The following is a 143,574-nucleotide window of genomic DNA, read 5'->3' as shown; positions in this document are numbered from 1 at the left end:
GAAAGTAGTAGGACTCATTTTTTTTAACAAAATTTATTCAAGAGAATAGTACAAACGATTACAATTTTTCAAGGTAGCACCCTTCCGCACCTACACGCTGCTGCCAATGCGTTTTACAGTTTTCGTTCGCCTCCAGGAACGCCTGGACCGGAATGCTGTTTAGCTCCCTCGTCACGGCCTGTTGAACCACCTCTACCGATCCGTGATGTTCCCCCTTGAGCGTCCATTTTTTTCTCGGGAATAGAAAAAAGTCTGGCGGGGCCAAGTCGAGGCTGTAGGGGGGCTGAGGCAGCGTTGCCGCCATGTGCTGGGCAAGAAATCAGGGTCCTCATCCACATGATGAAGAAGATCCTACCGGTTGGCCTTTTCCTCCTCTGACAACACTCCCGGCACCAACTTCGCGCACGCTTTCCTCATGGATAAGTTTTCTGTCACGATCTCAAAAACTTGGGTTTGAGGAATGCTCAAGTCATCAGCAATCATTCTGATACTTATTCTACGATCTCTGTTAAGTAAATGTCTCACTCGCTACACATTTTCGTTGGTCTTGCTGGCCGAAGGGCGTCTAGAGCGGTCGTCTTCTCAAAAAACACCTGATCTACCCATGGAAGCGTCACCGTAGGCCTCCTTAATCATGCTGCGAGTCGCTTTGCCGGTTTTACCATGATTTACTCAAAATTTGATCGCGTATCGCTGATCCAGTAAACGCTCGATGATTCTGCGTGACGAGACGTTTCGACAGGGGTTCACAGTACAAGCGACCTGCTCTCTTAAACGGCCGAGAGCCGACTGCCGATTTTCCCCAGCATTCCCAATATCCCCCTTCCACGATCCTGCACGCGCAGACCACCTCTCGTCCGCCAGTTCGCCCAGGAAAAAACCAGTCCTACTACTTTCAGAACAGACCCTGTATGTCTGTTTTCTGCCTTAGCTATATCTATGCATTCAGTAAGCAGGAAGAGGCTATCATACAAGCAGCTTTTCCTTCTGAACCCGTTCGGAGCTAGTAGCATCTTATGACTTTCTACCCATGACAGCATATTTATTTTCACCGCCGGCATTGCTGTCTTGTATACTGCAGATGATGTCGTAATTGGTGTGAAGTATTTTAGACGCATCCTTTCTCCTTCTCCTTTATAAATATCATACATTTTACTTGTCGCGAGCTGTGTGGAGTTTGCTTGATTGTTGTGACTGTCTCCAATGCTTTTAACAATGTTTCCTTGCTTCCTGGACCAAACTCATTTTGCTTGATTGTGATTTCTTCACTCCCTTCGGATATGAATTTAAGAATATTTGCTTCCAGCTTTTTCCTGTTAGTACTGGTCATTTATAACCTGCTTTCTATTATGGTGTCCTGTGTTCCTTTCTTATTTGGGGAGATTTCAGTATCGTCACTCCTAAATGACTCAACTATAACTGATGTAATGTAGCATGCAGTGTTGTCTTGATCTAAGCAAATTCCCTCACCATACTGAATCTGTTCCTGCTTTCCTTGATTCATTTTACACAGTTAGCTGTTACGGTTCCAAAATTTTCGCAGCCCTTGTTTAGTTGCATCATGCACTCCAGCCAGCCAGCAGTCAGTGGACTGCTTTACTTTAGCCTGGACGAGGACCTCCACTTGTTGCTTCTTTTGTTGATCAGATTCCCATTTTTGGTGTATTTCCTCTTGAGATAACTGCGCCTTCTTTGCTTCGCTGTGTTCCCTTGAAGCCACCCATCAATGTCCAATGGCCTCCTTAATTTTCTTATTCACCGTTTGTGGGAATCCTGGCTTTCCACCGTCGCCTTTGCGCGGCGGTGCCGGCCTCCCGCGTTGTTTCTCCTCTCTCCCTTGCTCCCGCCTCAGGCGGTGGAGAGGCGGCTGGGTGACTAATCACTGTCATTTAGCCACAGCTCCGCCCCGGCTCCCCAAGGGCCTTTGCCATTGGCGCCTTTTGGCGGGAATTTGGGACCCGCTTTGGGCGGCCGCGCACCCCGCGACCGTCCGAGCGGGGCCCAGAGAGAGAGATCCCTCCGAGACAGCGAAAGGCGCGTACGTTACTGTTTGTCCCTGCCGGCCTTTGCCGCTCGGACCAGTGCATATACTCGAGCTCGCCCGCACGTGTCCTCTGACCTGCAGCGGCTCGAGCCTGTCCAGCGGGGTCCAGCGACCTCCGACAGGCGTACCTTGCGTTGATTGCCCACTCTCTCTCGCAACCGGCCCAACGGTCGACACGAGAGAGAGATCACAGCACTGCCGCGGGGACATTCTCTTTCAGCGGCGTGCTAGCAGCGCGCATTACTCGAGTCGCTTCGTGCGCGCAGCGGAGCCTTGCTCCTCGCGCGCCCCCGGGACGGGGTGACTATTGAGTGTGTGTGTATCTGCTAGAGGACGACGTGAATAAACGTCTCCTTTGTGAACTTGGAGGCCTATTTCTTTGCGGCGAATCGCTCTCCTCCCAGCGGAGGTTGAGTGCGCCGCATCGGTGTCCCAGTGTGTGTGTGGTGACGGCTGATCGGGGCCCTTGGCTCGCGCGAAGCTCGAACCCGCGGTGGGTGGTGGCCTGTGTCCACTTAGGAACCCACACGCTTCACTGCTTTCTCTCTCCTCTCCTGTGCATCGCCCTTTTTACTTGTTTCATTTTAGTTCTGATGACTAGCTTTAACTGATTATAATCCCACTTTATCATGAGGCATTTCTCAATTGCTTCTTCTATGCCTGCTGCCGTTAGCGCTATTTGTTTGTCATTTATTTTGTCTTTTCGGCATTTCTCTTTTGATCAGGGCTCCCAACTGCAGACTAATACACGTAAGATCATTTCCCCAGAGTGTACTCCCCCTCTTCATCAATTTGCATTTTTGGAAGCTTGATATAGATTCCGTGCTGGAGATTCGCTGGCGTAGCTCGCATTCTGTTTCAGCTTCCTGTGTGTGCTTCTACTTTTTCATATATATAATAGCGGAGTGGGTAACACAATACGCTTGCTACACGTGCCACGAATGATCGCCATGTCGTCCAAGGCGCTTAAGTGCAGTGCATTTTGAAGAACATGAGAATAAGAACTTCTTTTGCTTCTTCACAGATCTGATATCATTTGAGGTGGCCACTAAAATTAATATCATATTGGCTTGAGAAAGAGTGACTCATTTATTTTCAAAGATGCATGCTAATGAAAATAACGGGGTGGGTATATATCTGTAACACGTCTTCCCTTGTTAATCATTTTCCTCTGGTGAGACGTGAGGAATAGCTATGAATGTTAGCACCATTTTTTGTTCTTTCAGAGAACATCAAACTTTGTGTGCAAACCAGTAGCTGTTTTGCACCCTTGCCAAACTTCTCTTTTGGCTAGAATTTTAGATATAAATATGAAATATTTGACAGTTGACTTCAGCATGACATTGCCCTTGTCCAGAATCATATTAATGAACGTCTTATAGGAAAGACACATCATAACAATCATCACTGAGTACCCGGATAAAGTCAGCACTGAGCGATCTCAGGGGTAAGCAATGTAACTCTTGGTTAAAGAGCCGTACCTTCCACCACTTCCAATCTGGGACTAAGTGAAACTGGCTAGATTTGTTTCCCTCATGTTTCTTAGCTTTGTGGTGCCCCAAACCAAAAGGCATATTTTTTCCGCCTCGTCTGCATGTCTAAAAAATGTAAAGGATATACACACTGCCAAACCATGAAATGACTAGCACAAAAAATTCCGAAAATTGTACCCAGAAACGAAATGATATGTTCGGCTTGTAATTAGCACTTTTAGACGTATGGGCTGTCACATTTGTACAAATCACCATAATACGAGCCAAACAAATATGATAACGAGATCAGTTAATTAGGTCATAAATAGGCCAACTATAAAACGTGGTCAAACGATAAAAAAATTTGCTAAAAGTACTTTGGCGCAATAATAATTCCACTTGCACAAGGAGAGCACTATTTAGAGCCGTATATCGAGAAGGTAGACGAATGTTTGAACGACGCAAACAGCGAGGAGTATAGCATTTCACATTAGACCGTCCATTCATCTGGATCCCCCACATGAATGACATGAACAGTGGATTTATTAGTGGTTCACGGCGACCAACGCACGCAGCGGTCAGGTCAAAGCAAGACGGCAGAATCAGCCAAAGGAAGCAGCCACAGCACGAGACTCGCGCCCGAACCACCAGCGATGACGACGAAGTGCGGTACCGCGGAGAAGTCCTCTTCTTCTTCTTGCAATGGCCCCGGTGAGAAGGAATAGCCATCCTGGCGACTTACGGCGAAGAGACGACAGGCGGGTTGTAGTACGGTTTGAGGCGGCTAACGTGTACGACCTCGCGACCACGACGGCGGTGGTCCGAGGAAGGTGTAACTGGCTCAATGAGGTAGTTGACAGGAGACGTGCGTTTAATGACGCGATAGGGGCCATGGTACTTGATGGAGAACTTGCTGTCGGCAGGAACCCAAAGCCAAACGAGAGAGTCAGTGGAGAAAGTAGGAGCAGGCCTGGCATTGTCGTGCACGTCTTTGCGGTATCCTTGTGTGTCGGAAGTAAAGGTGCGGGCCAGAACAGGTGACAGATGAAAGCAGGTCGCAGGAAGCAGGGTCGGGGGCTGCTGGCTTAGGTCCTCCATGGGAACGGACACCGTGCGACTGTGGAGGTCCAGGGCGACGTCGGGGGTCGGGATCGTTGCAACCTCCACCAAGTGAACAGTGGATTTATTAGTGGTTCACGGCGACCAACGCACGCAGCGGTCAGGTCGAAGCAAGACGGTAGAACCAGCCAAAGGAAGCAGCCACAGCACGAGACTCGCGCCCGAACCACCAGCGATGACGACGAAGTGCGGTACCGCGGAGACGTCCTCTTCTTCTTCTTACAGACAGAATATAATACTTTTTCAAACATCCAGATTTTTTACTTGAGGAAGCGCCCACCACCACTTCACTGCAGACACATGACATGCCTCAGAAATAGTCACGTCAAGAAGTATGGTGCTGTCTGCCACTGCTTCTACACTGCATGCCAGTTGGCATTGACTATTTGCTCCACGGCCACTGGGCTGCTAGCTCATGTCCTTCGAGTCCACAGTTCTCACATGCAAAAATGTGCTCACTGTGCTACAGTTACTATAGTCGACGCTTCACGGTCCGTTCTGCAGTGGCACCTTTAACCAGACAATTCGTGGCATAAAATAGCATAAAGCTAAGCACAAGCTATTTGGATACTCTATGCAGTACACTTTTCTTGAGATTTGCAATGAAGCTTCATATATAAGCATTCAACGCATTTTACATTTTATTGCAAGCTATTGAAACTAGGCTAAAATTTGATATAAACATCTGGCAACAAGTGCCTTTGGTCACTAATTTCCAAATATTTGCTACAACTTGTAAAGAAAATAAAGTAACTTTAGTTTTTACTGGAAATTAAGCAAAATATGATCGAAAGCTTACATCACAATTTTTGTTTGTTATCAGAAAATACTGGCCACCCTGTGACAATCTAAAAGTCTGGCAACATAAAAATAATAAAGCTCGGTTAGTTCTAGCCACCCTAGATCGGTGTGTGCTTACAACCATTTTAATGTTTTTCAAGAAAAAGGAAGAAAAAAGCGCTATTGTCTATGACTACAATATTGGAGGTTACCTACAGAGTAAATCTACACCTTCTCCCTCACTTCAAATGTCAGGGGGCACCACAAACTAGATGAGGAGAAAAAGAAACTGTACTATATACAGAACGCGTAAATATTGGCAGAAAAGGTCCCTGAAATATAAAAACTGGTTGTAATTATAAGAAAAATGCATTCTCAGTGGGAGAGAAAAAATTTTGAGCAGAGGTTGAAGGGAAGACCCCAGAAGAAACCTCAACTGGCTCAACCACGCCATGAGGGAAGGGATGGAGGAGGGAGGGAAAAAAGTAAGAAAAATATACACAGTAGTGGAGGACTCTGGATTTCGACCGTGCACCTTGCAATTTGGTTTCATAAATCGAAAACTGGTTTCTGGAAATTTTAGGAAAACAAGCCTACTGCATAGATCAGGCATCGAAGATAACCTCTGCAAAATACTAGAGCCATTCTATCCCTGAACCTTAAGGGTAAGGAGCCGCTGTTCCTTAAAGGTAACGGAGTGGATTCCAAGAGAAGGCAAGCGTAGCAGTGGGCGGCAGAAAGTTAGGTGGGCGGATGAGATTAAGAAGTTTGCGGGGATACAGTGGCGGCAACTGACAAAGGACAGGGTTAATTGGAGAGACATGGGAGAGGCCTTTGCCCTGCAGTGGGTGTAGTCAGGCTGATGATGATGATCATGATGAGCCCTGAACAGCTGTAAAAATTCAAATCAAATCTTGTGCGTTGTTTCCTTCTAGAAGCAGTTTATTCTACGGAATTTGCACTCAAGGTGGTGCTGCAGCCCGGACCGTGAAGCGTCGACTGTATTAACTGTAGCAATGTGAGCACAGTCTTGCCTGCGAGAACTCCGAACTCGAAGGACACCTCAGCTAGAAGTGCGGTGGCTGTGGAGCAAAATGTCAATGTCAACTGGCATGCCCAGTAGCAGCAGTGGCAGACAGCACCGTGCTTCTTGACATGACGTATTTCTGAGACATGTGATGTGTCTGCCTGTGCAAGGGTGGTGGGCGTTTTCTCAAGTAAAAAATATGGATGTTTGGAAAAGTAGCATATTCTGACATTCATGGGCGGATCCAGACGAATGGACGGTCTAATGTGAAATGCTATTCTCATCTCTGTTTGTGTGGTTCAGCCAGACTTCTCCCTTGCCGATTTACGGCTCTAAATAGCGCTTTCCTGGCATAAGTGAAAATATTATCATGCCAAAATCTTTTTCGCAAATTTTTAATTGTTTGAACACCTTTGAAAGTCAGCCTATTATGAACTAATTATCTGATCTCGTTATCATTTTTTGTTTCCATCGTATTATTGTCACTTGTATAAATGCGACAGCCTATACATATAAGGGAGCCAGTTAGGGTTAGGAGCCGAACTTGTCTTTTGGTTTCTAGGTGCTATTTTTGGCAACGGATACCGGTAGTTTCGTTGTTTGCCGGTGTGTATTTCTTTTACATTATTTTAGTCAAGCTGGCGGGCGAGGATGAAATGTGCCTTCTGGTTTGGTGCAGCTGAAAGCTAGGAAGTACACAGGAAACAAATCTAGCCTATTTCAATTAGTTTCAGATTGGAAGTGGTGGAGGGTTCGGCTCATTAACCAAGCGTGACAATTGCTTCAACCTAAGAATCGGGCAGTTGTGACTTTACTCGGGTACCCACAGTGATGATTGTTATGATGTGTCTTTTCTAAGAGACATTCATCAATATGTTTCTTGATAAAGTCATGCAGAAGTCAACTGTAAAGAATTATTTCATAATTGTTTTGATAATTTTAGCCAAAACACAAGATTATTGGCAAAGTTGCAGAATAGCTACTGCTTTGCACATAAAGTTTGATGTTCTCTGAAAGAACCAGAAAATTACGCTAACATTCATAGCTATTCTACACTTCTCGTCAGAGGAAAACGATTAAGGTGGCTGTTAATTGTACCTCCCAGCAAGACAGGTGTTAGAAAAATATACGCCACCCAAATATTTTCACTAGCATGCATATTTGAAAAATAAATGAGTCGCTTTTTTGCAAGATATTACCCACAGGACAAGAATAGTTTCCCATTAACAGCTGCGAACCTTGCTTCTCTTGCAGTCAACAGTAACGCTGCCTATGTCAAGAGCTTCTGCTTCTGGGTGCAGTTTTCTTGTTGTTTTTTCCTTGCGCCTGACTTTTTATTTTGTGGTGCCTGTAGCGAAGCTGTGCCACAGGCTTTGATGCCTTGCTTTGGCTTTAGGTTTTCATTGACAAAAGCACGAGGCAAGCTCATCTTTTGCCTAGCTTCTAGTGCTGTTACTTACCTACTTTACTTTGAGCACTGTGCATACAATGCATAGAAGTGATACTTTTGCACATTTCTATACATAGCTGGACATCAGCAGCTGAGGTGCCAACCATTAGGGACATCTGCCTGTACACAGGCTGGTGGTCCTCCTACGACTATGGGCTCCGCAAATTTTGACCAGCCAGGCCCGATCATCTCAACGGACCTCCAAAATTTTTGTTGGAGCTTGAAGAGGAACAGAAGCGGACCACTTGGACACCAAATTCGAAGAGGTGGGCCCATTTTTTGGGTTTTCTACCGGACTTTGAATTTGCCGAGCGGCGGGGTGCGAGCTAAGCCTCGTTGGCCTAGCACGACTACGGGCGATCGAGGACGCTCCAGCCTCGTCACGAGCGACGACGACGATGGCAACGGTCCCCTACCCCGACAACCGACCCAACATCGAGAAGGCACTTGAAAATTCGTCAAAAGATTTCATGGAAACCCAGGAGATGGAAGAAGACTGCCACGCCAGCACTCGGCCAACGGTCGAGGCGGGAAGCGAGGCGGTTTTCGCGCCTCAAGAGGCCGCCATGCTGGGCCCGCAGGGAACGGAGGGCGGAATCGAGCAGGACGACGACCAAAACTGGGAATTAGCCACGTCGAAACGCAAGAAGAAACCCCGCAAGGAACGGAAAAACCCCGGAGACTTCCCGCCTTCCGCCCAGGTGGATTTTGGCGCGAAAACCCCGGGGAGCGCCTCGACGGCAGCTGGCGCGCCAGCTGCGCCGAAGAAAGACAAGAAGGAAGCGGCGCGTCGGCCGGGCCCGAGATTGCCGCCGCTCCCGAAAGACGATTTCAAGATAATCCTGAGGCCGAGGGGCCTCGTGGTACGATCGCTGCAAACTCATCAAGTCGCCCGAGCCGTAGTCGCGGCGACCAGTGCAAAGTGCAAAAGTGAAGACTTAATCATAAGACTACGAAACGGTTCGAACATCATCATAGTCAGCACGGACAATGAAGATGCAGCCCAGAACGTGAGACGCATTAACCATCTAGCGTTCGGTGACAAAGTGTACGAAGTCAACGCCTACGTGGCAGCCCCCGAAGGCACTCAGCGAGGCGTGATCCACGGCATAGAACCGGGGACATCATCCGCCGAGCTCAAAGCCAACTTAAGGGTGCGGACCCAGGGAGTCAAGATCCACAGCGCCCGAATGCTTGGAAAGTCAAGCTCAGCCGTCATCACGTTCGACGGACCCACCACCCCAAGACAAGTACTATACTACGGAGGGGAGATGTGGCGCTACCCATACCGCCCAACGCGGCAGATTTGCTATATCTGCTGCCAACAAGGACATAGATCGGACGTCTGCCCCAACCCGGAGAGCAAGGCCTGCAGGCTCTGCGGGACGCAGAACCCAATGGAAGGACATTCGTGCACAACCAAGTGCCTGGTCTGCGGAGGCGATCACGCAGCCAGCACGAGAGAGTGCAAGCACCGGCTCAAGACGGCCGAAGAGCTGCGAGGAGGACCCTCACGAGGAGGGCCCTCACAGCGACAAAGCCGGAGCCGGAACCGAAAGGGAGGACGTGGACCAAGGTGGTTCAGCTCGGAGCGGACCGGGAGCCAGGTCCAGGACGAGGCGAGCCAGTCCAGGAGCCAGTCGCGGAGCCAGAGCCGGGGGCAGAGCTGGACCAGAGACGAGTCCTACCCACCCCTGGTAAAGCAAAGCGGAGGCCCGGGACAACAAAAACAACAACAGAAGAAGAGTGGAGTGAAGGTGAGCTGGGGAGCAGGCACTCCCAAATCACTCTTTCCGCACTCGGGTCACCAAAATCAGACAAATAATGACAAGAAACTAGCTGATGAGAACAAGGCACTAAAAAAAGAGCTCGAACTTTGTTGCGAGGAAACGCGGCAACTTAAAAAAAGAATAGATGATCTCATAAGGGAGATGCAGCTCCAGAGGCAGGGTTCGCCTCCGCGAACGCCGGGCCCACCCTTGGAGCAGCATACACAACAACCACAGAGCTTAGAAAGCAAATTAGAGAGCTTTATGAGTATGATGCAAAATCAAATGACGCAACTGCAAACGCAGATGCAAAACCAAATGACACACATACAGCAGAAAGTAGCGCTGCAAGATCAAAACTTCCGAACATACGTCAAAAGCCAAAACACACAAAAAACCACAAATGACGCCAGAGACAGGCTTTTTAATGAAAGAAGATTCGGAGCAGAAAACCAAAGTGGAAAAAGTAGTGACGCAATATGGCAGGACAGAACCAACTAGACATATGGCAGTGGAACTGCAGGGGATACCGGCGCAAGCAGGGACTCCTCCAGCAGTTCATTAACACTAGACACGCAACACCAGACATCATCATGTTACAGGAGACTAACATAACACCCACCCTGAGGGGCTATACATGCCAGGAAAGCGGACGCACCGCCACCCTCATCAGCAACAAGCTGGTCACCATAGCACACAAGGAGATTGAGGGCACACAGATAGAACATGTAATAACAGAGATTATACTCAAAAAGAAACACAAGGCCAAAAGCACTTTCATAGTTAACCTTTACAGCCCCCCCAGACAAAGGGATGGCGATTTTAGCAAGCTTTTTTCGGAGGCGAATAAGCTAGCCAAGACGAACACCTTAATAATCGCGGGTGACTTTAACGCAAGGAGCTCGAGCTGGGGATACCAAAAAACTGAGAAAAAGGGGCAGCAGATATGCGTAGCGGCGGAAAACATAGACTGCGACCTCCTAACGGATGAAAACCAACCAACTAGGCGAGGTAACAGTGTGAGTCCAGATACTTGCCCTGACCTCACCTTTATCAAGGGAGCAAAGCAGGCCGAGTGGGAAAATCTGCTGGAAGGCCTTGGCAGTGACCACTACATTCTAAGAACGGCAATCGAAGCAGACAACGTAAAGAAGAAGATCGGAACGGCCCACCTTACCAACTGGGACGCCTTCCGCAAGCACAGCGAACGGCTAAAAGGGGAAATCACTTCCATAGAGGAGTGGAGCCAACAGCTGAAACAAGTACAAGAGCTCTATACAAAGGAAATAGATAGAACAGAACAAGCACCGGAGGTGGACAGGCGGCTACTCGGGCTATGGGAGGCAAGACGCGGGCTCACCAAACGCTGGAAAAAACAAAAGCTAAACAGAAAACTCAAAAAGAAGATTGCGGAAATCACGATGAAGGCAGAGGAGTATGCCACGCAACTGGCCAGGCAGGGATGGCAGCAGTTCAGCAGCTCACTGAACGGCACGCTCAGCACGGCCAAGACGTGGCGCATACTCAAGGCCCTCATGGACCCAACCAAGACAAAAGCAGAAAGTGGCAAGGCGATTCAGAAATTGGCCTACCAGTACGAAGGATCGGACGAAGAACTGCTAGAAGCAGTCCGCATCAAATGCTACGGCAAGGACAACCCCCAGGGCTACAACGGGGTGTACCAAGGAGCAGACAATCCCGCAATGGACAGGCCGATCACAAGAAAGGAAGTCCAGGCGGCGATAAGCGCGACAACAAGAAATACAGCAGCCGGCGCAGACAAGATCAAGAACGCCTTGATCCGCAACCTCAGCGACGAGGCGATCGACCAGCTCATGGCGTACCTCAACACGCTGTGGGCAGAGGGACTGGTGCCGAAGGAGTGGAAGCACGCTGTCGTGGTTATGATACCCAAACCCGGCAAGAAGCTTCAGATTGAGAACCTGAGACCCATTTCCCTCAAGTCGTGCCTTGGCAAATTGTACGAGAGAATCGTCACCAGGCGAATTCAACAATACCTGGAAGACGAAGAACAGTACCCGCACAGCATGTTCGGCTTCCGGGCGAACCTGTCGACGCAAGACGTCCTGCTGCAGATCAAGGAAGAGATCATAGACACGGCACCTAGAACTGGCGAAAACATTATCATGGCCCTGGACATCAAAGGGGCCTTCGACAATGTTAGCCACGAGGCCATTATGGAAGGCCTAAACAACGCCAACTGCGGAAGAAGAACCCACGACTACGTAAGATCCTTCCTGTCAGAGCGCACTGCGACAGTGGGATTGGGAGACTTGCGAAGCGACACCTTTACCACCCCACGTAAGGGCACGCCGCAAGGATCCGTAATCTCACCAGTGCTTTTCAACATTGCAATGATCGGACTGGCCAGAAGACTCAGCAAGATCGATGGCATCCAGCACGCGATGTACGCCGACGACATTACGGTCTGGGTGAATCGAGGCTCGCTAGGACAAAAGGAAGAGAGACTGCAAGAAACAGCAACGTGTGTAGAAGAGTACGTGAGGGAAAGGGGCCTAGCCTGCTCCACAGAAAAGTCGGAACTTCTTAGGGTAGGGTCCAACCCTACCAAGGAGGAACTGACAGTAAAGTTAGAAGGCCAAAATATACCAGAAAGGGATATGATACGCATCCTGGGCATGTGGATCCAAGGAAGCAGGAGATGTACCTACACAATTAGCCTACTCAAGAAGTCAACAGAACAAATAAGCCGCATGATAACGAGGGTATCACAGAACAGAAGCGGGATGAAAGAAAGCGACACGATCAAGCTCGTCAGAAGCCTGATAGTCAGCAGAGTCACGTACTCGTCGCCATACCACCGCATGACCAAGAAAGACAAAGAACAGACGGAGGCGCTGCTAAGAATGGCGTACAAGACGGCACTCCACCTGCCAAGAAACACATCAAATGAAAAGCTGCTACAAATGGGCCTAAAGAACACATTCGAAGAACTAACGGAAGCCCAGCTAAGTGCCCAAATAGCCAGGCTCCAGCAGACAGCCACCGGCCGCAAGCTCCTAAACAGATTAGGGCACAATGTAGAAGGGATCGCAGATAGAACAGCTAGCATTCCAGACGAGGTCCGCCAGACACTGGACATCAGCCCTCTGCCGAGAAACATGGATCCCAACCTCCATGCCGCTAGAAGGCAGGCCAGGGCAGACTATCCCAAGCAACCACCGATATCCTTCGGACGGCCGACAGAGGTCTGTTTCGGATGTTCTGTACGTCCGCTGAACATCCGCAAACAGCCGGTAGACGTCCGTCGGCCGTCCGAAAGGTGGCCAAAGGTATACGGTTCGCCCGACGACGGACGTCCAGTTGAGTACGTCCACTGGCGGATCTTTCTCGAATATTCGCATATATGGTGCATGCGTGCTTTATTCACTCCGCGCAATGCAATAAAACCAAAAACAATTTGATGCATAGCACGCATATTTTATTGTGGTTGATGATACATCAGCAGAGCAATGGGTTATATTCGGAAAATTTCTTAAATGTGACTCTTCAAATGTGGCAAGCTTGGGACACACATCCGTAATCTTCCCACCCACAGGATTTCTGAAATAAAAAAGAACGCGGCAAACATCAGTCATGTGAAACAAATGGCACAATGCAGCAGCCCAAGTTAAAAACACTGGAACCAATTAATAGAAGTGCTGCAAGTATAACAGACAATGCACTTTAACAAACACCTCAATAAGTATAAGGCAATAACAGTTCTCACTTTTCCACACCACATTTGACAATGTATCTGTTCTTTATGTATTCTCATGGGCCTTAGGGCACTAACCTGCGCAGCACTGTACGCGACTGTGCACAGAAAGCCGCAAAGCTTCCGTTGCGAACCACTGCGAACTACACGTGCTTCCTATGGTCTGCCTTTCGCGCGTTGTCACTCTTTATACAGGCACAGTGAAACTAGCAATGCCTTAAAAATTACCAAGATGCGAAAATACTCCGTCCCGCAACTTTGAAGAGGAGTGGGAATTAGCCGCGCGAGTTGAAGGCTCCCGCAGCTGTGTGATGTAGGCTCCCGAAAGTGTGAGAACAGTACACACTTATGGAAGCCATCTCCTCGCGCTTACTGCTCCCACTGTCCTGTGAACGAATGTTATATGAGCATGCTGCATTGTCCTAGAAGCAAGTTCCAAAAAGTGTACTGGATACATACCTTCGTAGGCAATCACATGTGCACTAAGCCTTCTTTAAACCAAGGTCGACGCAGTACGGGATTCCGGTGTTCCAGAAGACCTTCAGGCGCTCCTCGTATCTTTCGAATTGCTTAAGTTACATACTACTTTCGTCCACAGACCGAACAAAGCCACACATTATAATAAAAGAGCTATAAAGCTCTGCACGACAACACTACGCGACAAATCAACAACAGCGCTACGGAGCCGTACTGATGGATTGGATTGGACTGACCGCGAACTGACATCTATGATGATATGGTGATAGCAGAATGCACGGGATTTTGATTCTTACGAATGGTTTCAATGGCAAGTTTAGCTGTCTCACAACTGCACTAATTTGGAGAAGTTTTACAAATATAAAACTAGTCATTGAGTTCTTGCAAAATTCTGCAACACCTCCTTCTCCTCTTAGATAAATTTAGCTCGTTGGCGGCTCTTGCACTGCAGGTAGGAGTGGAATCGCACCAATTTACAAACATCTTCGCGTCAAACTCTCCAACTGATGCAAATAAAACAGTATACATACACGAAAGACGTCCATTCTCATGGCCTGGGAAAATACTCGGCCTTACATCCTTCGGACGTACACCTCGTCTCTCATGCGGATATACAAAAGTGGACACTGTCCGTACGTCCGGCGGATGTACGAATACGGATATCCGAAATCGGATTGTGTTCGTACGTCCGATGGACGTCCGATCTCGGCAAAGGACGTTCGGATCTAGCTCGTACGTCCGACGGATATCTGCGGTTGCTTGGGATGTGAAGCGGAACCTAGCCAAAATGGAAAACACAGTATACACAGACGCGGCCCTCTATCCATGGGACCACAGGACCAGAAAGTTCCGAGTCGCGGCAGCAGTGGTAGATTACATGGGGGAACCAATTAGCAGCGCGACATTAAGAAACTGTACGGTAACGGAGGGGGAGGAAGCTGCCGTAGCTCTAGCGGCGGCCGAAGGTTACCGTAGGAACAAGTCTTTGATAATCCTAACAGACTCCAAAGCAGCATGCAGGAACTACATACAGGGCAAAATAAGCAAGGAAGCGCTGAGCATCCTCCTCGAAGCAAAGCTTCCAAATAAGACCTTAAGACACAGGATTTTCTGGATACCGGCACACACCGGGATAGAGGGTAACTCGAGGGTAGACAGCCTAGTTCGCGAGATCACGAGCCGAGCAGGGCAGTCAGAAACCCTGGAGGACCCTATGACGGTGAAACCAACGTATGCAGAAATATTAAACTACTACAGAGGGCGGAGATTCAAATACCCACCACCCCACACATCATTAACACAGCACGAGGCGGTCTGCTGGCGGAGACTGCAAGCAGGGACTTTCCACAATTTATACATACTACATAAGATGTTGCCTACACAATACAGGGACACATGTCCGTGGTGCGGAGCAACCCCCACTCTATATCACATCACATGGGAATGCGAACGTAACAGAGCATTTCACAAGCTAAATGACCCGAATGCGGAACAATGGGAGGGCCTGCTGACCAGCAGCGAGCTCACGGCCCAAAGGGCACTGGTGCAGCACGCCTGCGAAGCAGCAAGACTCAGCGGTGCCCTGGAATAGGGGCGCCGACCTTGTGAAGAGGCCGAAGACATGACGACATCGGCCCACCGCTAAAACCTGATTTTTGGAGCAATAAATGTTTTTCACTCACTCTCCTACGACTAGGCTCGCAGCGCACAAAGTGCACGACTGCAAAATGGCTACAGGCTCTCTTCTGCATAGATGGGAAGCAACATTGATTTTACATTCTGAAGCTACTGAACGTTCAAGAGATGACACAAAACAAAGCATTTATTTTGTACATTTTTTTATCTACATAATCCAGCACTGGGAAATCGAGTACAGAAATTCTTAACATTCAGATCTGCAAGTTATGTGTAAATGGCACATAATGTGCCACACCACTATGCAAGATGTGAAATGCATTGCAGTGCAGGTGCAGTGCATAACTTTTGTGGACGCCTTCGTCCCCTGCGTTCGCTTTCCCTGAACGCACTAGTTCCCTGTGGTTAGCTCCCCCGCAAAGCACTCCTCTCGGTTCGGTTACTTTTAACTAACAGGGGAGGGCGCTCGCGTCGCAGCGACACCAGCGCCACAGATGGCGTTTTGCTGCGCGCGCGCGGGGGATAGCCGGCTCTCTTCTCCTTGGAACCGGGATCGCAAGCGGACGTTATTTCGTTGCTAGCTGGCGTTATTGTTGTTGCAGCAATAAATACCTTGTTTGTGTCAGCCAGTGTGTCGTTCCTTTGTTCCCGCAGAGCAAGGCCTGCCGTGGTCGGTGTGCGCTCGGTAGCGTACGCGACCACGGGGTGGGGTCCGCGCGGTTTTGAACTGTGTCAGCCGCGGTTAAACGGGGAGAACGGATTTATCTCCCCAATTTCAACCCCCACAAACTAAGCATGGTTAATTTTGTTTGTGAGCAAAGTTCTTATGCATCCATCAAAGCTGCAGTAAGTGGATGCCTCTCACTGCTGGAATAGCTGCTATGTCACTTGCCCATCCAGGATCTTGACAGGCATTAATAGAGGTTTTCAGCCATGAAATCTCAGTGCATGCTTGTTGGGGCATAATTCGTACATGCAGAAAGACTACACAGTACTGAAAATTCAACACATTTCTATTGCAGTTGCATTTTTGCATTACAGCTGAACTAAAATTAACTAACTTGAGAGAGTTGTTAAGCATGCTAGCTTCTGCAGTAATTCTTCCATAAAGCATAGCAAATATTCAACAAAAGCATTCTGGGTTTTTAGCGCAAAAGACATGACAGAAAAGAAACGAGGTAGACAGGACAAGCGCTTACTAACAACTCAGGTGTTTATTGACGGAAAATTTGCTTAAGAGAGTTCACCAGTGGCAGTGTCCATAGGAAATACATGGGAACTTTCAGAAGCTATACCATGTCTAAACATGGCTCGATTTTCATGAGGTTTGTGGCAGCGTTTTTGTCTTTAGTGAATAGAGGAAATGTTGCGGACAGATTTTATTGTTTAAGTTTCTTTTTTTTACCAATTAGACGCAAAGTTCCAGAAAAATGGTGCTTTTAGATATGTCGAACTTTCATGTCATCTTGGGAAAAAACTAAGCCAAATATCAAAATTTCGTCCGCAACATTTCCTCCCTTTTTCTTTCTTGATTGTTAGGCCGCAATTTTTATCCATATCGAACCTAGTGTTTGTATTTTACAGGCTCTGAAAGTTGTGTATGTATTTTCTGCGGGGATTTGAATTTCGCGCTAAAATTTTACTAGTGCGACGTGGCTCCACCTGGCAACAAATTATTTGGTCGCTACTACACTCTACCACCAACTTCTTGCTTGTCTGTGTTCGTGCGCACACTTTTTTTTAGAACCTGGACGAACTTGATTTCTTTCTTCCCTTTTTTTCTTGCTTGGGCTGTATTTCGAAAGGATTCTGCTTTTCTTTTTCTCTCGAGCTTGTGGTGCGAAAAGGAAGCGGGATGCAAGGCCACACCCAAAAGCACCTCACCCCCCACCCACCCCTCCCACAGCACACACAGTAAGGCATTGTTCGCACCAAAGCCCAAGTGAGTCGAGTTATGGGGTCAAAAACCGGTTACTTTGTTCACGTAAACGCGCCGAGTCGAGTCAAGAGATCGGGGTTGACTCAACTCCACCCTGCTCCGATGTGCTTGTAAACGCTGCCGGGCCGAAAAAACGGAGGGGAGAGGATAAATGCAAACTTGGTTTTTCACTTGCGCTGTCGCACCTCTGAAGCAGCGGTGGTGTGCCTCAATCTTGGCAGTGTTGTAGGCGTTACCGAAAAAAAGTAACTAAATACGTTACTCGTTACACTAAAAAAAAGAACGCGTTACCGCCCTACGTTACCCACAAAAAAAAGGTAACGCGTTACCGTTACCGAAAAAAAGTGGCACGTTACTTTGCCGTTACTCCATGGCAATAAATTTTATTGAGTGCGTCTTCGCTGTAAGAACTCAAGATAACAATTTTATAAAGTTCACACTTCATTTAATTCCAACTTCACAAAGGAAACAGCTGAACTCAACAAATTTACAGTAATTTTGGTGTGCTTCTGCTTACGAAATTACACCGAAATTGTGTAGCAATAAAGAAATGCTTACATGTCATAGTTCCGGAAAAAATCTATTAGCGCACATAAACATTTTTTTTACTTGAACCTGCATAATTATCGCAAAAATGCGAGTGTTTACGTCAAGGTGTTCAAGGTCAGCTTCGCTCGCTTAGGAACTCAATAACCTAAAACGTAGCCGCAGTTGCAGATAGAAACAGCAGGTTGACTGCAATCCCCTTTTCTGTGCTGTACCATTGTACTCTTTCGATGGCTCTCTTGGGGCCATCTTGAAGTAAACTGGCGACATTCATGAGTTTGCTCAGAAGAGGGAATCCGAGTGTGTCTCGTGGGAACGAGATCTTTTGGCTGGAAAACAAGCTTACGCAGAAACTGACTTACAGATTTCTACAAATGGTTCATTGGTGGCTCGGCATGCGTCCACTCTTTAGAGAGTTGTGGATGTGAGTGGTTTGGGGGTGAAGACAAGTGTGTGACTGCGTGTTCGTGCTTTTTTATTTTAGTTGAGTGCGTCATCAAGGGCAGGTGTGCGAGCCGTAACAATGCACCGGTACATTTTATCTATTTGCAACATCATTTTCGGCGTTTTTTTGAAAAAGGGGCGGAGGGGGACAATTGAAATAAAAAAGTAACTAGTAACGTGACACCTCACGTTACCGAAAAATGTTAACGTAAGTACGTGACCCGTTACAGTTCCGAAATGGTAACTAGTACGTTACTAAGTTACCGAAAAAAGTAACGCGTTACCGGTAACGCCGTTACTTGTAACGCGCGCGTTGCCGACAACACTGAATCTTGGATGCTACCACTGCTCGCTCGCAATGCGGTGCTCGACGCTTGGTGTCACTGCTTATGAACCGGTCTCGACTAGCTAAAATCGAGTTCATGTAGATACGCATCGGTCGAGTTGGGTTGACTTCCCTCAGCCCGACCCCCGACTCAACCTGGCGTTACTGGTTCATGTAAACAGAGCTAAGCAAGCACTCGCTTATGCAATGGCAAAGTTAGCATTCAGTCACCATGCATAGCTACAGGACGCTCTCGGTGCTTTTGCAAACCACACTTCTCGTCCTTTTAAGTTTCATCCAATTTTGATTTGCTTGGTGACTTGTTGGTGCTGAGAAGCGGAAGATGGGTGTTCGGCGCTGGGAAACCTCATACGAGACTAGGCAAAGTAAGCTACAGGCTGTCACTACAACCGAGGACATGCTTCTGTAGCTATGTAAGGAAGGCTACGCGGGAATGGGAAGAAAACCAGTCATAAGGCCTTGTGCTAGGAGCTCCTTTCTTTCCTTTTATTTAGAGACTGACTACATAGGTGTTCAACACAATGGAACCTTTTCGGGGTAATGTCCTGGGGATGCACCAAGCCTCTCTTCCGCCATTTTAACTGACCCCACCTGTCTGCTCGGGCGAAACCAGTAACCCCACCCTACCATTGTAAAAGAATTTTCACAGAAAAGACTCAAGGAAGCTTAGGAAACCCAGACCGGAAATGCTAAATTGGTGGGTTACTGGGAAATGGTCCATTGTATGACCCCCCACATCCTTCTGTGCTCAATGGCTTGAGATGGGTTAACTTTTTTGTGCTTCGGTCCCCGGAACCTTGGCCACATACCTACAGAAAGTTGTGGGTCTACTTTTTGTACGCGGAAGAACGAATATTTTCGTGTCGCGGTCAAGGGTCGCTGTGTAGTTTACACACATGGAGGGGCAATAGAATTTCCCTCCTTTTTGGGGTACTCAGGTGCTGCCATCTATCGACAGAAAAAGTTCAAATCTGAGTTTCTTATCAAACAAGAAGAGGGAAAGAAGAGACTTCGCATACATACATATCAGACCAGCACAGATCCCATCATCGCATGAGTGAATGCATGCTTTGAGCTCTAATTCTGCGCAAGATAACTGATTTCTTTTTTTGAGAGCAAAATTGAAGGATTGCTGATTGTGTCGTGTCTTTTGCGCAAAAAACCCAGAATTCTTAGGCACCAACTAGCCTGCAAAAACATACTCTCAACAAAAGCAGTTAAGCTTACATGAACATGAACAGACTGTGCCGCTTGCTAAGGTTTTAAAACATTGGTAGGTACGCAGACTTTTGAGATTGGGAGCGACACGTGGGAATGAGGGACACCATAGTAGAGGGCTCCGGATTAATTGAGACTACGAAGGGTCCTTACGTGCGCTGACATTACACAGCACAAGGGCGCCTTTCACGCTTCGCCTCCATCGAAACGCGTCTGCGCGTCCAGTATTGGGTCCTCCGACTCAGTAGCCAAGCGTCTTAGCCACTAGGCCACTGCGGCGTGTATAGAAAGAGTACTGAAAGTCCTTCAAGGATTTGTACGGTTCAAGCAGTTCAAGCTCTTTGCCGTCGCAGCCACAGCGCACTAGTACGTAATAGGCTGCAGTTGTTGGTAGTCTATATATTCAGCTCCTGGAAGCGCAGAACCTGAGAAATATGTATCCTAATATATATTACAGAACAATGTAACGGCCACATGATAAGAGTAGCAAGAGGCGACCTTTTAAGCGAGTGAATGAAGCATCGATGCATGCTGTAGCCTTTGCACTTACAACGCTTTTCGCCCTTAATTCAAATATGGAACATCGAGCGTGGACATAATACGTGTAGAGCATAGTGACCTTTTTTATGACTTCATTAACGCTTATAAATATATTAAGAGCCGAATTTTAGCTTGACAATTCCGCATTGCAAGCATTTAAGCTTGGCAAATCCGCATTTCAAGCAGAGCGCCGTGCACGCACATCTTGCCGAACGACCCAGAAATCGGAGTACCCAGCATGCCCTGCGACTCATTCAGATTGGACACCACCTATCACTGAACGACTCGGAAGTCGGAAGTACCCAGCATGCCTTGCAAGCAATGTCAAGCTGTGTTCCATTCTTCCATTCCTTTAATTTTTCTTGCCCAGTTATCAAGGCTTGTTCTCGAATTTTCATCACCTTCACCATGCAAATGCTTGAAGAAGCATGTCTTGCTTGTTCTGTGCTCCAGGCACTATCTGGAGCCCCTGGATTGGGAGGCAAGCAATAACCACATTTTCAAAGTGACGGCTTTCGACTGTAGCATGAAACAGAGCCATTCGGTCAATGTCATCGTCACGGTCAACTGGGTCTGCAAGGTTGCATGGAAAGGTAAATTCAGCTTTAGATATTAAGAGTGCGTGTATCCTTCTTTAGCTTTCTTCACATTAACTTACCACATGCGTTGCACGTGCTCAAAGCTGAATGGAAAGGTAAACTCAGCTATAGATATTAAGAGTGCATGTATACTTCTTTAGCTTTCTTATCGTTAACTTAAACATGTGCGGCACGGGCTGCAGTGTCTGCGGAATAATGTAGATGGGGTGTACTGCACACCACAACAACCAGCGCAGGTCTCATGTGGAGATATATTTTAGAGCAGACCGTACCAAAGCTGCTAACATGTATGGGTTAAGCCAGAAATTACTGATTACCATCCACCTGAGTACAGGTTTATGGCTACAAAGTGAAACCATGCACACGCTTAAATGCATGCATGCATACAGACACACATTTTGGAATGTCACTGTGGCAAAATTTGCCGCTGACCTGCTGAAGTAGGTGTACATCCTTAAAAAAAGTTAGCCAAATGTTTTGGTGCATATGTGTTAATATCCCATCAGCCGCAACAATTGACATGTGGAAACATTTTTTTTTCTGTCTTCTGATTGTCTTCTGAAGTACCACATGCTGCCATCGCACGCTAACTGACTTCGGTTGGCTGAAAGCTTTTGTGAAAAGGCATCTTCACAGTCTTAATTTACCTTTCTTTGTGCTCTTGTTTATCGGTGCCTGTAGACTAGGAAGAGTGATGATGTTAAAGCTATAATGGTCGTAGTGCCTTCTGCACTAGCTGCAACACAGATGCATGTTTTGTGCTTGCAGTATGGAGGAGCATGTGGAGTACACACCAGGCTCCGGTCGCTGGGCCCTGTTCCCGGATGTCCTGCTGGAGCTGTGTGAAGGGGCCTGTGAACCTGAACAGCTGTCGGCTTGTCTGACTTTGGCCACCCCCCACGTGGGCAAGGGTTGTGACTGGAACACTGGAAAGGAAGCTCTACGGTAGCACGCCTGTCGCAAGTTGCACACTTTTCATCATTTGTCAGTGAACATTAACCTCCGTGTCATGGTTCCTGCATGAAATATCATGGCTTGGTTGCTTTCATAATGGTGCAATTGAAGTTTATAGTTCCTTCTTATGTTTTGAACAAATTTGTTGGCTCTTCGGGATTTTTTCACTGCATGGTTACATTTCATCTTAACATCTTCAGGCTGTTGTGTTTCTACCCCCCCCCCCCCCCTTGTGCATTCCTGTCATGGTCGTCTTCACTTGGGCCATTTCCAAAGGCCGTGCTTGGTTATGCTACAGCAGTGCGTTCTCCGAGTATGCGCTCCCATACAATGCTTGCAAAGAACAGAGGCGCCCGACACGATGGATGACTATAGGAGTCTAGACGACTCCTTTTTTCAAGTGCGGCGTCACTGCCCACCGTTTTCTCGGCTTAAGCGGGTTTCCTCAAGCCGTACCCAATGACATGGCAATGAACCTTGCACCCAAGAATGCACCACCACCAGGGAGACACCACGACGCCTGCTGCCACGCGCCATGACGAGGGGGCTGGCAATCTTCCACGCCACTGCCTTTGCGGACGGCGCTCTGCCCGTATTCGCCTTCGGGCGCCCCCTTCGACCAAGACCTGAGACCCATGGCTGGCTTCCTGAAGGGTCATCCACTGCGCGTCCAACTGTGGGTGAGGAGGTGATCTGAGGAAAGGACACCTTCGGGAGTGACTCAGCTGAGGAAGACGCTGGAGAGAGGAGCTCCGTTAATGAGTGCCCGTTTTCGACGAAATGGATCCAAAGGCGGTGCCCAAGACGGAGTCCCAATGATTGGACGAAAAGGGCGGGAAGTCAACTGGAGAGGCTATAAAAAGCGCTCGACACGTTCTTTGAGCAGCGATTCCCTCAGTGATTCCCTGAGCGATTCCTTCAGCGATTTCCTGAGACTGTTCTCAGCTTTTACCTTCTCTGTAAATAATGTTGTAAATATGTTTGTCACGTATCTTGTAAATATGTTAATACAGTTTTTCCCTTGCTTCCCTTCTACTCCCCGTCTCCGGCCCACGTTCCTTCCCTCATCGGCACAGCGGCGGTGTTCCTGGACCCGATGCCTCGTCAAACACGTAACTAGCCCAGCAAACATACCAACTGGTTGGCAGCGGCGGGATCGTCCACGCTTGGTCCTGGCTTCAACAGTGGTGAGCGCTTGACTTCCTTTAAAGGGATACTGAACCAAACTTTTGGAGCAGCTCTTTTGCATGTAAACAAGAGCTTGACTGCTAAAATTGATAAATATGACAAGCATTTTAGCGAAAAAGGCGGATAACACGCTTTTTTTCGCAATTTATTGCCGTATCGTTGCACCTGGTGGCCGCCTGTGGAAGCTGCGACTAGACGTCATAACACCCGCGCTCCCACCGTTCACGCAGAAGCACGACTGCCATCGCTACTCGCGGCTTTTCCATGTCTGTCGTCTGCTCACGGAGTACACAGATATGTCAAAATATTAATCGATGCTGTCTGCATACCATAACCGTATGCACGCTTACGTCCGCTAAATGCAGCTACTTTTTCCGGACCTTGTGCCATTTCTAGCATTCTCGCTTTTAAAACAGAAGCGCGACGATGTTCAGACTAGTGGCGCCATCTGGTGGTTAAGAGGGGAAGCATTGTTGTCAACAAACCGACACCCCTCTTAGCCTAAAGGGGGCAGAATCGTCACTTTAAATAAAAAATAAAGCAAATTTATTACTTGTAAGTTTTCTTACTGCAACAGGAGATGAAGCGAAAGACTGGCGGCCTATTTATGGGCAGTGAACGCGCTGAAGAAGCCAGTAACAACGACGCAACCAGTCCGAAGCGAGGTTTCATGCATCGAAGGGCGCCACCATATTTGTCGCCGCGGGAGGGTGCCATGACGTCACGCTTTCCACCTCGCGCCGACCGGGAGGACTTGGCGCGCGCTCAGGAAACATCGAAAATAAAACCATCCGTTGAAAAATATGCAGAGTGACGACTAGATTTCGGTGTAATCACATTCCGAGAATCTGTATTCAGCCTTTTTTGTTCAATTTTCAGATTTTGCTTCAGTATCCCTTTAAGAATCTGCCAGGCTGATAACTCTGGAAATTTTATCAGTACCTGTAGATTGTTTTTCTGCATGTGCTCGCTTAAGCATTTGACGTAGCAGCTTGTTTTGAAAGTCCTCGTTCGGGAGTTGCCGTGGATTTGAGCAAACTGAAGAAGCGAGAGTTGATTTCGTTGTGTGAAGAATTGGGTATTGAGGTCAGGAAAAGTCACAGAAAGCCGCAGCTGATTGAGCCTATTGAGGATTGTGGTGCTGAGGATGACGAAATTTCGGAGACGTGGGAGATGATTGTAGAACGAAAAGCGGAGCAGGAAACGCGAAGGCTTCGTCAGGAGGAGGAGATAGAATGGCAGGAGCAGTGTCTTAAGAGATGCGCTGAGCTCGAGGAACTACGGGAACGAGAGCAGCAGGAAAGATGAAGGCTCCGTGAGGAGAACAAGAGAGAACTGCTTCAGTAGCAGGAAGGACGAAGGCTCCGCGAGGAGCAAGAAAGAGAATGGCAGGAGCAGTATCGTAAGAGACGCGCTGAGCTCGAGGAACTATACGTGAATGAGAGCTGGAGGAGCTCATACGTACGACTCAGTTTCTCAGACGGCGAAGGGCCCGAGATCGGTTGAGGACTTTTCGAAGAGGCGAGAGCTTCAGAACTTTCCTCGCGAGTTTTGAACAGGAAGGTTTGGTTTGGTTTTGTGGGGTTTAACGTCCCAAAGCGACTAAGGCTATGAGAGAAGCCGTAGTGAAGGGCTCCGGAAATTTCGACCACCTGGGGTTCTTTAACGTGCACTGACATCCCACAGTACACGGGCCTCAAGAATTTCTCCTCCAAAGAAATTCTAGCCGCCGCGGCCGGGATCGAACCCGCGTCTTTTGGGTCAGCAGCCGAGCACCATAGCCACTGAGCCACCGCGGCGGCTGGACAGGAAGGGGAGCTAGATCAGAGCGAATGGTCAATGATGTTGCTGGCTATCCTCCCTTGTGATGTCAGCGCCTGTAGATGATATGCGAAATTGCTTGGTGGTCTGGCAACACCGCCCACAACTTCCGGTTTCCATCTTGGTTTGGTCGAGCTCGTCGAGCTGGTGTATCGTTTGCTATGCGTACTTTCTTCTTGCGAGTGGAATTTCAACAGGCAAGCTTCAGCTGCTGCGTTGTTTTCACAGCTGATCTTTGACCAAATGTAGGTGCTTTCAATAAGTGCCAGCTTACTCCTACCGCATCCTCAGCTTCGCTTGAAGTCTAGCTCTGATGATCGCAAAAGTCGGCACTCGAAAGTGGTTTGGAAAGTCGAACCATGACCATGTGCTGTTGTCGTTTTAATCCTCGCATTAAAGCACCAGTTCAAGCATCGCGCATTATCATGGCTATTTTATTCCCAGGTGGACGCGAATTCATCTGGTGGGGTAGCGAGCGGTTATTTTGCGCTGAGTGCGCACGTATGTTGACAAACTTCTATGGCAATGCGAAATTTCTTTCGTGCCGACGCCAGAAGCTTCGTGCATTGCAGTATAATCACACAAGACCCTCGACCAGCTGCGTAGTTTGATTCCTTTACTGTAATATGCAATGCACTTCCACGGTTTTCAACGTCACCGTTTCAGAGCCCGGCTTCGTTTGATTTCCGCCACAATTCGTTGAAACCACGTACTGCTTAAGACGCAGTCAGTCAGTCGACATTAACAAGAAGAAAGTAGGCATGCACATATAATTCAAAATATTGTAAGCAAAGACGCAGCTTTTTTTTCAGATAAGCACTGAGCCATTGCGGCGGCTTGATTAGAGAAAGATGCTACAGCTGTAGGTGCATGCACGGACTCAATACGCTGGTCAAGCTGTGTGTGCAGGGGCGAAATTAGCATGTTCGGTTGCTTCCGAAACTTAATTAGCTTACTCCCAATCTTGGACAAATGGCTTTGCTGCGGCGCAAGCTGTTGGAGCTTGCCGCAACGATAATAAAATCTGATGGCCTGAAGCATTTTCAGGACACTGTTGCACATACTTTCTAGCTTAGAAATGCGTCCCTCCTTCATAATAAAGTAGCTATATTATTCGCATCTTTTTTTTAAGATTTTCGTCGCCGCAGATATCAAATGTATAGGAATCCTCAAGAAATAAAGCATTCGCACCTCAGTTTTTATACGTAGGCTGTATTGCTTCACAAAGACGCCTTAACACGCATAACATATGCGGGAGCAATCGCACGACATTATAAGAAAACAATGCGTGGGATCTTGAAACAACCGTATGGTCCAAAGAGTTTGCTTGCCCTTCTAAAACTAAATGAACATGGGAAAAACTTAACTGAACACGTAGCAAACTGAGCAGTAATCAGCATATGGTTCTTCGAGTCAACTTATTTTGCCACGGCACAAGCAATTGGCCCGCTCAAAAAAATTACCTTCTCTATTACGTTGTTCGAGTATTCATGCCCGACCGGAGAGTTGATAAATGCACGAAATCGGCTTCTAATTTTGATCAGAGACAACAAAGGCTGTGGTCCCTATCTTAATTTAAATGCAAATCACCTCAAAAGCTTTGTCAAAAATCAGCGCAGAAAGCGAAAGCTGCGCACTGATCCGCGTGCTGACACATGATACCTCGCATGGCGTTTTGTGTTACTAAAACGTTGGGACGGAGTACAAAAAGTAGAAAAGCGAAAAGCTGGAACGCACCTAGTTCTCGCTCGCATCGTAGTGTTCACAGTGGACAGGGTAGCGCAACGCTGCATCGGCATTTTACTTTTCAAACGAAGCACAGCCGTTTTAACCCAACGCTGGGCAGCGGTTTCGTTTTCTGTACCGAACCAACATGGAGGACTTAGTTCTCGGAGCGCCGAGAGATGGCACTGCGCAATTCGCATATCGTCTATTAGTGCGACTGTCCGATGAGGATGCCCACAACTACGACAAAGTGAAAAGTGCCCTTTTCCGATACTTCGGAATTCGTGTAGAGACCGAGTCTAAAGGCTGAAGTGATGGCAGCAAGCAGCGCTCCCATCAGTGCGTCAGCGACCAGGCAGTGAGCCCCGCTTGGTCAGCTACGCACAAGATAGTTGCTCAGAACAGCAGTGACAGGGCAGGGTCATTCCCAGAAAGAGCTGCCAGCTCAGCAGAAACAGCGGCAGAATCTGTTGATTTAAAGGCAGAAGTTCCGCGCCAGGAAGGCTGCAGTGAGGTTTTATGTCAACGAAATGACGAAACCAGAGAAGGTCCTTCGATGGTGCAGCTGGCGAACAGTGGCAGTCAGGAAGTTGAGGTAATAATCTGCGGCACAAAGCGTCGTTGTCAGTCACTTGACAGCGACTGTGGCGCTCGAAGCCTGAGCGCAGCGTTAGCTGAAAAGCGCGATGTCGCAGAGATTGCCCTTGCAACCCAGAAAGGTGTAGGCGCAGTGCCGAAATGTAGTCCTCCAGAAAGCAGTTGCGCACTGAAAGCGACAGCTGAAAGTTCTGCTGTAAGCAAGGAATGCGCCTCAGCGCTGCCTCGAAACAAAGATCAGTTCAACGATGAGGGAACGACAGCCACTTGCGACCGAACACCCAAAAACAAGTTATGCTCCAATGAAACTAGCGTGTCTTTGCCCATTCCCTGCGTCGCGATCGAGAGCCCGTTCAGGGTGCGTCTGACTGAGGCAGCCGTCTCTCAAAACCTGCCTAAGCAGCATCCCTCCATTTTCTCAAATCGCTCGGATATGCTGCCCAAAGAAAAAGGCCTTAGTTTTGAAGATAACGCTGCGCAGGTCCTCACCATTCCGAAGGCTCCAGAATTCGCAGCGCCAGCAGAGCACGTAGTTGAAGAGGGCAAACATGACCCAGTAAGCCTGATAAATTCTCACGGTGGTGAGCTAGAGCAGGCACTTTTACAAACTGATGATGAGGCGAACACCGGCGACTTAACCTATGACGGTTCAGCGATTGCTAGTGACGCGTCAGGCAAATCAACAGCGAAGGTCTCCACAGAGCGGCAGCGTACAGAGGTGGCCAAATGGGAAGTGTTAAGGAAGGGGAAAGTGCGGCTCAAGTTGACTGCTACGCTGAAAACTGAACAACAGTGTAACCGCCGCAGTTTGGCACCTCAGCGCTCAAGAGTTCGCACGCCTCGCATGAAAGGAACACAAGCTAAGAGGACGCAATGCGCGAACCCAATCCGAGAAAGGGGGATACGCTGGCACGGCATTCGCACTCGTTCGTTCCCTTCTCGCATTCTGCTTTGTGAGCGTCGGCCAAACTTCAGAACTGCGAGACTTGGACGAGGAACAGTTAAGGGTCCCAAGCTGAAGTTCCTAGTCTTGTGTCATGTCTCATCTGCTAGAGCAGCTATCGGACATTGGCAGCGCAGGGGGCAGCTGAAGAATAGGAACCAGTAAATTCCTTGAGTCGCAATGCTGTTTGTGGACGGATTCGAGAAATAACCCCGTCTTGAGTTAATGCTTGTTTCTTTTGTTCATTTAACTCTCCTGTACAAAAATGAGAGCAAAATTTTGGAGCTTGGCATTGTGGGAACATTCAGTTTACATGCGTTGCAGAAACGTACGGGATAATGGCAGCGCTGATGGCCTCAGCCGAAGCTTTCCCGTGTAATGCCCTTCCCTGACTCCCCAGACGTTAATCCGCTAGGCAAATTTGTATTTTCTTTTTTTTTGTTCAGCGTGAATCATTTCTTTTTTTGTCTTTTGGTATATGTGTTCCGCAGCTCCACCTTCCCTTTATGCTCTCACGGGAGGTGGCTTTCTGTGACATAAACCGTGCTACGGCACCCCTCAAAAATTTAGGAAATTTTTCCCTTTTGACTAAACATGCTCTCTGTATTCTTGTTTGCTCAAACTTCTAAACTTTTGGAGGAGGACGTAAATCTCACGCGACAGCTCATTTACTCGAAAGGGTCTTTGTTGACCGAAAACAGCTTGGCAGGTCTTAAAGTCGGTTTGGCGCTTTCTGCTTGTTGGGCTTTGGACTTTGCTGGTTGAGACCGTTAGAGCTGTCAACGAAGCAGGAAGAACCATGGGGCCCAGCTGTGACCACAAGCAGAATGGACACCACTCCAGGTCTCTGCGGGGAGCAGCGTCGGCTGCAACCACTGTGAGACCTCTTCAGGCGGTGGACGAGCTGTTGTGTTTCTACCCCCCCCCCCCCTTGTGCATTCCTGTCATGGTCGTCTTCACTTGGGCCATTTACAAAGGCTGTGCTTGGTTATGCTACAGCAGTGCGTTCTCCGAGTACGCACTCCCATACAATGCTTGCAAAGAACAGTGCCACCCGACATGATGGACGGAGACTTTGAGTCTAGACGACTCCTTTCTTCAAGTGCGGCGTCACTGCCACGCCGTTTTCTCGGCTTAAGCGGGTTTCCTCAAGCCGTACCGAATGACATGGCAATGAACCTTGCACCCAAGAATGCACCACCACCAGGAAGGCACCACGACGCCTGCCACCACGCACCGTGACAAGGGGGCTGTCAATCTTCCGCGCAACTGCCTTTGTGGACGGCGCTGCCCGTATTCGCCTTCGGGCACCCCCTTCGACCAAGACCTGAGACCCATGGCCGGCTTCCTGAAGGGTCATCCACTGTGCATCCAACTGTGGGTGAGGAGGTGATCTGAGGAAAGGACACCTTCGGGAGTGACTCAGCCGAGGAAGACGCTGGAGAGGGGAGCTCCGTTAATGAGTGCCCGTTTTCGACGAAATGGATCCAAAGGCGGTGCCCAAGACGGAGTCCCAATGATTGGACAAAAAGGGCGGGAAGTCAACTGGAGAGGCTATAAAAAGCGCTCGACACGTTCTTCAAGCAGCGATTCCCTCAGTGATTCCCTGAGCGATTCCTTCAGCGATTTTCTGAGACTAATTCTCAGCTTTTACCTTCTCTGTAAATAATGTTGTAAATATGTTTGTCACGTATCTTGTAAATATGTTAATACAGTTTTTCTCTTGCTTCCCTTCTACTCCCCGTCTCCAGCCCACGTTCCTTCCCTCATCGGCACAGCAGCGGTGTTCCTGGACCCGATGCCTGGTCAAACGCGCAACTAGCCCGGCAAACATATCAAAGCTACCTAGTGCACCAAGATGTGTACAAATTAATTATTAATGTCCCTCAGTTTCTGCTTTACAAGCTTTCTTCAGACTGTGCCCAGAGGAATAGCACTTAGCATTCTCCTTCTTCACCACATACATGGAAGCCGAGTGGACGCCAGTTCTGCTGACGGACGAAGGTCGCGAGAGTTACCAGGTCTATGAATTGATAGTGCCACAAATGCTGTGGTCATTCCCGAGTCTACTGTGTTGCACAACCTAACCAATGTTTTCACTGTGGGCTTCTGGATATGTCCCCGCGCACCCACAGCCCACAGCGCCAGCCACCTCAAGGAGCATGTCCTGTGCAGCTCTGATGGCCACCGTAAGTGAGCTGTCACATCCACTTAGTCCAAGTTGCTTCCCTGCTTCTCATAAATGCTTATTCATGCTCTTGAATATGCACATTTTTGGAAAAAAAAAAATCAGCTTCAACCATATCTCTTGTTATGAAAACTTTTCTACCTAGCAACATCATTCACAGACACGACATCAGCACGATTGTACGAGATGTGAGCAGAAGGGTGCAAAGTGGACGTGCCTGCCAAAATGAATGTGATATTTCCAAAGATGGTTCTATGAAACTATTAGGGTTGCTACCTTGGTACAACTCTTCTTCGGAATGAAGACAGCTCACGCAACCGAAAACAGCTCTAGCATTTAAGAATTTACCCCTCCTTTTTATGTCCTTTCCGCTGTGCTATCTTCCCTTGAATAAGAGTGACCAATTGGCTTGTGACTCTACTTGTCTAGCAAAATTGTCATTGTGGCATTAACGTGTTGTAGTGACCTCATCAACAAGTTGAAATTAGGTGTTTTGCTAATTGGTATTTTTTTCTTACACTTCATTCACATTCATCAGACATTCAGTAGGGTGTTTACAGTGCATAGTTGGTCAGGCAAAAGGGCGTTCAGCTTTGTATGCTAAGCCCCATATTCCTCCACTTTGCCCAAGTTGTTTTCATACTAAAGCACACACATGAAGGTGTTTCTAGGAATAGAAATAGCACTCAGCTACAATCACAACAGAGGCATTTTATCTGCGGATTCTGTTTTCTTTGTGCCTCATGCATTTGGTGATCACCCTGCCTGATTAGATTACATTAAAACAATATGAAAGAAGAAAATGAGCTCTCCTGATTGAGCTTGCATGTGTGTGGCTAATATTCATGCAGGTATGAGCCGGCATGAAACAGTGCTCTTCATCCACAACTGCAGGCTTATCCTGCTGCTGCACCGAGAGCCCACCCAGGAGCAGGCCAACAAGTTTACACCAGCTGAGTGGCTCTGGAAGTCATCCGAGGTGTGCTGCGACAGGTGGCACCATTATGCATTCTTCGTCAACTTCCCTGAGGTTAGCATCCTTGGCTGCAATCCATGTTACCATTTCTTTGGCTGTGCATTGCATTGTGGGGGTCAAGTGTGCTGATGAGCACACCATGTACCTGGTCATGGAATATAGAAATATGACTATAATTGGGAGTAGATGTTCCAAGTTGATATAGTATCTCCTACTGGGTAGGGCACACAAACAGATCAGTCCAGGGGATGATTATCTGGAAGTTAATTAGTTCAGAGAGGTTTATTGATTCTTAGAACAATAATTGCAATAGTGAACAGCTCTAATTCCAACTGCACTCACTCTAAAGAGCGGTTTAAATACAGCTGGTATGTATAGGATTGATTGGTGCTGAGCTAGTACTGAGTAAAGAAGGGCTGATCATTACTCAAAACATTGCATTTAGTATCAAATGACTTGAGTTGGAACTAAACAGTGCCCAATTAGCCCTTAACGAGTTCAGAATGCACATGGTACAGCTTGATCTACTGTAGCTTTGAATGTTATGTGGACATTCCACAGATGTCTGTGGTCAGTTGGGTTTTGTGGACAAGCATTCTTTGGGTATTTCAGTGGGACAGCGCTCATGCCTTTTAATTCCTGAATTCAGGCATTTGCATTTTCCTACACTTCCTTTCTGAATGGCAGTATCACTTTGGTTCTGTGCGATGCATGCGTCACTCTGTGTTGATGGACGGCCCTTTAAGGTGACGGCTAACCCGGAAATTGTAGATTACTGGCCTCTTCACCAGACCAAGAACATGAACACCACATTTTTTGTAGGAGCCTGCTGGCGAGGTATGCTGCCTGTTTTACTTTCAAGGCCTTAGCAGTTTCCAACATTATCTGCTATAAAGTAAAGAACATATCAATACACTACAGATTAGTTTGGTAGAATTTTTTGCTGCTTTGTTCTATGTCAGTAAACTAGGAGCAGTCATACTACTGCTGGACTTTTGCTAACACACCATTTGTGTATGCATTAAGGTAGCGTTGCATCTTTCATTTTGGTCCTCTGCAATCTTAAAACTCGGCATTTACTTTACATCTCTGGCTTAAGAGCTGACTCATTAATTTTTATTATATTGAATTCTTGATAGATCAAGAGGTCTAAATAAGCTTACTTATGGCAAGGAATATGTGTTAATGACATCCTAGTCGTAATTATGAGAAAGAAATGGGCTTGGGCAGAGCATGTAATGCAAAGGCACAATAACTGATGGTACTTAAGGGTAGTGGAGTGGATTCCAAGGGAACGGAAGTGTAGCAGGGGGTGGCAGAAAATTAGGTGGGCAGATGAGATTAAGAAGTTTGCAGGGAAAAGATGGCCACAGCTAGCTGGCACTGGACAAGACTAATTAGAGAGGTATGGGAGAGGCCTTTGTCTTGCAGTGGGCATGTCAGGCTGATGATGATGGCAATGATGTTGTTGTTACCATTCTGACAAAATAGAGCCACATCTAAAGCTTGCTAATCTGGCATGCTTCCTAAAACTGTATATTGAGAAATATTTTCCTCTAGGCCAGAACTAAAATAAGGTTCTGCACACTGACCCTTTTAGTATGTTTACTGGGACCAGAAGTCACTACAGGTCGGTGAGCATTTTCAGATCTTTGGTGCAAAATTGGTGATAAGCAGCACCAGTGCTTTCTAATCCCATGATGTAAAGCCAACTCTGCTGCCTAAATTCAGCTGGTCATGCAGGGCCTAGCCACATGCCTTAGTGTGCCTTTGAAGCGTGCTGTAGGTGCACTGAAGAGGCAGAATACAGCAGCCGCTACGTTGACTTCACACACATGCAGCCAAGGACAACACGATGTCATTCCACTTCCGTAGCTACCTGATGGGCCTGTCTGTGTTGAGGGAGCGTACGGAGTCTCCTGATGTGCTCTCCTGCCTGCATCTCTGCAAGGAGTGGCTTGACATTCCCCCTGCAGATTTGCAGGCTGCAGGAATGGCAAGTGGCAGATATTTACTGCATGTGGTCTCTTTATTGTGCTCAGCTCCATGAATTCTACCCGTAAATAAATAGAGTTGGTTTGCATGGCCTGCGGCAGAGGGTTTGTCTTGTGCTCAGTGGTCTGTCTTCATGGCAGATGTCTTCCTTGTTGTGTATCAGGGACTGAGATCTGGATGTTGTTCAAGAAGGGATTGTCCCGTAGTTTGACTTGCATACATCGAAAGGCCCAGCTGCTTTATTCTAGTGTCATACAAAGAAGGTGCTCATGTAACAGTGAGATTTTTATGAAAGTGTATGCCTTGCTAGGAGCTTGGCCTTTTCTGCTTTCTTGAATAATTAAGATAAGGTGGAACAGGGCTGATTTCACATCCCCAGCACTTACTGTGCCAGGCCTTGCAGACCCAATGTCAGGATCTCGGGTTGCTGTTTGTGCAATGAAACAAGCTCCATTAAAGGCCACTGGCAGCCACACGAACACAGACTGATTGGACACTGGCACTGTTTTGTTTTGGAGGCAGCTATTCACAGTGTTTGCTGCTCAGTGTGGTCAACTGCACAGCGAAATTTGAAGTATTCTGACTCCTGGGATTCCCACTCTTTGTGCATTAAAGAAAGTTCTGCCTGTTGGTTTGAGCTGGTATTTTTTTTGATGCCTTTGGAATGCATCGTTCCTTTGAGGCTTGGAAGAACATACTAGCTGTGAGAGCTGTGAATGGCGCATGCGCGGTACTGTTATGGCATGTAATGTTCTCATTAGCACCAGATAACATTCAGCTGCCAACTGCAAGCAGTTCATGCTTGTGCAGCTGCTATTAGCAACAAGAATAGCAATTCTTGCCTTGTGATTGCATTTTTCTGGCCACTCTTTTCATGGTGTTCTTGCAGGAAGTGACCTCTGATTCTGAGCAGCGAAGTCACAGTGGCAGCTCGGGACCAGGACACCCTCGAAGACCTCGTGTCCCGTGTGGCCTACGTCACTTCCCCACACCTGGTCATCGTACTGTTCATGTGGCCACTACTGTCATGTAAGTATTGTGTCGATATCCAAATCGTATGTCAAATAGGTACGCAGGGGAAGTCTGCAGGTATTCAGGGATAATCCATGGATATCCGGAATCGGTGTCTTCTTGATGTCCAGTATGTGCACGTGAGATGTGGGTTTTCGGGAACACTGGATGTTTTTTCTGAAGCCAAAATTTTGCAGTTGGTGCATGTAGTTCGAAAATATATTGGATCCTTTCGATCAAACTACATAAATACATGTTCAGTGTGCTGTTCTATTTGAGTTCAGCCAGTATGGAGCGCAAACATATTTCAAACGTTTCTCATTGGCTGGCATGCCATATAGAGCTCAAACAACAGAAGGCCTCATGGGCCTGCAAACAGTCCAAAGGTGGCAGTAGATAACTTGCACATTGCAGCTGGTTTTAGCTCACAAGCTGTCCTCTTAGTCCAGGTAAAGTGTTACAGTTAATCAAGTTAATCAGAACTTCTCTTGAACAGCAGCAAGGTCATTGTGGACTAGGACAGCACATCAAAGCTAAATGGAGCCTAGTCATTGCATGTTAAAGGAACATTGTTATTCTGTACTGAAATGAAGGCATTTCGAATTTGATGCACTTATTGAGTGCTGTTAATTTCATTGTTTGATGTTTTCACTATGGATTGAATACTAGCACTGGGACAGAGGAAGATAAACACGTGATATTTCTCTAACTATGGCAGCAGTGCTGTACAGCCACTGCCTTTTCTGTATTTAGCATTCTCTATTCTAGACCACAGAGAAGAGAAAATGGCAAAAAGACTATTTGTCACTTTCACGTACGTCACATGTGAAGTGGCTCATTCCAACACATATTAATGGGGTTATAAAATACATTGAGCCAGCTACGTACACTGTAGTGCCAAATGCCCAAGTAAGGGTGAAGTACCTAACTTTCGATGCAGAAAATGCACACGTGGTCATGTGTTTTTAACATAAATGGCGTTGACGCTGTTCCTGTGACTTCAGCACACACAGCTGTCAAGTGCTGGCAAACACATTCAGCACTTTGTCTTCCTCTGACTGCTGGCCAGCAATGCTATTTCCTGATTAATGCGCTATGTGGTGCTGCCAACTTAGTGACTTTTGAAAGGGGTCTATTCTAGAGCACGTGCTGTATATATCTGCTTGTCTGTTTTGCGGTCAATACTGTAGTGAGGTGCAGTGCCGGAAGGGTGAACTCCGTGACACAAATCGTGCACTTGCATGCACCCCACACACATCTCTTATTGTGTTAATTCCTCTCATGTAATGCTGCACATTTTGTGCATTATGTGGACCACTGGGAATAAGCTTTTCCTTCTGGGTAGCCTTGGTGCGCACCATGGGACTATTGGCATGTTTCTCTGATGTGTTCTGTACTAAGTGCTGAGTCTTCTCATGGCATTGGTTCTTTTTTTTTATCGTCATTCCCCCCCCCTCCCCCCCAGTGCAGCAATGGAAAAGCACAGGAGGTTCCACCTGTGGAGCCATGGGAGGCATGGAGCATCTTGGATGCTGAACTACCAAACATCACCATTAATGGCACACCCACTCTGGCACGCGAGTATGAGCCTTTCAAGCAGGGCATTGAGTTGTTTGCCTCAGTCTTTATCTCGGATGGCCGTGAGCATCTCACCACTACACAGGCCAGTACGTCTTCATCCTCCTCGGAGGTAACAACAATGGAACTCTCTGCATCCTGAAGGCCGCTAAGGTATTCAGTCTTAAAGCAAGCTGCATGACTTATTGCATGCACAAGAAGAGGTCACTTTGCATTGGAACCTTTTAACTGAAAGGAGTCAACATACGAGCTCGTCTGAGGTGGCTGACATGCAGCTAGCACAGTACATGTGTAGCATGTCCCTTGTAAAACATTGTCACTTATAAACAGTCTATAGGTTTTGCACTCCCCATGTTTCAAAGAGAAGAGTGCCAGTTAATTGATTTTGGATTTTGTGTATTATTGCACCACTTGGCACAGTCATATGCCTTCCATACCGACAGAATGGGCTGACATATCAGAGACTGCTGGTTAGGTGTCAACGGATCTGTAGCCAATTGGCAATCCTTTTTAACTTGAGAAGCAAGTTCCACACAGAATAAAGGTCAACACCGTTGCAACTGCCATGAACAAGTGCCTTTAGCAGCACTGCATCTACTGCTTTCATATTTCTTCCCTGTATAAATTAACCTGACAGAACTCTTGACCAATAAATTTGACAGAACTCTTCACCATTACTAAGACCAGTCCTGCAGAAGGCATCAACTGAACACTCTTAAGGGGGTCATGATATGGTCTACCAACTAGCCATGCTTTTACATTGCAGCTACTAGCCACGACATTATTATGCATACTTAAAAAAGAAGTAGAGCCCTACATATGCACCTACGTACGCATTTCAGCTAGAACAGCCATATTGAAGCAACCAGAGTGATGTCATAAACTGACAGCACTGTCGTCTGCTGCAAAACTGAGATGCTGCTCGCTTCTAGTGCAGTGGCTTCTTGTTCTATCTAAGAACTGTTTCTCATCATTGTATTCTCTGTTGCACTCTCGCATGTACGTGCAATCCTGAGGTCCACCAGAAGGTGCTGGATTACTGGAGAGCATAGCCAAGAGCAGTGCAGCAGGAAACAATTCTTCAGTGCCACTGAAGAGCCACTGCACAACAGACGAGTTACAGCTCGTACTTTCTGAAATGACGATGAGATGGTGAGTTCTCCATCTCAATAGAATAAGGAGAGACAACAATGATTACTGCATGCCAGATAATGTCGTCAGGGAGGCCAAATTCACTTGCAAGGTTCAGGTTAGGATTCAGATTAGGATTCAATGAACTGTTAGAACAGTTCAATGGACTGTTAAAAGTTCACCGAAACAGTTCAAAGAACTGTTAGAACCCAAATCTGAATCCTTCACATTCTCCACGGTGGTGTCCCTTGGCCCGACATAGAACACAAAATGGTGCTTGAAACTGGGCTGCAGCTTCCTCAGTCCTGCCACGATGCTCAGAGCCAAAGAGGGCAGCCACTCCATGGCTCAAAACAAAAGCCAGTGCTTGTATGCCGCGAACACGGTTCACATGGTGCCTGTCCACAGCAAGCATCTCCAGGTTTGGCTCTCACTGAGCTGTCAGGAAGAGGTGCTAGATAAATAGGCATAATTTTGATCAGGTGGGCTGTACAGGCCATTACCATTTAACACCAGTACAATTACATATATTTTGTATGAGCTATGTGATTTTTTAAGGAAAGAGGCATACAGAAAAATGGTAAGGTTTTTCAGACCACTGGCATGCACCTGTCATGCATCAGTAGTTGGAGACAAAGCAGGTGCAGTTTCTAGTTTCATCACATGCAGATGAAAAGAGGAAGTTCATTGAAAGGAATATTCCAAATAGCAACTGCGTGGGTGCAAAACTAGAGGGCACAATCTTTCACCCATACAATGGCTTGTAAAGACTGCTGATGCATACGGCTGCAGACATAAGAATGTGAACAGAGTGGAAAAGAACACCACAGTCAAAGTGAAGTATGCCTCTATCGACTGATTACTGTTTTCTAATAACAAAACAACAAATTTGACTGAATAGAGCTTTCATAAACTGGAAAAGGCCAAGAAACTAAATACAGCTGTCACTGCCACAGGCCACTTCCACCAGCCAACTGCAATGATATGATCCTTCTTTTTTATATCTTCTTCAGACACTGTGTCCACATATGCAAACGTGACCGCAACTCTATCAAATCTCACCTTTACAAGCAAAAATTTCCACAAACACGGAGGATGTAATTAAATGTGCTGAACTCATTTGCGTAGAGAGATACCATGATATGTATACGAAACAAATGCCAGAATTCATTTATTTTCTTAATGGATGCATGCTCTGGTTACAGTAGCCCTGCGGCTTTTCTGGTGAGTGGCAATTTTTTGCAAACCAGCTGGTTTTGCAAAATAGCTGGTTTTGCAAACCAGCTATAGCTATAACATGCCTAAAATGCATCGATTTGTTTACATAATCGCTGCTGGGTTTACTTCTAATCTATGTGAAAGCAAGAAAGCATGAAGTGGTGCCACCGCACATTCCCAAAACCAACAACGTTGCACATGGAGGGGTCTGCAGGCAAACTGATGTTGACTTTATTCTCGGTACACAAGGGCCTGATATTAGAACAACACATGCCTAGAGAAGGCAATGTGACTATTTACACTCAGCTCAGGGTCAGCTCGAGCCTGCTATTCGCTGGAAATGGCAGTGGCTGCCAACAACAGTCTCCGTCGCAACTATTCTACACCACAAACTGCTTCACAAACTGTGTCAACTATTGAGGAAGTGCAGTTTTGGGGTATCCCTCATCCTTTGTATTCGACCAACCTCACACCACTGAGTTTGCTTGTGTTTGTCTTGCTTCAAAATGTGGAAAGCGTAATGAGGTCCCACTACAACAAAGGTCACTCAGGAATGCATGAATGGTGCTTACTGATTTGAAATAATAATTTTTCCTCACAATATATAGGCACTTGCCAAGAACTGGCAAAAAAAACTTGAAAGAGGGCTGTGTTGAGTACTAGCAATGTAATTATATTAGTACCTTGATGAATCCTTCTGTAAAAGAAATTTAAAAATCTAGCTCCAGCTTACCACTGAATGCACCTCATAGAATTCCTAGAATTCCTTTCACTGACATCAGTGCAAGCTATGAATATGTAGTACAGGACAATTCTGGAATGTAAAATACGCTTACGTCAATGTTGAGAATTGTGGCACCTAGCCTGAAAAGGCGTCGCACCAGAAGCCTGTTCAGGTGAAGGCGGTCAGCCTTCATCTCACACCCCAGTTCATCCCCTCGGAGCAGTACCTTGTCGACGAAAATGTGGTTTGTGTACTGCTTCACTTCTGCCACAATCTCCTGCATAGGAAATAATGGATCATGAGCAGTGAACAACAATGCTTTGTTTTTCCAAGACCATTTTTACATCGGGAATGCAGAAGACTGCAAAGTGCAAGCACGTGTTTTCCTCATCTGCCTCTTCAGCACTTTCCAGCATCAATGACATGCACAGACTGACAGCTCCCAGCTTTATTTGAAAGTTCTATACAGAGCAAGACCTACAGTTTCAAAGACAAGTACGACACTAAGCTGCACTTCCACAGCATTGCGAAAGCAAGCTCCCACATTGTGGGTCACCAAACAACACAAGCATACGTGAAAAATGAACTGCTCCAGAAGGAAAAAGGTTAGCCCTATCTGCACACTGTAGCAACTAGTAAACCAAGTACAATCGCGGACATAATGTGTACTTTGCTTTAAGGAACTTTATTCTCTGTCGTCGATTTTGAACAGCAAAGCAGCATGCCCCTAAGCACAAAACAGATCCCACGCACTACTCAGCGCTTCACTTCCAGGCTGCAAAACATGGCGCACCATGATGGACATCAGTAACTGTGGCTTACCTCGACGCGTGCAACGATCGTTGACTCTGTATTGCTGTCTTGAACGAACAAATCGTTTCCGCCGACATAAACACCAATGAAATCTAATTGAGGCCGAAGGCGAAGTCCCCGGACAAGACTCGGCAGCGTCTCCGCCGTGGCTCCACTGAAGCTAAAGGTGACGACGTTTACCGTGCTTTGCAGTGGGATTCGGACGCGCTCCAGAAACATCACCTGGCTGTCACCAAAGACAACACCATGCACGCTGCCCGACATGTTGATCTTCCCACTGCACTGACGACAAAGGCAAAAGTGGCAAAAGGGCAAAAGAAAAATCCTGGTGACAGGTTAGACCCAACTAGGTACATCTTTGTCTCCTTTTATGTACTTTCAAAGCACATGGAGTTCAGTGCAACTAGGGAAACTTAGGGACAACCTCACATTCCTATTGGCGGCCGATTTTAGTCTCGTGCCGCTGTAGTGCAGTCACCGAGCCCACAGAGTCGTGTCAGTGGATGATGCCCTTTTATACATGGTGATGCTGTCGATGTTGATGTGGTAACCCATGGTGTGCTGAGTTCAAGTAGTTTCTCTAGCGGCAGATCCAGCGATGGAGTGCAGCTGACGGGTGTCTGGTGATAGTAACCGTATCCGTACCCAGCGCGTGGCAGTATGCTTGGCGATGAAGCCCCCATAGGTAGGCATGCCAGCGATGGCAGCAGCAGGCTGGAAAACACAAGGATGGTCATCTGCATCACGAGTGAGTGGTTTAGGTGGCTGTAGTTCAGTCACCAAGCCCACTTGGTCCGTTGGAGTGCAGAGCTTCTAAGGTATCAAAAGGGCCAAAACTTTGACCTACCTCTGAGATTTCAGTCTCTTTGGACGTTATTTTCCTTGTGTAACTTGTTCCACCAGAAGGTTTGATAACTGTAGGCCAAGGTTTGGTTTGAGCGGCCATTGTCGACAGAGTCCATCGAACGCACGTCCGCTCTCCTCAGAGTCCAGGCGGCAATCCCTACCTTTAGCGAAAGTTTTCAGGAGTACGTCAATGTGAAGGCTCGGGTGCCAGAGTAGATGATGAGGCTGTTTGCTTCTCAAAGGAAAGAACGAACGGGCTTTAATTTGAATTTTTACATCTGTTCAAGGCTCGCAAGGCTCTAGTATTTAGCTGAAGTTATCTTCGATGCCTGATCTATGCAGGCATCGAAGATAACCTGTTTGTTTTTCTAAAATGTCCAGACCCCTGGTCCGTGGCTCTTTAAAGCTAGTCTCTATTGCCAAAGCTAGCAAGGAATGAACTGCTTTAACTCACGTACACGGAAAGCAGTTTTCGTTTTATGAAACCAAAGTACCAAGTATGCCATCAAAATTAAACCGGAGTCTTCCATTACTTCGTGTCTTTCGCTTAATTTCTTTCACTCCCTCCTCCATCCCTTCCCTGAGGGCACGGTTGAGCCAGTTGAGGCTTCTTCAGAGGCCTTCCCTTCAACCTCTGCTCATAATTTTTTTCCCTCCCTGTGTCTACCGAGAATGCACTTTTCTTATAATTACAACCAGTTTTTATTTTTCAGGGACCTTTTCTGCCAATATTCAATCGTTTTGCATACACTACACTTTTGTTTTGCCTCTGTCTCTTTTGTAGAGTTCCTGACCGTTGAAGTGAGGGAGAATGTGTGGTTTACTCCGTAGCTAACCTCCGATATTCTAGTCTAAAAATTGTTCTCTTTTTCTTCCTTTTTTTTTTCAAAATATTAAAATGGTTGTAAGCACACTCCGAGCTTTATAATTTTTATGTTCCCAAACTTTTGTGATTGTCACAGGGTGGCCAGGAATTCCTGAAAACAAACGAAAATTGTGATGTAAACTTTGGATCATATTTTCTTGTTTAGCAGTAAAAACTAGAGGTATTTATTTTCCTTACAAATTGTTCCAAATATTTAGAAATTTGTGACCAAAGGTTCTTGTTGCCCGATGTTTATATTATAGTTAGCTTAGTTTTCGCAGCTTTCAATAAATGTTGAATGCGTTGAATGCTTATTTAGGACTTTTTTTTAAATCTTGAAGACAAGCGTACTGCATAGACAATCCAAATAGCTTGTGTTTAGCTTTACGCTAGTTTATGCTACAGATTGTGTGGTTCAAGGTGGCGCTGCAGCCCGGACCGTCAAGCATCGACTGTACCCAGCAAACTAAAAACCTCTCAGAGACGTCTAGCTAGACGTCTCTGAGAGGTTTTTGGTTTGCTGGGTGGTAACTGCAGCACAGTGAGCACAGTTTTGCATGTCAGAACTCCGCACTCAAACGACACCTGAGTTAGAAGTGTGGTGGCTGTGGAGCAAAATGTCAGTGCCAACTGGCACGCCCTATAGCAGCAGTGGCAGACAGCACCGTACTTCTCGATGTGACTCTAAATAGTGCTCTCTTGGCGCAAGTGGAAGTAAACACATGGATAGTAACGCGTGCGTCCCGCCGCCCGCCTGCCTCCGAGGTAGTTCACGTCGCTCGCCTCAAACCGTACTGTGACCGCTTGGAGCACGTGGCCTAACTCTTCGCGCTTTACGCGTTTTTCAGCATCAATTCTGCCTCTCTGCGCATCAGGACGATGCGCCTTTGGAGGAGAGCAGTGTCATGTGTGTTATTTGTGATTTTCCACTTAACGTCATCTTCAACCAGTGGGGAGCCAATCGCCGGCAAAGAGGAAGAGGCTCAGTGAGGAATCGCTCGTGAGCCCGGCCGCGACCGCTTGGACTGTCTCTGGCGCCTGCTCTCCTGTGGTCCTGGTCCTGGTCCCAAGACCCGCCCGCGTCTTTTGAGCGACCCGTGACAATACTAAGTAAAAATATTTTTTGCTAATTTTTTATTGTTTAAGCACCTTTTAAAGTCAGCCTAATTATGATCTAATTACCTGATCTCGTTATCATTTTCCTTATTGTCATTATTAATGTCATTTGTATTAATGTGACAGCCTATACATCTAAGAGAGCTATTTACAAGCCAAACTTATCATTTTGTTTCTTGGTGCTATTTTTGGCAATACATTGCGATAGTTGTTTCGTTGTTTGCCAGTTTCTATTTGTTTTTGTTAATTTAGTCATGCAGACAGGGACCGAAGAAATATGCTTTCTGGTTTGGTGCAGCAGAAAGCTTGGAAACACATAGGAAACAAATCTACCATGTTTCAGTTAGTTCCAGATTTGAAAAGGTGGAGGGTTCGGCTCATTAACCAAGAGTGAGATTACCCTGCCATGGTGGCTCAGTGCTCATGGTGCTCGTCTGTTGACCCGAAAGATGCGGGTTCGATCCCGGCCGCGGCGACTGAATTTCGATGGAGGCGAAATTCTAGAGGCCCGTGTATTGTGCGGGTCAGTGCACTTTAAAGAACCCCAGGTGGTCGAAATTTCTGGAGCTCTTCACTACGGCGTCCCTAATAGCTTGAATCACTTTTCGACGTTAAACCCCAATAAAGCAATAAACCAAACCAAGAGTCAGATTGCTTCAACCTAAGAATCAGCAGTCCTGATTTTAACCGAGTACTCTCTGTGATGATTGTTATGAAGTGTCGTTTTCATGAGATGTTCATTAATATGTTACCCGACAAGGGCTACATCATGCAGAAGTCAACTGTCCAAAGCTATTTAATATTTATTCATATAATTTTAACCAAAACAGAAAGTTGGCAAGGTTGCAAAACAGCTACTGGTTTGCACACAAAGTTTGAAGTTCTCTGAAAGAACAAAAAAATTGTGCTAACATTCATAGCTATTCTACAATTCTCGCCAGATAAAAACGATTAAGAAGGCTCATAACTGTAACTGCCAGCAAGGCAGGTGTTACAGACATATGCGCCACCCTGGTATTTTCGCTAGCATTCACCTGTGAAAATTAAATGAGTTGCTCTTTCTCAAGCAACTGTAATAATCATTTTAGTAGCCACGTCATATGATATCAGATCTGTAAAACAGCAAAAGAAGTTGTTATTCTCTTGTTATTCAAAACACACCGCTCTTAAGTGCCTCGGACGACATAGCGTCTTGTGTTACCGACTCTGCATTTATTTATAGAAAAAGTCGAAGCACACAGAGGACTCTAAAAGGGAACCCGGGCTACGCCAGCGAATTTTCTATTTATCTCTTCCCCCCTTCTCGCCATTTTTACTCAGTGTGCTGCCATCGCTGGAGAATTTGCAGCAGCGATAAACGTTACAACAGTGTGAAGGGCTTGTTCACTTAATTTAAAAAGCTCTTTTGAATTGCGCACATTATTTCACACACAAATATTTCACCCTTGAAGAAGACATCATGGAAAGGTCTTGCTGATTAATAAAAGAAGCTATGAGAATTGGTAAGAATTCACCACAGAGCAGCAGTGCAGAAATCGTGTATAAACTAGCAATTAGCTTTGTTTTTTGCTTTTATGCGAGCTTTCACTTGGTTTCTCATTTTTGTTTTGAAGTGAAGCTGCTTGCCCATGGCAGGTGCGCTTACCCTTGTCTAAACATCACTTTAAGCAATCACTTAAGCCTTCTGCATCGTTCTCATCATCCTGCTTTTCTGTACAGAATCGCAAACGCCTGAGCGCCTTCGCGTCAACTTGGACTTGTGTTTGAGGTTCTACCCAGGTCGTATCACAGGCCGATAAGCATAAGCCAAAAAAGGCAATAACTCCTCAAAATGTCTCCATAATATCCTCCGGGACAGTTCGAATCTTGCAAAAAACTGCTCTGCTTTACCATGCGCAGCACATGTGACCTTCTTCATTATCTTTCTTTTTGTAGCTGCTCGTTCTAAGACACCCTTCAAAGAGTAGCAAACTGCCTCTTGAATTATCATAGAGTGATTCCTTCCTGATCTGTCTTTTCCAGTATCAATGTAGTTCTATGCTATGCTTATTTTCTATTGAATTAATCTAGTTTTTACAATCTCCGGTTTTTTGCGTCTCATTTAATGCTGTTTATTTCTGCGTCCTTGTGTCCTGGATACTTACAGCTTAGGTTCATAGTTCTTTTCTGCCTTTCTGAGTCAACCCTCTTTGCTTTTAATCTCGACTTAACTTCTGCCCTTAAGCACCGAATCGCATTTCCTAAAGTAAATCCCAGCGCCATTATTCCTTTTCAAATTCATACCTCCTAGTACTACATTTGTTGTACACCCATAATGCCCTATGTTTTATTATCTCAGCACCTCTTAAGCCTTTAGCACTAAGAGACTGCTCATGCTTTTCCGTGCATATATGTCCTTTGTTTATCCGTACGCCAAGATATTTGTGTCTGGACGCTCAGTGTGCTTCATGGCCTTGTCTTGTAAGTGCCTGATCACTTGTATCATTGCAAAGGGCCACACCTGACTTGCACCAAAACAGAAACTGTTCCTCTTTTGTCTTCACAACAACTAAGCAGAGCTTGGAAATCTTCCTGGCTATCTCCTAACAGTAGAGCAGACAAGGAAAGGGGAATGAGGGGCTCGTTATAAATATGAGAGAAGCCAACAGCCACAGAAACCAAGGGGCACAGGAGATTTTTTTAATTAATTTATTTATTTTGTGGTGTTGATCAATTTATAATATTACTGAATATGTTATCGCTTAAACCTAATTGATTAGAAAAGCAGAAGAAAAAACAACCACATGCCGCCGGCGCCGCCACATGCCGTCCTGAGCGGTAACTCAGGACGTGCTACGTCCGCCGCTTAAGAACGCGGGTGGCGCTGGTGAACACTCCCAAGGTTAGGTTATCTGTAAACATAAATACCCCCGAAAGCTGAAGGCTTGACAGCCGTCGCCGTAGCTCAGGGGTAGAGCAGCGGACGCGTAATTCGGAGGTCGTGGGTTCGGATCCCACCGGTGGCATGTGGTTGTTTTTTCTTCTGCTTTTCTAATCAATTAGGTTTTAGCGATAACATATTCAGTAATATTATAAATTGATTAACACCACAAAATAAATAAATTAATTAAAAAATCCCCTGTGCCCCTTGGTTTCTGTGGCTGTTGGCTTCTCTCCTAACAGTAGAGTATCATCTGCATACATTAAACCATGGAGGCATTGCTCAAGAACCTTTTCACCTAATTTGTACAACTCTCTTGTTGCATTCTTTCCATACTTTTCTCATAAACCATAACCAGTAGCAATGATAGAGCACAACCTTGCCTTAATTATTTACGTACCTCAACAGTTGTTCTTTTATCCCTTTCCCTCTAATTTCAACTTTATTATCTCACTATATTTCCTGCAGGAAATCAATTGCCTCTTTACTGATACCTTCATCTTTTACCATGTTCTAGTGATGTTCCCTCTCACGTTGTCGTATGCACTGCTTATGTCCAAAAAAGGCTGACAACATAGGTCTCTTTCTGCCTTAGCTATATCTGTGCATTCGGTGAGCAGGTACAGGCTATCATACAAGCGCCTATCCCTTCTTGTCCTGTTGTGAGGCTCTCCGAGTATCTTATGACTTTCTACCCATGACTGCTTATTTACTTTCACCGTCTGGATTGCCATCTTATAAACGACAGATGATGTCGCAATTGGTGTGAAGTATTTTATGTGTAACCTATCACGTTTTGCTTTATAAATAGCATTCATTTTTCGTGTCGCCAGCTGTGTGGATTTTGCTTTTCTTTTGTGACTGTCTCCAATGCTTTTAACAATGTTTTCTTGCTTCTAGGACCTAACCAGTTCAGCTTGACTGGGATTTCGTCTCTCCCTTCGAATATGCATTTAGGAATATTTGCTTCCACCTTTTCCATCTTAAGACTGATCAGTTCTAATCTGCTCTCTGTTATGCTGTCCAGTGTTCTTCTCTCATTTGGGGGTATTACACTATCGTTGCTCCTAAATGACTCGGCCATAGCTGGTGTATTGTAGTTCGCAGCATTGTCTTCCTCTAAGCAAATTCCCTCAGCATCTTGAATCTGTTCCTGCTTTCTTTTATACATTTTACACAGTCAGTTGATATGGTTCCAGAATTTTCTTTGCCGCTCTTTAGTTGCATCGTGCACTTCAGCCAGCCAGCGGTCAGTGGACAGCTTTATTTTAGCCTGGATCAGGACCTACACGTGTGGTTTCTTTTGTTGATAAGGTTCTCATTTTTGGTGTATTTCCTCTTCATACAACTGCACCTTCCTTGCTTTGCTGTGCTCCCTAGAAGCCACCCATCAATGTTCGATGGCCTCCTTAATTTCTTTATTCACCGGTTCTTGGCTTCCTCTTTCCTCTCCCTTGGTTTGCCCATTTTACTTGTTTCTTTTTAGTACTGATGAGAAGTTTTATCTGATTATAATTCCACTTTTTCATGAGGCATTTCTCAATTGCTTTTTCTATATCTACTGCCGTTAGCGCAATTTGTTCGTCGTTTAATTTTGACTTCTCTGCATATATCTTTCAATAAGGGCTGCAGACTGTACTCCTCCTCTTCGTCAATTTCCATTTTTGCAGGCTTGCGATAGATTTCGTGCTATAGATTCGATGGCGTAGCTCGCGTTCTGTCTCAGCATCCTCTGTGTGCTTCTACTTTTTCTATAGATAATAGTGGAGTGGGTAACACCAGACACTTACTACAAGTGCCACAGTTGATCGCCATGTCGTCCGAGGCACATATGCAGTGCGTTTTCGATAACACAAGAATAAGAACTTCTTTTGCTGTTTCACAGATCAGATATCAGTTGAGGTGCCTACTAAATTGATTATTATATTTTCTTAATAAAGAGCGACTCATTTAATTTTCAGAGATGCATGCTAGTGAAATTAACGGCGTGGCACAAATTTCTGTAACACCTGTCTTGCTGGCAAATACAAGTTAAGAGCCTTCTTAATCATTTTCCTCCGATGAGAAGTGAAGAATAGCTCTGAATGTTAGTGCCATTTTTTTGTTCATTCAGATAACTTCAGTCTTTGTGTGCGAACCAGTAGCTGTTCTGCAACCTTGCCGAGCTTCTGTTCTGGCTAAAACTATAGAAATAAATATGAAATAATTTTTGACAGTTGACTTCCCCTTGACTCAGCCCTTGTAGAGAATCATATTAATGAACGTGTCATAGGAAACACATTTCTTAACAATCATCACTGAGTGTGCTAAGGGAAAGTGAGAACTGCCTGATTCTTAGGTTGAAGCTATGTTACTCTTGGTTAAAGAGCCAACCCCTCCACCACTTCCAATCTGGGACTAAATGAAACAGGCAAGATTTATAATCCCGCTTGTTTCTTAGCTTTCTGCTGCACCAAACTAGAAGGCTTATTTCTTCCGCGTCGGTCATCATGTCTAAAATAATGTGAAAGAAATAGAAACTGGCAAACAACGAAACAACTGATGCAACACATTGCCAAAAATTGCACAAAGAAATAGAAACTGGCAAACAATGAAACAACTAACGCAACACATTGCCAAAAATTGCACCTAGAAACAAAATGATGTGTTTGGCCCGTAACTGCCTCTCGTAGATGTATAGGCTGTCACATTAATACAAATGACATTAATACAAAGGAAAGAAAAACGATAACGAGATCAGATACTTAGATCATAATTAGACTGAGTTTAAAAGGTGCTTAAACAATACAAAAGTTTGCCAAAAATATTTTGACGGAATATTATTTCCACTTGCGTAAAGCGGTCACTATTTAGAGCCATAAATCGGCAAGGTTGACAAATGGTGGAACGATGCAAACAAAGACGAGAATAGCATTTCACATTAGACTGTCCATTCATCTGGATCCCCCGCATGAATGACAGAATATACTAGTTTTGCACTTGAGAAAACACCCTCAACCGCAGACAAGTGACATGTCTCAGGAATAATCACGTCAAGAAGTATGGAGCTGTCTGCCACTGCTGCTACAGGGCACGCCAGTTGGCATTGACTATTTCCTCCACAGCCACTGCGCTTCTAGCTCACGTGTCCTTCGAGTCCGCAGTTCTCACACGCAAAACTGTGCTCACTGTGGTACAGTTACTATAGTCGAGGCTTGAGGGTCCGGGCTGCTGTGGCACCTTGAACCAGACAATCCGTAGCATTGTCACAAGCTGCCTCTCTTGTTGAGCGGAAGTTATGGGATCTCCCCACCCCTCTGAGCAGCGGAAATTACAGGATCTCACCACCCCTGCGAGCATGCCTCGACATGTCTCTCCTGGGCAGCGATCGGCCACCATGCGTCCTTGACGATGGGGCGCCGGGCAACCTGACGAGGGCATAAAAAGGCAGACCGCAGCCCACCCTCGCCAGTGCGCTCTGGGGAGGTGCAGCCTCTCGGCTCACTCACGCGGCCGTTCACTCGGGGAAAGTGTTATTTTTTTTCTTCGCCGGGCTCGCGATCAACTCCTCATTCTTCCTTATCTGGCACGACTGCCGCTACTGAACTCTGCAACTACGACGCTACATCCAACAAGAAGGTCGTGAGAACTCCTGTTTTTTGCAAAAGACTGTTGGTCAATTGAACATTGTTTTCGCCTTTTGTTTAAACCTCGATCTGGCTTAGTATTTCACGTTTGTTCTGTACAACTCTTGCCCCTACTTACTATATCTGTAACATTTACTGTGCTATCGCTATCTTCTGCTTTTATCGTGGTGTTTGTTCATTGTCGGTTTTTTTTTTTTGTTCGATTATTACGTAGTGATTTGGACTACCAGCTATAAATATCCAATTGTTTGAAAGAATGGTGACTTTCTTGTCAACTTATTCCTCAATCCCACACCGATGCACGTGATTCACGGGTTGACCGGCCTAACTTTTAACTGTGTGCTCAAACTTCATAGAGGGACGATGGGTAACCGTAAAGGGGATCCCGCGCCTCTGTTGACCGTAAAGGCAGGGGTTTGTGACAAGCATAAACTAGCGTAAAGCTAAACACAGGCTATTTGGATAGTCTATACAGTACACTTTTCATCGAGATTTGCAATAAAGTGTCTTAAATAAGCATTCAATGCATTCAGCATTTATCACAAACTGCACAAACTATAGTCGGATACAACTTAAGTCTGCAGTGAAGCTCTGCCCACATTCAGCCTTTGCGCACAGACTCCTCCACGACAAAAAAGTAGTCCACTGCTTAAACGCTTCTTGTTACGTAAACAAGAAGCCTATCACACGAAAAAAATTATGAGCTCTAGAATTTTGATACATGGATTGTTTGATACAGTCAAACATTAAAAAGCTGGTTTCGTTTACAGTTGCGATTGGCCAGTGGAGTAATACAGGACACCGCGGACCGTGGCCCAGTGTTAGCAATTGCTGTTTTTTTAAGTTGTATCCTACTATAGGCTAACTATGGTATAAACATCTGGCAACAAGAACCTTTGGTCACTAATTTCCAAATATATGCAACAATTTGTAAAGAATATAAATACATTTAGTTTTTTACTGCAAGATAAGCAAAATATGATCTAAAAGTTACATCACAAATTTTGTTCAGTAAATTTTGTTCAGTAAGTGCAAGATGCTACAAGGAAGGCAGAAGCTGGACTATAGTGGTTGTTGGGTCCATAACGATCGAGAGTAGTAATCGTGGTATAAAATTGCTAGTGTTAAAAAGCCAAGGAACATATTTTCCTCACAGACTTTCCAGACTTTTTGGTATCACTAGTGTCTTAGGGATGGTTTATCAGTCATTTAACATTCAAGCTGTGCCGTATTATTAATACCAAAACTAAAACTGGATGTGAATGCCTTTTTTCAACATTGCACAATAGACAGTTTTAGTATAGCGTACGCAAAACCTTTGCGTACGCAATAAAATAGCGCATGTAGAATGCGCATGCGCAGAACGCTAAAAGAAGCTTAGCGTTTAGCGTACGCACGCAATTTTCTGGAAATAGCGTAGCGTCTTTGCGGGGCTTGCGGAGACAACATGGCGGCGCCCTGTTTGCCCGCTTCGGTTCTAAAATACCTCGTCATTGAGTTATTCGGCGCTCAACTGGCAATAAATGGTGGTATTCGCTTCCGCTTTCTGTCGTTTCACTGGGACGCAATGTTATGTGCGATAACTTGCCGGTACTCTTGAGATAGCAGTCTGTTTTCAAGCCCGTAAGCCTAACGACAGGTTGTGTACACTGTCGTCATGGCAACGGCCATTTTTTAGTACTTCTCAAAACGACCTCAATTTTTTTTTCGACGTGTGGTGGCGCTAGGTACTTACCCAAACGGGGCTGAACCTGGATGTTGTATGTCTACTTAGCGCCTATTGCGGAACGGTCCGCAAACGCTCAACTAAAGGTGTTGTTCGCGCTTTGAATTTAGCGTACGCAAACATCTTGCGTGTTGCGTACGCAAAAAACGCTAACGCTATACTAAAACTGTCTAATATTTAGTGACAGGACCTTGTAGAAAATGCTGAAAACAACTAGGATTAAGCATATGTGTGTTCCGTAAAAGCCTAAGCATATTTTTTATGCTAAACCACACTATTTATTATAATTTACTATTTGTCACTCAGATCTCCTGCATTAAACTCATTTATTACATGCTATAAAAAAATGTGCTGCAAAAGTTTTTGCAAGACAAAGACCAGATGCTATTTCCCATAGGACAAGAAGAGTGTCCCATTAACAGCTGCAAACTTGCTCCTCTTGCAGTTCCCAGTCAAAAGAATCCATTGGAACCAATTCGATTTCCAATTGCTTCCAATTGGACGAGTTCAGTTTCCAACTGGTACCAAATGGAATGGTATTCCAATTCGATGGTCAAAATGGGCTATCCAACTGGACCAGTTGTGTTTCCATCGGGTGAACCCAATTGGTCTGACCCATTGTATCCAATTGGTCCGCCCAACTGCTCCCAATTTATCCAATGAATGTTTGCATATTTGACAAAAAAGGTAGAACTGATATGGTTCTTATAAGAGCTATCAGCAGCCTAACCTACTAAATTGTACTCATCATCTACACCACCACTGAAGCTGAAATTAAATTAAATAACTGCTCAGCGGGAAAGCACCACCGGCCCCAGTGTGAGAGCCTAATAAACTGGGTATATAAGTTGGAGCAGAAGTGCATTCTCTGGATGAACATATTGAGGTAATATATGCTACTAGTTGAAGTTGAAGTTGAAAGTTTATTCAGGAACACAATCAACCCAGGTGAAAATTCAAAGTGGTATTGCAAGTGGTACCACTTGCAACAAAGTGGTTCCACTTGGGAACCACTTTAATTTAAGTGGTACCAGTTGGCCTATTAAGTGGTTCCACTTAGGAACCACTTCAGTACAAGTGGTCACATCTGGTCTTCAAAGTGGTTTCACTTGAAAACCACTTTGGAGTGAGTGGTGCACAAGTGGTTCTAACTGCCCCTCAAGTGGTCAGTAGGAAACCACTTGGCAATTCCACTAGCCAGCCCCTTAAGTGGTCCTAGTCAGAAAACCACTTTGGGCCAAGTCAAGCTTTCTTGAGTAATATTGCACATACAGACTCATGTTGAGCTCACGCGACAACTTGACTGAGGCAGACCCACTGTTCTTAACAAAAAAACAAGGGCATGGGGGATTGGTGGTTGAATGGGTAAGTGCAAGAAGCACCTGAAGCAAAAGCATTGCTCTGGTGATCCTCCAGACTTGTAATTAAAATCACCACTCCTGCATACTTCTATTTCAATTTGGATGAGCGTTGTACAAGCTGTACCTGTGTTGTCACAACCAGTAATGCATGCCACACTAGAAGTTAGTGGTGGCTCTGCACTGGCTAAATTGCACATCTTAAGGGACCCATTTTTTGACTTCTGATGGCAATGATTATGAATTTTTATGGTGCAAGGGCATCTATGGCCAAAAAGCGCCATGGCACAAGGTATTTTCGACTACTCAAGGTGGAGCGACTCCTGTTACCAGCAAAGAAAAAGTGTGCCCCTTTTCAGATCTAGAGGCTAGTTTATTTCCTGTGGTCAGAAAACTGGCGTGTGGTCCTGTCCGATTTCGATTTCCTTGTATTGCTGTGTGAATTAAGGTTTTCCAAGGATTCTGCCAACTTTACCCGCACAGTTTCATCCGCGAGAACTGAGGCTAACTGAGTCGTCAGCGGCAGACCAACGAAATAGCTGCCTTCTGACGTTAAATCCCTTCGAGAATATTGTTCTCCACACACAGAACACGCCGGCGAGATACCCTGTCTTGCTTGCAGGTTGCCTGTTGTAGTTTCGAGCAGTGTTTGACATGTTGGGCAATGGAAATGGAAAGCAATGTAATCGGGAAAAGTGCCTGCGAATTTCCGGAAAATATATTTGCTGTCTGGAAGACTGCTTGTTCCCAAAAGCTTGTTTTGTAGTCTCAGCAATTTTTCTATGCTTGTCCACGATAGGCCTTCTTCAATAGCATAATCCATTATTAAAACGAGAGAGTCTCCGACGGTGAGCGAAGTTCCGTTCCCTAGCGGGGTTGCAAATTCAATGAACTGTCTGCCAGAACCTGTTTGCAAACGGCCGGATCCAGAATTTCCAGTGTTATGGTGCTCGTCATGTGCACAGTCTAGAACTTCATCTGTATAGTCCACAGAATCCTCCGGTTCACTGAAGAGATCATGGTACGAATCGGCAGTATCACGAGTACCAGAAGCCGAAGCCTGCGTGCTCGAGGCTGTCGCACTGGTGCACTCTTCCGTCATAATCCTATGCGCCGTTGACCTCGGAATGGCCTCGTAATCCGCGGCGTTAGGCTCTAGGTACCGCTTCCGAGCCTTGTGTTTTTTTTGCACGGATCATTCTAAATAGCCTTCACAAAACCACGAGACAACAACAAAAGAAACTTCGAAGACAAATTTAGGCCCCAAAATACCCAAAATGCCACAAAAAGACAAGTTCAACAGAAGTCTGGATTGGATTGGATTGATGTAGCCTGATGAAAGATTGTAGTAGTTCGAGACTGATACGAGTATTTATTTTTTTCAATTAAATCACTTTAGATTTTGTTTTTAAAACATAGTAAGTTACATTATGTGATCACATTTTAAAATATGAACAACAAAATCATGCATTTGGTATTTTGAGTTAAATTGGCTGAATATCTGAAACGGCAGCCAAGACAAGACAAGCATTTGTTGTGAACACGCTCTTCTGTGCCCGCAGCGGCGTGCTCGCAGTTATATTGCATCCTTGCTGTGCTTGCAGCCTTTCAATCGTTGTTGGAAATGTATGCCCTGGTGCGTTTTTTAAATTATCATGACGGTAAGGTGCACCGTGTCCCCGTCGTTGACATCAAGGAGTTCGAGCCAGCGGATGACGCGGACTTCGATCCGAAGTTCGTCTATTCAGCCTATTGGCATGACCCAGAAAAAGAAAACTCCGGCCACTATCCGGCACAAGTTTTGATGTTGGCAGGTTAGTGGATTTGTTTCCGTAAAATCGTTTCTGCTTATTTTACCACCTGAAGGTCGACACCAACTGCGGCATCGATTTTTTGCAGACTGAAGAAGGACTGCAGAAAAAGCAGCAATCAAAACGAGTTCGAAAAGCAAGAATTCCAGTATCGGAGTACGAAGTGGACAGTGACAGCGATCACGCGCCCCACTTGCGGAAGGAGAAGCGGGTATGTTTTAAACGCAATTTAGATAGCGGAGATATCTAATAGGGATTCACCGTGCTTCAGGAACAAAAGAATCAGAAAGAGTTGCAGCAGGCTGCTAAGAGCCAGGCCTATGCACACATTCTAAAGGAACAGCTTCAAAATGCGAAAAGGAAAAATAATGAAGCATCCAGCTGTCCTGCCGTAAGTACACCCGGCTACAAATGTCTTATGTTCTGTTCATAACAGCTTTTTTTTTTTTTTTTTCAGGCTCGAAAGAAACGCCGAGAATCGACATCCGGCAGCGATAGTGATGAATGTGTTGTGGCGGAGTCAGAGCTTGTGCTTGCTAAGCAGGATGCAAGGCACTGGCGCCAGCGCTACAAGGATAAGTGCGAAGAGAATGAAAGAATGCATTGATGGAAAGCTTCATGCAAGTAGGTTGGCATTAACTTGCTCACTTAACTGTGTTAGATTGCTCTGAAGTGGCTTCTGGTTTTGTTTCTGTGGTGATAACCTGTGTGTGCACTTCAGTAGTGGAAGTTTATTCAGGCTTTTTTTGGGGGGATTCATTTTTCAATAAGTGTTTAGTTAAGCTGACTTATGTTTTAGTGCACAAGCTACTTGAGGAGCAAGTGCTGGGCAAGAAGCAATTGTGTGAGACTCCGGCAGTGAGTGTCCTGCCGTCGACCGGGGTTCGTTTCGACAGTGGTAAGTTGGTTCATCGATTTAGTTGCAAAACAAATATTAAACTAGTGGTACACATTTTATTAAAGCCTTGTTACTAACATGACCACCATGAAGGTACCTTTAACATCGCTGCTCTCCTTAAATGGTGACTTTTGCTCTTGCTACACCAGCAAGTTGTTAAAAAACTCCAGGAGGTCGAAATTTGCGGAGCCCTTCACTACGGTGTTCCTCATAGCCCGAGTCACTTTGGGATCATTAAAACCCCCATAAACCATAAAGCTCTTCGCTTAATTCAAGTTAAATAATGTTTGCAAACTTCTGCTAAAGAAAAGGCTAAATAATTGTGCTAGGAGGAATGACGAGGCATTTGCTTCAGGAAGCTCAGTTGTATTAAAGTAATATAAGGGACAAAAACTGCTTAGCTACCCTGGACAGATATATTATGGCAGCTTAGGTATAGGTAGCCAGCCCCAATTCATTGAGTCCTTCCTTATCACAGTGATGGAGTTAGTTTAAAATCAAAACATGCAAAGGCTTAGTAAATTTGCACATGATTTAAGAGCAAGCAACAGCAGTCAGCTAAAAGATACTGGTTCTGATTTGGAGCTAACAGTGCATTACATTTCAGATGTCATATCTGATTACGACAATGAGCGTGATTCGCCAGGAGGCTCGGATGTTGCCCAGAATGTTGGACCACTGCCCAGTGAGACAAAGCTCTTTCAAGAATGACTGTGCAGATTTAGTTTACTTTGTTTTTCCATGTGATGTTTAATATATATGTTGACATATGCAGGCGCTTCAAACGAAGTGCCAAGGGTTGCCCAGACTCCAGTGGCCAGAGAGAACAACACGCTGTCGCAACAGCAGCCTCGTGCTCTTGGTAAGCGTAATACTTTGTTGGAGATAAAGGTTGAAGTGCTGCATGAAACTTGTTGCTTGTTCCTCTAGATTTTAAATAGCCTTTCATTACGTTCAAACACTTTGAGAGAAACTTGTTGTGCCAGTTTGTTCTTAGATGTAGCACAGGGTACTAAATCAAAGAAAACCTTGTACTAGAAATTACTTTCCCATGTTTGCAGTGTGCAGTCAAGAAAGGCCAGTTTTTACTGAGTGTGGCAACGGAAGGGTAAGCGTACATTTTACTCTGCTTTACATTTTTTGGGGCAGTGGTGGAGTTTCGCTATTTTTGCAGTTTCACCTGAAGAGGGGAGTCACCATAAGTGAGGCCCAAGGGAAGAAGATCTCCCAATCAAAAAACTTGAAGCCAAAGCTTGTTGTTAAGGGCACGGCTCAGGCACTATGGGGCTCTGAAGGGCTGGCCTGTCGCACATATAGTGGCAGGGTGGCCCCCAAGGACAGAAAGAACCTTGGTGTTCAGCCCCGAAAGGAACCGACTCCAGAAAAAGTCAGCCTTGTGGTTGGTAAGTCGAGTTCAGGCCATGTCAGCCACAGTGCTGCTGGAGTTCTAATTCAGCAATTACTGCTTTTCAGAAACACTCACCCATTGGGGAAGGCAGAAACAAATTGATGTGGCAAGCACCATTGCAAATCTCTCAACAGTGCTGTCGGAGAAAATACAAGACACTCGACGGAGCATGAAGCGAAGGGCCGTGGAGGTTTAAGCCTAAGCCAATAAATCATGAATGTGGCCAGCATTCTTATTGTTTACATTTCAAAGACCTGAAGTCTTATTTTTCCATTCAATTGACAAAATAAATCAAACCATTTGCAAGTGGTTTATGTAGCAAGTGGAACCAGTTGCAAGTGGAAACAGTTGCAAGTGGGACCACTTGCAAGTGGGACCACTTCAAAGTGGTTTATGGAACAGGTACCATTTACAAGTGGAACCACTTACAAGTGGTTCCACTTGTAAATGGTACCTGTTCCATAAACCACTTTGAAGTGGGCCCACTTTGAATTTTCACCTGGGAAAGTTACAATTTTATACAGCGAGAGGTCCCATGGTACAAGACCATGGGTGGGACCTCCCATGAAAATAAATTTCAATATGCAACGTAATATAAAATACACAACACATTAATTAGTGACGCACAGAATAAATATAGGTACATGGTGTAATATTAGTTACTGAAATATTTAAATACAAACAGTGTAATGCAGGATAATGTACAGTAAAACACTCACAGATGCCGCGATACATAGGATAAATAACAAAAAAAAATTACAAATTAAGAAGGAAAAGCTTTAGTTTGACCTTGAATAAAGAAAGCGTATTAGTTTGTTTGATGTCTATGTTCAAAGAGTTCCAAAATGATACGGATGAAAAATGAAGGCATTGTTTCCCGTAGTAGTTCTGACCTTAGGTAGTAAAAAGTTATTACGCAGCGCAAAACGTGTGACGATGTTGCTCATGATCGTGCCGGGAGAAAATATGCTTAGCGGGAGATGTTGATGAAGAATCTTAAAGAATAGGATACCAATGTTGTAAAAATAAAGGGCCGAGATTGGTAGAACGTTTAAATCTATGAACAAAATGCGGGAGGGTGACATTCGAGGGGTATAGGTTATGATGCGCATGGCTTGCTTTTGCAGTTTTATTAAAGGCCAGAGATGAATATGATAGGCGTTACCCCAAGATGAGATACCGTAGTTTAAGTGGCTGTGGATAAATTCATAGTAAAGAGATAATAAAGTTTGGACTGGAAAATAGCTCCGGGCTTTAATTAGTACGCATAACCCATAGGAAATTTTCTTGCACGTTTCAGCTACATGATGATGGAATTTTAAGTGAGGGTCAATGATAACACCCAGAAAAGAAACTCGATCTTGCGACGAAATAGCAGCAGAATTGAGGTATAGAAGTGGTGTGATGGGCAATGGCTTCTGAGGGGGATGGAAAATCTGAAAACAAGTTTTAGTGACGTTCACGGACAGGCGGTTAATGTGGCACCAGCGCTCAAGAGAATTAAGATCATTCTGTAGGTTAAGTATCAGCTGATTAATGTTCTGGTGCGATGATAGCAAGGTAGAGTCATCTGCGTATAGTATACTATTGCAATTCTTTAAACAGGATGGTAAATCATTAATGTAGAGTAAAAACAATACAGGGCCAAGAATTGAGCCTTGTCGAACACCCTTGTTAATGAAAGCTATGTTAGATGTATGGTCATTAATAGAGACTATGTGCTATTATCCTGTATCCAGTGTTGCTTGTGTGATGTATGTGTGTCTATTGGCTTTGATTTCCATGAAAGCATGTTAATTTCAATTCCGTAGAAAAATGTTCATTGGTACTAGCACAATGTCTCCTTGCAGTCCTCATATATCAGTTTTCCTTTTGCACATTACAATATGTTAAGGTGTAGAAATATTTATCCAAGATCTTAGAGCATATTATTCACAAACATTTAGCTACCTTTCTCAATGAGCATAACATATTTTTTGAACATTTTCTGGGTGAAATAACTGCCTGGTTTAATGGGTCCAATTGGCTAGCCCAGTTGGATCCATTTGGGTCCAATTGGTCCTGTGGCTAAAAACACAACTGGAACCAATTGGTTCCATTTGGGAAATCCAACTGGAACCAATGGGAATGTCCAATTAGTTCTAACTGGAATGTCCAGGTTCCAATGGTTTTTTTTTTACTGGGTTCAACAGTAACGCTGCCTATGTCAAGAGCTTGTTCTGCTTTTGGGAGCAGTTTTTTTGCTGTTTTTTCCTTGTGCCTGACTTCTTTTATATTGTGGTGCCTATAGCAAAGCTGTGCCGCAGGCTTTGATGCCTTGCTTTGGCTTGAGGATCTCATTTGGAAAAACACAAGGCAAGCTCATCTTTTGCCTAGCCGCTGGTGTTGTTACTTATCTACCTTATCTTGAGCACTGTACATACAATGTGTAAGTTATGCATTTCCACATTTCTGTAGGAAGCTGGGCATCCGCAGCTGAGGTGGCAACCATCGGGGACATCTGTCTGTACACAGGATGGTGGTTCTCCTTCGACTATCCTCAGAACACAAAGTACACGACTGAAAAATGGCTACCGGCTCTCTTCTGCATGGATGGGAAGCAACTTTGATTTTACATTCTGAAGCTACTGAACATTCAAAAAATGACACAAAACAAAGCATTTATTTTGTACATTTTTTCATCTACATAATTCAGCATTGGGAAATCGAGTACAGAAATTCTTACACACAGAGCTGCAAGTTATATATAAATGACATGTAATGTCCCACACCACCATGTAAGATGTGAAATGCATTGCAGTGCAGGTGCAGTGCATAACTAAGCATGGTTAATTTTATTTGTAAGCAAAGTTCTTGCATCCATCAAAGCTGCAGTAAGTGGATGCCTCTCACTGCTGGAATAGCTACTATGTCATTTGCCCATCCAGGATCTTGATGCACTTTAATAGAGGTTTTCAGCCACAAAATCTCAGTGTATGCTTGTTGGGGCATAATTCGTGCATGCAGAAAGACTACACAGTAGTGCTGAAAATTCAAAACATTTCTATTGCAGTTGCATTTTTGCATTACAGCTGAACTAAAATTAACTAACTTGAGAGAGTTGTTAAGCATGCTAGCTTCTGCAGTAATTCTTCCATAAGGCATAGCAAATATTCAACAAAAGCAGTTAAGCTGACAAGAACATGAAGAGACTGTGCCCCTTGCTAAGGTTGTAAAACATTGGTAAGTACACAGACTTTTGAGATTGGGAGCGACACGTGGCCAATGAGGCACACCATAGTAGAGGGCTCCGGATTAATTGAGACTACCAAGGGACCTTTACGTGCGCTGACAACACACAGCACAAGAGCGTCTTTCACGCTTCGCCTCCATCGAAATGCGTCCGCGCGTCCAGTATTGGGTCCTCCGACTCAGTAGCTGAGCGCCCTAACCACTAGGCCATTGCGGCATGTATAGAAAGAGTACTGAAAATCCTCTGAGGATTTGTACGGTTCAAGCAGTTCAAGCTCTTTGCCGTCGTAGCCACAGTGCATTGGTACGTAATATGCTGCAGTTGTTGGTAGTCCATATATTCAGCTCCTGGAAGTGCGGAACCTCTAGGAAATATGTACCCTAATATATATTAGAGAACAAAGTAGCAGCCACACGATACCAGTAACAAGATGCGAACTTTTAAGTAAGTGAATGAAGCATCCTAAACTCGGCGCAAACAGACGACGCATGCCGTAACGTTCGCACTAACAACGCTTTTTCACCCTTAGTTCAAATATGAAATATTGAGCATGGACATAATAATGCACATCGAGCATGGTGACCTTTTTTATGACTTCATTAACCCATATAAACATATTAAGAGCTGAATCTTACCTTGACAATTCCTAATTGCAAGCAAAGTGCTGTGCACGCACATCTTGCCGAACGTCCCAGAAATGAGAATAGCAGCTCATTCAGTCGCCAAATGACCCGCAAGTCCAAATACCCAGCATGCCTTGCGATTCATTCAGATTGGACACCACCTATCACTGAATGACCCGGGAGTCGGGAGTACCCAGCATGCCTTGCAAGCAATGTCAAGCTGTGTTTCATTCTTCCATTCCTTTAATTTTGCTTGCCCAGTTATCAAAGCTTGTTCTCAAATTTTTGTCACCTTCACCATGCAAATGCTTGAAGAAGCTTGTCTTGCTTTTTCTGTGCTCCAGGCACTATCTGGAGCCCCTGGATTGGGAGGCAAGCAGTAACCACATTTTCCAAGTGACGGCCTTCAACTGTTGCATGAAACAGAGCCATCCAGTCACTGTCACCATCACGGTCAACAGGGTCTGCAAGGTTGGATGGAAAGGTAAATTCATCTATAGATATTAAGAGTGCGTGTATCCTTCTTCAGCTTTCTTAACATTAGCTTACATGTGTGGCACGTGCTCAAAATTGGATGGAAAAGTAAACTCAGCTATAGATATTAAGAGTGCATGTGTCGTTCTTTAGCTTTCTTAACATTAACTTAAACATCTGTGGCACATGCTGCAGTGTCTGCGGAATAATGTAGATGGGGTGTACTGCACACCACAGCAACCAGTGCAGGTCTCATGTGGAGATATATTTGAGAGCAGACTGTACCAAAGCTGCTAACGTGTGTGGTTTAAGCCAGAAATTACGGATTACCATCCACCTGAGCACAGATTTATGGCTACAAAGGGAAACCATACGTACACTTAAATGCATGCATGCATGCAGACACACATTTTGGAATGTCACTGTGGCAAATTTGCTGCTGACCTACTGAAGTAGCTGTACATCCTTAAAAAAAAGTTAGCGAAATGTTTTGGTGCGTATGTGTTAACATCACATGAGCCGCAACAACTGACATGTGGAAACGGTTTGTCTTCTGAAGGACCAGATGCTGCCATCGCATGCAACTAAGTGACTTGGGTTGGCTGAAAGCTTTTGTGAAAAGCATCTTCACAGTGTTAATTTCCTCTTCCTTGTGCACTTCTTTATCGGTGCCTGTAGACTAGGAAGAGTGACAATGTTACAGCTATAATGGCCGTAGTGGCTTCTGCACTAGCTGCAACCCAGGTGCATGTTTTGTGCTTGCAGCATGGAGGATCATGTGGAGTACACACCAGGCTCCGGTCGCCGGGCCCTGTTCCCGGATGCCCTGCTGGAGCTGTGTGAAGGGGCCTGTGAACCCGAACAGCTGTCGGCTCGTCTGACTTTGGCCACCCTCCACGTGGGCAAGGGTTGTGACTGGAACATCTGCTCGGTCGATTCTCAAAGGAAGCTCTGCGGTAGCATGCCTGTCGCAAGTTACACACTTTTCATAATTTGCCAGTGAACATTAACCTCAGTGTCATTGTTTCTGCACGATGTATCATGGCTTGGTTGCTTTCATAATGGTGCAATTGAACTTGATAGTTCCTTGTTATGTTTTGAACAAATTTGTTGGCTCTTCGGGATTTTTTTCACTGAATGGTTACATTTCATCCTAACCTCTTCAGGTTACCTAGTGCACCAAGATGTGCACACATTAATTATTAATGTCCCTCAGGGCTGCTTTACAAGCTTTCTTCAGACTGTGCCCAGAGGAATCACAATCAGCATTCTCCTTCTTCGCCACATACATGGAAGCCGAGTGGACGCAAGTTCTACCGACGGATGAAAGTCGAGAGAGTGACCAGGTCTATGAATTGATGGTGGCACAAATGCTGTGGTCATTCCCGAGTCATCTGTGTCGCACAACCTAACCAATGTTTTCACTGTGGGCTTCTGGATATGTCCCCACGCACCCACAGCCCACAACGCCAGCCACCTCAAGGAGCATCTCCTGTGCAGCTCTGATGGCCACCGTAAGTGAGCTGTCACATCTGATTAGTCCAAGTTGCTTCTGTGCTCCCCACTAAATGCTTATTGCATGCTTTTGAATATGCAGATTTGCGGAAAAAAAAATCGGGTTCAACTATATCTCTTTTTATGAAAACTTTGCTACCTTGCAGCATCATTCATGGACAGGACATCCTCATGATTGTACGAGATGTGAGTAGAAGGGTGCAAAGTGGACATATACTTTTTGGTGAAATGACCTGCCAAAACGAATGTGATATTTCCAAAAATGGTTCTATGAAACTATTAAAGTGCTACCTTGGTACAACTCTTCTTCGGTATGAAAACAGCTGATGCAACCAAGAACAGCTCATGCATTTAAGCATTTACCGCTCCTTTTTATGTCCTTTCTGCTGTGCTATCTTCCTTTGAATAAGTGTGACCAATTGGCTTGCGACTCTACCTGTCCAGCAAAATTATCATTGTGGCATTAACGTGTTGTAGTGACCTCATCAACAAGTTGAAATTAGGTGATTTGCTAATTGGTATTCTTTTGTTACGCTTCATTCACATTCATCAGACCTGTCGTCTGATTCAGTAGGGTGTTTACAATGCATAGTTGGTCAGGCAAAAGGGCGTTCAGCTTGGTATCTAAGCCCCATATTCCTCCACTTTGCCCAAGTTCTTTACATACTTAAGCACACACATAAAAGTGTTTCAGGGAATAGAAATAGCACTCAGACACTCTAACAACACAGGCATTTTATCTGCTGATTCTGTTTTCTTTGGGCCTCATGCATTTGGTGATCACCCTGCCTGATTAGATTACATTAAAAAGAATATGAAAGAAGAAAATGAGCTCTCCTCATTGAGCTTGCATGTGTGTGGCTAATATTCATACAGGTATGAGCCGGCATGAAACAGTGCTCTTCATCCACAACTGCAGGCTTATCCTGCTGCTGTGCCGAGAGCCCACCCAGGAGCAGGCCAACAAGTTCACACCAGCTGAGTGGCTCTGGAAGTCATCCGAGGTGTGCTGCGACAGGTGGCACCATTATGCATTCTTCGTCAACTTCCCTGAGGTTAGCATCCTTGGCTGCAATCTGCACTACACAATCCATGTACTATCCTTTTAGCTGTGCGTTGCATTATGGGGGTCAAGTGTGCTGATAAGCACATCAAGTAGCTGGTCATGGGGTATAGAAATGTGAATATAATTGGGAGTAGATGTTCCAAGTTGATACAGTATCTCCTACTGGGTAGGGCACACAAACAGATCAGTCCAGGGAAAGATGATTATCTGGAAGTTAATTAGTTCAGAGTGGTTTATTGCAGTATTCTTAGAACAATTATTGCAATAGTGAACAGCTCTAATTCCAACTGCACTCACTCTAAAGAACAGTTTAAATAAAGCTGGTAAGTGTAAGATTGGTTGGTGCCCAGCTAGTAATGAGTGAAAGAGGGCTGATCATAACTAGGAACATTGCATTTAGTATCAAATGTCTTGAGTTGGAACTAAACAGTGCCCAATTATCCCTTAAAGAGTTCAGAATGCACATGGTACAGCTTGATCTACTGTAGCTTTGGATGTTATGTGGACAGTATTCCACAGATGTCTGTGGCCAGTTGGATTTTGTGGACAAGCATTCTTTGCATATTTCAGTGGGACATGGCTCATGCCTTTTAATTCCTGAACTAGTTCAGGCATTTGCATTTTCCTACACTTCCTTCTTGCACGGCAATATCATATGTTGGTTCTGTTTGATACAGGCGTCACTCTTTGTCGATGGACGGCCCTTTAAGGTGATGGCTAACTACCCGAAAATTGTAGATGACTGGCGTCTCGAGACCAAGAGCATCAATACCACATTTGTTGTAGGAGCCTGCTGGCAAGGTATGCTGCCTGTTTTACACTGACGGCCTTAGCGGCTTCCAACAGCATCTGCTGTAAAGAACATGTTATGTGCACCCACAGAAGGAAATAAAACTTCTCTACAACTTGCTGTAGATTTCCCTGCATGAGCTGAAGTGTAAGGATATAAACAAAGAAAAAGTTACCTGAAATAACGTGAGGTATAACAATATACTACAGACTAGTTTGGTAGAATTTATTGCTGCTTTGTTCTATGTCAGTAAACTAGGAGCAGTCATACTACTGCTGGCCTTTTGCTAACACACCATTTGTGTATGCATTGAGGTAACGTTGCATGTTTCATTTCGGTGCTCTGCAACCTTAAAACTCAGCATTTACTTTACATCTCTGGCTTAAGAGCTGACTGATTAATTTTTATTATATTGAATTCTTGATAGATCAAGAGGTCTAAATAAGCTTACTTATGGTAGGGAATATGTTGTTAATGACATCCTAGTAGAAATGAAGAGAAAGAAATGGGCTTGGGCAGAGCATGTAATGCAAAGGCACAATAACTGATGGTCCTTAAAGGTAATGGAGTGGATTCCAAAAGAAGGGAAGCATAGCAGGGGGTGGCAGAAAATTAGGTGGGCAGATGAGATCAAGAAGTTTGCATGGAAAAGATGGCCACAGCTAGCTGGCACTGGACAAGACTAATTGGAGAGGTATGGGAGAGGCCTTTGTCTTGCAGTGGGCATGTCAGGCTGATGATGATGGCAATGATGTTGTTGTTACCATTCTGACAAAATAGAGCCACATCTAAAGCTTGCTAATCTGGCATGCTTCCTAAAACTGTATATTGAGAAATATTTTCCTCAAGGCCAGAACTAAAATAAGGTTCTGCACACTGACCCATTTAGTATTTACTGGGACCAGAAGTCACTACAGGTTGGTGAGCGTTTTCAAATCTTTGGTGCAAAATTGGTGATAAGCAGCGCCACTGTTTTCTAATCCCATGATGTAAAGCCAACTCTGCTGCCTAAATTCAGCTGGTCATGCAGGGCCTAGCCACATGCCTTGGTGTGCCTTTGAAGCGTGCTGTAGGTCACTGAAGAGGCAGAATACAGCAGCCGCTACGTTGACTTCACGCACATGCAGCCAAGGACAACAAGATGGCATTCCACTTCCACAGCTACCTGATGGGCCTGTCTGTGTTGAGGGAGCGTACAGAGTCTCCTGATGTGCTCTCCTGCCTGCATCTCTGCAAGGAGTGGCTTGACATTCCCCCTGCAGATTCACAGGCTGCAGGAATGGCAAGTGGCAGATATTTACTGCATGTGGTCTCTTTATTGTTCTCAGCTCCATGAATTCTACCAGTAAATAAATAGAGTTGGTTTCCATGGCCTGCGGCAGAGGGTTTGTCTTGTGCTCAGTGGTCTGGCTTCATGGCAGATGTCTTCCTTGCTGTGTATCAGGCACTGAGATCTGGATGTTGTTCAAGAAGGGATTGTCCCGTAGTTTGACTTGCATACATCGAAAGGCCCAGCTGCTTTATTCTAGTGCCATACAAAGAAGGTGCTCATGTAACAGTGAGATTTTCATGAAAGTGTGTGCCTTGCTAGGAGCTTGGTCTTTTCTGCTTTCTTGAATAAGATAAGGTGGAACAGGGCTGATTTCACATCCCCAGCACTTACTGTGCCAGTCCTTGCAGATCCAATGTCAGGATCTCGGGTTGCTGTTTGTGCAATGAAAAGCTCCATTAAAGGTCACTGGCAGCCACAGAAATACAGACTAGTTGGACATTGGCACTGTTTTGTTTTGGAGGCAGCTATTCACAGCGCTTGCTGCTCAGTGTGGTCAACTGCACAGCGAAATTTGAAGTATTCTGACTCCTGGGATTGTCACTTTTTGTGCATTGAAGAAAGTTCTGCCTGTTGGTTTGAGCTGGTATTTTTTGTGATGCCTTCAGAATTCATTGTTCATTTGAGGCTTGGAAGAACATACTATCTGTGAGAGCTGTGAATGGCACATGCGCGGTACTGTTATGCCATGTGATGTTCTCATTAGCACCAGATAACATTAAGCTGCCAACTGTACCGTATTTTCCGGTGTATAAGACGCGGCTTTTTTCAAAAATCTTGCTGGTGTGTCCTGTACAAGGGTTCGTCTTATATGTGAATTTTTCGCGTTTTTTTTTGCGAGTTCAGAAATTACTCATGTTCATGTTCAAGGTTTTGTCGCCAAAAAAATATCACTACCAATGATGCGGTTGTAACAGGGTTAATACTTCAATATGGGGACTGCCGTGTGCAACTTTTTTAGGTGAACTTTATCATGAAATGGCGAGTATGACGACTTCTGGGTTAATTAACATGCGGCCGTTTTGGAGGCCCCAAGAAAAGGTAATGTGAAATGCCAAAAGATGGCGACAATCGCACTTCTCATCATTGTCGAGACAAGCCAAGACAAGCCAGTGTTTTTTTTTATTCACCCTTGTGGGATATACAAATAGCCTTCATCGCCCCCACACCGAGTCACGCGACGAGAGCGCGCGCTGCAGGGCATGGGGAGAAGGGGCACCCGGTCACTCTCCTCACTCCCAGCTCGGACGTGACATCACGCCTATGCACTGGCTGTGTAGGGAAGGGGTCATTGCCTTGAGTGCAACCGGTTGCCCAAGGGGGTGGCAATGTCGTAGGGGAAAAAGGGAGAGCTCGCGGCGGGAACCACTCTCTTGCCGCGGCGTTACTGCCCGACTGCCCTGCCGACCCCGCTTCCTGCCCGCGCCTCCCGGACTATCCAACGCAGGTCGACGACGACTTGGTAAGCTGCTGAACCATGTATTATAGGATAGAACATTCTTCTGCAGTGTGCTTTGCCTTGTGCTAGGTAAATAAACTGTTTCCTAGCGTACTCTGTCGTTGCCTATTTCGTCCGAACCCGCCGTGGCTGTGACTCTGCGCCACGGGTTGGGGACACAAGTCGCTTACGAGAAACGCCCGCGCATAGCCGGCACGGAAGCTCGCCTTCCCGACCGGCTGGATGCGGAGTGACCCCATATCATGGCACCCGAACGTGGGGCGAACTAGGCAATTGAGCAGTGTACTTTGTTGGAGTGAACGACTGTCGACGCCCTAACAAATGATGGCAGCTGATAGGCCTGACTTCCAGTCTTTGTTCATGCTGTCAGAGCTAGCGGCACAGAGCCAGGGCTCCCTACTTGACTTGCCTTTGGAAGGTGTAAATCTTGAGTGTTCCACGCGGAATAGCCGAGTTGCATCCCCGGGCGCGTCGGCAAGACTTAGGCCTGGTACGGGGGGCTCCACATCGGGCACCTCGCCACTCCGGGGTGCGAACAATGAGGCACCTAGGCCTCATTATTCGACACCATCAGCGGCTGCGCCCAACTCCGGGGGCGTTAGTCCGCAGTCATCCGAAGTGCTCAATGCAAGTTGTGCAGAGCTTAGCGGGTATGTTGCAAAACAATTTGCAAGCCCCGGCCCAGGCACCCCGTCTTAGGATAGACGTACCTACCTACACGGGGTACCATGACAGAACAGGGGCTAATGAGTACTTCGACCGTCTGCTGCATTATCAGCAAGCGACAGGAATCGCAGATGCCGAGCTGCTCGCGCGTGTTGTGCCTGTTTCTTTGACGGAGCAAGCGGCCCGCTGGTACCGACTAACCGGTAACCGAGCGAGTACAATGGAGGAGTTTAGCGCAAGCTTCCGCGACGAATTCCTTCCCGCTAACTACGAGTGACGTTTGAGGAGAGAGCTGGAACTCCGCACCCAGCACCCCGACGAGTCTTTATTAGAGTACATCCGAGCAATGGACGAACTGTATCGCCTTGCTGACCCTCGCGCCACAAACACGGAGAAAGTTGAGCGTGTCACATGACAAGCGCACCCGACTTTCATGGCCTACCTGAGAGGAGGCAGGTTTAGAGACCTGGAAGAGCTAGCAGCTGAGGCGAAGCGCATTCAGGGAGACATCCTCTCTGCGCGAGCGTATCGGCCGCCGCCACCTGCATCGCAGTCACTTGAGCCACGCTGCGCATGGAATGGCAGCTCAGCGCGTAGTCCGTCTAGAGCTGAAGCGACAGCACAGTTTGCTGACGAGCGTGTCCCGAGGGGTTGGGAATTGTCCGACCGTGCTTTGGACCCATTCAGCTACGCGTTGCGAATAGCACACGCTGCCGCAGACCGCAACACACGTAGCCGAGATCGCGAGGCCGACACGTGGCCGCACGAGCGGCCCCCACTGTCCGCACCGCGAAATCGCGATCGAGACGACCGACCAGAACGTGGCGACCAGCGCCTAGCCCGTCGGAGCCCGAGCAACTGCTGCTACAGGTGCGACCAACCAGGGCACTTCGCCCACGACTGTGGCCACCTCCCCGCCCGTGAGCAAACACGGTCAGGAAACGGCCACAGCCGCCGGTGATAGACCTTCAATCCCGCGCGGCGTACACAGAGAACCCTGGTTTACTAGCGCCTTTGGCATGTCGCGTAGGAAGTTCTGCTGACTTTCCAGTGCTGTTCATTGAGCTAACGATAGCTTGAAAGAAATTCACCGCGTTACTCGATACTGGGGCAAGCGCTTCTTGTTCGGTGACGAGGTGCTACACCATCTCCACCAGAACAAAATCCGGTTGAGAGAGTGCGATACTACTTTTCGCCTCGCGAGCGGCACAGCGCAATCTAGCGGTGCAGCTAGGATAGTGGTTCGCTGGGAAAGATGCGTGCGGTGACAACGCCTCGTTCATCTTCCCTGTTTATCCGTTCCTGTAATTCTTGGGCGAGACTTTCTAGCCAAGACAGGCATTGTGATAGACATAACCAGCAGATGCTATCGAGAGCGCACCATGGCGCCTTGAAGCTTTTCGTGAAAGCGCCTGCAGCCTCGCAGTCCATTCAGGCTCCGAACGCGACGCGAGTGGGGGGAGACTATGAAAAATCACCCCCGCCGGCCCGAAAACAAGCATGCGAGCGGACAGTTGCCGCTGAGAGAGTGCCCACCGAGAATGCTGTCGCGGTAGAAAGCTGTTCTACCGTGCCAGGGAGGGCAATGCACCCTTTGTTGCCGGAGGTGAACAGCGTATCGGAGAGGGAGAAGGCACGTTTGTCATCTCTGTTCTATGAATTCAACGCGACATTCACAGACCGGCCTGGCCTCACTACACCTAGTAGCACAGTATGTTACTGCAACGTTACCACAACATTGCCAATGTTGTACTATGTTGCGCTAACATTCTTCAACATTAGATAATGTTGCTGCAATGTTACCAAACAACATGCTGATAACTTTGCTCTGAAGTGGTCTTTTCACATTGCAGCAATATTGTCAAATGATGAATAAATGTTGAACCACATACGATGGCATTGCTATAACATTCATGCTATAGGTCAATTGTCTGCCCTCTCGGGCTATTTTTGAAGCCCAAATAGAAAATCCGGTACCAGATCACTTCTCCTCACCATGACAGTATTAATTAATTTATTTATTTATTTTTATTTCGAGTGCAAGTTTGCATGTGGTGTGTATGCAAATGGTGAGCAGTGCAAGTGTACTTGCACTCAGTGGCACTAAGGTAGAAAGATATATTTCTATCTAAAATATTTTTAAACAGCTGGAATTCTTTGTTTTTGAATTAAACACGAGACAAAGTTAAAACTGCCGAAGAAATTTAGTTCTGGTTTCACTGACACCCCACAGTCTAATGGCCATGGAGATCACTATCACAAATCCAAATCCAAACCACGGCTACTCGCGGCTGCGCCGAGAGCCAATCCTGCGACGCGCGCTTTATCCGAGAACCCGTGTGTCAGCGGCAGTCGTGGCAAGATCTTCACGTTTTTTGTTCTTGAAGTACAGTTTTTTTGCGGTCGCAGTGCCCGCACTGCTGTGTTTCATTGTGGTTTTACTGGAATTCAGCTGAAACAACAAAGGCTTGCCCAGAGGATGACCTCAATGGTGAGTGATTTCTAGACTTCCATTGTTGTTCTGTGACCTGTGTTGGTTGGCACAAAGCCAGTAGTGTAGATATGTTACCCATGACCTTCGTGATAGTTTGATAAAGGGCTACATTTGTTGTATCATGAAGGGAATGAAGTGTTCGCTAAGCGAAATGTCCATTCGGAACGACGCCGAAGAATAGCAGAGGCTGTTCACGACGAACTAGAAAACTGTTTGGCAGTTGTCAGTCATGATAATGATCATGGCAGCAGATTGTGCGCAGCAGGAGCAGAACAGTATCAAGATGCCATTTCATCGCATAATGTTATTTTATCCTCTTTATCAGCGCCAGCCGAGGACGCAGTTGAGAGCCGTAGTTCTAACTTGACGGATTTTAGCACCGCTAGCAGCATCTCTGACATACGAAGTGCGACGTAAGAGTTGTCGCGGATTTCTGACAGTGAGGAGTTGGTGGTTTATGAAGATAGGATGACACTTGAGTCTGGTGCCGCTTGCGCGTGCCCACACGACTTGCGCGTGTGGGCAATTAATAGCCAATTGCCTGCTTCTCACCTGCATTCCCTGCTTAAAGTGCTGAAGCCATACCATCCAGAATTACCCACGGATGCTAGAAAATTACTAAAGACGCAGAGGCATACTGATCCAGCAGTGATGACCGATGGTCATTACCACTACTTTGGAATTTTTCGTTCTCTGGAAGAACATGTTGTGCATGTTCCTTAATGTCTGCACTTTGTGCAAGGACATTACACCAGTTCTCATGCATTCTACTGGAAGATAGAATAAATCCAGCGGCATTGTAAGCAAGGAACCAGAATTTATTCTTTCACTTGAAAGTGACGCTGCTGCATCATGCCAGTAGTTTAGTCTTTGCCCTGTGCAGCGATTTGCGCCAAGGGTAAAAAAGTGAAATATTCATTGGTATTCAATCATCCTTCGTCATCATCAGCCAGACTATACTCACTGCAGGGCGACAGCCTGTCCCATATTCCCCAAATTAGCCCTTTTTTGTGCTAGCTACATCCACTTGACCCCTGCACCCAGCATCATCCCACAAAAGTTTGTGATTTAGCTTATGTAGCCCAGGAAGAATCGGCCGTTAGCAACTTTGCCTTTCAAATTGTGCACAGCAGTGAGGCTGAAAAAGACTATAGGCTGGGCCTGCCCTCTTCGCTTGGTTTACTTTGTCGGCCACCCGCCATGGCACAATTGAAGGAAGGCAAAGGGAGTGATGTGCCACCACCTCCAGCCAGCTACACCTTCATCTACAAATGCCCTTGTGTTTTTAAGCAGTTTAATGGCCGTCCCCATGGCTGACACTAGTAGGTCTGCTTGCAAGGCAGGATTCAAGCGAGACAGCAGCACTGGCGATCGCTGTGAGGTGCGGGAATGGGAATTTTTGTTTGCAAATTATTTGCTTGCTTTTGAGGAATTTTAGTTGGCATGAATAGTTGATGTCTTTTATGTAATGAATGCATTTTTTAGCCACTTTCAGAACAGTTTGTTGCTCAGGCCGTTAAAATATGCTCGCGGTGCCAGGGAAGGGCGTTTTTTTCCTCACTATTTTGGTTTGAGCCAAGTCACTGGGCATAAATTCTTTGTGCAGAGCTATCCAATGTCTGTGTTCATTGAGGAGTTTAAAAGATTTGTTATTAGATGTGTGCCCACCAAGATGCTTATATTAGGAAATTTTTGGTTTTCTTTTTTTTTGCAGGGATGCAGCTTCGCTTGTGACATCATGAATTAGAAGAGACCATCATCGTGAGCAGCTGGAGGCTACCAGAAGACAAGCATATTTTAGACGTGCTAAATTGTTCAGGCAAATGTTGACAGTACTTTAAATTTGTAGTTTTCCAGTGCAACATTGCATGACCAAAGAAGGGAAGAAGGATACTTGAAGAAAACAGCGTAGCAACAGGGACAAGAGAGAAGATGAGACAAGTGCTGACTAGCAACTGAAGGTTTATTGAATAGGAACGCATAAAATATACTCTCTTCACAACCAAGAGTGCGCATGAGCTACGCAAACAGCACTGATAACCTGTCAACTTCAATCATGGTGGTCAGGATGCAATAGTTCACAGTCATGAATAAGGACGGTCGTTCATGACTGTGAACTGTTGAATCTTGACCACCATGACTGAAGTTGATAGCTTATCAGTGTTGTTCGTGCAGCTCATGGGCACTCTTGGTTGTAAAGTGAGTATATTTTCTGTGTTCCTTTTCAATAAACCTTCAGTTGCTAGTCAGAACCTGTCCCATCTTCTCTCTCGTGCCTGTTGCTGCGCTGTTTTCTTCAAGTATGTACCAACTTGCCATTTTATTAATGTTGGGAAGAAGGCTAAAACACAGCGCTCACTGACAAATGGTTATTTAATGGCGCAGACACTGCTTAAATGCCCTCAGACCAGCGCAGCAGGAAAAAACAAACTTATCACACCTTTATCATAAAAACTATGAAAGAAACATCATTTCTGCGTTATTTGATACAATTTAAGTATTGCTCGCACATTGTGAACCAGCTTTTTTAATATGATGCCTCTCTGTCGCTTCACATGTGGTTTGTGGTCTGCTTCTGCTAAGGATCTTCACACTTGAAAATCTCTGTACAATCACTGCAGTGCTCGACAAGTTTGGAACCTATCTTCATCCGTTAGATCTCTTGCGTGCAGATTGCATTTACGGGCCTCTAGCATTTTGCCACCATCGAAATGCAACCACCGCGGCCAGGATAGAACCCGTGTCTTAACAGGCCAGCAGCCGAGCACTATAACCATTGAACCACCGCGGCGGCTCATGTACCTGTGTGTGTGTTTCGGAGGGCTGGAAAACTATGAACATAAATCAGTGATGTTAACCAGCACAACAACTAACTCTGCTGTTCATAACACCTCTGCTCCTTGTTTCTTAATGGCCAACTAGGTTGCACTGCTACTTTGTTTATTTGTTGCAATTTTGTGCACAAAATGAATGTCTTATATTTGGGAAATACAAAGTCCAGGTGGTGCATGTTTTCAAGGAGTGCTATTGTGTAAATAGTTTACTGTAGTGTTTTGTATTTATAACATGCCAGTTGAGAGGTGTGTGTGCGTTTTCATGCTATGGTGATGTGCCTAGTAACTGTTTAAAACATTAGCTCTGGTTCTTGTTCCTGAGTAGCTCACATGTGTGCTGTTTTTTAGATTTGTTGCAAGTTTCTTGATAAAGTAATTAAATAAATCATATCTGTGAAAATGTAAGCCCACGTGGTGCATTTTTCAAGTTATGCCAATGTGTTTGTGTAAATGCTGAGTGTATTATAAGTCTGCTTCCTTTTTCCAAATTATATTTCTGTCTATTTAAATAAATAAGTCTAATTGTTAGAATAACGATGTCTTGGAAGCTTGTTGCATCTAAACGATAGGAGCACTGGTAGAGAGCTGATGAATGTTGCATTTAAGGATTTATTTAGAGTAAGCGGTCTGGAAAGTATGAAAAAACATTGTGTTGTGCAGTGCAGTCTTGTAAGTATTTGTATTCTATAGCAAGCACCGCATTACAGTGTAGCAAGGAGTAATGCTCAATTGTTCATTCTTGTGACCTTAAGCTGCTGTAACCATTGTGGTATGACGATGCCATTGTACACTGCTTAGCCTTTCAGGAGATCATTTTATTGAGCAGCAGCCATTGATAGCTGAAATATTTCAGTAATTTAGAATGCTGCCTGAAAGTTTCTGAAACATTATGACAGCATTGCAGCAATATTGCAGTAACATTGTCATGGGAATGTTGCATGTGTGCAAATAAAATGTTGTATCAACATTAAGAAAATGTTGTAGCAATGTTGCATTAATATTGTCTCCAGAAGTTGCTTTAACATTGACTGAAAGCTGATGTAACATTGGAGCAATATTGTCTCAACGTTGTCTTATGTATGTTGCGTTAACGTGGCAGAAAGAGGATGCTAGCCACGTTAAGGCAATGTTAGAAGCTGACGTTGTGGCCACATTGAGGCAAGAAAGCGTGCTACTAGGGAAAGGCGATTACAGAGCGACGACGAACACTTTTTATCTAGTTGGCGGGCAAGTACGAAACAACATCGCGCGTGCACAATGAATTATTTTGACAGCACTCACCTCAGTCTGGAAAAGGTTGAAGGTAGGACTGCCTAATCCATGAACTGAGAGCAAAATTCACCGAGCTTGCATCTACCAGGAGAGGCAGGCCAAACAGCAGTGGGCCGATGCACGAGGGAGAAACGAAAGCGCAGAGAGCGCAACGAGGCTCTGGCGCATACACGAGTTGGCCCGTTCTCTGAAACCATGGATGTCGGAAACGCGCGCCATCCTCCGCCTCGGCATTATTTAGGCGTCCCTCTGGCGTCACATCCGCCAACCGTTCTCCTTTCCACCAACTCTCTGGGCGCGCATGCGCAGTTCTGCGGATTTTGTTCTCTCTATGTTCAGGTCCCTAGCTTCGGTAGTGTGGCTTCGGCTTTGTCGGTTGCTAGGTGTATTTATCGGCCACTATCGCGGAAGTTTATAAAAACGGGAAAACCATACTTAGGGCACTTGCTTTTAGGGCATGCTAGTTTTAGGGTGGCCGCAAAAACTTTGTGGCAAAGCTGGAAAAGTGCTGCGTCAGCTTTATTAGTTTTAAGCGCACATAGACGCTAAATTACTTATGCTGCTGTTGTTGGAACACCCAACGCCACAAAATTATGCCTCCTTGAGTTCGTATATCAACAAGGAGGTTACTCAAGGAGGCAATGCAAGGTGCACGATGAGCACTGCACAAACCGATGCGGAGATTGGCCATAATGCTGTGCTTTCAGTGCTTTCTTGTCTTCTGAGGAATGCTTTTTACTTCCATGCAATGTTTTACCCACATGATGGGCACCCCTACAGTCACACAGACCACAGCTGCCGCAATTTTGGCGTACATAGCACGGCGGACACGCGGGCATGTTCCTCGGCCACACCGTGGCCTCGGCTTACCGCCGCCGCTTCCTTGCTTCCACAGTTGAAGCTGCGTGCTGCACGCCAAGATTGCATCTGTCACGTCTCGTCCAAGACTCCTTAAAGGTTTCACTTTCACCCAACCTCCTTGGCTCACCTTTGCATCATTCCCCAACATGCGGCGCAGCTATAATGCGTTCTTACTTTAAACACAGAACGAGTGCTACTACCAAAACATGCTTTAATATCTGGTATCGGTTTATTACGAGGTACGAAAACGTGTAATGCAGTCATAGGAACAATAAAAATAAATTGGTTGACATGAATACTAAAGGCGCCTTTCTCTCGTTGGACGCATCAAAAGAGCACTAAAGGAGTTTGGGGATGGATTCGCCGCAGTGGAGAGCACCGTAGTTCCACGAGCTGGGGTTTTCTGGGTCAGGACACCCCACAGGCGTCTCTTGCATTTAGTCTACATAGAAACGAGGCCGCAGTGGCCGGGATTTCATCCCGCATCCCCGGCCGCACATGGAATGAAGAGAAGGTGCAAGGTGGTGGGGGAGGGGGCAGAAAAAAAACTGAAAAAGAAAGGAGGAGCCAGGTACCAAACAGTCAGTGAATCCTTCACCTTTATACATAGTATCCTTACAAAAACATAAGCTTTACTTACAAGAAACAAGAAGCATCCTACAAAAAGCCGACTTCTATTGAACAGGGTCGAAAGGGAGGCCTCCCGTAGTAGCCGTAGAGGCCGGGAAGCCACCACCAGGCACCATTATGGAAGCAGCCCCTTCGTCACCAGACATGGCGAGCTGAGCAACAGCAGGACCATTGTTCACGACAGTAACACCAGCATGGTGTTGTTGGCCTGTGCTGTTCACCTGGGTGCAAGTTGACATGTGCTGGGGCCAGTGAGCTTGTTGGCAAGGGTAGTCACAGTAGCTTGTGTTCCAGCAACAGTAAAATGCAGCTTCTTTCCAGCAGTTTGCACACTGGGAAATATATAAAAGAGGAGACAACACATATGAGCAACGATGTTGAACAGGGCAAACTTTCAGCAAGACACTGCGCAACTAATTATTTGCTGCCTCTTGCTTATACCCATCAAATGAGTACATCCACTACAGAAAAAGCTGACAGTTCAAACTTTATGCTTTACTGTCACTTTCATTTTACAGCACCAGTTTTATTGTTCGTCCGCATACCCTATTCTGCAACAAAAAGACAGACAGACAACTAGTACATATATGTGTGCAAAGCTGCTGGCATAAGCATGGCCACCCTGTAGCTGCTCACTCTACCCTGGATTACACCCTCCAGCGATGACCAACTTGGGCAAACAAATTCCAGCCCGAGGCTATAAACCCAAACCATGATGAAGAGTACATTAGAGGAGTATAGGCACCTAACTTCTGGGTGTGTGTTTTCTTCTTTGTAGCGATGCGGACGACACTACTATGTATGACTCACCATGTAGTATTCGCCTAAGAGCGCTAAATAATTAAGCGCTAAATTCATTATAAATGAATTTATTTCTTCTGCAGTTTTGTTTTTGGTTCTGGTTTCAGCAGCAGAACAATGACTGACGTCAAAGTGTGGTTATAGGTCATGTGAGGCATAAAAAAACTGCAATATAATAGCTGCTTCTACATCCATTGTCATTCAGGCTGTTGAGGAAGGCTGGCTTCAGTGCTGTGGTGATTTAAATGATGAAGCAGCAATTACTATCACTTTTTCCATGCTTCACGTGACATATAACCACACTTTGACTTCACAGCCATCGTTTGGCTGTTAAAACCAAAACCGAAATAACATGACAGAAAAATTCGATGATCAATTATTTGGCGGTCGCAGACGAATACCACATGGTGATTCATGCATAGTAGTCTTTCGCATCATTGTAGAGAAGAAAACATACCACCAAAATTAGGTGTCTATACTCCTTTAAACCTCAGCCATGAATCCACACAGTGATTCACAGGTTATGTGGCTATTTGTATCTTATCAATGGCAGTTCAGTTGCAGTGGAAAACGAGTCCAGCGGCAGTGGTATTCTATGTGGCATCACCTGTAGCGTGACTGGCTATACAGATCTGCTGTCTGAACCATGAGGTTAAATGGCTGTAATTTTTTTCCTTTGTACTGCATGTGCAAAACAACAAAGCCCTGTCATATGAAGCACTTCTGAGCCCGTAGGAAGAGATGAATGACTGCACTTCAAACAGCCCTATTCAAAAATATCTATTCTATTCTTTGGTTCCTTTTCGTTCCCTTTTTGTTACAGCTTCTCTCGGTGATGCGCTGATCACCTCCAACTGTGCAAAACTATGGCAGTGGTGGCATCTATCACGGCCATAGCAACTTACGATTTGTTGGTGCAGCACATAGTCCCCCAGCTTACAGCAGATGCCACATGCCGGGTCATCAAATGCATGGGAGATATAGGGAGCACCAACAATTTTGTGAGTGAACAATGTAGCTTGCGGCATCAGAAACCGGAAAACATTCGATGAGGCTTTTCAATAATATAAGCTAGATTCAGAAAAAATTTGCAGTTTGTGTATACAATTTAGGTTGACCAGATTTCGCAAATGACCTTTTGATATTCTTTAGCAGAAGAGGGATGTTAAATCGGATTGGGCCTGTATGGATAGACTACGGCACTCTAAAGACAAAGAGATCAGTCTCACTCAAAATGGAGCTTTTGTGAGCTGGAAAACACCAAGAAACGAAGCGCAGGTGTCCACAACAAGCTTTCTGCACAGAATCTAGGGGCTATGCTTAAACCGCCATTCACTTCGGGATGGCGGCTACTCTTCCCTCTCGAGTTTTAATTGAAGGATGAGAAAAACTTCATATGCAATTCTCTTAGGCATAAATCGGTTTTTTTTTGCCGCCAAAAAAAAGTTAACATACCGAGAAAGAGGTTGAAAATCAATTTTCTACTGACAACAGTTATTGGACCAAGTTCTCCTCTGTGTCCCTCATGCCTGCTTTATAGGTGCGCCATCTAGGTTCCAGTGAACATTCATCACATACAAAACAAACTGAATTTCAATACAACATAAAAGTGCTGCACACAACAGCCGTGTTCCTGCATCAAAAACAACATTTTTGTGTCAAAGTGAACATCAATCAACCACTGCAGAACTATAGATTAAAGTGTTCTGCTCACCCACTGCTTCCGCTTCGTCTCTGATATTGCACCAGCCATCTCAACTGCGTGCTTTTCAATAAAAGATGCCTTTGTTTTCTTAAGTTCCAGGTCCATGCAAATGCTCTTTTCCTTCAGTGTCAGAGCTGCAAAATGAAAGCAAGGGAATGTAAGCATTAGTAGGTACCCATCACAAGGGCGATGAGGAAGCTGCCACTGAAATTAACTTTATGTGCATCCCTTGGCGACACAGTGCTGAACAGCAAGAAGTGATAGGACAGTTACGATTGTGCGATGTGAGATTCAGCGACAGCCGTTAAGGTATTCACATTTTACTACATATTGAAGTAGTGAATGCGACTTCATATCTGTATACCTCTAGAGCGCTCTTTTTAGTTTTCCAAACATATTTATTTTCGACTATCTCTCGTCTCTAGCTCGCTGTTCTAGACGAATGGCACGGCACCACCGATGACCTCTCTTCGGGTTGCACATTTCACAGCAGCTGCTTCAGATGGACTGTGCTGCATTCCTCTGCTCTCGCCGCACCCCTCCTCCTTCTGTGGTAACCACCCCTCAGAAGGTTCCCATGACAACCATCCTTTAGTTACTGATTCCAACACTCTCACCACACCCTCCTTCCTCCACATTAGCTCCTCTCCCCACCTCCTTCCAAGGTAACAACCCTCAGTGTGTGTGTGTGTGTGTGTGCGCGCGCGCGCACGTGTGTGTGTGTGTTTGAAAATAACCGACGGGAATACTGTAGAACCTCTCTACAGTAAAGCAGCTAGACGAGAAAAAAAATTTACTGTATCAGGGTCTTTGCTATATCAGTTGTTTGTGATGGCATGGCTCTGACGATGCTCTCTGGCTGCTTACTAAGCACGAAATGTTGGTTTATAAAACAAACACTCAGATATACCTTGCATCCTGCTCTTATCGTCCCTTTATGTGATGATTATTTATTATCAGTTATCACATGTCATCACATTTTCGACATCGTTTGTCTTCTGGAAGTCCTGCATTTACACGAATACATTGTGGCTACAAAAATAAAGCGAGTTTGATTCCATGGAAAATCAAAGCTTTCCATGATCAAGGCATTGCCTTCTGTGGCGTCAGCATCATCTAAGAGGCAGTAGTTAAGAAATGCGCAAGTCAAGCCGTGCCTCCACTTCTTGCCCCTGCTTCTGGAAGTCCCCGTGCTTCGCGCTGCCGTGCTACGAACACACGCCCTTTTCTTCCCTTTTCTGCTCTTCACTTCACTTTTACTGGCTTTCCTTTCTCAGCGATCCATGCCGCCTTCTTTCTATGTTCACAGCCAGCTTTACTTTCTCCGTGCGTGCCACGCACTTTGCCTTGCGCCCGCAAGGTATTCAAAATGTTAGCTTCTTCACGTGACTTTCTAGCTTGGTGGTGAAGCCACCTCAAAGAACGCATTCGGTATCTGCCTCGTGATCCAAGACTTCGCGTGTGCCTCGATGTCATCATTCCACGGGAAGCACATCGCCACGGCCAGACGCTGTTTACTATAGCCTTTTCTTCGAAAAAAATCTTTACTATAACTGAAAAAAAAAATGTACAGTTATCTATGGAAGGCGAAACGGGACCACAGCTTCATTTTACTATATCAGAGTTTTTATTGTGACCGAGTTTACTATAGCCGGGTTCTACTTCATTACACTAGATAAAAAAAACTTTTCACAACTTTTCACACAATAAAGTTTCACAACCCGTGTGCAGCTGAGGTGTGAAATGAACTTGATGGTTCTTTGCGACAGCTACTGCCTGCACAGTTTGTAAAGCAAGTGCCTAGTTATGTATAACAATTTTATTTTTTCATTCTATGTAACCACTCCTACAATGTCTCAAAATTGGCATAGCAATAGCGGCAAATAAATGACCGATAAAGGTGCCCTTACCGATGATGTGGTGGTATTCAATCATCTCTTCCTTGCACTCTTGTCTGATAAGGTCAATGGCTTCTGCGGATATGCCTTTCTGCATAGCCCCAAGTACTGCTGCTCCTTGTGTCTCCACCTTTAAGAAGAAAAAAATGTACACCTTCAGCCACTGCCCACAGAAGTTACATCCCCATTCTTAATCTTTTAGCTTTCTCGTAATGAATGAACCCCTATATATAGCATTCATTGATTACGAGAAAGCATTTGCCTCAGTGGAAACCTCAGCAGTTACGCAGGCATTGCGGAAGCTGGGTGTAGAAGAGTTATGTGATAATACTGAAAGATGTCTACAGCGACTCCACAGCTACCATAATCCTTCATAAAGTCAGCAATGAAATTCCAATAAGGAAGGGTGTCAGGCAGGGAGACACGATCTCACCAATGCTGTTCTCTCCTGTTTACAGCAGGTGTTCTGAGGCCCGTAATGGGAACAGGATAAAATTTAATGAAGAATACCTCAGTAATCTGCAATTCGCTGATGACAGTGCCTTGGTAAGTCACTAAGGGGATGAACTGTGATGCATGATCAATGAGTTAGACAGGCAGCACAAAACGGTAGGTCTTAAAATTAACATGCAGAAAACTAAAGCAGTGTTCAAGAGTCTCGTAATGGAACAACAGTTCATAATTGCTAGCGAGGTGCTGGAAGTGGTAAGGAAATACGTCTATTTAGGGCAGGTAGTGGCTGCTGATCCAGATCATGAGAGGGAAATAACTAGAAGAATAAGAATGGGGTGGTGCACATAAGGGAGGTTCTCTCAGATCATGAGTGGTAGTTTAATAATACTATCCCTCAAGAAAAAAGTATACAACAGCTGTATCTTACAGGTACTCAGCTATTGGGAAGAAATGTGGAAGCTAATGAAAAGGGTGCAGCTTAAGTTAAGGACAATGCACCAAGCTATGGAAAAAAAAATGACAGGTGTACATCAAGAGACAGGGAAAGGTCAGAGTGGGTCAGGGATCAAACAGGGATTCATGACATCCTAGTCGAAATCAAAATGAAGAAACTGGCTTGGGCAGGGCATGTAATGTGAAGGCAAGATAACCAGTGGTCCTTAAAGGGGTGGAGACACCAAATTTTGAAGCTATGAAAAGCCTGCTATGGGATTCCTATGTATGCAAGGGCACTCACAGCCAGGTGTTGGACGCAACAAACGTTTAAAAAATATTTTAATTCGTTTCCAAAGATTACCTAAATGCTCACTCTCACGATCTAGACCCATCGCTAGCGCCATCAACGCTGACGTCACAAGGGGGTAAACAAATTAAAGTTGTAGTGACGTCATACCAAAATACAGTGACGTATAATGAGCGGGGCACAGCCGCGTGAGTGCAGTCGACGCACCAGCGAGCCGCATTTGCTGATAACCGCCACTCGCTCGGTTTGCGGCGCACCTTTGCGAACAGCGTCGCAGCGTCCGATTGCAGCTCGTCGCCTGCGTCCGGCCTGCTAGATGTGAAGGCGAGCCGCTCGCGACAAACGCAATGACGGGAAGCGGCAGCCAATGCGAGCCCGGAGAGCGGCAGCGTCATGATGAAATAGGGCGCAATCCTTGGAGCCGGGCGGCCTGCGCCAGTCTTCGTGCCGACCACCGGCATCCGAAGAACGCGAGAGTATTGTTTGTTCACGTTCATAGCAAACCCTGGGATATATGAATATCAAACATGCATCGTTTCTGACGATCGTTGGCAAATACCGAGTTCCTGATAGAAGTGATGACTGCAATGCAAGCAAATTTCATCCCATACTCGGTTTTGTGCTGCTGCTACCTGGTGCGGTTCGCCTGCCGTCTGCTAGCTCTGTTGCTGAAGACGTCGTGGAAATCGAACATATCTTTTATTGTGGGACGAGTTCACAGTAAAGGGGTGCCGAGCGGAGCACGTTTCTGAGCGCTGGCCAGTCGCGAAGCGCTCTCAGCTGCGGAGTCGGATGTGAAACCAGCTTAGGCCTAACGACGACTAGGGCAGTCTGGGACCAGCGCGCAGGTCGTCGCCCGGCGTTGCCGCAGGCAGTGTCGTTGCTGAAAGATCCACTTTTAGTACAGTCATGCTGTCGTATCTCGAATCTAGGAAGCATCCTTACTGGTAGCATGGCTGTCTTGTGCGGACGTGAAGTACGCCGTGCCAGGTGCCAGCCGGTCGGCCAGCCTGGATACCGTCTGCCGACGTCATAAAAGCGAGCTAAGGAGTGTTCTTGACGTAAATAATAAACCATGGTACAAGAAATGTGAAAAAAGTGTCATTTTTGAGGATCGCTGACCAATACTGAGCTGCTGGTAGAGGTAACAACAATGATATGAGCAATTTTCTTGCCAGAACCGCCTCGCAGCTGCCGGTGGCCCGACGTTGGGGGTCTGGCTCGCCTGGCGCCCGCTAGCTCCGCTGCCGAAGGAGTCGAGGAGATTGACCATACTATTATTTTATTGTGAGATGATGCTGTTGACACTAAAGCTATTTGTGAAAAGTATTCCTTTTATTATAGCGCAGGCGACTTCCGAAGCGCCGGCCGCTTGCGAAACAGGCTATAGGCCTAGCGACGACCACGGCAGCCAGGCAGCAGCAGAGCTCGTCGCCCGGAGCGCCCGCGAGCGGTGCCGTTGCCGAAAGCTCCCAACATAAGCAGGCATGCTTTGTCGCTGCTCGAGTATAGCTGGCAGTTCTGATAACAAGGCGATTTTGTCTTTTCTTGTGATATTTGTACACCATCCCAAGCAGCGCTCAGGTACTGCTGCACGGCGGCGAAGTGTGACACCGGTTGTGGGTGCAGCTTGGGTAGAGCGGCGCAGCGATGCTTACTGGCATTTTGCAAAGAGCTTCGCATCCTCACGCGAACCCGCGAAGGCGATATTAGCGTGCGATAAAAAAAAAGTCGATGTCCTCAGTCATTGGTTTCAGATCCGTCAGAATCTGAGCTGCTGGTACTAGACATGCTGTTGTTTTTTTCATGCGCTGGTCAGCACGTGTGTGAGAAAGCAGACGATGCAGCAGTAGGTGCGGCACAACTTTTGTGGACCCACGTGACCAGGCGAAGTAGTTGATCTTCCCCATCTGTGACGTCACTGTACAACTCGGCGTTCCGAAACCGAAACCGAAAATCGTTCACCTAAAAATGCGATAATAAATTATTCACTGTGAATATATGAATCTCTGAGTGTGCATCATGCTTCCTGGAGCCATAAGAAACGTTTGAAACTAAGAACGCGCGAACTACAAATTTGGTGTCTCCACCCCTTTAAGGGTAACGAATCCCAAGAGAAGGCAAGCGTAGAGGGTGGCAGAGAGTTAGGTGGGCGGATGAGATTAAGAAGTTTGCGGGCATACGGGGCCCGTAGCTGGCAAACGACAGGGTTAACTGAAGAGACATGAGAAGGGCCGTTGCCCTGTAATGGGCATAGTCAGGCTGATGATGTACCATTTCACAGGTATCACAGCACCTGCCGACAATATGACAGACATTTAAAGCTACAAAGGAAAAACCTAAACTGCACAAAATCTGACTTCAAATCAGTGCTCTTACACTTATGCCCTTCACAAGCACCAGTATAGAATAAAGAAGAGAGCAAAAGTACAGGCTAACCCTACCAAAACTATTTCTGTCCCTCTCATCAGTAACTCACTGCTGTGTGGGGATGCCATCAAGCCAAAGCACAACATGCAAAGCTTGGATGCAACAAGAGCACCTACAGCAGAAGGTGTGGTAGCTCCACTGGAAGGCTGCAGTACAGGTGACAGGGGATCGAGCTCATTTCGTTTGGTGGTTAACTTTATCTTGGCAAGGCCTGGTGTTTTTGACACTGCAAAATGACAGAAGGAAAACAATATGCAACAAAAGAGACCTTATAACCACAGTTAGAAACTGCTTTTTGTTGCCTGATTCAATGCTTGAGATGAAATCAGAAACAGGCTCTTGAAATTCACTAGCCATCAAATTAGAAATAGTGTTTTCAAATGTGCCACGCAGTAACCCGGAAAACGGTAATGAACCTGCCTATCAGCTGCTGGTAATTCACGAAGGTCTGTCAAGCAGAAGGTTTCTTCACTTGGCTTGACGTCACCATTTCCTTGTTTTTATAGTGAACAAGGGGCTTATACAGCTTTAATAGACTCAGAGCTTAATAGCTTCAGCCTACACTGATACTCCACAAGACAAACACTAGATGAAGCACATTTGTGTCAACCACAACTACTAAGCACTGAATCCACTGAAGTTATGAAGCACCATTTTGCTCATTTTGCTGCTCTGTTGTCTTTTCAGTGTTTCTACTTCTCTCCCTTGGTGAGCGTTCATTTAGCTGCACAACATTTGCCCCGTGCCAGAAGATTTTTGCTACAGGTCAACCCCCTACTCTAGAAATACAAGTTCAAAGGAAGAGGGGGATAGTACTGATATTCATGCAAGTCAGCCTTTATTCGAGTGCCACCCATTTCCTTCTTTCAGAGTTACAAAAGAAGGAGAAAAGATCGGCAACCTGCTTGAGTTTACTACACCTGTGTAAACACAGTTATCGTATTGATACCATATCCCTCCTATGCATTTTTATATGGTATCAGACCTCACATTAAAATCACTCAGTCTTCTCATAGAACTACTAAGCATAGGCAGTTAGATTAGTTGGCAGTTTGTAACACTATTAGACACTCTCCTTCTGTTTGTGCATTTTTTGCACTGGAAATATGTCCCACAATGTTTCCTTAGAAAATGGATAACGTTAGCAAAGACACATCATCCTATGACCTGTTTTTTATTATTATTATTGTTCACTGTACATTTAGAGAGGTTAATTCAGAATGCTCAGTGCATTCTGCAGTCTTGCCCATCAGGTTTCAAAAGCTAGTAGTCAGCTGTAAAACAACAAAAGACAAGCACATTAACAACAAAAGGCAAGCAGGGCATTACAGCAGGGGGGTACAGACTTCATTAGAGGTATAAAACAATTATTGCAGTGCATGGAAAAATGCGTCATTAGATGAGATACATACAGTGCTTGGTGGCAAACTGTTCCAGTCTCGAACAGTGTCTCGACAGACAGCTAAAAAGGCAGCCACACGGACTGGACCTCTCTTGACATACTATTTCTTTTCAGACAGCAAAACAGGCAGCTTGCAAAGACCACATATACTTAGTTACATCTATGCAGGTTTTGCTATCTGAGACAATCTCAGCACTATCTTCATACCTGAATCTCAACTGAAATAAGGACTTCCTTAACCTCTATCCCACTCATAATAAAAGACAACCGATTAATATACTGCATATTGAAGACCCTGTCTGTAGCTTTTCCCAGTGGTGACAATGAAACGGCGTTTCTGTGTTCATGTTCTAGCTGAAAACAAACACTGGACACGCACCAGAAAGCATTAAGGGCTTCCTCTAAAAATAAAGGCAGGATGACACAATATATCCCTTGAAAATAAAAAAATATCATAGCCATTGTCTACCTTTGGTGGGCTGTTCTTCCCCATCTGGTCTGCTGGCAGAACCAGGTTTTGCCATGTCCTCCTTCACTACTTTGTCCTTTGCAGTCGGCGCTTCCGACTCTGCTGGTGACTGTTCGACCTTGGGTGCAGCGGCGTTCTGCTCAGACTTCTGGCTCCGCCGCTGCAGTGAAACATCCTCTGCACGTCCCCCCTCCGGCAGTTGGGTATCTGCAACTTCTCCTTCCGTTGCTGTCTCCTGCTCCTTTTCCTCCTCCTCGCCGTCCTTATCCTCTGCCTCCTCTTCATCATCTGCATCTTCATCCTCCTCTAACGACTCCTCCAGAAGATGGGTGGCACCCCCCACCTGAAATCACCACAGAGCGAAATTGCCATCTTCCTGCAAGGCTATGGCTGCCCATAGCATACAGCACACGCCATCCACTCGTAAACTCATGTGTTCACCATAGCAGCCTTCTTGTAAGCTGTTTCAAGCATTACAACTGTTTTCCCTGCTGTCTTTCCTAATTGAAAACAAAATTTCATAGCCACGCCTTATTCCAACTAGTCAGCCATCCCAAAACCTCGATGCACAAGTGAGAAGCGTTGAATAAAAATTTTTGCTTTGTGGCCCCTGAACTTCATTCGAGGGTGTTATTTGGCATACCAATGAAGAAGGGTCCCTACAAGAGCCATCTAACTGTTACCGGAAGGACCTATTATAACAGACATGCCCCACCAAAGAACAATTCCAGTTTATTTTCCTTCCTCCTCACAATGCTGCTGCAATTCTAATGATGCTTGTGTGAGGCCCCCAGCTTCAAATTAGAATATGTTAACCTGCAACAAACTTTTTCATGCATCTGCCAACACAGAACTATTATAACTGACTCACAAAAGGTGACGAGAGAAAAAATAACCTAAACGCAGACAGATCTACATGCCAAAGAAAAAGAAAAGTTCATTATATAAAAATAAGCACTTAGAAGAAGTTAAAAGAGATTTTTTTGGCATAGCATTGTCAGTGGTCTAGCACATCAGAATACAGCTAATACCTCTGTCAAGCACGCAGAATAAAGTGCGCTTACGGGCAGTGCGGTTCAGCCCCCCGAGTGCACTTTACACTTTGCGGTGCTAGATGAAAAAGCAGAGTGCACTTGTAGATACAAAAATGGCAGCTGGCAAAAACAAAATTTTTACAAATGGTGATCTGTAAGCGAAACCTTTAGAATTATGCTAGTTAAGAGCAGTAGAGCACACAAAAATAAATACAACTTATTTTCAGCCTTGACCACGTTAAATTTGCTTTATGGTAAAAGTGCAGCAAGTCAAGTTCCTAGCAAACTCAGAATCCAGACAACAAACAACATGGCGGACTACAGCGTGTTTTTATAATGTGTTGTTTTGCTGGTCGCTATCATAAAACCATTTCACAAATAACAAACACATGCAACAGGCAAAATCAACTTGCATGCGGATTTTGTTATATATTACATTATATGCCCAAGAAATCACAGCCAATGAGACTACACATACTCGACCCTCAAAGTGTGTTCTGTGAAAGCATTGTGAATGAAAGTGCACTTGTGTTATGCTGTTTAGCTATATTATACTAGAGTGCACTTTTCCTCATCTTAAGTGCACTTTATTTTGCACACTTGACAGGTGTATAGATGCGTTAACTAGTAGGTTGGTTAACTAATACTGAATAGTCAACTTCTTAGCTACTACTGTTACTTTCCTTCTTTGTCAAGAGGTGTGTAACCAACCCTAAGTAATATCCATATCAGTTTTTAGAATTTATAAAACAGTTTTCCTCAGCGCTGCGGCCCAACAAATTTTGGCTATTTCAACGAGTTACATACACTGGAGAGGTTGCTTTGCCTGAAAGCCTTTCAAAAGTGCATGTATTTTGGCGTGATGCAGACGAGGCCCATGAAGCAGGCCTCAATAAACAAACGTTCTAATGTGCCTCCTTGCTGGGCCTATGCCTCCCTTTACTTCATCTAGCATTCCACGTTGCTAGTTTATTTACTCTCAACTGTACTTGTAACAATATCTGGAGATTGTCAAAGTAGGCTGAACACATGATGGATTTCAGGATCATTTCGGCTATGGACTTCATATCATTCCTATGGCAAATAGTGTAGTGTTTATTTTAAGCACTACATCCTCAGGTAGACTGAGGTACCTTGACATACACCCCTGAGGTAGCCCATTCTCCTGAATGACATTTCTCGAGAGCGTTGAACCTAGGTGTGCATAAAATGAATAGTTGGACAGGAAGTCATCCAGGCAGTTCCACTATGACCACCATGGAGACCAACGAGGGGAAGGACAAGAACTTAAAAGGAAGTCATGCTCATGCCAGTTGTACACCACCATTACTCCACACAGATTATTTCACACAGAGTTATATTTAGTGGCCAGGAAAAAAAGAAAAACCAAGAAGTGAGGAGAAGACAGGAAAGTGGTAAGAAGATAAGAAAATGAAGCATAAGCTGGCTTTCTGATGTATTTTTCTGTCCTATGTACTGTTACAATACGCAGTCACAAGATGACGAGGACGACGCTGTTCTGTCTGTGTGATCTGGACAACACCAACGTTGGAGCTAGGCCTAGTGTGAGCTGGTTGTTCGTGTTCCTTAAATTGAATATCTAATTTATGAAACCAACAGGCTATAGAGGTCGCACACGTAGCCAAGGGCAAAACCGCGGCTCTACTTTCAGAAGTCGGGACTGGATGTGATGTGGGCGATGAAGGGACTTCAGGGACGCCAGCCTGAGAGGTATGAAAGTAGAAACTGCGCATTCAGCCAATGGGGACAGTTCAGCAAGTGCGATGCCATGTTGTAAAACTTGGGCCAAAAGACTAAAGTTAAAAATGGAAAGCTAGGTGCGGTTGCCTGTGATGGTCGTGACAGTACGAGGAAGGATGACATCGCACTGAAGACCAACATCTGTGGTAGGACAAGTGACGTAGGCACGATGATGAACAGAGGTGAAAAAGGGACACTTGAACACAGATGGCTACTTCAAGTGGCAGGCAAACTCCACAAAGCATAGGTGGAGCTTGGTGCTGAAACTGTCGGAACAGATAAGGCCAGTGGAGCAGTCAATAAGGGCAGTGTGGGCTGCTAACAAGTCAATGCCGAGGATCACTTTGTGGGGGCAGCGGTTGATGACGGTGAACAGAGGAGGTGTGGTATGGCTGGCAATGCCAACGTACACAGTGCACATTCCAACTACGTAGCAGTACTTCCATCGGAAACACAAACAATAGAGCATACGGTGCATGTCACAACCTTCGATAGACGGCGGCAAAAAATGAAGCCGAGGACAAATACTTGGACACCACTATCAAGCAGGGCGCTAACACAGACATCAAGGAGGTTGCATTGGTGAGCAAGGATCAACAAAGAATTTTCAGGCTGGGTCACCTCTGGAAGCTGCATTGGCTACTTTTCTGTGAAAGAGCCATAACAGGGAAGACAGGTGCCAAGGCCAAAGCAAACATAAAGGACACACCAGAGGTGAAGGTAAGCGGTGAATTTGGGGTCCATAGTCGGCACAACAATTGGAAGAGGGACTAGGCTGAGGCAGAAGAACTAATGGTTGCAGCAGTGGCGGAAACGTGTCCAGCACATGACCAGATGAACTGATGGGCCAGCTGTCCACAGCTACACCACTCCACAGCATTATGACAGCAGCAGCATGTTGGGAAGGTCCGACTACAAACAACAACCAGTGGAGTGGCTGGGTGAAAACAGGGCCACCTGGTTGTCCAGCCAGATTTGAGGCAAACGTTTGCGAACTCCCTGTGAATGACAGCTTGGATCAGGGCAATCATAGCATCGACCAGCTGGGGGTTGAAGGTGACAGCTGTCATAGCTTCCAGTTTTCAGCAGACTATCCTGGGCAACTTTGCTGGATAGAGAGATGGCTGCCGCAAAGTCGGCAGATTTTCACATGAGGAAGTAGCAGCCAAGTTCGGAAGGCGGTCGAAGCGATGAGCAATCTGGTGGAGTTTAGCCAATCTGGTGGAGTTTGGCTTGCTCAAACCCAGCACCTCCACCAAAATATTATGTTTAGTTCTCCCAAGTGGCAGGTGCAATAGCCCACAGTCGGGGACACGAACAACTAGCTCACGCCAGAACTAGCTCCAACATCGTCGTTGTTTGAAACACAGAGGTGGAACAACATCCTCGTCTTGTGACTGCATACTGTAACTGTATTTCGGGCCTGAGAGTGCCTCCTTGCTACAGTGCTGCTTAAAAACATCAGCGTTGCCTGTTACGACACACAACCAAACCTACAGCAGACACAAATATCAATACCCACCTTCTCCTTGCAAGACAGGATTGTCTTTTTGAGCTTTCCCTGAAAGTCATCAACTGGGGCCAAAGGCTGCTCCTCAGATGAGAGTGGTTCTTTGGTGGCAAACTGGCTGGACGGCACTTCACCCTGGTCTGTTGTCACAGTCGTGCTAGACACCTCACATGACGACGATGGGCTTTGGGTGCTCTTTTGGAGGCCACCGACTATTGATGCCAAAGGTCGATCATCGCTGCTACTCTCATCTTCAGCATCCTCGAATGTTAAACCAACAGTATATTAAACTGCGCATAGAAAATTTATCAAAGCGTGTGAATTGTTCCTTTGATTTCAATTGTGAATTTTTCCTTTGAACGTTTTGTTAAGTGTTGTAGAAGGACTGGTATTTTCTTTGCAAAATAGGCCCATGAATTTTTTTTTGCCTCCCAGTGCTTTCAATACATTGTGACCTTCAATGGCACCTACAAGATGCTAATTCATTTTGTAAAATATGGACAAAAATAATCCCAAGTTTCTGAGCTACAACTGCGAGAACCTTGAAGAAGGTATCCTGGAAAGTGAGCTTTGATTCTGAGATGGACACCTTTAGAAAGTAGTGACTTCACTGGCAGGTCTATCAGTCCAGATTCTACCATTCGTTTACGTATGTTACTCATAAAAACCTACTCAGATCAAAAGAAACGCCACAGTAACTGCATAAATCATTACATCCCTAACATTATGTCTGTTTTCAAAAACAAAACTGAAAATGCTCTAATTCTATAAACCTATAAAATCCTATAATGCTATAAATCTGCATTAGAAGTATTGGTTATGCATTTCACTTTTACATTGATTGACTTCTCATCGCATCTTTGAATTGGATATCACTGTCACTTTTTGTTCCACTGCTGTGGAGGCTTCTGGTGGATGGAGATAGGTGGGTAGGTGATGGGTGGAGCTTCTGAAGGGTGGAGATCGAGGGGTGGAGGCTCATAGCTGGGAGATGGATTTTTACTGATCGATGCCCGAGGGTACTGAGGGCACTTCCAGAGGGTAGAGGCTTCGCACAGCTAGACAGTAGCTTCTTCACCGAAAAAGGAGCATACTGCTGCTAACACAGCCAAAGGCAGTCAAAAAGCTTGCAGCTATTGATGCAGTTCAGCCGTAGCAAGAGACCAGTGACCATGACAAGCAAAAGGAAACCAGTGAAAATCTTACATGCATGCTATAAGACCATTTCGTGCTTCTGTGCTTTCTTTAAACTGCTCACAAAATCATACAGCCATCACTCTGTTCCAGAACATCCAAGCACAACCTTCACTGTTCCAAAATACTTGGGTGGTCGACTGTCAGCTCTACTGGCTTCCAATCAAACCAAGAGGAAAGTGCACGGGCAAAACCGCCAGGACTTACCGGTGCAGCAGAAGTAAGACTCCTGGTGCTTGGGCATGCACACAATTCCTGCGGAGATCACATACGTGTGGCTTGCACTGGTGTATATATTATGTACAGTAGACTCCCTTTAACCCCCTAGCGGACTTGAACGGCTCGTCACAAGCAGACTGTCATTTCTGGCTCATGATGAGTTCAGCTTGTCATGTGTTTTCTGGCACTCTGTGTCCAGTTTAAGGGGTGACCAGTGTCGCCCCTTGAACTGTGTCTTTATATGTCGTCCAATCCTAATGAAATTACTTCACCTCGCTCAGTATTTTATGCTGATTTCAAATCAGCAATTGAATTTTTAATAAATTAGTCAATTCCTAAGATAACTGACTTTAATTAATTATTGATTAGTACCTAGGTGCAAAAAAAAATGGCTGAATGAAAAATAATTTTAACGCATGGTTACATAATCTAATCAGTAAAGAGTGCAATAATCAAAGCCATTTTACCATTTTTACCCTTCTTAGTAATTGTACAGTGCTTGGAATAGTAATATTCAGGGTCTAAATACCATGCATCGATAAACTTTGCAAAATTATAAATTTCTGAAGTGCGACTGGACAACTGTGCACTGATTATTGTAAATATTGAGCCTTCAGCTTCCCTTAGCAAACAAAATCTGTACTAGATGCTGGCATATTGACATACTAAGTTAGCTAAGTGTCCAAATGTTCATGCCAATGAATTATCTGTTCCTATAAAAATTCAACCCATGCGACGATATAAATTTAATATTATAGTCAAAATATTGATATAAAAAAAAAATATGGCAGAGTTGGTGAGCAATAGCTGTAGATCCCGAAGATGCAATTTCTAGAAAAATATTTCTGGGTCAGTTTTTGGTTCCAAAGACCAGTGGCAAGTTGAGCTCAACCAAAGCATTCTTTTTGGTTTTCCAACAGACGGCAGCACAGGTACGAAATGACTACCATTTTCATACCAAAAGCAGATGTACAATGTGCTTTTTAATGCCCTTTCATGTGTGCTTTTGTGCGCTTTTTGCTGCATCTAGCAAATGCACAGCCTTCACATTGGGGCACATCCCAGTCAGCTCACACGGTGCGAAGACCACTGGGGCACCATACCTGTTGGCGACCCATTCAAGGTTGTGGGACATAGCAAGGACTTTAGGCACCACCGCTGCTTAGTGGTGTCCTGCCCATGTTCTTGTGAAAACTTTTTCTCACATCTTCCTATCATTTTCTGCGAAAGTGACTCAGTTACGGCTGCCAGCACTCAGCTATGGTCGTACAACCATACCTCCATTTCAGAGCATTAAGCATAGCCTTCCACTGTTTGACACCTTTCAATTCCATCACTTGACAGGAAGGCTGAATCCCAGAAACCAAACTTTACTCAACACCCCTCACGCCTACTTTCATGTGCACAAATGTACCATGTGACAGCCCACAAACCGCCATGCACTACTGACAACTTGCTCCAACTGAACTACTTTTCCAAGCAGGCAAAACAATCAGCCCATAGGCGGAAAAGAAGCAGAGATACGTGCCTCTTCCTTCTGTTGTTGCTGCTGTTGTGGTGGGGGTGATGCTTGGGAGCATTGAAAGTCCTCGGCCGTCAGTCGCGTCCAGAGCGGTCTGTAGTGATACTCGCCAAACTTCTCCTTGTACTTCTGGGCATAGATTTCGAGCTCCTCGACAGCATTCTGGAGCCTCCTCTTACGGTTCTTGACGTTCGTCGGGGCCTCCTTGGACAGCAGGAAGCATTGGGCCATCGGAACCCATGCCCTGTGGGTTACAAAGCCAGTGCTGAGCCCATGGTCTTTTCCAGTAGATTGGAACACTAGCGACATCATGTGTGATTTTTCTGCACTAAATGACCATAGAGTGGCTTGGCAAAAAGGTGTTTAACTAATTTATGCCTGATGTTCTTCAACTTTCGTCCAAGAGTCAGCATCCAGGCATTCTTGTATCTGATGTCCACAAATTGTGTGAACTCTACCTGGAAATGAGACCAGGGTCTAGAGACCGACCCCAGAATATTTGAGCCATGAAGCCACTTTAAAGCATATACCAAGGCATGAAAGCCATATGTTACTTGCCTGATGCAACAAAAGGCACAGAAATGAATTTTCATGCAGAATCGCCAGATGTGCAACAAGCACTCCCCGATGTGTTGAATGCACCTACCTTACATGGGCCCCAAAAAACCTGGCGTCGACGTTGCCATCTTGAAGACGCATTGCCTGCAATAAGTGGGTTGATTCACCAATCAATACTTCCACTTTGTTATGAGATTAACAAAAAGAATTCATGGCAATGGATTGGAACAGGTAGCGTTAGATTCAGAAGCGAAACTGACCGATTTTTTTGTGTCCAATAAAGAGGAAACTAATAGATTTCTTTGGTATCCAATAAATGATAACTAATTTTATTCCTATACTAATGCTGAATATGCTTGCAAGACTATAAAAGTCTGTCTGTAGCAAGAACTACACAATAGCTCAAGAAAAATTACCTCGTAGCATCAATTCTCAGAAGTGGGGTATGTCAATGACCACATCAAAAATAAGGGAAAGTATCTCTGGCATATTTCTTGTGCCATTTTGTAGCAAGAATAAGCCAAAAGCATAGCTGTAAAATAATACACACCTTTGCAGGCCAATAGGGAAATCTTTTCAGCCTTGCCCAGACCAAAAGGTGTGGTCTTCTCTAAGAACAAAGAAAAAAGAGGGAAGAAAATATTCAGATTTCAAGCAGTTAACAAACACAACAAGTTGTAGCATTTACAATTCTTGAAAGATAATTTCTTTTTTTATAAATTCTCTTGGCAAGGGTAGTAGTAATGGGGCAACCGAACTTAAAGTGCAAAAAAAAAATGTGAGCGCATGTCACAGTACAAGCACCAACAACCGATGGAAATTTGGTGCCATGTAGCTGGCGAATGCATCAACTGTTTCTGTGATCCACAAGCGTTACCACTTTGGCCATGCAGGCAAGGCCGAAATTAGAGCAGAATGTGTTGCGCAAATAATGAGTTATGTTTAATGCAACATACGATTAGAAATGTTGCAGCATCAGCAAGCACATATTGCTGCAGTCAAGCAGCACAATGGACAACGCATTAAGGGCAAAGGTACTGTAAAACAAAAAATCTCTTTGTGATATAGCCTCTACTATATGTAGCAACAAATGTGCACAATTTGAAAGCTAAGCACTTTAAAAGGGCACTGAAAGTTACACTAAACATTTTTTTTATTTTAGAAAATCTGCTCTAGATCCTGACGCCCTCCCCACTGCATTTTGTGCATGCTGAGATGCATTCTTTGCATGACAGAAGTATCTTAGCTCTTTCCGTACAGCACCCACTGACCGTCGTTATCTTGCTAACGATGGATGTGAACGCCAAATTTAAATGCGTCCGTGCCATTCTTGATCATGCTGAGTTATCTGCCTTGAAGCTAGAAAACTACAGTTTAATTTTCTCTTCAGTTTGTCTTTTTTCTTTGTGGCAGCGATTTCTGAATCACCTGTGAAAACAGCGTAGAATAGAAGTCGAGAATGGTCGCCTCTGCTAGTGTGGCATGTGCCCTCAAACATGACAAATCTCGTGAATAAGCTGCCTCCACAGTTGATTTTTGTCGACGATTTAGGCAGTCCTTATAAGGATGCTGTCTCCTTATCCAACTTCAGCTCAGAGGGCGAAGACCTGAGGAATCAGCCCAGAACATTGGTGGCAGCAATTTGAACCTGTTTTGATTGACTATGCGGCCGCAATGAAAGGGGTGTTGACGTTACCACTGTTATGTCTCATTTGCCAGATTTCCACATCATTTGGGCAGGATTTGATACCACCTGCACAGTGAAGGGTCCGGCTGACTGTGCCACCTCATGGCACACTAAAATATAGAGCCAAAACTGATTGTTTTTTACCCGGAAAACTGTATGAGCTAAAACTTTGAATTTTTTCAGAATATTTGCTGTTGGATAGGCACACATTTTGAAGATTCCAAAATTTCTTCAAAATTTTGTTTTTTTTTAATAGATATACCTTCGCATGTTTTTTTTTCAAATTCTATCTAAAACCCTGATTTTGCAAATAAATTTTGAGACATCAAGCACTTTAACGAGGTTCATATTATTACAAAGTATGTTTAATCGGCTTCAATTTTAATTGCTCTTAACAGGGAGCATTAACACTCCGTGCTTAATGCTCCATGAATAGAGATACCAATCTAAGCACTCTTATAAAAGCCTCAACGGATGAGTTTGTATAATGCTGGTGATGGAAGCCATTTCTTACACATGGCTTGGTGTAACTTATCCAAAGAGGCTACATGGGCTACAGACTCAATCAAAATGACTGAAATTGCAGGCATTTAATTGTTATGACAACCCATGCAGCAGCTCACGCGAGTGTCGATGGAGTCACCAGAAGTTTGCATCATTTTTATGAGCAAATGACAGCTCTGCAGTGTGGCTGAAATACCCTATCTAACGGCACCTCATTCAAAGTATTCTACTACATACAGCCATAATTGAAATCTACTTCAGGAAAGTTTTATGTATTTAGGGACTAAAAGCTATGTGTGAGGAAGAAGACAAAGCCCAGCAACATTGCAGACGACATATGCAAAAGACCATTGAGGCGCTCTTAGTGTCTGCTGTTTTTTTCTGTGCTTAGCTCTAAATTGCACCTGTGTTTGTCGCCTGCCCCTCTGAATAAATCCTGTATTCATACGAAACTCCTTGCAGTCACGAATCTTGTGGGATCAGGGTCCAATAAATGTCAGACCTTTTCTTGATGCAGCCTGCTTTGGTTACACCTTTCCCGCAAACAAAGCCATCGCACAACTTCTACACCAGACATATTTCTTGCTAATAGTGCATATAATTTTACTGAAGTTGTGTCAAAGAAGCAGAGCAAAGTGCTTCGGAGAAGCCCCATACTTACACACGGCTCCGTAAACCATGCCTCGTGAGTATTGGCATTCTTGTAACAGTCTGGGCAAACCTCAATGTCTTCCATCTCCTGTTTACACACCCTCATCAGCACCTTGGCATTCTTAGAGAGCTTGTGGTTATCTGGAACCATTTTGAACAAAGGCACGGAAATGACCTCAATGACAGAAATCACTGCAATTGATAAAATTGTGCCAAAATGTTTAACCCTCAGGACAGCATGAGATTCAAGCTTATTTGGCATGCTGAAGCACAGAAAGACACTGTACAAAATTTTTCCCCGTACAGTGATAGAGAAAAAATTGTCCCATGCACGCACATCTATCATCATCAGCCTGAATACGCCCACTGCAGGTTAAAGGCCTCTCCCATGTCTCTGCAATTAACCCTGTCCTTTACCAGCTCCGGCCACCCTATCCCCGCAAATTTCTAACCTATCCCACCTAACTTTCTGCCACCCCCTGCTACACTTGCCGTCTCTTGGAATCCCCTCCGTTACCCTTAAAGGGACACTGAGGAGAAATTGAAGTTGGCTTGTATCGACAGAATACCAGCTCCTGATTACAAAAACGCCACTCATACTGACAACAAAGCTCTTGTAACGTAGAAAAGAGCAAGAACCAAAATACAGGTATCGCCGCCACAGGCCAAACTCGCAAGTACAAGCGTCATGACGTCATATAACAAAACAGTGTTGCTGGAACCAATGGTTCTAGCAACGCTAGGACACGAGAAGCACAAATCACTGAGGCGCAGCCAATGCATGCGCAAATCTCCTTGACGTCGCCAGATGGCGCCACGTGCCGGGCAGCTACGCGCTCGCCTGAAGCATCGGGACCAATCAGCGCCTGCTCGCCGGCGTTAGGCGGGCTCCCGGTATTCCGCTAGCGGTATCAAGGTACACGGTATGCTAAAGGTGTCTATTTGCGAGAACTTCGTTGACGACTTCGAGAACGAGATCCATCGTAACGCTCGCAAAACGCCGGTGCAAACGTAAGCGAAGCGACTGTAGCGACGGCCGCAATAGCCGATAGATGCCTTCAACGTGCGGCCGGCGGTAGCTTTCTTTTCGGCTGCTGCTAGGCCGCACTGCTGGCCGTCAGAAATCACGGAGTCTGCATCACGTCATGTTTCACGTCACTTAGTCCTCTGTCGTCATAGCCGAATCCCAAGTTTGAATCACAGCGGCGGGAAAAACCTTTTCAACTTCGAATCCAAATTTCTTAGAAATAAATGCATTTTTCACTGCCGGCCAAGTGGCAACAAAGCCATGACATGCCGAACTATCGGATTTTGCTATAAAAAATATATTAATAGTGCTCTCCTCAGTGTCCCTTTAAGGACCAGCGGTTATCTTGCCTTCACATTACATGCTTGTCTCAAGCCCATTTCTTCCTCTTGATTTCGACTAGGATGTCATTAAACTGCATTTGTTTCCTCATCCACTCCGCCCACTTCCGATCTCTTACCAATTAACCCCCGGCCAAAAAAATTATTCCACTGTAGCCCTCTCAAGAAATGCAAGTACGCAAGCGGCAAAGAGTATTCTATAGCAACACAGCAGCAGAAAACTGGTCAAACAAATGTGAAGATAACAGGGCTACACATGCTGCCATGCAGTTCCTTGACAGTGCATTCATGAGAAAAAAAAGAAAAGGTGAAGAACAAGAACTGAATTCAACTTACATCCATTAAATATAACACAATTGTGATATATCCAGCGGGCGTCACTAAGAAATGACTCTGTGCAGCCGTACTGCTTCCACCTCACTTTCTGCAAAGTCAAGCATATTTATGACAAAATGGTCAGAGAGAACAGAAGGCTGCAGAAAGCATTCAATAACGAAAGAGAGCTTACCCTCTCAAGGATGCTGAGATCAAAAGGGTGACTAACATATTCTGTATACGAAGGATATGTTTTTGTGCAGACAGGCTTTCGGAAGGCTTCAAGCTGAAACAGCATGCACACATAATTGTTATAGCACAGTGGTTTGCAAATTGAGGTCATCAGACCTTTTGTGGTCCTTGAATGTATTTCTAAGGTCCATGAAAAAATTGCTGTAAAATGAATCCCCCACCACTTCCTGAATGAATAATAAGACCTCAGGCAGCTGTAAAGGCCCTTACAATCCCAACATATAAACTTGTGAAATACTTCTCAGATTACTGGAGTGTGTACTTCCAAGGCGCAATCACAATTCATGGTAACACACACTCCTGTGATCTCAATCACCTTCACTGGTGCCCAGGAAGCCCCCATTACATACACAGCTTTAAACAGTGCCTACACTCAAGAAATTTTAAAAGACCACAATACTGCATGATAAAGAATGTCATAATTATAATTCCTCCAACGATGTCTCTGCAAGCTCGGAGATAAAAGAACACTTACCAATGCCTGACAGTGTTCTTTAAAAGATGAGCTTCATTGCATTTTCATACTGGAATCCTAAATGCTCACTGGCTGCTCACTACAACATTAAATGGCGCAGTGAGGTGCTATATTTACTGGTACATCCCATCCTTCCTTTAACCCAGAACAAGAGATTAAATCACTTGTCTTACATCAACACCTTCCACTGTGCAGAGAGAGAATTTTCTGCGTAATATTAATGACAGCAAGCCTGTTAGCATTGTATATTTGTTTTATTTATCAGGTTTGAAGCAACACTTAAAGGCAATTTGAGGGGTTTTTTGAAGATTTTTAGTTGACAATCACATCACATTCTTTTACAGACCCCTCTCTCCGATATGAAAAATTGTTTTTCAAAGTACTGAGTAGAATTTTAAAAAAGCAAAACAAGGAAATTGAAGACAAAACCACTTTTTGGCCAAACTATGATGTCATGACATACCAACCTATGATGTTACTGATACTGTCTCAAAACTTATCACGCGCATGTTGATTGGCTAAAAGCAATAGCTTCGGTAATTACAGCAAAAGCATTAGATGGCTATGTTGACACTAGAAATGTGTGCGAAATGTGAAAAATGTGTTGCTAGAAGTCCCTCTTCTGCACTCCCAGTGACCTCATCGCTGGCTGACCTCAATGTGGTAGCAGTATTCCCGAAATCATTCACCAAAATTTCGAGGGACCGTCCTACAGCATTCCAGGTGCTATCATAGTATTTGTCCTTGTGTATAGCTTGCATGTTTTAGTCAAGCTGGAGGCCAGCTTGTGACAGCGGTTCCAACCAATGACATATGCACCTTCAGTTGCATGCTTTAATGCGCAGTTGAGGTGTCCACTCTGCCCTTTCCTTCCCTAAAAACACATGCTAAGTGCCCACAAAATTTTTCACGTCTGACATGAGGAAACACAAGTGCAATATTTTGTCCTTCCCCAAACACACAGCGAATATCAAGGAGCATGCCAAACTGTGATGTCACACACGCAAGGTTGCACCTAGAAATTTCCCTGACTGAGGCTATAAATTTAAATCGAAATTTTAAAATTTATCCGCACTGCAAGAAGACATCATCTGGCTACAAAATTTGGCACAAATGACCAGAACACAGTGGAGAACTGACCCTGAAAGTTTCAGTTTCAGTCAAAGATTTTAAATATGAAGAGATGTCAATTTCCCACCACCTAAACATCCTCCTCATCACCTATGCAATTGCAAACATTGCAACAAAATATTTTTAAATTCCTAGCTGTTACAGTCACCAACAATCTAAAGTGACACTTGCACACTGCTATATTTTTCTCATCTGGCAATAGAACCTGTGTATTTTTAAGACATCTCTCACATTGTGCTCTTTACGACGCGAAACCAATAGGGTACAAATCCATGATCAGACTAAAAGTTGGATGCACATCTGCCGCTTGAAGCCTTCAACAAATTTGTATACTGGTATATGTGGTTTGACGTCCCAAAGTGACATGGGCTATCAGGGAGACTGTAGTGGAGGGTTGCATAATAATTTCAACTACCCGGGGTTCTTCAATGTGCACTGACATCACACAGTATGGACCTCATTATTTCCCTTCAGTATGGATATAGCTGGTTACAAAAGCTTGCAAAAAAGAACCAGACATAGCATTTTTTTTATTCACTAGTACCACACACAATGCACATGACACCCACCGTGCGCTGCTTGAGCCTCTGCAGGGCGTGCTGAAGGAGGCTGCAGAACTCCTCCATCGAGAGCAGGGAGAGGGAGGGTGAACGCGTGTCCACATTATCGGCGGCCGTGATGCGCTCACACTCAGGGCACACCCACTCTGTGAGGCCCTTGACCTTGAGGTTGACGCAGGACGCATGGTAGCTGCGAGGGCACGTTACACACCACAGTGTCGATTGCTCCTGGTGGCAGATCCAGCAGAAGCGGTCCCCGCCTTCCTACAACACGGCACATGCACACCGGTCAGTGCTGGAAAAGTTACCATTACATCTCACTACTGAAAGCAGAGGAAGTGTTTGCATTGGTAGATTGGATTGTAAAACACTTATTGCGTCGAGAGCAGGTTGCAGGAGACACGTACTAGATGGCCGCCAGCTCATGGATGGCGGCGACCTCACTGGCCCCGCTCGATTGCCCGTACTTGAATCTGGGGGCCCGAGCTGACCAGCACAGCCTCCCACCGCTTGGGAGAAGGGAACTGTATCAACTCCGCCGGAGGTGGATAATTTCTGCAGTTCCACAGAATGTGGTCATATGTGGCCCTTTCACCACATTTATGGCAGTGTTAGAAGTGCACCGCCTGAGGCTACACAAATTTTGGCAAGGGTGGCACAGAACTATTACGAACTAGTTTATTTACATGGCCACGCTATATCACTGCTATATTCCAATAAGATGTCCTGCAACAACACTGCTCTCTGTTTATGGAGCAGCGATTCAAAAGTAATTTCTTTCTTTCTTACGTTTTCTCTGCACCTCCGTTTCTATGAGCTCTGTCTTCTTTTCCACAAAGCAGGTACTGTGTTCCCCTCGCTGGCAGTTGCCAGTCTCTCTTTCGTGGTCTTCATTTTTTATTGCCTCAGCAATTTTCACTAATAATAATAATAATAGTAATAATAGTAATAATTTTATTTGCCACACCATGTTGTGTTACATACAAACTCAGACCTGTCAAAGCCAAGAGGAGGCTTGTAGGACTAGGCCCAGCAACATCGGCGAGCGAAAGTTAGAAGCAATAAAAATAGCACGATAATTGTACATACACTAAAATACAAATACTGAAGAAAACAGACAGTATAAAAGAAAAAAACACTGTAAAAATCATTTGGCCTTAAAACATCACAGATTTTAACACCCATTTTAAGTTTGTTTTTGAAGTAGCAGAGAATGCATGTATGGGACGGCTATTAAATATTGTAGGAACATATAAACCTCGTCTTGCCTTGCCGTATCTGGTTGAGTATTTAAGAACACTGTAGCGCTGACCTTTACGTAGGGTTCTGGCAGCAACTGATTTAGATTTGAAGGCAGTATTCCAAAAGTGTTGCAGAGCAGCTGTTTGTTCGTATGAAGTTTCAAAGAAAGGAGGAGCAAGAAAATAGGCCCTTTAGAAAATTCAGCGCCATCTGGTGTGTGGTGCGCAAACCGCGGTGCCTCTGCCATTACTTGGGCATACGCCTGCCGGTATGCACTCGGGCCAGATTGAAAAGTACGGCGCCCGGCGAAGCCACAACAAGTGCAGTTTTCTTGTTTCTGTGTCCTAGCCATGTTCCTTGACATTGGCTCTCTGCTCCAAGCTATAGTCGCGATGCCGGCATGATGCTGTGTGCCTTTCTGCAGCCAGCGCGGCGAAGAGACGCGCACGGAAGCAAGCTGTGTTTCCAGAGCACAGAGCGCATGGAGTAGCTGCATGCTTCTTTCTTCTCGTCCGTGACCTGTCTGTTTTCACATTAAAATAAAGGATAGAAGTATTGAAAGAGCAGCGAAAAGTTCCTTCTACCGTGTAGCCGCTCCACTGTATAGTGAGCACAAAAATAAAGGTGCCACCTTTGGCGCACTCGAGGACATGCATTCCGATGCTGGCGACTATTTCGGCGCGTCACAAAATCAAAACGTAGCTCAAACGCGCTTGTTTTGGATTTTCAAGCATCCACGTCCATTCATAGAGAGTTCCGTGGGTCTGAAAAAGAGCACGACGATGCGGCGCGGCGAGGAGCGCCGTCCTTCTCTCCGTTGCGAACATGCAGCAAACGACAGCGACATAGGCGGAGTGCAGCAGCAGCAGCTGTGTGTTTTCGTTCGGTCAGTGCCTGTGCACTCTGGCTAAAGCAGGAGACGCATGTCCGGCAACACGTCTGGCGCGCCGCTCCATTCACCGCTTCCGAACTGCCACACCACAGCAAGCAGGGACATACGGAGCGGCAAGCAACCGGTGTCGTACTTTGCCGCAGCGCAGCAGTGCCTGAGCGCTGCTTGGCTTGGTGTACAAATATTGCAAGAAAACACGGCATCACCTTGTTATCAGAAAGACTGCCAGCTATACTCGAGCGGCGACAAAGCATGCCTGCTGATGTTGCGAGCTTTTGGCAACAGCACCGCTCGCGGGTGCTACGGGCGACAGGCTCTGCGGCTGCCTGTCTGCCGTGGTCGTCGCTAGGCCTATAGCCTGCTTCGCATCGAAGCGGCAAGGGCCGGCACTTCGGAAGTCGCCTGCGCTATAATTGAAGGCCTATTCTTCACTCCGCTTTGCTGTCGACAGCATCATCTCACAACAAAATAAAAGTATGGTCAATTTCTACGGCGCCTTCAGCAGCGGAGCTAGCGGGCGCCAGTCGAGCCGGACCCCAGCGTCGGGCCAGCGGCAGCTACGAGGCGGTTCTCGCAACAAATTCGCTCGTACCACAGTTGCCACTTTTACCAGCAACTCGGTATTGACCAATGACCCAGAAAAATGATATATTTTCTCATTTCCCTATCCCAGGGTTTATTATTTACGTCGATAACACTCATTAGCTCGTTTTTATGACGCCGGCAGACGGGATCCAGGCTGGCCGGCCGGCAGGCTCGGCTTACTTCACGTTCGCACAAGAAAATACAAAACAGCCATGCTACCAGAAAGGATGCTTCCTAGATTCTAGCAATGACAGCATGCCTGTGCTATAGTGGAGCTTTCGGCAACGACACCGCCTGCGGCAATGCCGGGCGACGAACTGCTTGCTGGTCACTCACTGCCCTAGTCGTCGCTAGGCCTAGATGGTGAACAGCTACAACGCGACTGATTTCGCACCGACGGCTAGCGCACCGGCACTGCTGATCGAGCGCCCATATCCGGATCCACACTCATTTCGCCCTGCAGTGCGCCTGCTCGTAGTCGAGTCCGGTCCAAGTGTTGTTAGCCCTCCTTTATCGACAGTAGATTCGACCTGCAGGGTGACACGGCAACGCGCACTGTCGACGGATCGCAGTAATACCGGCTTGTAGCTTCGCTGAGAGGTGCGGCCGGACAATAGGAGTCCAAAAGCCTTTCGGAAAATCCGCCCGGGATGACAGTCAGGTCCCTCGACCACTGCAAATTTTCCACCATCGCTTTCACAAACACAACCAACTAGCCACAAGGTGGAAACTAGAGCAAAGGCTGTGTGCGTCTTCCAGCCAAAGGTGCCCAAAATATGGCGCACGGTGCCGACGGAAGTTGCTGATGATGATGCCTGCCGAGTTGCCAGACTGAATTTTCTAAGGGGTCTATTAAAAACAAGCTTACTTGAGGGGGAAAGGAATGTTCGTAGGCAGTACTTTTCAACATGCTTTTTAGAAGAGCATCGAAACGATCATGCCACCTTTGCAAACAGTGCCTAAAAACTGTGATGCCATACCTTTGTAACACTCTATGGAAGTCCATGCATGATTGTCTTTTTTACCGATACAGGAAGAAAAGATTTATTTGTAAACAATAACTACCCAGACAACACCAAACGTCCTGAGGACGTCCTCAAAAGATACAAACGTCCTCACGCTTTCTTACTGTGTCTTTAGGACGTCCTGAGGACGCTGCCTAGTTGAGGGTCCTAGAAATGTCATCTCGAGGACCTGATGAGGACCCAGTTACAAACAGACCTTTTTTGTTGATTGCGGTTGTTCCTACTGCTATACGTAACTATTGCGCTAATTGAAGCGCGGTAATTAGTGCGCTAACTAAAGCGCACAGGTGAATTCTTGACAAATTTGTGCTTGCTTATATCTACCGCGCGGCTAAACCTCCCGTTTTTCCTTTTTATGAGAAAGAGCGCAACGGCTCGAGTTGGGCTGAGCTGTGCGCTACAGCGAAGATTCACCGCCCGCGCCGCGACGCGTGAACATTCACGCCGCAGCGCATGGTCAGCAGGCGTAGCAGGCGCAAGCGGGCGGGCGCTCGGGCACGTTGCTTTTTGCACGCGAACGCGCGAGCAGCGGAAGAGCGCACTGAGGTTCCGGAAACGACATGATTTTTTTTTTCCAGTTTTTGTTTTGCAGTAATCAAGAGTTGGTCGCGCATACTGTCTGTTTGTTTGTATTATCAGTAAGTTAGAAAACTGTTATACTTTTGAATCGCTTCAGATCTGTCGTTTACGTAGGCATCTTTGGGGTAGCCACGACGGGACGCCACCTTTCAATCGGTCAAGTCCAGTCACTTCAAGCCAAGCCAAGCCAAGCCATGGTATACTTTGGCAGCGAAGTTGCAGAAAAAGTTATGGGGGCGACGCCGACAAAGGTGAGATGCTTGACGTTCTGCCTTATATTTGTTTTGAAAGGAAAACTTGCGAACTTAGCAGTCACCACGATAGGCAAAACTGCTTGTCGCTTGCTCTTGTTTCTATGCCACTCGCAGTTTTCTTGTTGTTTTTGTTGCAGATGACACCACGTTCGCGCCATTTTTGAGTCACACCGCCAGACAAGGTGGACAAAGCTCTGATCGGCAGTTCCGCCGGGAGAGGAAACTGCGTGTTGACTCCTGTTTTCAGCTGCTGAACTTGGAGCGAAATGGAACTACTAGCAAGGCCATCCACTTTGCGTCAACTGGAGCACCCTGCAACGTGCGTTGTGCGTAGAACCCCTACATCGCGCCAGCCTGGTGTGAAGAACAGGCGCTTGTCAAGCGAACTTGGGACAGACAGTGTAGAAGTGGCTTCTGGTGTGTCATCGGACAGTTACAAGCAGTGTGGTGTCGAGGCAGCCTGCTCGTCATGCTCCGTCGGTGATGATTGGTCGGCGTGGGGCTGGGAAGCTGCGGAAGGCATTCCCGGCGTGGACGGTGTTGAAAGAGACATGCTTCCTGCACCCAACTCCAATGACAGCAGGCTTCTGAACTGTATGCACGGCACTTCCACGCAGGGCGGCGTAGGTGATGCTGATGACATCACAGAATTCAGGCAGAAGCTTCAGATTTGGACAGTGAAATCACAGTCATCTCACGCCGCGGTGACATCGCTGTTGAAAGTCATGCTGCTTTTTGATGGAAGTCCGTGTTCACAGCAATAGTAAGTTGTACTGTAACTGCTGTTGAAGCAGAAGCAAAAGTTGGCACATGCTGTACGAATGAATGTTTGTATGTATTCCCCCCTGCAATTATGCCTTCATGGCGCTCCAGAAATGTAAATAAATAAATAAATAAAATAAATAGCATGTTACTGCTGTATACCGCAAGTATCCAGGAAATGTCTTGAAAGCATTGATAACTTTGTATCGTAGCCTTCTGAGATACACTGGTTGGTCTAGCAAGAGATGTCTGCCACTTTTCACCAAAACTGCTGCCCTTGTCACTTTATATATCCTCTCTCTAAGATGTTAATACAAAATGAAATGTGGTTAAGAACATTTGTGACATCTACTAAGACTGTAAATGAGAAGTTCTGTTTATTCTGTGGCCAGATCATGTGATTTAACAAATTGCATGAAAGGGGAAGAGTATCTTTCCAGGTGAAATTGCTTCTTTAACTTGTTTGTGCTTACTGTAGGAACTGAAATATGTGCATGTATCCAATAGGAAAAAAATTCTGGCTTTACTAAACAAGAATTCACGATGCTATTAAAGGCATTACATATTTTTAATTGTGGAAATGCTTAGCACATATGCAGTAAAATACAAAAAGCATAAGCTGCTAATGTTGACCTGCAGGTATATTGCTTTTACCAAGATTGATTCTTTTAGGTCGACACCGAGATGCACCAAGCTGAAGAATCTGAATTTTCTCTCTGAAGCACAAAATGAGCATTGTAGTCAAGTGTAAACAAATAAATATTTTTGCAGTATTATTTTTGTGTTTTGTTCCTAACTTTTCTATACTAGCTGAACTGATGCATTATGTGCATTCTACTGAGGTTGCTCAGTCACCCATCATGACACTATTCTCTTCCCCAGCGCAGAGTAGGAGGCCAGATATTCAACTCTCCGGCCGACCTCTCTGCCTTTCCAAGCAGTAAACTCATCTGTCATCAGATTCATCGGTCTGAAAACCATCTGAGCCAGTTTATTGAAGACAGCATTTAGACCTGATCTTTTCCGGCACTGGGTATGCTAGAACTTGCTGCCAATTTCCTGCATTGCACACTTCATATGCATGCGGAAGTTTACAGCTTGGCTATAGCTTCCAAGTGTTGCACTATATTAGCTGTCTACAGTGGCAGCTGTTATTGTTCTTGTTCTAGGGGCAGTTAGGTGTAGCTGTACATGTAATGGAGCTTAAATATGAGGAACAGTTCACAATGCTGAATGAACTGCAGCGAGGCCTTCAATGTAGTGTCCTCAATATGTACTAAATTAGTCCTTTGTTGCCCTTTTTAGGACATCCTGAGCATGTCCTAAATTCAGACAAATGTCCTGAAAATGTACTACAAAGGGCCTAGGGTGCCCTTTTGAGGATGTTCTCGAAACGTACTGGGGCCGAACAAAACGACTTGTTGAGACCCATTTGAGGATCATTGAAGGACGTCCTGAGGACAACCAAACATCCCAGTGGAGGCATCCTGAGGACATTTTCAGGATGCCTCAGCGTTGTCTGGGTATGCAGTGCTACGTAATCTGCTACAAACGTATGCCATGTGAGTATGCGACGAGAGATCACTATCATGTAAACTCCCCGATATTTTATACAATGAACACTTTCAACTGGAGTGCAATGGCAATCTTTATCGTTGTGGCAGTGTAAAAAAAAACAGATTCAGTCGGTACAGTTGTCTTCAAGGGTTTCTAAAACAAGAGTAATTTTGTTTTTTTGCTGGTTTACCAAAAGATCATTCAAAGAAAATCAGTTCATTGCATTACAGATATTTTCTTGAAGTAAAGCAACCGCAGTTTTGTAGGAAATATACTTTGTGAGTAAACCCGTATCATCGGCGTACTGAAAGACCATGAATTTGCTATTACTGCTGCAAAGTCATTTATAAATAGATTGAAAAGTAAAGGTGACAGAATGGACCCCTGAGGCAATGTCAACATCTGACGGCTGTTAAAGGCTGTGGTGTATCAAGGGCTACGACTTGTGAGCAAACTAGTAAATAACTTTTTCAGAAGATCATAGAATGGACCCCTAATCCAAGCAGGTATAATATTTGCAATAATATTTCATGATTTACCATGTCAAAAGCTTTGGCGATATCTAGAAACAGGCAGCAGGCAAATAGATTGTGATCAAAAGCTGTGTACAATTCATCTGCAAATCATCTGCATCGGCCTTCAATGAAATCAAACTGTTGGTCAGACAGAATAGAAAATTTTTGCACAAATGATGTCAGCACTCTAGCTTAAATTTTTCTACAATCTAGGAAAGTATTGGTAAAATGGATATGGGCCTATAATTATCAAGATTCTCTCTCTTGCCACCCTTGTATATTGGTCTCACAATTGCCGTTTTTAACATACCTGGTATTGCAGCAGTCTCTAAGAATACGTTAAGGATAGACAGAAGGATGTTCTTCAGAATTTCATAATTTCTCTGAAGCAGAGACACTGCAATGCCATCAAGATCAGGTGGCTGATTACGTTTGAAGCTGAATATTATGTGCGCCAGCTAGGTCACCTGCGACAGTTTCAGTAAAAAGTCGGATGCAGGTAAGGTACGTGTCAAGGAACATCTACCTTGCGGCAAGGATGAACAAGACTGAGATACATGTGCAAAGTGCATGTAGAGCAATTCAGCTGTTTGTTGAGGATTACAAGAAAAAATTCCTTGAAAAGATGACTCATTTCCGATAACACCTCTCAAATTATTAACCAGCGACCAAGTTTTGCCAGGGTTTCTGGCAGCTTGCATAAATTGTTCACGGTAGTACTGCTGTTTAGCGGAACGAATAACCGCAACAACTCTGCTTCTTGCGGCTCTGTATTCGGTGTGCAGTTCAAAATTTTTAGGGGAGCGTTTACAACGCTTCCACAGCCAATCCCTGTGCAGAATCGCATGCAAAATAGCTGCATTAAACCAGATATGATTACTTCTTTGTTTTTTGCAGATGACCCGCTTCAAAGCTTGTTCAAGTGTTCTTAACTGATGGCAGAACAAACTAAATCAGGAGGGTTAGACCTAGCTAATGCCTGCCAGTTAAAAGTTATGAATTAGGTTATCTAATTTGTGTTGATCCACTATATTGAAGTGCAAGTTATTTTGAGAGTTGTTAGAAGTTGGCAACCCTTGATTCTTTCAGGTAGTATGGTCAAAAAATTGACAAACTGGTAAATAATGATTGGCCAAATGCTGCGTGATGACAGCTGAGGGATGATTGCAGTTTGGAGAATGTATGTCTGTGATCTAGACAAGACTGAACTAATCTACTGCCTAGCACTTCCTCCCGAGATGGTGCGTTGATAACATTTTCTAAGCCGCAAGCTGAAAGAATGGCTAGGTAATCCGCCACAACTGTTTTTGTGGAACATAATGTATCTAAATTCAGGTCACCTGCAATGCAAAATTGATCAATTGTACTATTAGCCTACAGATTATTTCCAATTGCAGTGCAAAATAATAATAATAAGAAGAAGAGCTATAGCACAACTCTGCACCTTGGTGAGGACTGGATGCTCCATGACAACAGTGCTCAAAAGTACTGATACTGATGAAGAATTTCACTTCTGAAACTGCTTGGAACCATCCTAGATTTACGAAGTTACTAAGTGTGTGTCTTAACTGCAATGAGTCCTAAATATAACAGTGAGTAAATAAAACAAATATTACACTGAGCACATTAGTTCCAAGAGACCAAGGTCTTGGAGTAACTAGATAACACAGATATGATATGTTTATGAAGCTAAGCTTTTTGTCACAGACTTCATGAGCATGTTCCGGTGACAAAAGTTGGATGCAGTTCCTACCTTTTCTGGCTTTGGTTTCTTGGTATCTGGTCCAGGGGGTGTTGGAATTACCCTCTTTTTGCCTGCAATGATGATCACAGTCACAACTAGCCCGAAAAGCAGTGGTAGCACAATGTATGGTCTCGAACTGCATTTGTGATCAATGTTATACAGTGTCATGCTCAACCACAAATGTTCACAAAGATGTGCGCATGGTGTTGACATCACAGATGCCTACTTTTGCACATTATATGCGTCAGGTTGGCAACTTTAAGACAGGAAAGGTGTTTAATGAAAAAGAGTTGTGAGCTCTCATGAGCTAAAGATAACACAGTCTGGGACCGCGTTCTACCTTTCGTTACATACGCTTACAACTCTGCAACGCAAGCCACTACTGGTTTTTCCCCGTATTTTCTTCTCTACGGACGCGAGCCTTCCTCCATCATGGACACCATACTCCCTTACCGCCCCGATTCGTCCGACTTTACAAGCGTCTCTCAAGCCGCTGCGCATGCCGAAGAATGCCGTCAACTCGCCCGTTCCTTTACTTCTCACGATCAGCACCGTCAGAAAAGCGCCCGCGCCGCTTCTGCCGGTCTGCCGCCGTCATATCTGCCTGAATCCTTCGTTTGGCTGTGGGTGCCCTCCTCCAGCCCCGGCCAGTCTACAAAACTGCTCAGCAAATACCAGGGCCCCTATCGCGTTATTCAGCAGGTCTCCCCAGTTAATTATCTGGTCGAGCCCATCACGCCTTCGTCTGACCATCGCCGCCGCGGTCGTGAAATTGTGCACTTAGACCGCCTGAAGCCCTACTACGACCCAGCCATCGTCTCGTGCCCTTAGGCCGCCAGGATGGCGCCTCTTCACCCCGGGGGTATTGTAAGAAAGAGAGTTGGAGTTCGATGCCCCAGCAGCTAGCGCCGACGAAGGCGAGGAAGAAGATAGGCGAAGCCGACGAAGTTCGGGTTTTGCGCTTGCGAACGCTGGCCTGCTGAGCGGCACCGCTGGGACAAGGACTGTGCCCGTCCACGCTAACTGTGCGAGTTTCCACATTACAGCACGTTTAATAACAAAGCAGGAAATTTTAAATAATCATAAAGTCGGGTACCTTTGAGGTGAGAGTCCTCGGAACTCATCTTGAATTTCTGCAAGAAAGGGAGAACACAGAATGGCATGCAAGAAGTAATCATAAGCCTAATGCCAGATAAGTAACCAAGTGTGTCCTGAAGTAGGAACAATCGCTTACCACGGCGCCTCTAATGGTATTCCAGCCGCAAGACACAAAAGAAACGGGTGCGTCGGTCCGGTTAACCACATGACCACTCCTAATTTATGTCAACAAGCAACTATATGCTGATACACGAGCGTAAGCAAGGATTCGCGCCGCGCAGGAGAATTCGAAGGTACTACAACTAGAATTCGAAAGTGCGCTCGTAACATACCAAGCACAGCAAGCCAAGAAAGAACACCAGCGAGACGAGGAATACGACCATATACACACACACATGGACCTCCACCAACCTCAGTCAATGCAGCGCCGAAGAATCTTGATCACAAGCACACCGCATTGTCTAGCCCCAGCTTTCACACGGGTTCCCAGTAAAAAAAAAACCATTGTGCTGTGTATGTGTATTGAGTGTGTGGCAAGAGATGGCGCCACCATCCCAGCGCCTGTGTGTGCGTGTATTGAGTGCGTGGCACGCCCCAGCAAGTGCTGTGTGTGTACGGCCCAGTGATGCCAACCCTAGGGATTTATCCCTAGATCTAGGGGTTTTTCTTTGCTTCAGGGATCTAGCGTCTTTTTTGTGAAATCTAGGGATTTTGAGAGGCCGTAGAATTGCTACTCTAAGCGGCTTAATGGCAGGTGTATCTGATTATTTTGCCCTTGAAACAGAAAAAACTGAAAAATGCTAATTACTACTCCTTTATTTTTAGTATTCTGCCGAGCCGAGAGAGGGCGAAAGCAGTTCTGCAACGCGAAATTATCGACTGCTGCACAGGGAGGAAAAACGAAACCATGTGAATTTCAAACTGGGCTTCTTCGATTAACAGCGCTCGGGCAGCCCGCTGGCGACCCGCAAGTTCGTCTCTGACAGGAAAACGCATCATGGTCACGTGGGCTGGCGGCCACAGGAACCAGCCGGTCGGCAATCACGGCGGCAAGCAAGTCGCGGATCACGGAGGGCAGATGCTCTCTCTAGCTTCGCGTTCTGCGTCTCATTGCTACGCACGCGTACGGTAGAAATAGGCTACTTGGTATCGAAAACAACGACTTGCAGTTATTGAGGGCTGCGTGCCGCAGACTGCAGAACATGCAGCTGATAAAGCTCGCAAATCGGCAACGACAACGCGAGCGTGTGCCTTCGGTGCGCTGTGTAAGCTTCAAGAATTCCTCAAAAGCATGCGATGAGCAATCGCAATCTAACGTGTTTCAGTCGACACCACATAGGACGGAAAAACTGCCCGTGCGTTGTTTATAAAACGTACGACAAGCCGTACTCTCGGATTATTGTGTGTTTGCTTACTACGCAGTAAGTATATATGACAGGTATGACCGCCGACGATCGACCCTGGTGGACCCTGGTGGACTCTGATGTGGTCGTTGCGATTTCTACGCTCGTAACCTGCTTCCTATAAGCTGTAAGCAGAAAAGAATCGGGATACGTTCGTTCAACTGTAGTCTGTCGGCCGCCGGCTTTTGCTGCGGGCAAGGAACGCATAATCTCGGCCAAATTTGCGCATATCAGCTTGTTGAACGCCCACCTAGAACAAGCGGGTGCGCTGCATAAATTTCGCTGCGTATCGTTTCTGTAATAATACAGCTTTATAGCAGAGAACTGGCACTGAAATGAAAGGCGCTACAATAAAGCCCTGCGTGTCGGCGCCTCACGTTCCGCGTGTGTTTGCATGACGATCAGCGCTAGAGCTCATTTTTATCTATTTTTTTTAAAAATGAGCCAAACGCGAGGAGGTGCATGCCTGCGGTACTTCTCAGATATTTTGAGCATATGTAGCAGAAGGCCCGACCATGAAGCTGTACAACACTTGGCCGTGACGACAGAATCAGCACTTGGTCGGCGCGACAGTTCTGTGTGGCCACATATATATATGCCCGCAGAGATGTCTCGAGCAATGTGCTCGTGAGGGCTTTTAATAAAGGACATGTTTCAGTCAAGCGTTTTTCAAAGCATATCCACTTTTGCACTGCGCCAAACGCAATGAAGACCATATACGCTCCCGTACCGCGCTCAACCAACACTTCGTAAAACACGGTCAGCACATGCATATATATATGCGCGCGTCTGAACGCGTACTCGGAACTGGAATCCGGCTGCTCTCGTGAAAGGCCTTGAACACCATCGCAATATCCGCCGGGCGCACGAAATTAACAGCCGAAATATTTTGTGAATCAGAAGTATGCGATCGTAATATGAAGCGAGCAATTGTGCTTTCGAGGTGGTGAGACGATCGAAATGTGATCGCGCATACGCACGCAAAACGTATCAATAAACAGCGAGAACTACCGCAAAAGGTATCATTGCAGGCGACACAGTCGATATGCACCGTGGCCTAGTCGAAACAAGCGCCTGCATCGCGCAAAACATCGCATGAAGAACCGCGGTCCTTCTAGTCCTTATAAAAATGGCCGCGCGAGCTTCCCGCGACCATACACCTCTCTGTCGTCTGCTAGCTGCCCGAGAGCTGCCAGCATAAAATCGTCCTGGCGAGTCTGGCCGCCGGCTGGCAGCCCGAAACCGCCCAGCCAGAGAAAAACGAACGCGTTCCGGGCAGCCACCGGAAGTGGGCGGAGCAACCCGAGAAAATCGAGCGCGCTCGGGCAGCCCGCAAGCAACCCGCGGGCTGCCAGAGGCGGATAATCGAAGAAGCCCACTGTTCGACGTGCGTGCCATCTCTGGCGCTTCGAGTGACTGCTCCTCTACGAAAGACGAAGTTGAATTTTGACTTCTTGTGCCTGGATCAACGCGCTACGTTTACGCTCACCGCTTACCTTTACCAAAAAGTGCCACAATTGTTTGCATTCTCCACGTATGCTAGACCACTTGATTTAAACGCACTGTTCAACCAAAAAACACATTCAAACTCGTAAGGAATCACTTTCTGATTTTGTAATTACCAATCTTACGTCTGTATTATTGCTGTGGGACTATAACAAGATTACATTTTTGGTTATGTCAGTTTCTCGGGACGTCAATCCTTAGTAGCTCCAAAACTATTTGACGGTCTTTGATTGCGACTATGATTAATAAATAACTGTGCGGTGAGATATGCCATTTCACCGCTTCTGAATGTTCTCTATGAGGCGAGAAGGGGTCTTTCATTAATGCAAACATTTTCGTATTTCTGTGTGCCTCTTAAAACAATCCTTAAAACAACCTTAATGGTGTCTGAATAAAATACTTTCATGTGTTGACGGGGCTTAGCAGAAAATGCCAGCTCTTTCAACTTGGTATCAACTGCATTTATTTTTCAAAGGGCTGGATAGGTTCTTTGCGCGTAAAGATAAGCCGGCTGCAGGAGCAGCTCAAAAGCCGGTGCGGTGAAACGGGAGTCGTCTGCGCGTGAGCGTCGTTGCTCACTATCTCTCTCTCCAGTGATCACACGTCTCTGTAAAAGCTGGCGCCATCTGTGGGCCCTCTATGTAAGGTAAATCTACAAAAAAGTGCAATCGTGGCTAACACGCTTTTATTTATGTCTGACAAAATGTATAACCAATGGACGAAACAGTGATCTGCGCTGAGACTTTGTTAAAGCTCAAATGGTCGCATTAACAATTAAACAATTATAGGCTAGGGATTTTTCTTCAATCTAGGGATTTTTGGAGCTTCAATCTAGGGAGAAAACGTTGACCTGAGTTGGCATCACTGGTACGGCCAGACGCCGGCCCTGTGTAACGTGTAACCCATGTGATGCTGTTACGTTAACCCCAAAACACAACAACTGGCGACGAGGATGGGATAGCGGGGACCCGGACGCAAGCGAAGACATCGCATCGGATGCACGCAGGTCGCGCGAAGACATCGCATGGTGATGCACGCAGGCAAGTGAACTTGCGCCAGTAGCCAGTGAAGTGAAGCACGCTTCGTTCCCGCGCAAACATGGCGACGTTTGGTCGAGTCGAAGAATACGACAACAAAGAGCCGTGGTCGTCATACACGGAACGGCTGGATGCGTTCTTCAATGCAAATGGCATCGAAGACGACGATAAGAAAAAGTGGGTATTTTTGTCGACGGTCGGCACAAGCACGTACGCGACGCTCCGTAGTTTGCTAGCGCCCGAAAAGCCTAAAGAAAAGAAGTTTACTGAACTCATCCCAGTAAAAAAAAAACCATTGAGATTTCCAATTGGAACCAGTTGATTTTTGGGCACCATTGGAACCAATTGGCTAGAAACCAATTGGCCCCAATGGTTTTTTTTGACTGGGTGGTGCCAATCAACATTTTTCTATGGAATTGAAATTAACATGCTTTTATGGAAATCAAAGCGAACAGACACACATACATCACACACAAGCAACATTCAGGCACTAGTAGCATACATTAGCTCAATATGTACATCCAGAGAACACACTTCTGCTCCAACTTATATACCCAATTTATTAGGCTCTCATGCTGGGGCCGGTGGTGCTTGCCCACTGAGCGCAGTTATTTAATTTAATTTCAGCTCCAGTGGTGGTGTAGGTGATGAGTACAATTTATTAGGCTAAGCTGCTGATAGCTCTTATTGTAAGTACCATATTAGTTCTACCTTTTTCGTCAAACATGCAAACATTCATTGGATAAATTGGGTGCAGTTCAGCGGACCAATTGGATGCAATGGGTAAGATCAATTGGGCTCACCAATTGGAAACCCAAATGGTCCAATTGGATAGTCCATTTGGACCATCCAATTGGAACACCATTCCAATTGGAACCAACTGGAAACCCAAACGGTCCAATTGGATAGTTTGGACCGTCCAATTGGAACACCATTCCAATTGGAACCAATTGGAAACTGAACTCGTCCAATTGGAACCGATTGGAAATCCAATTGGTTCCAATGGTTTTTTTTACTGGGATGGCTATTCTCAACAGCCACTTCAGCCCCGCTCCATCGGAAATAGCCGAAAATTATCGCTTCCACACCAGAGTACAGCTCGAGAATGAAAGCGTCGCGGTGTTTGTCGCCGAGCTCCGGCAAATGGCGGAACACTGCAACTTCGGTACGGCGCTGAACCGCATGCTGAGAGACAGACTTGTGTGTGGAATTCGTGACAGAGCCGTGCAGCAAAGGTTGTTAGTTGAGAAGAGCCTCACCCTAGATAAAGCGCTTGAGATTGCTAGAACGGCAGAGGCGGCGGAACTCAACGCAAACGAGCTGCGAAAGGGCCACGCGGACATACCGACTTCCCCGGTTCAAGAAGGCTCAGCGAATTATGTCAAGCTCAAGAAAAAGCACCTGCAAGGGCTCGGTGGCCAAAAAGGGCAAGACCCGAAGCCTAAAGGCAAAATCAAAACCGGACGCCAAGAGAAGTCCAGGCCGTGTGTACGCTGCGGATCCCGTGATCACAGGCCCCCGGAATGCAAGCACATCAACACAAGGTGTTACAAATGCGACAAAGTAGGTCACCTGGCGAGCTGCTGTTTGTCTGGTGCTGAGAAAGGGAAGAAGCTGAGCGCAACTGCAGTTAATGCAGTACAGTCGACCGAGAAGCCACCTGAGTACTACCTGCATTCTTTGCGTGCACAGTCACCTCTGAAGCCAATCACAGTGACATTCATAGTCAATGGAGTGCCACTGGAAATGGAGTTGGATTCAGGTTCTCCCGTTTCGTTAATCTCAAAAGATACTTACCGGCAGCACCAAGGTGTTTTGCCGCAGCTTTCACAGACAGACATCAAGCTGAACTGCATACGTGGAACTATACCGGTGCAGGGAACGCTGGCGGTTGAAGTATGTCTTGGCAAGACTGCATGTCAGCAGACACTGCTTGTAGTGGCCTGCAAGAGCCCTAACCTGTGCGGCAGGGATTGGCTTACAGCATTTGACCTGCTACCACACCGAGTAAATGCGACACAGCTCGAAAGCACCACTGAAGGGAAAGTGAAAGAAATGCTGCAGGAGTTTGAAGAGATCTTCAGACCAGGCTGCGGGACACTGAAAGGACCACCGGTTCATATCAACGTTCGACCCGATGCACAGCCACGATACTTCAGACCTCGCACGCTACCCTACGCACTTCGGGCCAAGGTTGAAAATGAACTTCAGCGTCTACAAAGTGAAAACATCATCACACCAGTAGACCATTCTGAGTGGGCTTCGCCGATTGTACCAGTACTCAAAGCAGATGGCCAAAGTGTCAGGATTTGTGGAGACTATAAGATCGGTGTGAATCCAGCAGTGGTAACGACACAGTACCCATTGCCAAAAGTTGAAGACATATTCGCATCCTTGCAAGGCGGAGTCAAGTTTTCCAAGTTGGATTTCCGCGAAGCTTACAATCAGGTGCCTGTTGATGAAGAAACCAGTAAGCTACTGGTCATCAACACACACAATGGTCTCTTTGCTTACAACCGTCTGGCATTTGGTGTTTCATCAGCACCTGCCCTCTTCCAGAGAAGAATGGAAGAAACCCTTCTTGACATCCCAGGCACATCAGTCTACTTAGACGATGTTTTAGTGACAGGAAGAACTGACGCAGAGCACCTTCAGAATCTGCGCAAAGTTCTGCAACGAGTCAGAGTCAGGGTTGAAGCTCAAACAGGAAAAGTGTGAGTTTTTCAAACCATCTCTCATTTACTTGGGCCACGAGATCAATTCCACTGGTCTTCAACCATCAAAGAAAAACACAGAAGCCATCATTGAAGCGCCCGAGCCCAAGGACGTTGGTGAGCTGAGATCCTTCATTGGACTCCTGTCATACTACGGAAATTTTCTGCCGAACCTGTCCACACTACTAGCACCGTTGTATGCACTGCTTCACAAGAACAGTCACTGGAGGTGGACAGATGAAGAACGAAAAGCTTTTGTCAAAAGCAAGGAAGCCATCATGGAGGCAAAAGTGTTGGCACACTATGACCCATCTAAGGAGCTCGTGCTAGCCTGTGACACTTCGCCGTATGGTGTAGGTGCGGTGCTTTCACATCGTGATAAAGGGGTTGAATTCCCACTAGCATTCGCATCTTGAACTCTCACACCTGCGGAGCGAAACTACTCACATCTGGAAAAGGAAGCACTAGCCATTATATTTGGTGTCACACGCTTCAGAGACTACTTGCTATATCGCAGCTTTATCCTCATCACTGATCACAAGCCACTGGTCGGCATCTTCCGTGAAGATAAAGCTATTCCAGCCATGACTGCTTCACGTATCCAGCGTTGGGCACTTACACTTGGTGCCTACACGTATACTATTGAGCACCGACCTGGACGTCTCAATGGAAATGCAGATGCCATGAGCAGGCTACCACTGGCAGTGCTCTTTGCTGATCCACCTGAACTACCAGAGCTGGTGAATTCAGTCTCAAGCATGGAAAAGCTGACAGTGTCAGTGAAGCAGCTTCAGCACTACACGAGTTGTGATCAAGCCCTAAGCCAAGTGCTGCTGTGGGTCAAGGACGGATGGCCACCAAGCACCCCGGACAAAGCCCTACAGCCATTCTGGCAAAAGCGTGATGAGCTGAACACGTACAGAAATCTCTTGTACTGGGGTAACCGAATCGTGGTGCCTACTCCTGCCCAGAAGCATATCTTGGAACTGCTACACGAAACGCACCAGGGAATGGTTGTCATGAAAGGCATGGCAATGTCTTTGTTTTGGTGGCCTGGTATGGATGCTGAAATCGAAAAGTGTGCTCCACAGTGTACACAGTGTCTGCAGAATTCTCCAATGCCAGCAAAGACTGAACCAGTGTCATGGCCTGAGCTAAGTGAATGCTGGGAACGTGTGCACCTGGACTATGCCGGACCATTTGAAAGTAAAATGCTCCTTGTACTTGTAGACGCCAAGTCAATGCTCTCCGTTGTCACCAGAAGACTGCGGAGTCCCAACTGCCAGTGAAATATCTTGCACCTAAAGTGGCTTGAAGTTATCATCGTCCCAAGTGCAACAGCGGAAAACACTGTAGAGCATTTGAGGGATATTTTTTCACGGTTTGGGCTGCCAAGGTGCATTGTAACAGACAATGGAACCCCATTTACTGGTCAAGCTTTCCAGGCATTCCTTTCGGAAAATGGCATTAAGCGCCTTCAGACAGCTCCTTTCCATCCAGCATCAAATGGTTTGGCTGAGCGAGTAGTTCGAACTGTAAAGGATGGCCTCAAGAAAACTACGGGTGGAGATCTCAAGCTTCGGCTAGCGAGATGGCTGCTTATGTACCGTAGAGCACCCCGCCCAAATGGAACGTCACCATCTGAGCTGATGTTGGCATACCCAATGAAAGCGAAGCTGGATCTTTGCATTCGTAGAAGGGAGGAAGAGAGTGCACCCGAGCAGTTGCTGACAGAATCCAAGAGGCATGGCGGAGAGACGAAAAAGGGACCCAGATACAAGAAAGGTGACAAGGTTGCAGTTCGCAATTTCGGCAGAGGAGCTAAATGGTGGTTGGGCGAAGTTGATGAAACGAACGGAACTTCGATGGTAACGGTTTCAACCCCTCAAGGGAAAGTTCGCCGTCACAAAAACCAAGTGAAAAAGCACTCCAGCATCAAGTGCAGCGGGTACACCTGCAAGCACCGAGGAAGACGTAGCCAGCACCGCAAGCACCTTGGAGGCTGCGGCGATGCCATCTGTGAGACGTTCAACTAGAACTGTTCGCAAGCCCCTACGTTACCGATAATGTTCTTAAGGAAGGAGGAGTACTGTGTATGTGTATTGAGTGTTTGGCAAGAGATGGCGCCACCATCCCAGCGCCTGTGTGTGCGTGTATTGAGTGCGTGGCACGAGACGGCGCCACCGCCCCGAGCGCCCCAGCAAGTGCTGTGTGTGTACGGCCAGACGCCGGCCCTGTGTAACGTGCAACCCATGTGAATAAAGATTGCTGTTACGTTAACCCCAAACCACAACACATTGGAACCAATTGGGCATTCCAAATGGAACCAAGTGGACATTCCCATTGGTTCCAATTGGATTTCCCTATTGGAACCTATTGGTTCCAGTGGTGTTTTTGGACTCTCGACCAATTGGACCAAACTGGACAAGCCGATTGGACCCATTAGGCCAGGCAGTTAGTTCACCCAGAAAATATTCACAAAATATGTTATGTTCATTGAGAGAGGTAGGTAAATGTTTGTGAATAATATGCTCTAGAATCTTGGACAAATATTTCTACAACTGAACATATTATAATACGCAAAAGGAAAACTCATTTATGAGGACCGCAGGGAGATGTTGTGCCTAGTGCCAATCAACATTGTTCTACGGAATTGAGATTAACATGTTTTTATGGAAATCAAAGTCAACAGGCACAAATACATCACACGCAAGCAACATTCAGACACTAGTAGCATATATTAGCTCAATATGTACATCCAGAGAACATACTTCTGCTCCAGCTTATATACCCCATTTGAGAGGCTCTCATGCTGGGGCCAGTGGCACTTGCCCACTGAGCGCAGTTATTTAATTTAATTTCAGCTGCAGTGGTGGTGCAGATGATGAGTACAATTTAGTAGGTTAAGTTGCTGATAGCTCTTATTATAGGAACCATATTGGTTCTACGTTGTTTGTCAAAAATGCAAACATTCATTGGAAAAATTGGGTGCAGTTGGGCGGTCCAATTAGATGTAATGGGTAAGACCAATTGGGCCTGCCAATTGGAAACCCAAATGGTCCAATTGGATAGTCCAATTGGACCACCCAATTGGAACACCATTCCAAGTGGAACCCGTTGGAAACTCAACTAGTCCAATTGGAACCAGTTGGAAATCCAATTGGTTCCAATGGTTTTTTTTGACTGGGTTACGTCCATTCCTCCGCTCTGAAAGCTAAGAAAGGGAACATCGTTGGTAATTACCCGGAAAATACATTCACATGCTAGTGAAAACAAAACTGCCCACGAAACGTGCAAAGAACGCGCTAGGTGGCGCACGATTAGAAAAGTTCTTTGGATCACGCGTGGAGACCGGGACCGGACCGACTGCGAGAGCGACTGCTTAAAATAGATGAGTACTTTCCTTTAATATTTTTAAAAGTGTGTTTGGTTTTTTTAGGCTGTTAGGGGAAGTGCAGGTTAAGGAATAGAATTTAGGTCAGTGACCTATATTCGGCCGGGACTATTTGGCCGGTAGTTTCATCAGTGTTTTTTTGTGCGTTATCTTTTATTGAGATACCAATGTTTTTCTAAGTGATCGGTCGGCTTTTGCGGTAGGCAGAATTTTATTTTATTTGTGCACGTGTTTTCAAGTGTGTTTCTCTTGAGCCTGTAGATATCTTAGCATTTGGTGAAAGCAATAATCGAGTGTTGCTAAGATGGTTAAGCTACTGAAGGTTAGTTGTGTGGAGTGTGAGGCGTCGGTGAATTTAAAAGAAACGCGGTTCGATTCAGTGGAGGAGGCCGAAGGAGCAGATTTTATGTGCAAATTCTGCATATTAGGTGCACTCCTGGACAGGGCTGAACAGGCGAACAGCCGGTTGGGAACAGCTGGTTGGGAACAGCAGTTGCCAACACTGGGCCGCGGTCCGCGGCGTCTTGTATTACTCCGCTGGCCAACCGCAACTGTAAACGAAATCAGCTTTTTATTACTTGACTATATCAAACAATCCACGTGTCAAAATCCAAGAGCTTATAATTTTTTTCTCGTGATAAGCTTCTTGTGTACGTAACAAGAAACGTTTAAGCAGCGAACTACTTTTTTGTCGCGTAGGAATGCTGTGCGCGGAGGCTGAATGTGGGCGGAGCTTCACTGGAGACTTAAGTTGTATACGAGTATAGTGCTAAGGATGGATGCTCTAGAAACAGAGTTACAGATAGAGAGGGCAGAGAAGCGCAAGCTTCAAGAACAGCTTTGTCAGTTGGAGTCAAAAACGGCTGACATCGCCATTGGAAGCCACAATGGCGGGTATTCCAGCGCCAGCCACGTCGATGGGGCTGGCATCGGCATGGACAGCGATAAGCCAGTAGGTCAGACATGTTCAGGCAGGAACACCTACGTACAGGTGGCAGCTGGGAAGTCGGGAGGCGATAGGGAGAAGGGGAACCAGCTAATTCCACGAAGTGAGGTCACAGTCGCTGATAAGAGACAGCAAGATCTAGAAGATAGGAGGGAGGGGCAGAGTACACTAGTGCTTATCGCTGGTGACTCAAACATGAGGCGATGCAAAAAAGCTATTCTGGACCGTGTGAAGGGTGATAGGCGGGTAGCAGTCGGGGTGTTTCCAGGAAGGACAATGGACGATGTTCTGAGAGCGACAAAAAGTGAACTTTCCGAGAAGGTTGCAAGGCGTAACTTGGTAGTGGTAGCGGCGGGGCTAAATGATGTCCTGAATGGTAATGCCGCACAAGTAGGGAAAAGCTTAGCTGGGGAGTTGACGGTATAAGGGCGATAGCACAGCAAGCGCAGATCGTGGTGTGTACAGTGCCGGAGGTACAAGGAAGGAATGCAGAGGTTGCTAAAGACGTTGTGAATCTTAATCGAGAGATAAAGCAGTTAAGCCTTGAGAAAGGCTTTGAGGTGGTAGACATAAACAAGGAAGTGCACAGAGCAGGTTTGGGCAGAGACTTTGGACGAGATGGCATCTATTTCAGTGGAAGGGTAGAAGAAGAGATAGGCTGGCGCCTGGGAGGCCGAGCGGTAGCTTTTTTAGGGGGTTCACGGTGGCTCAGGGCGTAGGGATAGGTAGAAGCGATGTAGTAAATGTAACAATGGCGGCTGAGCCCAACAAAATGGCCACTAGGAGGCCCAGAAAGAAAACTACGAAAAAGAAATTTAACGCCAGGATCAGTTACATAAACATGCAAGGGGGTAGAAAGAAAGCGAAATGGCTAGAAATAGAACAGCAGTGAAAGGACGAAGCAGTAGGTGTGTACGCTCTATGCGAGACACATCTGAGGGATCTAGAAGATCCACCTTTAATTGATGGCTATGTCTGGGAAGGGTGCAACAGAACAACAACGGAGAAGGGAGGAGGAGTAGGTATTCTGATACATCAAGGAACAAATTGGCAAATAATAAAATCAACTTGCAAAGAACATGTCTGGGTAACAGGTACAATTGCTGGAAAAAGGACACGGCTAGGGGTAGTTTATTTAGGGACCGGGGACAAATGCAGGCAAGAAAACAAGGAGCTAGTTAAGTGCCTCAATGACGATATAAGCAGGTTGGAGACGGTGTCGATATTATTTTGCTTGGAGACATGAACGGCCACATCGAGGATCTGGGTGGATACATAGATTGTAACGGGAAGTTAATGCTAGACTTGTGTGAGCGGCACAACCTAGTTATTGTCAATAGAGAAACTAAATGTGAGGGACAAATCACGTGGGAATCCCGTAACAGGCAAACAACCATTGACTACTGTCTAATGTCGCAGGGCATCTACAGCAAGCTCGCAATAATGGAAATAGACGAAGAGGGGAAGTACAGCCAAGGAAGTGATCATAAACGTATTAGTCTACAGTTGGGAGCCCTAGTCAAAAGAGAAATGCAGCGAAGTAAAAAAGACAACGCCAAATTAAGCGATGAACAAATAGCGCTGATGTCAGCCGATATAGAAGAAGTAATCGAAAAACACCCCATGCAAAAGTGGGGTTATAATCAGTTAGAACTGCTCATCGCTACAAAAATGAAACAAGTGAAAGCAGTAAATCCCTGGAGAGGAAAGAGGAAGCCACGAAGCTGGTGGAATATGGAAATTAAGGAGGCCATCGAACAATGACGGGTGGCTTCAAGGGAACACAGAGAAGTAAAGAGGGCGCAGTTATCTGAAGAGGAAATAGGCGAAAAATGGGAATCTTATCGACAAAAGAAACAGCAAGTTCAGGTCCTAGTCCAGGCTAAAATGAAGCAGTCCTCTGATAAATGGCTGGTTGAAGTTCGCGAGGCAAATAAAGGGGGGCCAAGAAAATTCTGGAATCATATATGCTGGTTGGGAAAAACAAATCAAACAACGCAGGAACAGATTATAGATGCTGAGGGAAAATGTTTAGAGGGAGACGATGCTATGAACTACATTACGTCATTTATAGCTGCGTCTTTTAGCAACGACAGTGGGGTAATCTCCCCAAGTGAAGCGGCAACACAGGACAGCACAATAGAGAACAGCTTACAACTGACTAGTCTTAACTGGGAATAGGCGAAAGCGAATATTCCTAGAAACACATCCGCAGGGATAGACGAAATTCTAATTAAGCTGATTAAAGAACTTGGCCCAAGAAGCAAGAAAGCGCTGATAAAAGCATTGGAGACAGTCATAACAAATTAACAAATTCCGCACAGCTGGAGACAGAGTAAAATGAATTTGATTTATAAAGGGAAATGAGATAAGATGAACATAAAATCCTTCCGTCCGATTACGATGACATCTGTTATGTACAGGCTGGCAATGCAAGCGGTAAAATTAAAAATGCAGTCATGGGTAGAAGGTAATCGGATACTCGGAGAACTTCGGAATGGGTTCAGAAGGGGTAGGCGCTTAGATGATAGCCTGTTCGTGCTTACCCAATGCATAGCAATAGCTAAGGCGGAAAACAGACCTCTGTTTTTAGCCTTTCTGGACATAAGCGGTGCATACGATAACGTGAACAGGGAACTCCTGTGGAGCATACTGAAAGATTTAGGTATCGGTCATGAGGTAATTGATTTTCTACAGGAAATCTACCGAGATAATGAAGTTGAAATTACATGGGAAGGGAAAAAAAGTACCACAACTGTGGGGGTGCACAAAGGATTAAGGCAAGGTTGTCCTCTATCACCGCTGCTGTTCATGCTCTAGGTGATAAATATAGAAAGAAGGCTAGAAGAAAGTAATCTAGGTTATAATCTGTCATACAGATTAGGCGGAAATGTAGTTGAACAGCGACACCCAGGTTTAATGTATGCGGACGATATTGTACTGTTAGCAGATAGCCGTGAACATTTACAAACTTTGGTTAATTGCAGTGGAGACGAAGGAGACGCTCAAGGATTCAGTTTTAGCGCAACTAAATGAGGTGTGATGATTTTTAACGATACAACTGATCAGGTGCTTACAATACAAGGCCACGAAATACCCAAAGTAGCCGAATACAAATACCTCGGGATATGGCTAAACGAAGGGCAGATATACACGGAAAAGCATGAACAGGCTCTTAGCGCAAAAGGACGAAGAGACGCCGGGATAATGAAACATAGGGCATTATGGGGGTACCACAAATATGACGTACTAAGAGGTATTAGGAAAGGAATAATGGTGCCGGGACTTACTTTCTGCAATGCGGTTCTGTGCTTAAGGGCAGAAGTTCAGTGGAGATTAGACGTAAATCATAGAGCTGTTGGATGATTAGCACTAGGTGCCCACGGCAAAACCACAAACGAGGCAGTACAAGGGGATATGGGCTGGGCATCGTTCGGAGCACGGGAAGCTATGAGTAAAATACTGTATGAAGAACGCTTGAGGAAATTGGACGATAACAGGGGGGCAGCTAAGGTATTTAAATATTTATACAGAAAGAGCATTGACTCACAGTGGCGGACCTACCTAGTAAGTAAGCCGGTCATGAGGACGGAGAATGAAAGAGCATTAAACGACAGGTTAAAAACGCGGAAGTTAAAAATTGGATGAATTCAATGGAAAAGAAAGATAGTGTAGAACTATATCGATACTGGAAAAGGCAGATCAGGAAAGAATTTTTCTATGACAACTCAAGAGGCAGTGCCCTACTTTTTAAAGCTAGGTCAGGGTGCCTTAGAACGCGCAGCTACAAAAAGAAATTTAACGAAGAAGATGAGTCATGAGCAGTGTGTGGTAGATATGTGGAAACAATTGAACACCTCATACTCAAATGTGATGGTATCCATCTGGATGTCGATGCAGGCACAGTCACTCTTCCTGAGGCCCTAGGGTTTAAAGATAACAATGGTCTAAATAAATCTGCAGTGGAAGTTATCAAAAAGCGATTGGAGGATCGGTGGCTGAAAAGCAGAGATGTGGCATAAGGTTAGAATTGTAGGAAACTGTAGATAAAGATGATGGCGAATCTTAATGAGAATTGCCAAAACAGTAAAAAAAATAGTAAAGAAAAGCTGAGCATGGTTTCAAAGGGTTCCATCCATCCACCCACCAACCCACCCACACACCCGTCCGTCTACCTGCCTGCCTGCCTGCCTGCCCGCCCGCCCGCCCGCTTGTTCGCCCGCCCGCCCGCCCGCCCGCCCGCCCGTCCGTCCGTCCGTCCGTCCGTCCGTCCGTCCGTCTGTCTGTCTGTCTGTCTGTCTGTCTGTCTGTCTGTCTGTCTGTCTGTCTGTCTGTCTGTCTGTCTGTCTGTCTGTCTGTGTCTGTCTGTCTGTCTGTCTGTCTGTCTGTCTGTCTGTCTGTCTGTCTGTCTGTCTATCTATCTATCTATCTATCTATCTTAAAAGTTGGTAAAACATGTGAAGCGTAAAGCATAAACTAGGTAAAAGAAAACCGCGTAATACTTTCTTTTAGTAACGACAAGATACAGTAAGGAAGGCGAGCTTTAATGCGCTCACCTTCTAATCTTATGTTCAGGTAGGGCGCCGTATTCACAGCATTTTCTAATTCACCGCCCCTTTCCTTGGCAGCTGAGAGGGTCTTAACTTCAAGAAGACCAAAATCTCCTCCCTCCTCTACAACATGGTCAGGCGTTGCACCAAGAACAGGGACACCAGGGTTGATGCACAACCCACAACAGTAAACCCTAACTGGCACCTTTCTCTTCTCTATGTAACGCTGCACGGCTGCATCTTCATTTCTTAAACCGTCATCCATGTATTTGGTCTGCATCTGGATGGACCCGAACAGCTTAAAAAACTTCTCATTAGCTGGCTTCTGCCGTGAAACTACACCTCCAAAGTGTGAAGCAGTCAGGCGCTTGGACCTGTCGAAGCTCCATGTTGTAGAGCCGCTCTGCATCCTAGTCGTTTGCTCAAGGGCCCATAATTCTTCTAAAGTAAGCTCACAGGAGCCAAACTGGTACCCAGCTGGCACAAGCTCAACCCACAGGGATTGCGTTGGTAACTTGATTGGCATCTGGCTTAGGGCCCCCTCCTCAAGTGTTGTCTTTACTGGTACGGGCAGAAAGTGGTTGTCCTCCAGCGTCTTGCATAGCATAGCGTTTGGAATATTTTTCTGAGTCTGATACATTCTCTTAATATGATATTCTGTGACTCTCACATTAATTGTGGCTTCTTCAGTCGGATGCCTGCCAGCTTTCATTGGCATATGCTTCACAAAACGTAGTTGTGAGAACTCGTGTGTGTGCACGTTGGCCTTCTTAGTTCCAGTACCCCATGCTCTGGGTTTGTCTGTACACGACTGCGTGTCTCGCATGTAGGCTGCCCTAGAGCGCTTCAGGTCTAATATAAACCATAATAATGCCACTACATGCCTACAAACACCTGCAGCTCCAGCCCGGCAGTTGCAGGTTCCTTCAACCACAGTTCCATTTGGTGAGAGCATAGCAGCACTGTTATATAATTTTGCCAAAGAGAAGGATGCTTCCACGGTTGCTTTAACAAAAGTGGACCTGTCAGCCTTGCAAATAAGAACATTATGAACTTTCTCTGATTTAAACATCCTGCATCCTGTACAGCGCCCGTCCTGTCCGTCTTTCTGTGTGGTTTGTGTAGAATTTAGCGCTGTTTTTTCTTTTCTGAACACAATCCTGCATCCGCTCCCAGTATGCTTCTGAGCACCGTGTGCATTCTGATGGGCCAAGATTTCTTTCTCTAAGAATCCATCCAGCGCGTCTTTCAACTGCTTTGTCCATGGTCGTTTCGGTAACCTTGCTCTAAGAGGAAGTGCATTATCAATGGCTCGTAGTGGTCCCTGTAACATGGGCATAAGCAAGGGTCAAATTGTTTTCTTCGGCACTCCACATATAAACAGAGCATGGAAGCATACACAGCTGATCATGGTATCACCAATGCAATCTTGAAATAAAAGAGTATTCATACGTTGTGTCTTAGTCACTTGTGGCAAGCGTGCTTGAAAAGCACCACTAAACCTGTTTCGTTTACTACGTGCGGCCGTGAGGAATGTTGCACAAGGACGGCCTTGGCGAATCACTAGCTAACTTAAAACTCCGAGGCCGCCCTAGTACAAGGTACTGGCCCGTCCATGTTGTTCAGGTTAGCCAAAACATCAGCCGCAGTTTTTTTCGACCACGTTCGCGTTAGTTGAAGCTACCAATGCACGTTCATCTTTTGGCTGCCTCTATATGCACTCCACGGTAGAAAGAAATGGACACCGCGACCGAGATAGTACGAGCTGTCAAACTCGTTGAATATGGCACGAACAACAACTGCTATTTGTATCGCGATACTATGCTCAGCTACACAGAATGTAACAGTGCTAATACAAGAGCTTGTTGGTTCTTCGTACTTGCTGCGCGCTATTCAAACAACACAATAGACAAGAAAATGCGCTGGCACAAACTAAGCGCCAACTCAACTACTTATTTCTTGCAAGACGTAAATTATTGAGCGTATGCTCTGTCCGTTTCTTTCGACGGTATACTTGTTTCGGACTCATCCGTAGATTAAATAGCACGCTGTAACCTCTAAACTGAATGGACAATGCTCGATAACCAGGTATTTTGCTGAAATACTAGCGCATACATTCTCTCAAGAGGGTATCGCACTGTGGTAACAAACAGGAATGTACAGGCTGTTTCACACTTAGAGGGAAACTGGGAGCGCCTGGCTTCCGTGTTTCGCGAAGCGCTGCCACGGGCAGCCGGGCGGCAAAGGAGCATGCACAGTAAGCGCGGCCGGCTACTCTTTCCGTGCGTGTGCCTGGCGCGGCCCATTCTCGACCGTTGGCGGCGACAGCGCTTCGCGAAGTGCAGCAGCGCAACCGTCACGCGCTCCCAGTTTCCCTCTTAGTGCGAAACAGCCTGTACTGTACGCTACGTACTGCACGCTACGTACTACACGCCTGCCGCCGTGACAGCCGCACAAACTTGGAAGGTTCGCGACGGGCGACCAATAACAAATGCACTGTTACCGCATGCTCATCAGCAAAGCACGCTTGCTAGCCGTAGGATCGCGCTCGTGCCTTCTGCAGCATACCTATAAAACGCCGACAACGGAGTTGCTATACAACGCAAGCTGCGAGCGCGAGACGATGGCTGGCACATGCGCGCGCTTCTCGTGCGCTAGCGTGCGAAAATACTCGCTTCGCTCTCGTAGCGTCGGCTGCATAACCACAAAAAGTTGTACGCCAATGTAAAGATCACTTGCGCGGCGCAACCATGCAAAAAAATATTACTACCACTCCAAAAGAACATTTTTTTTGAACCTGCTGTTGCGCGGCGTCCATGGCGTAGCACTCCTGTGGAGGATCCGGCTCGGCGACGACGACCTCGCTCGCAATTCCCACCGTGCTTTGCGGCGGTCGCGTAGGGGCGCGCGCAACTTTCCGAAATGGTCCTTTGAGCCAAAGTTCGTTCGTTTAGTTTGATCGCCTTTATTGGGGAAGCGGCACGGCTGACGCTTTCTTCTGGTGCTTAGTTATTCAGGCGACCGTCGCTGTCGTCATCCATTATTGTACAATAGTTCGTGCGCTGACTATCTAAGGAAGGCGAGGCAATTTCGAAAGATATATTTTACATTTCCCTCGAGTTCGGAGGGATTCCATTAGCTTCTCTGGGGCGCCTTTCAGTCGCACGGAGAATGCTCGCTTGAAAACATTTCACTGTCGAAAGGAAACGAGCGAAATATTTTTTTTTCTAACACTGAGGAATCTCTCTCCTCCTCTTCAATAACAAGAGCCGTTAGATAAACACAACTGAGAGAGAGAAACAGTAAACTTTATTGCACGGAAGAAAATGGTGATAGCCTTGCGCGCCGTTCAATAGTGTACGAATACCCGCTCTTGCGCCGCACCCTCGCCGTAGCAGAGTGTATACGGCTACCGCTTACCGTGTACCACGCCCCGCTACTGCGCATGCGCTGATTGGTACCGCTGGATGGATGGATAGAAGATAGGACGTCCCCTTTGAAGCAGGGTGGCGGCAGTTGCCACCATGCTCGGCTTGTTTTTCTTTATTCTTATTTAACGGTGCTATAAATTGATCTAATAATTCGCCATTTCTTTTTAAACAAATTTTTAGTTCTACACTTCTAACCTTGCGTCACATCTCTCCATTTGAGCCTCCAACCTTCCAATCGCTTTTCGCTAACTTCCACCGCAGATTTATTCACATGACCATTGTTATCTATAATCCCTAGGGCCTTAGGGATAGTGACTGTGCCTGCATCGACATCCGGATGGATACCATCACATTCGACTGCGGGGCATTCAATTTCTAAACACAGCAGGCGTGTCATTTTCTGGGTGAAATTTATTCTTGTAGTTGCGCGTTCTAAGGCGCCCTGATGTATAGCTTCAAAGAGTGGGGCACTGCCTCTTGAGTTATCATAGAACGATTCCTTACTGAGCTGCCTTTTCCAATTTTGAGATATTTCTACACTCTGCTTCTTTTTCATCGAATTAATCCAGTTTTTACCTTCTGCATTTTTTACCTGTGCTTTAAAGCTTTTTTTCTCCGTCCTTGAGTCTAGAATACTTACTTATTAGTTTCCTAGTCATTTTCCACCTTTTTGAGTCAACGCTCTTTCTGTATAACTATTGAAATACCTTAGCTCCACAGCGCGCTGCGCGACGTCTAGCGGTAGCGGCTGGTTTGAGATAGCGGATGTTGGATGCTCAGATCAACCTGAACATCGAGAGAACAAACTCCGCAGAACTGCGCATGCGCGCCCAGAGAGTAAGTGGAAAGGAGGACGGTTGGCGGATGTGACGCCAAAGAGTTTTCCGGTTTTCTGTTTTTGTGGCATTTAACTCTCGAACCCAGACGCCTAAATAATGCCGAGGCGGAGGATGGCGCGCGTTTCAGAGAACGGGACGAATTCGTGTATGCGCCAGCGCCTCGTTGCGCTATCTGCGCTTTCGTTTCTCTCTCGTGCATCTGTGAAAGACTGTGTACGGGAGGACTAGGCATGGCCCAAAAGAACTCACTCCACCGACTAGCACCAGAGCCACTGTGTCTGGCTTCAAAATTATCTCCCTGCCCCGTCAGCGAAGACGGCTGTGTGGAATGCGGCGGGCGCAACAGAAACACGTGCAAAGTAGCCAGAGGGCTAAAGAGGAGAGAGGACAGCCGTGACCCTTATAAACATGTCAAGTTCGAGAGGGGTGCGTCTTCGGCTGAACATGGGCCCCGCGTTCGCGACGAGGCCGGCACCCTGCGGCGCCAAGGGCAGGCCGGAACGCTCGCGGCAAAAACAGTTTCCCGGAGTTCGCGGACCCACAGGCCAGCAGTGTCTCGCAACGCAACAGCCTTACTAACGGCTTCAGGTGGCGGGGGAGGCCGGCGGCTAGCACCAGGAGGGCTCCCAGCAGAGGAGGCGAGACGCTGGTTTGGGGGAACCGTTGCCCTCCGAGGGACACCTGATCCCCTTCGACACATCCCAAACGGGGCCGCCGGCCTTCGCGTCCTAACGGCCGCGGCTTCGTGGAAAAATCGGCGGGCGCCGTTGCTCGGCTGCATGAGCAGCGACGGCGAAAAACCGTTGGGCGAGGAGGACACCGAAGGAAAGAAAGAGAGTCCTCAGAGAGATGCGTTCGAGAAAGAAGAGACAAAGGGGAGAACGAGCAGAGACGGGCGAGGTGAACAAAAGGAGATCGCGCTGGTCTGTAGTCGGCGAAGCCGGACCTGAGGGGTCCGCAGCAAACTGACCGCCAGCCGAGACGCCCAAGAAGCCTGACGCCTCAACCCGTCATAGTACCATTAGCCGAGACGCCTGGGAAGGAAGATCCGGCAGTGTCAAGATGGAAGCCCCCGTTAGCGGTCGCCGGGCCAGTTTACCGAACAGTGGGACCGTCACCAGGCTGAGCGCCACCCCGCTTGAGCAGCCGAGAGCGAGGCACCTGTTGACCGGACTGGACCGACTCCACATACAAGACAGTGGTGAGCGGAACCCCCAGTTTCACCTTCAGGCAGAGAGTGAATAAATAAGGTTGACTCGGAGGCGTTGTGTGTTGGCTCAATTCTCCTCGCTTCATCAGAACCCGTGGATAGCAACAAACAACTGTGTTGCTTTGTGACTGACCCCCGACAGGCGGGAACGTCACACATCGGCCCGCTGCTGTTTGACCTGGTTCTCCTGGTAGATGCGAGCTCGGTGAAATTTGCTCTCAGTTCATGGTTTAGGCAGTCCTACCTTCAGCCTTTTCCAGACTGAGGTGAGTGCTGTCAAAACAATTAATTGTGCACGCGCGATGTTCTTTCGTGCTTACCCGCCAACTAGATGAAGTGTTCGTCGTCGCTCTGTCATCGCCTTGTAGCTTGTTGAAAGAGCTGCTGCGCGTCTGCGCAAATGTGAGACGGTCTAGATAATTAATGCGGCGTCTTCTGACGTAAATTTCGCGACAGCGTGCGGGTGAAGGCGCGCGAAGAGACCGTGGAGTGGCGTCAATGAGGTCGTTTTTTTGCGCTTGAAAGCATGTTTGCTACCGTGCACCTATCAATAGCCGGTTGGCTCTAACGAAGGTTTGTCTTGTTCAAGATTCATTTCCTTCGCTCATGGCCTCTGTACAATTTGGCCGCAGCTGTTATTTCTGTGTGTGCCAGCGTAAACGCGCTGGACTGTGGGATTTTATTGCCTTCCTCGCAGCTTCAGCAGATGGGGTACGTGACTTGCGCTATGAAAGCGTCTGGATTCGCGTCGGTAGGTGGCGTTTACCTGTGCGGACCAGTTTATCTTTTCCTTTCTTTATCACATGGTGCTGCAATGCAAGAGATAAGCTTCTTTGGGATACTTCCGAAGGGCGAGAGAAGGGGTTGCTGGCCAGCGGGGAGCCTATGTTTAAATATGAGCTGGCTCAGTTTGAAATTAAACTGGCGTACCTCTGAGTGCCGCGAACCTTCTGTACATCATGAGGCTGTAGCAAAGCATGTGTACAGGACATGCATGTAATGCATTCATTGTACTTATCCGCTCAGGCCTGTCACTGCCAAGTAACTCTTGTGTAAGGCTACGGATGGCGCAAGGAACACGTGACTTCATTAGCCTTCAGCTAGCACAAGATCGATGCCCATGGAAATATTTATCGTATTACCATCGAAATAACTGCATTGGTATAATTCTTTGAGTTTGTGTAAATATTTGGGATGCCTGTCCCTACCATAGTTCCTAACGCTTGTTCTGTGTGCTCCAATGCATTTGAGGAAGCTATGGGAAAGGTTTCCAGAAAAAAATTAATGCATTCATAAGTAACAGGCAGTGCGTGCCTTTAAGCCCTTGCCTAGGGCACTGAGAGGGTATTCAGACAAACCACAGATGACGCTGAGCCAGCATGTCCTTTGGAGGAGAGCTAGCGGCCGCTGTGTGGACTTCACGGGGCTGTCAAGGGACAAGGCAGCAGCTGCTATTGTTGGTTGGTTGGTTGGCCTCAAGTAGAATGGCACATACCCACTACGGGGGAGTGGCCAAGACACAGGCGGTGAACTGTTGGAATGATTAGGAGCTTTAGAGGAAAAGGAGAATTAATAGGGCATAGGCTGACAGATTGGACGACGCAACGAAAGGGGTCCTGCTAGCTGGGAGATCGAAGATGGAACGACGGCTTTATGTGCAAATTTGAATGCATCATATGGAATGGTTCAATTTTGTATTGACTGAAAGAGAGACAGAAAAAATAAAATAAAATAAAATAAAAAAATAAAAAAATCTAAGCACAACGTGCGACCTTCGTCTTCATCTGTACATATCCATGATGATGATGATGTCCTCGTGCTGAATGGCACATACCCACGGCGGGGGATTGGCCAGGGTGCATAGCGGGTACAAACGCTCTCATGTACAGGGAATGGAGTATATTTAAATCTAAAATTTTGGGACGCAGAGCTAGAATTTGTACAAAACGAAAAATACGGAGAAAGAAAAATTGTGAATTCACATTCTAGCAGAGGAATCTGGTTTGGTTTGGTTTGGTTTTATGGGGTTTAACGTCCCAAAGCGACTAAGGCTATGAGAGACGCCGTAGTGGAGGGCTCCGGAAATTTCGACCACCTGGGGTTCTTTAACGTGCACTGACATCGCACAGTACACGGGCCTCTAGAATTTCTCCTCCAAAGAAATTCCAGCCGCCGCGGCCGGGATCGAACCCGCGTCTTTTGGGTCAGCAGCCGAGCACCATAGCCACTGAGCCACCGCGGCGGCTAGGGGAATCTACCAGAGGAAATTATATAATCGTGAATAGAATCGAACACTGGTTTCAGGGCACATCCCTTGGCGCTTGCCCCGAAGGATAAGAGAATCGGTATAGATAGAGGAAGCCCAAGCCGAGCGAGGGGGATATATCCATCATCATCGCTCATCTTCTTCTTCGAAGACTTGGTCGCCATATTTGCGGGTGCCATTAAAGCTCGCTCCATCCTGCGCTCTGTCTCCCGTCTCACAAGTGGTGGAGTGTGCTCTCGATCCCTGCGTCCTCTCCGCCGCCAGACTGCAGCTACGTTCCGGTCGCCAACTGCTCGTACCATCCGCTCCGATGGATACCGTCAGCGACAACACCACTCGTACTCCCGATGGGCCCCCCGTTCTTCTTCCCCTTGATTCGAACTGTCTGGAGCCAGCAATGATGAGCCAACCCGGTCCTTCCCCATCTTCTGGACACCCCACTTGGACCATCACCACACTCCAGCGCGAGCCTCCAATTTTTGCTGGTCTTCGTGGGGACGATGTAGAGGACTGGCTCGACCAATATAACCAGGTCAGTGCCTATAATCGTTGGGACTCAGCGATGAAAGTTGCAAACGTGTCCTTCTACCTCGCTGCCGTGGCCAAGACTTGGTTCGTCAACCACAAAGATGCCATCCCGGACTGGGCTCACTTCTCGGCACAGATACGACAAATTTTTGGCACATCTGGTGCAAGTCCCGCTGTCTACAAAAAAAGCTAGATACGCGCGCTCAGCTACCCGGCGAGTCCTACACATCCTACATTGAAGACGTGCTTGCCCTGTGTCGACGTGTCAACAGCGCTATGTCAGAGTACGATCGGGTACGTCATCTCCTGAAAGGGCTTGGGTCATTTGCTTTCAATACGCTCGCTGCTCAGAATCCAACATCAGTCCAAGACATCCGAACAACTTGCCATTGTCTTGACGACCTTCAGTCACTTCGCCTAAAAGACACCTGGGACACCCCAATTTCACCCGACGTGGACTTACGCTCCCTCATTCGCTCCATTATCCGGGAGGAACTGCAAGCTCCACCTTACCGCCAGTCGACTCCCACCCGCCCCCAGCCCCGTCGTCCTCGCCTTTGCGTGGTCTCATCAAAGACGAGCTCGCTTCGGTCACTCGTCCCTTGGCTGCAGAACCACCTGTACCGCGTTTTGTACCTACCTATGCCCAGGTTGCTGCGACGCCTCCTGCTGCTGTTTACCCGTCCCATCCACAGCCCGTCCAGAAAACTCCGGTCTCTGTGTCCCCGAGCCCCCCCGCTATGTGTCCTGTTTGGAGTCCGCCTGCACGTCGGCCGGTGTGTCACTACTGCGGAATTCGCGGGCATGTTGCCCGTGTGTGCCGTCGGCGTCAACGCGACGAGGGCGAGTGGTACCCAGACTTTCGGAACGGAGCTACGTACTGTAGTGCCAGAGCCCACATTTCGCTGGTTGGCCTGTCTAAACCAGCGCTGCGCGCCCGCCGGCGCTCAAAGCACGCCCAGACTTTCTCGGACAAGTCGCGACATGCAGCGTGACTCATCCCGCCGCCGCGGCGCCGACACGGACCCTTCCTCCTCTCCGTCGGTGCGAACTCCTCCGACGCTCGCCGGCTCTCGACCATTGGTCTAATTTGAACGGTGGCCAGTGATTGGAGGATTTGAACGGCTGGCTGCCGTAACCGTTACCAGCGGCTATAAAAACGGAGCCGCGCTGAACCCGAGCAGCAGACGGGCAGCAGAAGAGCCATCACGCCGGAGCTACGCTCGCCGCCGGGGCCGCCCTTCTTCTGTGTGCCTGCCCGTGGTGCTCTTGACCCTTGTATCATGGAAAAGCCCTTGTACATACTGTACATAAAAGTCATTTGACTCACCGTCGCCTCGACCGTTTCCTGGCTCGGACTCCCAGTCCCAACAGTAGATGGAAGCTGCGGGATCGACCGGCGTCAGCTACCTCGGCGCGGTGATAGCCTGATGTTTTCCCCTCAATTCGCCAGACTGCTCTAGCACACGGGATTGTAGTCTAGAGTAGGGCTGTGTGTGTAGCACTGTAGGAGAGCTTTGCTGTTTCGAGCCAAGTCGGAGCGCTTTGAAACGAAAGCTGGTGCAGAGGGAGTAAACAAGGCGTTTTGGAAAGAATTACTTGCGCGTGTCATGCTAGTAGCGCTATAGTAGTGAACGGCAAGGGAATTCTAAGAAAAAGCCGCCGCGGTGGCTCAGTGGCTATGGTGCTCGGCTGCTGGCCCGAAAGACGCGGGTTCGATCCCGGTCGCGGCGGCTGAATTTCTTTGGAGGAGAAATTCGAGGCCCGTGTACTGTGCGATGTCAGTGCACGTTAAAGAACCCCAGGTGGTCGAAATTTCCGGAGCCGTCCAGTATGGCGTCTCTCATAGCCTTAGTCGCTTTGGGACGTTAAACCCCATAAACCAACCAACCAACCAACCAATTCTAAGAAAAGGGCAAACTACAAGAGGCTATTGTGCGCGATGGAGAACTTCAAAGTGAAGGAACTCATCGAAATTTGTGAAGAGTTGGGCATTGATTTGGGCCCCGCAAAACGAAAGCATGCGATTCTTGAGATCATGCGGGCAGAGGAGGTAACGGCTGAGGAAGCCAATGAGGCCTTGGATGAGATGAAAGAACGCCGTGAGCGCGAGGAGGCCAAAAGACTCCGTGAGCGCGAAGAGGCAGAAAAACAGAGGTAGCTTCAGAATAAACGACGTGCTCGCGCTAAGAAACTGATGGACCTGGAGCTTGAAGCACACGAGATCTTTTATGAGAGAGAACATTGTCCGCTCTGCATGAGACCAACGGTCAGCAGCTGAGAGACAGGCCGCAGCCCTTCGTGATCGCCGAAGATATGGCGAAATATCTTGCGGAGTTCGAGCGCGTCTGCGAGAGAAAGCGCGTTGAGCGGAATGGTTGGGCACATAAGTTGGTAGCCCTGCTTTCCAGCGAAGCGTATGACGTTATCAAGCGCCTGTTGGACGGCGGCTTGGCGGACTACGATGAGCTGAAAAGCTTCTTACTGGCGAGATATAACGTGTCACCGCTGGACCTTCGCCAAAGGTACCTGCGAGAGAATAACACCCCCGTCTCACCCCGTCTCACACTATAACCACTTTCCAGTGCAGTTCCATGCAAGCAGCATGTGCAGCACTTACTGTATCAGTGAATCCACTACACTGTTTCGTTTGTTGTAATTGTTTTGGAAATGCACATCTAGTGCATTTACGAAACAATTAATTCATGTGTGTATCAACCAGCAGCAACCAATGTCGTTACTTTGTTTTTCTGCTGCAGCAGGATCCCTCACTTGCTTTACTCAATTCTGGGAGTGAGTTTGTTGAATTCATGTGTGAAAACTGGCCGTGTTTGTAGCATTGCTCTGATCTGCAGTGTGCGCCTTTGTTTATTTGCAGATCCTTCCACAAGCTGGATTCTACCTTGACCTCATTACCACAGTGAGCTGAGATTGGTATGGCGTAATGCATACTTTCGCTGTTTCCACAGGTTCAGAGCGTGCTCCTGGTTAAGTTTTAAAAAGTTTGAATTTTTGAAAGCATGCCCGCAATGTATTTACTTTTATTGTGCAGTGTGTATTTTGGCACCTCTGCATTGTACGGTACGCTGTTTGAAAAGTTATTCTGAGCACTTTTGGCTACGTGATTTGCAGAGAGAGAAGTTGGGGAAACACCAGTGCACCTATGTAATTTGCCTACCGAATGAAAGCAGCAGATTTAGATCTGCACAAGTCTGTACTAGATTCATAAGCAAGCAGTGTGCCATATAGAACAAGCTATACACAGCCTCTTGCACATATAACAGCTATTTTTCTGTGGGAGTACCCTTTATGTGAAGCTGCGGTGGTGGCTCAGTGATTATTTTGCTCTGCTGCTGACCTGAAAGATGCGGGTTTCCTAATTCCTAAAATTCCTAAAAAAAGACTTGTGTGGAAGCACTGTGCGATGTCAGTGCACGTTAAAGAACCCCAGTTGGTAGAAATTTCCAGAGCACTTCACTATGGCGTCCCTCACAGCCTGAGTTGCTTTAGGACGTTAAACCCTCATAGACCATAAACCTTCATGTATGGTGGTGTCCAAAACATGACTTTGTTGAAGTTAACTTGGCATGCAATAGGCCACAGCTTCTTGCAATCACTTGAGAGCGTCTGTTGCAACTTGTATGAGGCAACATGCCGCCAGATCTGTCGCCGTGTACAGCAGTTGCTTGCGTATACTAAAATTCAAGACAACCCCTCGTATGGTTTCCTTTGATTCAGGTGACCAAGTGGTTCAAAGTTGAAACTCTTAATGGACTACAGACACCTATTTTTAGTTGCATGAACTGGATTTCTTATTTGATGTTCTCGTTTCGGTTTTATCAACCGAACAATGGCGGTGACATGTAGTTGGCCTTTAGGTTGCGTCAGCAGGAAGAAACTTCACTATACATGCTTTTACGTAGGTTTGATTCACTACAACACTTAAACCAGCCTGCTTCTAGAAATGGAATGGCAACAAATGACTTATCAGCAGTTGTATTGCCGTTTTTATCGTGTCTCACGTGGCCTACATACCAACTACACATCACAGCCATCGTTCATTTGATGAAACCGAAAAAACGTCAGAAAGAAATATGATTCTAAATTAATTAGTGGTCATACGCGAATATCGAACGTTGGTACATGTATATTAATGTCTAATGCATCATTTGAAAGAAAACACGAAGCAAAAATTTGGTGTATGTAGTATTTTAGGTACCTTGTGAAATACTCTTGTGGAAGTGCCACAGAAAGGAAAGGAATGCCCACTGCATTGTCAGCTTTTTTGCTGTTTTCCTGCATGCGTTTCCTCACCTGAACAGTTTTTCTGTAGGTAATGTGCAAACATAAAGAATTGAAACTTCTGTTTCTTCAAGTGAGGACTAAATTTATTTCAATATATAATATTTTATTATTGTATTATAAGTGCACAATTTATATTGATGATTCTTCTTCCAAAACTCTAAAACGCCTTATTTAGCTCTCTTAGGCTGTTGTACTTTAAATCTCTAGAGCTGCTTAACTGCTTCATGTTTTTGTGCTTTCTGTTGTAGTATTTCTGCTCTGTTACAAGAAAGATTAATCTCCAGCAAAGCGTGCCCTCCCAAACGGAGTGGCGACATGCTCGGTTTATTAATACCCCTCCATCTCTTCTTTATACTCCTGTGTACATGTAGGTCTTTGAGGAACTGCAGTGTTTCTGCATAGGTGAGTAGTTTTGAATTGAAATGTGAACTTACAGTTGTGAGCCGCAATTCTCAATTTCAGAGTACATGCACCATGACATTGTTACGAGAATAAAATGAGAGGCTTGCGATCATGCACGAGAGGTCGCGGCACCAGCGGCGCACACAGTAACGGCAGCGTAGGCTAGATGGCGCAAGAAGCAGCGGGCGGAAGAGCGTGCAGCGAGGGAGCCTAATCACTCTCCCCCTTCCCCTTATCCCCTGGGACATTACCTTCGGGGTCGGGGAGACCCCTTAAAAAGAGGCCCGCTCGTCCCGTCCAAATCAGAGCTGACCAGCTTACTCTCAGAACTAAGCCGAGGCACGACCCGCCAGGCTATCGGGACGAGAGCCGGCTCCGCCAGCTAGTCGTAGTGGTCGTAGTCATACGCGTCGCCACCACCCCATGCGATGAGCGCGTAGTCCATGTCCATGACTTTGAATCTGTGACTCCTCTGTCGGACGAACTGCGGGAAACTTTGCCGAGGCACGACCTGCCAGGCACTGCTCCCCGGTCCGAAAGACCGAGTAAGACACGCTCGAAACATCGAACGTAACAACATGGTGCATGTACTCGTGTGGGAAAAAGTAACACACCTGTCCCCTTTGTTTCAAAATGCATTTGATTTCCGTTGTTTGGAGTGCAACTTTATTAATTCAATCTCTGAATATAAAACGACAGCAGCAGCTTTGTTAGCCGGGCCACCATCAATGCAGACAACAGTACCGTCGATACACCCAGCTCTGTATGGCATTTGCGAGTGCACCGTAAGCACAGTTAGAATAGTTCTAGGCAGCGATGGCGGCAAAGAAGGCAGCAGACTATTGGAGAAATCAGTTGCCAGTGCTGACCAGTGGCAGTCGTGGAAGCAAGCCAGAATCTTGAGCTTCTCTCAGCAGTACTAGTGGGCACGTCGGTGCAGGCGTAAGTCATGAGCAGGAATGGGGCTGTCTGACGTCCATAGTCACCACTTGTGGGGAACGCTGGGACAGGAGAAGGTGTCTGGGTTCACAGATATATACTTTGGAGAAGAGTAGCTCAGCTCAAAAGAGCAATGTCATTAGAGGGCAAGGACTGCAGAACTTTTTTGGGGGAGGAGAGGGGTTGGGGGGGCAGGAATTGGAGTTTGTTCATTTATTTCTTTATTTATTTCATGTTTTACCAAAACATTGTGGGGTTACTGGCACGGTTCGGACCCTGAACTCAGGGCCAACGCCACTCCGCTAGCTCGACCACACCTGTGGCCGCGAAGAACAACACCTCCGAGGAATAAGCCCGCAGGCAAAACCTTTAATTGGGATCTCCCAATGTCTTTCCTCGGTCGCGCGCAGGCAGCAGGCACAGGCACAGGAGACAGGCACAGAGCAGTTCAGGTCACCTGGGCCGCCGCTGGTGTCGCGTCCGCTCTCTCTCAAGGCTCGCTGTCAACTCTCCATCCGACTGTGTCGTGCGCGCGGCCCGCGCGGCCGCCGAAACCGAGAGGGCTGGGTAAGGAGGGCTGCCCACGTGACGACGCGTAGTCGCGGGCGCCTCCCCTCCGCTCCATGTCGGGGGCCGCCAGAGGAAGAGCCGTGGTAGGCCACGAGAGAGAGAAGGGTGCATCCGGCGGGCGAGGGGCAACATGAATCCCCACACCCTCCCTCTCTCAATAGTGACCTCCACCCGCTCAAGCGAACTCGGCGGATCAGCAGGTCCATGCCGCCTTTCCGGAGACTGGGCCCCGGGATGGTAGCTCTGCGCATGGGGCGCGGGCCAGACCAGGATGGCGCCCGCGAAAGCCGGCCTGCTCCGCGTTCAGGCCGCCCATCGTCAGCTCGCCCCGCGCTGCTCCGGAACCGCCGCCGATGCCCCGTGCGATGGTGTGGGGGCGAAGTTCGGCGGCTCGACCGTGCCGTCGCTGAAGCCAGGGCCGTAAATCAGGGCAGCCGGAGGGGGCTCGGCTCCTCCGAGCGGGCGTCTTGCACGGTTCCGGGCACAGGAACTACACCGGCTTGTGTATCCACACAGGCAGGGTGGGCACGAGACCTCTCGCACCAGGCTTTGCCGTGGTCGGCATGGGTCACATTCGGCGATCTCGCCCAGTTCGGATATTGTGACGTCGGGGGGCAAGGATCTCCTTGCATGAGGTCCACCGTGCGCGATCTCGCGCGTCTGGCGTTCCTTCGCCGTTTGCTCGATCTCGAGCTGTTTTGGCAACCGACGCCGCCGTGTGCGTGATCTCACGCTTTCGGCATTCTCCCGTTGCCCGAGCGAGCTCGCTGGCTTCGGGTATTATAGCGATGCCTGTAGAGATCTCTCTGGGCTTCGCTCGCCTCGGCGCAATCTTGCGCGGGTGGCGTTGCTGCTTCCACAGCAACCTCCCTCTGGAAGTACTGTTTCAGCTCTCCCACGTGAATGGGTCCGCTGATTCGACCCGATCTCAGGTCTTTCAGCCGGTAGTTAAGCCGCGAAAGCTTCTCAGCGATCAGGAAGGGTCCCACCCATTTGGGCGCTAGACTGGCCGCGAAACCTGCGGCTGCATCGCTGAGAGCGTGATTGCGCTTGAGAACGAGGTCTCCCATCTGAAAGTCCACGTCTCTGTGTGCGCGATCATAAGTGCCCTTTTGACTTGCCCTGGCCTTCGCGCGGCTGCGGTTCGCCTCCTTAATGGCATTTGCCAAACGCTCGCGCAATCGCCTTGCGTAGTCGTCAGCATCTGCCGGGACTTCGCGGACACTCTCCGACCCTTCCATGAGAATTGTGTCCATAGGCGTGTTCAGCTCCCTGCCAAACATGAGAAAAGCCGGCGTGAAGCCGGTCGAGCGATTTGTGCTTGTGCGCAGAGCGAAGGAGATGGCGTCCAAGTGCTCGTCCCAATCATTGTGCGATCTCGCATATGCGCCCAGGAGCGGCTTGATATCTCGATTTCGGCGCTCGCTCACATTGGACTGGGGATGGTAGCACGTGGTTTTCTGCTGCCGGACACCCATTGCTGCACACGTATCACGGAAAACTTTCGAAGTGAAATACGTGGCATTATCAGTGATCAGCCGCTTTGGGAAGCCGTAGCGGCAAAACACTTCACACAGCTTTGCCAGGATCTCCCGGGCAGTCGCTTTTCGCAGCGGGTAGAATTCAGCGATTCCACTGAAGTGACACGTGACTACCAGCACGTATTTGTACCCTCGTTTGCTGCGCGGCAGCGGCCCCATCAAATCGCACGCCAGGATCTCCCAGGGCTTGGTGCTTAGGATGGGTTGGAGTAAGACAGGTGGCTTTCCACCTCTAGGCTTTCTCTCTTGGCAGACGTGGCATGTTCGTACGTATCTACATACGTCAGCCTTCATTCCCGGCCAGGTAGCAAACCGACAAAGCTTCTGCCATGTCTTTGGAGCGCTCCCGTGATCGTCTGCGTCGTGATAGTGCCGCATAGCGGCGCGCCGCAGTTTGCGCGGAATAACGGCTTTGAAACTCTCATCCGAGGCCTCTTTGCCTGGCACGTATTTTAGCAAAGCTCCATCACGGTCCAGCAGGAAGTTCTCCAACTCACTCGCCGCAATACCAGCGACACTAGAGTTAGCGCCAACCACACTACCAGTGGCTTCACAGCGCAATTTGGCCTGACTCGTCGGAGTGTCTGTCTCTTCACTAAGACTATTGATCAACTCCTGACAGAATGAGTCTTCCTGCTGAGCCTTTACAAGCTCTTCTCTGCTGAACGCAACCTCGAGAGGGATCCCCGCTCCAACGAGGTGCACGTGCTCTCTGGGCTTCGAAAACGGGGCACTCCCCGCAACGAGCTCCTTCCACAGAGGGGGAGACAGCTGCCACTCTGCCTCCTCCTCGTCCTGCCCGGCTGGTTGGGTGTCAGTGACCGGCGCCCGTGACAGCGCATCGGCGACTACATTTGCAGTGCCTTTACGGTAACGCACTTCGAACTCGAAGCGTTGCAGTGTCAGGGCCCATCGCGCAAGCCTCCCGCTGGGCTCACGCAGGCGTTTCAGCCAGGTTAAGGCCATATGGTCGGTCTCGACCGTGAACTTTGTTCCCTCTACGTACATCTCGAACCTTCGAAGTGCGTAGATGATGGCCAGGCATTCCTTTTCTGTCGCTGAGTAATTGCGTTCTGCCGGCGTCAGGGCGCGGCTCGCAAATACCACAGGTAGGAGTTCATGCCCCTCCATCTGAAGGAGTACTGCTCCCACCCCGATATCACAGGCATCTGTCTGGATAACAAATGGGCGGTTCAGGTCGGGCAGCTTCAAAGCCGCCGTCTCAGCGATAGCGTGCGAGAGCTGATGAAAGCTCTTTTCCTGCTCGTCTCCC

The 143,574-nt window shown here is 46.4% G+C and overlaps 4 protein-coding genes, 2 long non-coding RNA genes and 2 pseudogenes across 10 annotated transcripts; 5 read left to right on the top strand and 3 right to left on the bottom strand.

Annotated features, from left to right (window-relative positions):
* Window positions 1–13,099: 13,099 nt before the first annotated feature.
* On the bottom strand, window positions 13,100–14,373 carry LOC149358038 (uncharacterized). Its single transcript, XR_016289938.1, has 2 exons — window positions 13,860–14,373; window positions 13,100–13,246 (listed from the first exon to the last, which is right to left on the bottom strand). It is a non-coding gene; the product is annotated as an uncharacterized LOC149358038 (long non-coding RNA).
* A 15,963-nt stretch (window positions 14,374–30,336) lies between these two features.
* LOC149358037 (calsyntenin-1-like) lies at window positions 30,337–36,377 on the top strand (annotated as a pseudogene).
* A 4,358-nt stretch (window positions 36,378–40,735) lies between these two features.
* LOC149358036 (uncharacterized) lies at window positions 40,736–56,159 on the top strand. Its single transcript, XM_089576719.1, has 8 exons — window positions 40,736–40,754; window positions 41,637–41,653; window positions 54,330–54,485; window positions 54,546–54,665; window positions 54,732–54,898; window positions 55,074–55,172; window positions 55,780–55,857; window positions 55,948–56,159. The coding sequence occupies exons 1-5, from the start codon at window positions 40,736–40,738 to the stop codon at window positions 54,879–54,881; spliced, it is 462 nt and encodes a 153-aa protein (XP_089432845.1). The 3' UTR covers window positions 54,882–54,898; window positions 55,074–55,172; window positions 55,780–55,857; window positions 55,948–56,159.
* Window positions 56,160–56,238: 79 nt separating this feature from the next.
* LOC149358035 (uncharacterized) lies at window positions 56,239–56,831 on the top strand. Its single transcript, XR_016289937.1, has 2 exons — window positions 56,239–56,575; window positions 56,646–56,831. It is a non-coding gene; the product is annotated as an uncharacterized LOC149358035 (long non-coding RNA).
* A 6,471-nt stretch (window positions 56,832–63,302) lies between these two features.
* LOC149358034 (calsyntenin-1-like) lies at window positions 63,303–66,863 on the top strand. Its single transcript, XM_089576718.1, has 4 exons — window positions 63,303–63,479; window positions 64,168–64,291; window positions 65,408–65,562; window positions 66,762–66,863. The coding sequence occupies exons 1-4, from the start codon at window positions 63,303–63,305 to the stop codon at window positions 66,861–66,863; spliced, it is 558 nt and encodes a 185-aa protein (XP_089432844.1).
* An 832-nt stretch (window positions 66,864–67,695) lies between these two features.
* LOC149358033 (uncharacterized) lies at window positions 67,696–68,696 on the top strand (annotated as a pseudogene).
* A 7,081-nt stretch (window positions 68,697–75,777) lies between these two features.
* LOC149358032 (zinc finger MYND domain-containing protein 11-like) lies at window positions 75,778–103,956 on the bottom strand. 5 transcript variants are annotated; one of them, XM_089585014.1, is made up of 14 exons: window positions 103,765–103,956; window positions 100,477–100,657; window positions 98,243–98,335; window positions 98,071–98,158; window positions 96,377–96,507; window positions 94,075–94,134; window positions 93,613–93,668; window positions 92,973–93,210; window positions 91,433–91,480; window positions 85,727–86,069; window positions 83,972–84,081; window positions 80,243–80,360; window positions 78,342–78,466; window positions 75,778–76,158 (listed from the first exon to the last, which is right to left on the bottom strand). In XM_089585014.1, the coding sequence occupies exons 1-14, from the start codon at window positions 103,875–103,877 to the stop codon at window positions 75,871–75,873; spliced, it is 1,992 nt and encodes a 663-aa protein (XP_089441140.1). In that variant the 5' UTR covers window positions 103,878–103,956; the 3' UTR covers window positions 75,778–75,870. The 5 variants fall into 5 exon arrangements, with proteins under 5 accessions (XP_089441140.1, XP_089441144.1, XP_089441143.1 ...); XM_089585018.1 differs by having other exon boundaries at window positions 100,477–100,727; window positions 103,765–103,887; XM_089585017.1 differs by lacking the exon at window positions 103,765–103,956 and adding an exon at window positions 100,875–101,416 and having other exon boundaries at window positions 100,477–100,731.
* Window positions 103,957–110,702: 6,746 nt separating this feature from the next.
* On the bottom strand, window positions 110,703–129,088 carry LOC149358031 (uncharacterized). The gene is made up of 4 exons (XM_089576717.1): window positions 129,068–129,088; window positions 127,425–127,594; window positions 126,277–127,343; window positions 110,703–110,755 (listed from the first exon to the last, which is right to left on the bottom strand). The coding sequence occupies exons 1-4, from the start codon at window positions 129,086–129,088 to the stop codon at window positions 110,703–110,705; spliced, it is 1,311 nt and encodes a 436-aa protein (XP_089432843.1).
* Window positions 129,089–143,574: the final 14,486 nt, after the last annotated feature.

This window comes from Amblyomma mixtum, chromosome 3, assembly GCF_055824585.1.
Source record: "Amblyomma mixtum isolate Tamu chromosome 3, ASM5582458v1, whole genome shotgun sequence".
Classification (NCBI taxonomy): Eukaryota; Metazoa; Arthropoda; class Arachnida; order Ixodida; family Ixodidae; genus Amblyomma; species Amblyomma mixtum.
The sequence above is the reverse complement of the archived record's forward strand: the minus strand, read 5'-3'. Positions and strand labels throughout refer to the sequence as shown.

Coding starts and splice junctions, on each gene's coding strand:
- LOC149358036 (XM_089576719.1), top strand. Junction 54,486..54,545: donor ACTTGCGGAAGGAGAAGCGG/GTATGTTTTAAA, acceptor ACCGTGCTTCAG/GAACAAAAGAATCAGAAAGA. Junction 54,666..54,731: donor AAGCATCCAGCTGTCCTGCC/GTAAGTACACCC, acceptor TTTTTTTTTCAG/GCTCGAAAGAAACGCCGAGA.
- LOC149358034 (XM_089576718.1), top strand. CDS start 63,303: ATGAGCCGGCATGAAACAGTGCTCTTCATCCACAACTGCAGGCTTATC. Junction 63,480..64,167: donor TCTTCGTCAACTTCCCTGAG/GTTAGCATCCTT, acceptor TGTTTGATACAG/GCGTCACTCTTTGTCGATGG. Junction 65,563..66,761: donor ATTCACAGGCTGCAGGAATG/GCAAGTGGCAGA, acceptor ATATACAAATAG/CCTTCATCGCCCCCACACCG.
- LOC149358031 (XM_089576717.1), bottom strand. CDS start 129,088: ATGGACGCCGCGCAACAGCAG. Junction 127,595..129,067: donor TGGACGCCGCGCAACAGCAG/GTTCAAAAAAAA, acceptor CCCATGTTACAG/GGACCACTACGAGCCATTGA. Junction 110,756..126,276: donor CCTGAACATAAGATTAGAAG/GTGAGCGCATTA, acceptor CCTTTCTTGCAG/AAATTCAAGATGAGTTCCGA.
- LOC149358032 (XM_089585014.1), bottom strand. CDS start 103,877: ATGGTGGAAAATTTGCAGTGGTCGAGGGACCTGACTGTCATCCCGGGC. Junction 93,669..94,074: donor TTCCCTATTGGCCTGCAAAG/GTGTGTATTATT, acceptor CACTTATTGCAG/GCAATGCGTCTTCAAGATGG. Junction 84,082..85,726: donor GGAAGAACAGCCCACCAAAG/GTAGACAATGGC, acceptor GTCATTTTGCAG/TGTCAAAAACACCAGGCCTT.